The 128,210-nt window shown below is 33.1% G+C and overlaps 7 protein-coding genes across 10 annotated transcripts; 1 reads left to right on the top strand and 6 right to left on the bottom strand.

Annotated features, from left to right (window-relative positions):
- Positions 1-28,382: 28,382 nt before the first annotated feature.
- On the bottom strand, positions 28,383-36,642 carry LOC108331870 (uncharacterized; the record flags this gene model as incomplete). Its single annotated transcript, XM_052876417.1, has 8 exons — positions 28,383-28,699; positions 31,826-31,934; positions 32,121-32,188; positions 35,595-35,643; positions 35,881-35,935; positions 36,316-36,358; positions 36,461-36,526; positions 36,613-36,642. Coding segments are annotated over 8 exons (534 nt in total), but the record flags the coding sequence as incomplete, so codon positions are not given.
- Positions 36,643-40,859: 4,217 nt separating this feature from the next.
- On the top strand, positions 40,860-45,047 carry LOC108331869 (chaperone protein ClpB1). The gene is given in 8 exon segments (XM_052876390.1): positions 40,860-41,007; positions 41,010-41,359; positions 42,278-42,935; positions 43,245-43,457; positions 43,460-43,952; positions 44,041-44,305; positions 44,401-44,598; positions 44,687-45,047. Coding segments are annotated over 8 exon segments (2,484 nt in total). The 5' UTR covers positions 40,860-40,883; the 3' UTR covers positions 44,870-45,047.
- Positions 45,048-48,783: 3,736 nt separating this feature from the next.
- Positions 48,784-52,943, bottom strand: LOC128196180 (uncharacterized). Its single transcript, XM_052876391.1, has 4 exons — positions 52,623-52,943; positions 49,708-49,989; positions 49,554-49,619; positions 48,784-49,451 (listed from the first exon to the last, which is right to left on the bottom strand). The coding sequence occupies exons 2-4, from the start codon at positions 49,906-49,908 to the stop codon at positions 49,335-49,337; spliced, it is 384 nt and encodes a 127-aa protein (XP_052732351.1). The 5' UTR covers positions 49,909-49,989; positions 52,623-52,943; the 3' UTR covers positions 48,784-49,334.
- A 2,991-nt stretch (positions 52,944-55,934) lies between these two features.
- On the bottom strand, positions 55,935-87,964 carry LOC108331626 (DNA-directed RNA polymerase 3B, chloroplastic). Of its 4 annotated transcripts, none has more exons than XM_017566438.2 (19): positions 87,045-87,962; positions 86,191-86,394; positions 85,979-86,112; positions 79,064-79,133; positions 78,529-78,587; positions 78,089-78,206; positions 77,741-77,854; positions 74,123-74,254; positions 73,599-74,015; positions 73,208-73,258; positions 68,513-68,583; positions 68,161-68,245; positions 67,908-68,060; positions 64,116-64,190; positions 63,471-63,560; positions 61,745-61,792; positions 61,555-61,669; positions 57,441-57,544; positions 55,935-56,595 (listed from the first exon to the last, which is right to left on the bottom strand). In XM_017566438.2, the coding sequence occupies exons 1-19, from the start codon at positions 87,810-87,812 to the stop codon at positions 56,485-56,487; spliced, it is 2,919 nt and encodes a 972-aa protein (XP_017421927.1). In that variant the 5' UTR covers positions 87,813-87,962; the 3' UTR covers positions 55,935-56,484. The 4 variants fall into 4 exon arrangements, 3 of the variants coding, with proteins under 3 accessions (XP_017421927.1, XP_052731948.1, XP_017421929.1); XM_052875988.1 differs by having other exon boundaries at positions 74,123-74,241; positions 77,773-77,854; XM_017566440.2 differs by lacking the exon at positions 57,441-57,544 and having other exon boundaries at positions 87,045-87,963.
- Positions 87,965-95,301: 7,337 nt separating this feature from the next.
- On the bottom strand, positions 95,302-99,560 carry LOC108331939 (uncharacterized). The gene is made up of 10 exons (XM_017566971.2): positions 99,452-99,560; positions 98,225-99,225; positions 97,335-97,419; positions 97,119-97,214; positions 96,860-97,012; positions 96,650-96,757; positions 96,404-96,523; positions 96,061-96,186; positions 95,683-95,766; positions 95,302-95,583 (listed from the first exon to the last, which is right to left on the bottom strand). The coding sequence occupies exons 2-10, from the start codon at positions 99,202-99,204 to the stop codon at positions 95,458-95,460; spliced, it is 1,878 nt and encodes a 625-aa protein (XP_017422460.2). The 5' UTR covers positions 99,205-99,225; positions 99,452-99,560; the 3' UTR covers positions 95,302-95,457.
- A 7,346-nt stretch (positions 99,561-106,906) lies between these two features.
- LOC108330736 (probable purine permease 5) lies at positions 106,907-109,476 on the bottom strand. Its single transcript, XM_017565258.2, has 2 exons — positions 109,166-109,476; positions 106,907-108,103 (listed from the first exon to the last, which is right to left on the bottom strand). The coding sequence occupies exons 1-2, from the start codon at positions 109,188-109,190 to the stop codon at positions 107,013-107,015; spliced, it is 1,116 nt and encodes a 371-aa protein (XP_017420747.1). The 5' UTR covers positions 109,191-109,476; the 3' UTR covers positions 106,907-107,012.
- Positions 109,477-111,909: 2,433 nt separating this feature from the next.
- LOC108331739 (AUGMIN subunit 8) lies at positions 111,910-120,653 on the bottom strand. Its single transcript, XM_017566639.2, has 7 exons — positions 119,972-120,653; positions 118,444-119,863; positions 118,231-118,350; positions 117,738-117,857; positions 117,568-117,657; positions 117,137-117,244; positions 111,910-112,257 (listed from the first exon to the last, which is right to left on the bottom strand). Exons 2-7 carry the CDS (start codon positions 119,752-119,754, stop codon positions 112,213-112,215), a joined length of 1,794 nt encoding a protein of 597 aa, XP_017422128.1. The 5' UTR covers positions 119,755-119,863; positions 119,972-120,653; the 3' UTR covers positions 111,910-112,212.
- Between the last annotated feature and the right edge of the window lie 7,557 nt (positions 120,654-128,210).

Here is a 128,210-nt window from a genome sequence, read left to right as displayed (position 1 = left end):
ATATATTTTGCTTATCTTTATTTCATAGAGTAAAAAAAGAGAATTTTCAAGAAATAAAATAAATATCACTATATTTAAAATGTAAATATGTTTTTTTTTCTTTACAAGATAAATATTTTCCCTAATTTAGACGAGAGAAAGTGTCAACAAACAAACCAATTTATAAAACAAACAAAAAGAAAAAAAATTGTGCTCCGTGCATGTTAGCGTTCTCTTATATACTAGTAGTTATGCAAGGCGTGTATCATGCATGGTGTGCTCGCATCCGCTCCAATGTTTATTTGCGGAGAATGGTACTTTGAGACAGAAAAAAAATGACAAATTACATTCATTTGACACAATTAAATAATAATATTTTCATTATAATTATATTATTTTTTATTTTAAAATCATAATATATATTGTCGCAAAACGGGATGTGTCAGGCCTCATTAAAACGCACCCAAAACCCTCCTGTTAGAATCATTAAAAACGCACTCAAAACCCCTCTGAATGGACGCCAGGTGTCAAACAACGAGGATTTGGAAATCAGATAGTGGAAGGCACGTGTCAGCAGACGAGCGGACGTTCGTCTTTGACGTGGGAAGCAAAACTGATTTTTCTGAAACACCGCTCCACTCTCTGCATGCACCCTCCTTTCCCAAAACTCTGAACTTCTCATCTTCTCCTCCTTCTCACTAAAAGTTCTCCCTTCTTTCTAAGAAATATTACCCTTTCTCTTCTCCGATCACTATTCTTGCACCGTAGAAGCGTTTCCGGCGTCCTAAGCTTCAGTTTGAACAGATCGGTTTCGAGTCTGAACTGGTAAGTTCTTCTTCTTCTTTAGTCGTTCGTTCCCTGACACATGCAAATCAACTTCTGGTTACATGAGTCCATAGTCTTATTCTGAAATAGTTGGTCTGTTGTTTGGTTTAGTTTAAAGGATTGTTGAGCGTGAGGATAGAAGAAGTTTAGTCAGGCGAATCCCATTTCTGCCTCTTGGAACGTTGTTCACGCTCAGAGGTAAGGAAAACTTATTTAATTTAAATTGGTATGCTGTTATAATGTATGAATGTTTGTTGTTTGACTGAATGAATTGGATGCATGATGATTGATATGATTGTAGTACATGAACGTTCGTTTATTAAATAAGTGTGAATGAAATATGACTGAGTTGTGTTATGATATATGAAATATATGAAATCTCTATGTTTGGAGGGTATGAAATATGAATGTATAAAGTTGTGAAACTATATGAATTAAATGAGTTGAAATATAAATGATCCTGATATGAATTCCCCTAAGAAAGTGTACGTTCATTACTGAACAGTCTTCGACCGTTCGGTTTTCTGAGTGAACTTGGTTAGAATTGGATTCTTTCATTTGGGAAGAATCCTAGTCGAGTACGAGCGTTTGCATTTCAAAATACTGTGCTTGAGCATTCGGCCAAGCATAGTTCTTTCTTAATATCCTGTTATGAACTTAAGTATACATATATATATATATATATATATATATATATATATATATATATGTGTGTGTGTGTGTGTGTGTGTGTGTGTGTGTGTGTGTGTGTGTGTGTGTGTGTGTGTGTGTGTGTGTGTGTGTGTGTGTGTGTGTGTGTGTGAAATTGTATATTTTATTTATTCTTAAACACTAATCTAATAGTATCTTAGTATATTTATCAAGCCTTTTTTATATAAGTTTAGTAGCACCTGGTCTTATACCAAGTGTTCGTCCTAAATAAGTGTTTGGTCTTACACTAGGCACTTGTTCTATCTCCGTAAATTAAATTTCTGATACGAGCGTTCGTTCAAGCCACTAGGGTTCGCTCACTATAATGTTCAGTCTTTAACTGACATTCTTATTTCTTGATACTAAATCTAATTAATCTAAGTTTTCACAAACGCTCGGTTTATTCATGGGAATTCCTATACGTATTATTCTTTGAAATTCTTGGAGTGTCTGCGTTCTTTGGCTTCGGCCTAGAGTTTTAGTGCGGAGTATGGTCTTTTAAATATTCGACTAAAGCTCTTAAGAGTCAGTTCATCTACTTGACTCATTTTGTAAGTTACATTCGTTCTATTCGTTGTTCGTATGTGATTTCTTTCTCAAACCGATGGTAAACCTCTTGGTCTAAATTCATTTTGGAACTTGAGACCTCTCGGTCTCGTTCCAATTGTTCATTCTCGTTCTGAGTCAGGGTTGAACGTTCGGTAAATTGTACCTGTCAACACCCAATTTCGTCTAGGTAAATATAATTTATCACAAAAAAAAAAATAATAAAAAAAAAACCAAAATGAAAAATACTATTTATTTTACTTTTTGCACCCCCAAATTTTCTTTTAAACACTTAATCCAATGGCCCAAAATAATCTCACTTTTTTACTTCCTCACCACCCATCTTTTCTTATCACACCCCATTCTCCACATCACCATCCACCTCACCCTCCACATCATCTACCTTTTTCATTTACCTTTTCCACATCATTTCCATATTAATTTTATATATCAAGTTTTCTAATTATTCCACTTACATTTTTTTAATTATATCTTCTCCATTAACATTTTTTATTATCCATTTTTCTTTACCTAATTTATCCACCAACTTTTTATATTATTTCTTTCACTTAATTTCCACACCTAATTTCTCCACCATCTTTTTATATTATTTCTTTCACTTATTTTCCACATTAACTTTTACTATTTACTATATTTTATTTCACCTATTTTCTCCACCAACTTTTTATATTATTTATTCCACTTAATTTTCACACCTAATTTCTCCACCAACTTTTTATATTATTTCTTTTACTTATTTTCCACATTAACTTTTACTATTCACTATATTTTATTTTACCTAATTTCTCCACCAACTTTTTATATTATTTCTTTCACTTAATTTCCACACCTAATTTCTCCACCATCTTTTTATATTATTTCTTTCACTTATTTTCCACATTAACTTTTACTATTTACTATATTTTATTTCACCTACTTTCTCCACCAACTTTTTATATTATTTCTTTCAATTATTTTCCACATTAACTTTTTCTATTCACCTTTTTTTAATTCATCTAAATTTTCCACCAACTTATTATATTATTTTTATTCATCAACTTTCTCCATCCTTAACTCTATAAATACCTACATTCTTTTCACTTCACAAGGAAAAAAATTAGATAATATCCATCTATTCTCTCTCAAAATCTCTTCATTCCATCCCAAAACTCTACTTCATTTTCCTCTCACATTTTACTATTTCCTAATCCCTCTATACATAGTAAATCCCATACCACACTTCTACTACAAATTCATCTTTTTCACCATCAATCTACCTCTTCTCACAACTTATTACAAGCAAAGTCTTGCTTCATCTTTCAAATCTTTAACAAGGTACACATTTTCTTTTCATTCTATTTATATTCATTTTGATCATTTTTTAGTTTATAAATTTCTCCTATTTTCTACCACAATTTTATCCTATGCTTTTTAATATTTTTACGTCATAGATATTTCAACTCATCTCTCTTCTTAATAAAAAGAAAACTAAAATATAAAAATTAAAGATATAAAGAAAAATACAAAATGAAAAAATTAAAAATTACAAAAATATGTTTTAAAGGTTTAGGCACATGTGTGATCGCACGCATCGTCCTTGTGCCAAAAACCTTTTCTCTTTCTTCAAAATCCCAAAAATATGTTTTAAAGGTTTAGGCACATGTGTGATCGCACGCATCGTCCTTGTGCCAAAAACCTTTTCTCTTTCTTCAAAAAATGTCAAAAATATGTTTCAAAGGTTTAAGCACATGTGTGATCGCACGCATCGTCCTTGTGCTAAAAACCTTTTCTCTCTTTTAAATAAAATTACAAAAATATGTTTTAAAGGTTTAGGGACATGTGTGATCGCACGCATCGTCCTTGTGCTAAAAACCTTTTCATTCTCCTAAATAAAAAATACCAAAAAAATATAAAATCTTCAAAAACTAAAAAACATCTATTTTTCAAACTACAAACAATATCGTCTTGCCAGAACTACGTGATCCTTGATTCTCCACCAAAAGTGGAGATACGTAGGAGCAAGGCTAGTCCTTGTCAGGCTCACTCTCCAAAAAAAAACTAAAAAATATTGTTTGTTTCTTTAGAGTTTTATTTTAAGGGAAAGTTAAACATTTTGAAAACCACATCATATTCGCGTATTTAGTTAAAGGTACTGCCTTACGACAGGCGTTGTAGGGTGCTAATACCTTCCCTACACGTAACCGACTCCCGAACCAAGAATCTGGTTCTAATAGACCATGCCTTATCATTTTATGGTTTTTCTGTAGTTTTCCAGAATAAACTATGGTGGCGACTCCAAAATCTCTTTAATCAAAATTTATTTATATTTTTCGGATCGTCGTCCCGTCGCGATTTTTTCGGTTGCGACAGATGGCGACTCCACTGGGGACTTCAGAGAGTCAGGCCATTTAATTAGATAAGCGAATTCGATGTGGTTTTTCTTTGTGTTTTTATTCCCTTTGTCTTTATCTATGTTTAATATTTGGAATAATTGAATGTGAGTTTCTTTTACTGTTTCTTTATGTTTGAAATAATTGTTCCTTATCTATATTTGATATGTCTATTTATTTGTGTTTATTTTTGTAATTGTTTTGCATTATAATCTCCCTCCACACACATTATGCATATCATGAGTGGGGCCCTATACCCGGGTCTGAGCGCAACTTAGAAATAGATGAGTTGTGTAACGGTGTCACTCTGGGATGTACTTCTTGTCTGGCTATCGTGAGAACTCCAGCTAGAATCTGTTCTCTTCATTTGTGTCTCCACATCTAGTTGATTACTCTGATTGTTGTGGAGAAACAGTGAAAAGAGCCATAGCTCTAGTGGCCTTGATTTAATCATTAGGGAGATATCCTGGTGAGTGCATGTATGTGGTCTTAGAACTTTAAGTACCATCCTTCGATTAAGACATGAAAGGGAGATCGTTTTGTCATTTCTTTTTCATCTTTTCTTTGTATACAGCAAATAAATGTACCATAAAAAACGTAAAAAATTTAGAGCAATAAAAATGTACATGTTCTGATTCATATGTATTTTGTTTCGCATTTATCTTGTTATCGAGTTCATGGAATAATTCTCAAGAAAATAAAAATAAAATTGTCAAATAAAAATAATGTTTTTGAAGCAAAATAAAATTGTTTGGTCCAATGACTTAACTGGATAAGAAGAACCAAATTTGTTTATCATTGATTAGAAATATTTATCAGACTTTCATGATATGAAAATGTTCAAGATCATCATTTGTCCACGATCCCCATCGCCTATTTTAGTTCGTAAAAGTAAAATTGTCATACAAGGAGCATTTCTTAGGTTCACCAGTTCAACCTTGTCTAACCCGGTGTGAAACTCAAATCATGATCCATTATGAGTTTAAACCTTGTTTGTCTTAACCCAAGTCGTGTCGAGCCTGGCCCATCACTCGTGTCTAGATATGAACCTTGTGTTTGTCATCAACCTCATGTTCTAACCGAGTCATGTCCAACCTTAAATCTTCAGTCATTAACATGTCTCATTATTGGTTATCAGCCTCTCTGTGTTTAAGCCCGAATGCGTCTCCCGTTTACAAGTGTCATTCGTTTTTAAGGTCATTAAGAGTCAACCCAATCTTCCATTTCCACCTCCATTCAAGTCATGTTAAACATGTGTTTTGTGTAGGGGCATATTTCCGCGTCTGTCTTAATGTGAGTTCATATTGATCAATTTTTAGTCTCTGGGCGCATAAGCTTTTCCAGATTAGGGGCAAATTCGTGTTCATGTCTGTTGAAGCATTTCTAAAATCTTGAACAATTTTATACATGATTATTCAGATGTTGTTTCAAATTCAACGATAACTTAATGGTTTTTCTTTCGGACCAAATAAAAAGAAAACATGAAAATCTAATTTTATTTCATCATTCGAGCAAGATTTACAGTAAGGTCGGAAAGTGATTTTGAACAAAGATATCATTTTGAATATAATCATACGACCTTGACATTGTGATAAATAAAATAAAAATGCGAAAAAGGAAAAAACAGATATAACAAAAAAGGTGCAAAGTTACAAATTCGAAAATAAAAAGCAAAATAAAACATAAAAAAAAACAAAAACAAAGCATATTAAAGATGTTCAAGGTTCGATCAATGCTGATCGTTAATATTACAGACCAAAAAAAAATTTAACGAAAAAATTCTCGAGCTGGTTGTGGTGGTCTAAAGGAGAGCACCGTTGAGGGAGCTCTGGTTCGGAATGCGAAAGGCATGGATGGAGGGATTTGTCGTTCGTCTCTGTCGTCGTCAATGATGATCGGAACGGGGAACAAATCCAGCAGCCTCGGCGCCCTCATAATTACCCAGTCGTATTCTTTCAAAAAAAAAATAAAATAAAATTGTGTCAATAATTAGAGGAGGAAGAGTAAAATTCAAAACAAAAATAGAGGTGATCAGGGTTCTTACCATAGATGTACCGCGGTAGCAGTGAAAAGACAGTGCCAGTGGGGTCTATCTCCGCTTGTAGGCGCCTGACCCGGTTACCATGATTGTTGAACCAGCAGTGCACGTTGTATTCGTTGGCATCTCCGAAAGCCCTTAGTCGAGACGTAATCTCGACGACTTGAGCTCTGCTTGGGTGTGTGACCCCGTAATTGTAGATGCTGGTCATCATCTTGACCTGATCATCGGTAGGTCTCCATCGCTGACTGATGTATCTCTCTGTTTCCATCTCACTCATCCTTCCTCTCAGTATTCTAAAATAAAAAAATAAAAATAAAAATAAAAAGAACAAAAAAATAACAAAAAGCATAACACAAAAAAAATTTAGATTCTTAGTTCGGTGTTTTATTTATTCGTTTTTGTTTCCTTTTAGTTTTTTTGTTCGGTCAGTCTTTGTTATTTCAGTATCTGGTCTCGGATCTGTTTCATGGTCCTCACAAAGGTTCCTAAACGGATCTATGTCCATATTGTCCATGTCCAGTTCATACAAATAGAATCTATGTCCATATTGTCCATGTCCAGTTCATACAAATAAATTTCTCTTTTTAAGTTTTCTGTTTTTATGGGGTACGTGGCGTTGTTCTACCCGATTGTCTCTGCCATACCTTCAAACGAAGGGAGATTAACGTCTGGTTTCCAGGCGATATACCCCTTAGTTTAAGACAATGTGTTCTTGTTTTTAAAGTTAAGAAAGAAAAATAGAAGGTGAAGAGGAAAGCGAATAAAAGTTGAAAATAAAGAAGCGAGCAGGAAATAAGGAAAAGGAAAGCATAAAAGAAAACAAGGAAAAGGAGAGCAGAAAAGCTTAAAAGAAAAACTGAACAGCATAACAGAAAGAAAGAAGCAAAAAACTGGAAAGCATAAGAAAAAAAAACATGAAAGTAGAAAGGGCAACAAACGGAAAGCAAAAGGAAGAAAGAAAGGAATAACGAAAATCATAAAGGAAAGTAGGAAAAGGGAGAGGGAAAGAAAAACACAGAGAGCGTCAAGAGAGGGAAGAAAAGAAAGAAGGAAAGAAAAACAAAGAAGGAAGGAAGGAAAGATTAAGAGATCGGAGCACTTACCCGGAAGGAGAAGGGCTTGCAGAAGCTCGTCGCAGGAGTCAGACGCTCTCGAAGGCACACACAGGCAGGACTTCGTCGCAGGAGCCCGACGCTCTCGACAGACGCTCAAGGAAGAGAGAGGAAGAGAGGAAGAGAGAGGGATAGATAGAGATAGATAGAGAGTAAGATCGGGAAATGCCGCTCGGACGCCGAAGGGATATCCATTTTATAGCCGAGCAAATCCACTGTGACTACAGTTCCGGTCACTACAACCGTCTGGTGTCGGTCTGATCTTATTTTAAAAAAAATTCTGAAAATCTGAAAAACGGGTAGGGTTTTGTTGGGTCAATCCGGCCCAATACCTGACTTCTTAGATGATCCGATTTCACCAAAAAAATAATAAAACAAAATATAAAAAAATATGATAAATAGAAAATTTTCAAAAAAATATATATATAAATGGAGTGATGTAAAATTTGAAGTGTTGAAAATTGTTTCTCATTTGCATGATAAATGACATTTTTCAGGTTCATTGGGCCTCATTGTCATGTTAACCTTCTTTGAACCCAATTCTTCTGAAATATAAATTTGAGTGAAGAATTATTTTGGCATGTTTGTAATTTCACATCACACCATTTTGTTTGATTTTTATTCCTTCTTCTTCTACATTTTGAATAAATCTAAGAATAAAAATATTGAAAAAAGGGAACAGTGCTCGAGCCCATTAGGCCCAATGGCCTTCGTGGTTTTCTCTCGAGTCTACTTCTTTTGAAAATATGTCAAAAATATTTTGTTTTCACTTTTTTATTGTTGAGTGATGTTTAGTGCATTTGTTCAAATTGTCCTGTGTGATTTTCTTTGAATTTGTAGTTAAAAAAAAATCTGAGAATGAAAGATGAATAGTTTTTGAGCCCATTAGGCCCCTTTGTCATATGTGGTTTCTCTTGAACTAGTGCATCTGAATTTCTGAAAAATAAAAAATACATGTTTTTGTAGATTTTGTGTTTTCAATTCATAATTTCCCTTTTCATTTGTGTGAACAAGTATTTGTGCAAAAAATAAAAATAAAGGAATTCAGACCCTTGTCTGAAGATTTTGTCATGGTTGTAAAAATAATAGTGTTGGGCCCATTGAGTCTGGTAATGTTGCAAAATTTTCTTTAGTTCAATCTTGTGAAATCCTCTCATAACAAAAAATGAAAAAATGAATTTCTTTTAGCTTGTTCCATAAACTATGAAAAATAAAACAATGTTTTCTTTGTCATCTTCTTGTGTCAGGTTCACACGGCTCAGGTCATCTGATCCATTGGGTCAATGTGCCTGGTAAGTCCAACTTCCTTCTATGTTACTTCTCCTCAGGTCCGATCCGATCTGGATTTTCCCGTGTCGGAAAGTACAAAAAAAAAAAGGAAAGATCGGTTCGGAGCCCATTGAGTCCAATTGTCCTTCTCTGTCAAAAAAAAAAATAATAATACAAAAAGATTTCTTTCCGTAAATTGCATAATTTTCCTTCAGTAATATATTTGTCAAATAAAAAGCAGCATAATTGTGGAAGATACAAATTGTTAACAATGTGTTTTCAGTACAGTCTTCCAAATTATCATGCGTGATTTTCTTGGAATTTGTTGTCAAAAAAAAATAATTAAGAATTAAAGAGGTCCAGTTTCCATGCTAGTCCGCAAGGCCCAGATTTCACATTGGCAAAAAAAAAATCTCAATTTTCACACTGGCCCAGAAAGCCCATTTTCCATACTGGCTTGCAAAGCCCAGTTTCCATGCTGGCCCGCAAGGCCCAGTTTCCACATTGGCCGAAAAATCTCAATTTTCACATTGGCCCAGAAAAGCCCATTTCCCATACTGTCTTGCAAAGCCCAGCTTCCATGCTGACCCGCAAGGCCCAGTTTCCACAATGGCCGAAAAATCTTAATTTCCACATTAGCTCAGAATGCCCATTTCCCATACTGACCTGCAAAGCTCAGTTTCCATACTGACCCGCAAAGCCCAGATTCCACAAAGGCCAAAAATCTCAATTTCTACAATAGCTCATAAAGCCCATTTCCCATACTGGCTTGCAAAGCCCAACTTCCATGCTGACCCGCAAGGCCCAGATTCCACATTGGCTGAGAAATCCCAATTTCCACAATAGCTCTCAAAGCCCATTTCACATACTGGCTTGCAAAGCCCAGATTCCATGCTGACCCGCAAGACCCAGTTTCCATTGGCCAAGAAATCCCAATTTCCCCAATGGCTCACAAAGCCTATTTCCCATATCGGCCCGCAAGGTCCAGTTTCTAGGCTGGTCCGTAAAGCCCAATTTTAAAAAAAAAATACAAAAACAAAAATAAAAAAAATCTGTTTTTCAACTAGTATCATCATTTTCATTTCATATTACTTTTCTTCATGCATAAAACCAAAAAAAATACGCAAAAGCTGAGTCAATTGTTTTCGATGCAAATCATCCATTTTATGAGATTTCAAAAAATGTAATGGATGTCATAATCTCTTGTAGTCAAATGTTTGAATCACATATTCTTAAGAGATATCTGTGTGTGCATTGCTTGAAAACATCATCCTTCAACCTTCACCAGACCAAAGATTAACCCAATCACGTTCTTGAGCCCAAATAATAAACATAGAGTTTTACACTGGGGCAGATTTTCCGTTACTTCCACTGACTTTCATTTGGGAGATCCTGAAATCCATTATAAAAAAAACAAAACAAAAAGAGAAAAAAAAAATGACTTTTTTTGAGGTCATTTAATCTTGTCTCCTAATTAATCTTTTGAAAATGAAGCAATCAAAATTTGAAATGATGTGTGGCCATCTTTCTTCATCCAAAAAAAAACAAAAATATATCCTTTGATACCAAATTTGAGCCAATAAGAAATTTCTTTTCAAATTTACCCAAACAAGGGTTACCATCACAGTAGAAGTCAACTCAAATTGCAAAGGAACACACTTAGTGATCAAATGAAGAGAATTCCTCAAAAGTGAAGCAAAAACGGAAAGAATCACAAAGTGATGACAAACAAAGAGTGAAGTTTGCAAATTAGCAAAGAAAGTCAACAGTTTTGACGAATAACTGATACAAGGTGCAGATGATAACTCTTGTTTCAAATAACCCACAAAAATTTATTTGAGCATTTATATCCTTTCTTTCAATACCCTTCAGCCCAAGCCACATTACAAGCTCAATAAAAGTCCACACAGATTGAATAATGGTTGCTTAAATTTTCATAAAGTTTAATTTTGAGACAAGACAAAATGACCAACGATGCAGTTGTAAAAAAATGATGAAAAATGATGATGAAGAATAAATGTCATCGGATGAAGGGAACTCCCTTTTGATTGAGATTATACAAAGGAAAATCAAGCCATTTGGGGCAATCCTTTCAAGCCAATCATTCCATATCCATCACAAATTTCTGAACAAATTCATATCACATTCAAACTCTTCGCCTGTTCTTCAAAACCAGGGCAACTACGTGAGTTTCATATGTTTCGGCCCGGCCCATTCAGAATATTGGACGACTTTGTTAATCTCACATTTGTTTCATCTGTATATTCAAAGTTCGTACCAAGACCGGGGCATCCCTTGTTGGGCCTCTCAGGTTTGTCCGCACTGAAATTCATAGATCCACCCTCAAAACAGGGGCAGACACTTTGGGGCTTTGTATGATTTTGAGTCCATCTTATCATTCGTAAACCCAAAGTGGGGGGGCAACCTCTTTTTGAACCTCGCTTAATTGACTCATACCCAAAACTAGGAACAACTCTGTGAGTTTCATGTGTTTTGACCCATTGAAAATATTGAGCGTTTTTGTTAATCTTTCATCTGAATATTCAAAGCTCATACAAAGACTAGGGCATCCCTTGTTGGGCCTCGCATGATCTTGGTTTGCCCCGAACTTCAAAAATCCATCACCACCAAAATTGGGGTAATTTGTAAATCTCACATGATATTCTCACTCCCTGATTCATGACTTATTCCCTCACAATTCACAGATACATTTGTCCATACCTATCTTTTTACCATGCCCCCAAACTGGGGCAACTTTTGAGTATCTACGACTTCACGTTGGTATTTGTAACTGTTTTAAGGAGTAAGAGGCCCAAGTAGCCAACCCAGTACTCTCCACATCCTTCCAATCGTCCTCCATACATTTGTCTCAACCCTTGATATCAGGCATGCATACACTGATGCTAAGCGCACAAGTTTGAACATTTGACTTTAGAATTTGACATCCATCGTAAAAATAAAATGAAGGTCTAAATCTTCATAAATTTGATGATTTCAAAGAAAACAAATTGACTCAATAAAAAAAAAGAGTGCCATAGTTTCATAATCTTCCAGTAAAACGAAAAGAAAAAAATCACAAGTCAACATCATGTACATATTTTCATCAACTTTGAATTTGTTTTCATGAATATTCATCAAATCTTCTTCTTTCAAAAAGAAAAAAAAATCAACATGCATCAAAGCTTTCTCCTGTAATTTCCAAATTTACATCAATCATGTTTCTCATTTCAAAAAAAAATATATGGACACTCATTTCTATCTCAAGAAATAAAAAATCAAAAATAAAATCAAAAATAAAAAAAAATAAAAATAAAAAATTTCAACATCTCAAAATTTCAAAAAAATCCAAATTTCAAATTCAAAACAATCAAAATTTTTTTACTTTCTGTCATCATTCACTTATCCATAGGGTTATGACACCCTCCACGAGGTTTTGACACCTCATCCACGTCATCCATAGGGTTACGACACCCTCCACGAGGTTTGTACACCTCATTCACTTATCCATAGGGTTATGACACCCTCCACGAGGTTTTGACACCTCATCCACTTCATCCATAGGGTTACGACACCCTCCACGATGTTTGTACACCTCATTCACTTATCCATAGGGTTATGACACCCTCCACGAGGTTTTGACACCTCATCCACTTCATCCATAGGGTTACGACACCCTCCACGAGGTTAGGACACCTCATTCACTTCCATAGGGTTACGACACCCTCCACGAGGTTATGACACCTCATTCACTTCCATAGGGTTACGACACCCTCCACGAGGTTATGACACTTCATTCACTTCCATAGGGTTACGACACCCTCCACGAGGTTATGACACCTCATTCACTTCCATAGGGTTACGACACCCTCCGCGAGGTTATGACACCTCATTCACTTCCATAGGGTTACGACACCCTCCACGAGGTTATGACACCTCATTCACTTCCATAGGGTTACGACACCCTCCACGAGGTTATGACACCTCATTCACTTCCATAGGGTTACGACACCCTCCACGAGGTTATGACACCTCATTCACTTCCATAGGGTTACGACACCCTCCACGAGGTTTGGACACCTCATTCACTTATCCATAGGGTTACGACACCTTCCACGAGGTTTGTACACCTCATCCATTTCATCCATAGGGTTGTTACACCCTCCACAATGTCTACACACCTCAATTCTGTTAGCCTTGTTCATATTTGTTTTAATTTTTCCTGTTGTTCATTGTCCATTTTGAAATCCAGACGAAATTAATGTTTCTTTCTTTACTTAGCTTTTACTCCGATAATACAAAAATCTCAAATTTTCATATTATCCAGTAATATCTAAGTAAAGAGGGACAGCTGTCAACACCCAATTTCGTCCGGGTAAATATAATTTATCACAAAAAAAAATAATAAAAAAAAAAACAAAATGAAAAATACTATTTATTTTACTTTTTGCACCCCCAAATTTTCTTTTAAACACTTAATCCAATGGCCCAAAATAATCTCACTTTTTTACTTCCTCACCACCCATCTTTTCTTATCACACCTCATTCTCCACATCACCATCCACCTCACCCTCCACATCATCTACCTTTTTCATTTACTTTTTCCACATCATTTCCATATTAATTTTATATATCAACTTTTCTAATTATTCCACTTACATTTTTTTAATTATATCTTCTCCATTAACATTTTTTATTATCCATTTTTCTCCACCTTATTTTTCCACCCACTTTTTATATTATTTCTTTCACTTATTTTCCACATTAACTTTCACTATTTACTATATTTTATTTCACCTAATTTTTCCACCCACTTTTTATATTATTTCTTTCACTTATTTTCCACATTAACTTTCACTATTTACTATATTTTATTTCACCTATTTTCTCCACCAACTTTTTATATTATTTCTTCCACTTAATTTTCACACCTAATTTCTCCACCAACTTTTTATATTATTTCTTTTACTTATTTTCCACATTAACTTTTACTATTCACTATATTTTATTTTACCTAATTTCTCCACCAACTTTTTATATTATTTATTTCACTTAATTTCCACACCTAATTTCTCCACCATCTTTTTATATTATTTCTTTCACTTATTTTCCACATTAACTTTTACTATTTACTATATTTTATTTCACCTACTTTCTCCACCAACTTTTTATATTATTTCTTTCAATTATTTTCCACATTAACTTTTTCTATTCACCTTTTTTTAATTCATCTAAATTTTCCACCAACTTATTATATTATTTTTATTCATCAACTTTCTTCATCCTTAACTCTATAAATACCTACATTCTTTTCACTTCACAAGGAAAAAAATTAGATAATATCCATCTCTTCTCTCTCAAAATCTCTTCATTCCATCCCAAAACTCTACTTCATTTTCCTCTCACATTTTACTATTTCCTAATCCCTCTATACATAGTAAATCCCATACCACACTTCTACTACAAATTCATCTTTTTCACCATCAATCTACCTCTTCTCACAACTTATTACAAGCAAAGTCTTGCTTCATCTTTCAAATCTTTAACAAGGTACACATTTTCTTTTCATTCTATTTATATTCATTTTGATCATTTTTTAGTTTATAAATTTCTCCTATTTTCTACCACAATTTTATCCTATGCTTTTTAATATTTTTACGTCATAGATATTTCAACTCATCTCTCTTCTTAATAAAAAGAAAACTAAAATATAAAAATTAAAGATATAAAGAAAAATACAAAATGAAAAAATTAAAAATTACAAAAATATGTTTTAAAGGTTTAGGCACATGTGTGATCGCACGCATCGTCCTTGTGCCAAAAACCTTTTCTCTTTCTTCAAAATCCCAAAAATATGTTTTAAAGGTTTAGGCACATGTGTGATCGCACGCATCGTCCTTGTGCCAAAAACCTTTTCTCTTTCTTCAAAAAATGTCAAAAATACGTTTCAAAGGTTTAAGCACATGTGTGATCGCACGCATCGTCCTTGTGCTAAAAACCTTTTCTCTCTTTTAAATAAAATTACAAAAATATGTTTTAAAGGTTTAGGCACATGTGTGATCGCACGCATCGTCCTTGTGCTAAAAACCTTTTCATTCTCCTAAATAAAAAATACCCAAAAAAATATAAAATCTTCAAATTCGCGTATTTAGTTAAACATTTTGAAAACCACATCATATTCGCGTATTTAGTTAAAGGTACTGCCTTACGACAGGCGTTGTAGGGTGCTAATACCTTCCCTACACGTAACCGACTCCCGAACCAAGAATCTGGTTCTAATAGACCATGCCTTATCATTTTATGGTTTTTCCGTAGTTTTCCAGAATAAACTATGGTGGCGACTCCAAAATCTCTTTAATCAAAATTTATTTATATTTTTCGGATTGTCGTCCCGTCGCGATTTTTTCGGTTGCGACAGTACCTGAACGGATCTTTGTGTGAAATGGTTAAGGGAGATGATTATTAAAGGAAGATGAAGAAAATGAGATATGAAAAGGTTGTGGTTTATGGACGAGCTTTTCGGGGAGGAACGACTCATGTATGAATATTGGATTTGGTAAAGTATGGCTGTGGACATGCTAAGCTGACTGTTCATCCTGAAGTTCCGTGAGTACTCGTTTTCACGTAGAGGAGAGTAGGTCATGTGTGGGAACGACAGGAGGTCCTAGTCCTTAGAGGTACTTTGGACAGATAGGGCTAACCTCAAGTGGCAGCTGATGAGAGCATTCCAGTTACTACATCACTTGGGTGCACGAACGCTTGTAGCTACACAAGTTTCATACAGTCCGGACGGTCAATCTAGTATAGTAGGCTTGTGTGAATAAACTATGATTTATCTTGTTTGAATGATTTTGTGAAATGTACGTTATTCATGATTTAAATTACATAAGCTTACCCTGCTTTTTCTGTCGTGTCTATTTTGTACGTTCGTCTTGTCGATGCAATGATCATCCGTGTGGATGTGAGCAGAAGGAGACACATTGTTGGAAGATGCGCTGGTAGAAGAAAATCTGGTAGAAGTTGAAGTTAAGACCGAACAGTAGGACTTTCGGTCAGTAGTGTAGTTTTTGAAATGAGGCGGTCTTTCGCCACTTTCTCATCTTTGTATATATGACCGTTCGATATTTGGTTCTTGTAAACCGTTCGGTCAGTTTTGCTTATCCTGTTCAATTTTTAACTGTAATCTTTCTGTAAGGCTATTCGGCCAGAACCGTACGTTCTTATGTAATGTAAGACTGATCTGCTATATTATTAAATGTAATTATTCTATTATATAGTTTATTACTTTATTTTTGGGATGTTACAGGATGGCAAGCCAAAAACAAATGAGTTTGGAAAAAAGATTTTGGAGTCGCCACCATAATTTATTATGGAAAAATTATGGAAAACCAAAAAATAAGACATGGTCTGCGAAAAGTAGATTTTAGGTTCGGGAATCGGTTACAAGTAAGGAAGGTATTAGCACCCAATGCGCCGGTCTAAAAGCAGTATCTTTAATTAAATGTATAAAGTTGACGTGGTTTTGATAAATGTTTAATTTTCCCTTAAAAAATTAAAGAAACTATTAAGAAACAAAAATATTTTTTTTGTTTTATGAACCCGACAAAGATTTACCTTACTCCTACGTATATCCAACAAAGATTTGGTTTGACAAGATTGACATTTTTTTTGGTTTTAAAGATCTCGTATTATTTATTATTTAAGAATGGTGGAAAAAGAAAGAAACTGACCATAAACCGACACATACTTATAAAAAAAAATGGTGTAGAGGTGACATACCTTTTTAGCTTTCCGTAGTCTTGTATTTCTTCTTTGATGATTTGCCGTTGACAAAACCCATATGGGTGAGAACCTATTTTTCTCTATACTCTCTTTCTTTCTTTCTATTATTTTTGCATGTTTCTCTTTTTCTTTTTTTTTCGTCCCCTTAGTGTGCGTGTTTATATACACACAATGTAATATTATGGTAATCTTACCCTTAATTGTGAATTAATTGACAACAAACAAAATAGAGAAAGAAAACGTTTTGGTTCCAAGAAAAAGAAATCAAATAATATTCAAAACATTGATTATATTTATTGTTAGAAAATTTGTCCATTTTTAAAATCATATTTTCCTCTTATATACTATTTTAATTATTGCTTATAATTATTAGTATAATATTGATTCAAATTATTACCATATTAAACTAACATTTCAAAAATATTGTCTCTCATATTATAGTTATTATTTTATCCTTTTTAACCATCATTAATTATTATTCTCTTATTTTTTTACTTTTATTTATTTACTTGCCCGGACGAAATTGGGTATTGACATATATTATTATATTATTAAAAGTAGTGTCAATATATTTTTTTTTATTCTGTGCCAAACTAACTACTTCCTTGCAAATAATCATCGTGTCCCGCTTCATATACTAGCCATGCTTCCATTCTCTCTCACTTCACACATACATCAAAACTCAAACCGATTCAAATTCTCTTTGTTCATTCCTCCACTTTTATTCTCTCAATTTTCACGAATCAAACCTGAGCGATAAGAAGGTACATTGTGATAATCTTGCGTATTCTTATTCCAATAAATAAATGACCGATCATAAGTAAATATTTATTGTTATTGTTATTAATGTTAGCATTATTTTAAATATAAAATAAATATTATAGCATTTTCAGTCTCTATTTTAAGGAACATAAAGCAGTCCATTAAGTTATTATTTTTATCTTTTAACTGCATAGACGTTATGAAGCAGTTACTAAATTTTAAACGTAAACCCATTTATTTTGAATCTGTGATGGCCAGACTTTATATAAGAGAATGAGTTACTTTCAGTTTTGAATACTAAGCCTACGCCTCTCTTCATAAAACACACCATCGAGTTTGAGTGAGTTAAGGTTTTGAAAAATAAAGTTGTTTAATATAGATTGATTTAGATTTTTGATAAGATTTGGTTTAACAACATTGACATTTTTTTTTGGTTTTAAAAATCTTGTATTTTTTTATTATTTAAGAATGGTGGAAAAAAATGAAACTGGCTATAAGTGACACATACTTATAAAAAAAAATTTATGATTTTAAAAAAACATTATTTGTGTGTAGGAAAAATAATACCTTTAGGAAAAACTTGAGAGTACAATAAAAAGAAAAAAAAAGAATGGTGTAGAGGTGACATACCTTTTTAGCTTTTCGTACTCTCGTATTTCGTCTTTGATGATTGCCGTTGACAGAACCCTTATGGGTGCATGTTTCTCCTTCTCTTTTTTTTTCGTCCCCTTTTTCATGACAGTGTGTGTATTTATTCACACACAATTTAATATTATGGTAATCTTGCCCTTAATTGTGAATTAATTGACAACGAACAAAATAGGAAAAGAAAATGTTTTGGTTCCAAGAAAAAGAAATCAAATAATATTCAAAATATTGATTATAATTATTGTCAGAAAATTTGTTTGTTTTTAAAATCATATTTGTTGTAACAATCGGTACCGATATAGAGTCGTGCAACGGAATAAAATATAGATAGCAGAAAGCGTGTAACGATCACAACACAAGTTAAAATAGTCGGTTTCAAAAATTGATTTTCTTAGCGAACTTTTATCGAACAGTTGATGTGCTAAGAGTTTAGGTATGAAGAAAATCAACACAAAATTTTTATCCTGATTCGAATCAAAAGATTGTACATCCAATTTTTAATCACTATAAATAGTGATTAACCTTTTTTACTAAAAATATAGTTGTACAAATTACAAGATAATGAAATGAGCAAAGAATAGAAAACACCTTCCTTCAACAAACGAACCAGAAGAGTGCAACAAGTAACTTCCTTCGACAAACGAACCGGAAGAGCTTCCTTCGACGCACAAACCGGAAGCAACAACTCTGCCAACTTGAAGAGAACTGCTCCGACCTTTGACACACAAAGCGCGAGCTTCTCCTATTCACAAGACCAAACAATAGCACTCTATCACTTTGAGAACTTCCTTAGACAAATTGTATTCTCAAAATGACATAGATCCTTTTCACTCACAGAGAGCTTCCCTTAGGCACAAAGCTCTAATACTCTCAATTGAAAAGTTTTTTTTCTAAGAGCTGTGAAGATCTCTATTTATAAGCCTAGTTTCGTACACGAACAAAAACTGAAAAGACATCTCCCAACTGCCACTAATAATCGATTATCATAAGTGATAATCGATTATTTATGTCCGTTATGGGGTTTCAAAATGTGATAATCGATTATCCTGAGGAATAATCGATTATTCCAAAGACTTGGACAATATTGAATGAAACAGTGATAATCGATTATTCTATGTAATAATCGATTATTTGCGTGAGCAACTCTTTTCTAAAAATGGCTCGTGATAATCGATTATTCCTCTTGATAATCGATTATTTGCGCAATGACTCACTAAATACGAAAACTTCTAAGAGTTTTTACATCATTACAATTTATCCTATACATTTGTTTCTACAAAATTGGTTTAACAAAGATGTACTTAGAGTCTTCAATTCTTCAGCTTTTATCATCATCAAAACTTCACAGTAGCTTCAAGATACCAATGCTCCTCATTGGTAACAATATTTTCCTCTTATATACTATTTTAATTATTGTTTATAATTATTAGCATAATATTGATTCAAATTATTACCATATTAAACTAACATTTCAAAAATATTGTGTCGCATATTATAGTTATTATTTTATCCTTTTTACCCACCATTAATTATTATTCTCTTATTTTTTATTTTTATTTATTTACTTACCCGGACGAAATTGGATGTTGACATATATTGTTATATTATTAAAAGTAGTGTCAATATATTTTTTTATTCTGTGTCAAACAAACTTCTTCCTTGCAAATAATCATCGTTTCCCGCTTCATATACTAGCCATCCTTCCATTCTCTCTCACTTCATAATACATCAAAACTCAAACCAATTCAAATTCTCTTTGTTCATTCCTCCACTTTTATTCTCTCAATTTTCACGAATCAAACATGAGCGATAAGAAGGTACGCTGTGATAATCTTCCGTATTCTTATTCCAATAAATAAATGACCGATTATAAGTAAATATTTATTGCTATTGTTATTAATGTTAGCAATATTTTAAATATAAAATAAATATTATAGCATTTTTAGTTTCTATTTTAAGGAACATAAAGTGGTCCATTAAGTCATTATTTTTATCTTTTAACTGCATTATATAAGAGAATGAGTTACTTTCAGTTTTGAATACTAAGCCTACTCCTCTGTTCAGAAAACACACCATCGAGTTTGAGTGAGTTAAGGTTTAGAAAAACAAAGTTGTTTATTATAGATTGATTTAGAGTTTTGAAAAGAGAATCCAACAAAGATTTGGTTTAACAAGATTGACATTTTTTTTTAAAGATCTCGTATTTTTTTTATTATTTAAGAATGGTGGGAAAAAAAAGAAACTGACCATAAGCCGACACATACTTATAAATAAAATTTATGATTTTAAAAAAACATTATTTGTGTGTAAGAAAAATAAAACCTTTAGGAAAAACTTCAGAGTACAATAAAAAAAGAATGGTGTAGAGATGACATACATTTTTAGCTTTCCGTACTCTCCTATTTGATTGCCGTTGACAGAACCCTTAAGGGTGTGAACCTATTTTTCTCTATACTCTCTTTCTCTCTTTTTATTATTTTTGCATGTTTCTTTCTCTTTTTTTTCGTCCCCTTTTTCATGACAGTATTCATATTTATATACACATAATGTAATATTATGGTAATCTTGCCTTAATTGTGAATTAATTGACAATGAACAAAATAGGGAAAGAAAATGTCTTGGTTCCAAGAAAAAGAAATCAAATAATATTCAAAATATTGACTATAATTATTGTCAGAAAATTTGTTCGTTTTAAATATCATATTTTTCTCTTATATACTATTTTAATTATTGTTTATAATTATTAGCATAATATTGATTTAAATTATTTCCATATCTTATATTATAGTTATTATTTTATCCTTTTTAAACACCATTAATTATTATTCTCTTATTTTTTATTTACTTAACCGGACGAAATTGAGTGTTGACATATATTATTATATTATTAAAAGTAGTGTGAATATATTTTTTTTATTATGTGTCAAACTAATTTCTTCCTTGCAAATAATCATTGTTTCCCGCTTCATATACTAGCCATCCTTCCATTCTCTCTCACTTCACACATACATCAAAACTCAAAACGATTCAAATTCTGTTCGTTTTATTCTCTCAATTTTCACGAATCAAACCTGAGCGATAAGAAGGTACGTTGTGATAATCTTCCGTATTCTTATTCCAATAAATAAATGGCCGATTATAAGTAAATATTTATTGTTATTGTTATTAATGTTAGCATTATTTTAAATATAAAATAAATAGTATAGCATTTTTAGTTTCTATTTTAAGTAACATGGTCCATTAAGTCATTATTTTTATCTTTTAACTGCATAGAGGTTATGAAGCAGTTACTAAATTTTAAACGTAATGCCCATTTATTTTTAATGTGTGATGGCCAGACTTTATATAAGAGAATGAGTTACTTTCAGTTTTGAATACTAAGCCTGCTCCTCTATTGAGAAAACACACCATCGAGTTTGAGTGAGTTAAGGTTTAGAAAAACAAAGTTGTTTATTATAGATTGATTTATATTTTTGAAAAGGGAACCCAACAAAGATTTGGTTTAACAAGATCGACATTCTTTTTGGTTTTAAAGATCTTGTATTTTTTTATTATTTAAGAATGGTGGAAAAAAAAAGAAACTGGCCATAAGCGACACATACTTATAAAAAAAATTTATAATTTAAAAAAAACATTATTTGTGTGTAGGAAAAATAATACCTAACTTCAGCGAACAATAAAAAGAAAAAAAAAAGAATGGTGTAGAGGTGACGTACCTTTTTAGCTTTCCGTACTCTCGTATTTCTTCTTTGATGATTGTCGTTGACAGAACCCTTATTGGTGAGAACCTATTTTTCTCTATTTTTTTTATACTCTCTTTCTCTCTTTTTATTATTTCTGCATGTTTCTCCTTCTCTCTCTTTTTTCGTCCCCTTTTCATGACAGTGTGCGTCATTACTTTTATCTTTTAACTGCATAGAGGTTATGAAGCAGTTACTAAATTTTAAACGTAAAGTCCATTTATTTTGAATCTGTGATGACCAGACTTTATATAAGATATATAAGAGCATGAGTTACTTTCAGTTTTGAATACTAAGCCTACTCCTCTATTCAGAAAACACACCATCGAGTTTGGGTGAGTTAAGGTTTAGAAAAACAAAGTTGTTTGTGTTTGGATTTCAAAATCCCAATGACAGGAGGTACGCACATTATTCTTTCATATTTGGTTCCGCTGGTTTTGATTTGAATATGTTACTGTGATATGATGACATTATAACATTAGGTCAATTTTATACTCTGCTATTTTATCAATTAATTCTTAATTGTTAGTTGTTTACTGTTAATGATAATCTAATATGAATCGTCATTGTAATGGTGCAGGCAAAGTGTTGAATCCCGACGAGTTTACGAACAAGACTAATGAGGCTCTCAAGAGTGCTCACAAGACAGCGGTGAGCAATGGCCACGCGCAGTACACTCCTCTCCGACAAGGGGGAATCTTCTCTCAAGCGCCATCCAACGCGGCGGGAGAGGAATAGGCGAGCGAGGCGAAGAGAGTGTTTAGCCAAGCGCTGAAGAAGTTGCCCTTGCAATCTCATCCTTTACACGTGGTTTCGGCCAGCCCGAGCCTCTTCAAAGCCATCAGCAAAGCGTAGTCGCTCCAGAAGACGCGTCGCAACACGCACCTAGACGTCCACCAGCTCATCCTCCGTCTTCTGGAAGATTCTCAGATCTCAGACTTGCTCGGTATGGCGACACCGAAGGTGAAATCAGAAGTAAAGAAGCTTCGCGGCAAGGAAGGAAGGAAAGTGGAAAGCGCCACGGGTGACAAAACCTTTCAGGTACTAAATTTACCTTAAAGAGTTTATTGAAGAGTACTTTACCTCATCGTTATGCTGAATGTGAACGCCAAATGATAAATTCGAAAAGACAGTTTGGCCACACTGATTTTTTGTTTAATCTTTCCGATTCGATAAACGCAATTGAATTTAATTTAGTATATTTTGTACGATTTGAGTTTAACTATGATAATTCGATAATTTCACATATTAAAAGTAGTGTGAATATATATTTTTTATTCTTTGTCAAACTAACTTCTTCCTTGCAAATAATCATCGTTCCTCGCTTCATATACTAGCCATCCTTCCATTCTCTCTCACTTCACACATACATCATAACTCAAACCGATTCAAATTCTCTTCATTCATTCCTCCACTTTTATTCTCTCAATTTTCACGAATCAAAAACTGAACGAAGGTACACTGTGATAATCTTCCGTATTCTTCTTCCAATAAATAAATATTATAGCATTTTCAGTTTCTATTTTAAGGAACATAAAGTGGTCAATTAAGTCATTAATTTTATCTTTTAACTGCATAGGCGTTATGAAGCAGTTACTATATTTTAAACTTAAAGCCCATTTATTTTGAATCTGCGATGGCGAGACTTTATATAAGAGAATGAGTTACTTTCAATTTTGAATACTAAGCCTATTCCACTATTCAGAAAACACACATCGAGTTTGAGTTAGTTAAGATTTAGAAAAATAAAGTTGTTTATTATAGATTGATTTAGATTTTTGAAAAGAGAACCCAACAAAGATTTGGTTTAACAAGATTGACATTTTTTTTGGTTTTAAAGATCTCGTATTTTTTTATTATTTAAGAATGGTGAAAAAAAAAAGAAACTGGCCATAAGCGACAGATACTTATAAAAAAAAATTTATGATTTAAAAAAAACATTATTTGTGTGTAGGAAAAATAATACCTTTAGAAAAAACTTCAGCGTACAATAAAAAGAAAAAAAAAAGAAAAACTTTAGCGTACAATAAAAAGAAAAAAAAAGAATGGTGTAGAGGTGACGTACCTTTTTAGCTTTTCGTACTCTCGTATTTGTTCTTTGATGATTACCGTTGACAGAACCCTTATGCGTGAGAAACTATTTTTCTCTATATTCTCTTTCTCTCTTTTTATTATTTCTGCATGTTTCTCCTTCTCTCTTTTTTTTCGTCCCCTTTTTCATGACAGTGTGCGTCATTATTTTTATCTTTTAACAACATAGAGGTTATGAAGCAGTTCGTAAAGTCCATTTATTTTGAATCTGTGATGGCCAGACTTTATATAAGAAAATGAGTTACTTTTAGTTTTGAATACTAAGCCTACTCCTCTATTCAAAAAACACACCATCGAGTTTGGGTGAGTTATGGTTTAGAAAAACAAAGTTGTTTGTGTTTGGATTACAAAATCCCAATGACAAGAGGTACGCTCATTATTCTTTCATATTTGCTTCCGCTGTTTTTGATCTGAATATGTTACTGTGATATGATGATATTATAACATTAGGTCAATTTTATACTCTGCTATTTTATCAATTAATTCTTAAATGTTAGTTGTTTACGGTTAATGATAATCTAATATGAATCGTCGTTGTAATGGTGCAGGCGAAGTGTTGAATCCCGACGAGTTTACGGACAAGACTAATGAGGCTCGCAAGACAGCGGTGAGCAGTGGCCACGCACAGTACACTCCTCTCCATCTCGTGCACTCTCTACTCTCCGACAAGGGGAATCTTCTCTCAAGCGCTATCCAACACGGCGGGAGAGGAATCGGTGAGCGAGGCGAAGAGAGTGTTTAGCCAAGCGTTGAAGAAGTTGCCTTCGCAATCTCATCCTCCGCACGTGGTTTCGGCCAGCCCGAGCCTCTTCAAAGCCATCAGCAAAGCGCAGTCGCTCCAGAAGACGCGTCGCAACACGCACCTGGACGTCCACCGGCTCATCCTCGACCTTCTGAAAGATTCTCAGACTTGCTCGGTGTGGCGACACCGAAGGTGAAATCAGAAGTCAAGAAGCTTCGCGGCAAGGAAGGAAGGAAAGTAGAAAGCGCCACGGGTTACAAAACCTTTCAGGTACTAAATTTAGCTTAAAGAGTTTATTGAAGAGTACTTTACCTCATCGTTATGCTGAATATGAACGCCAAATGATAAATTCGAAAAGACATTTTGGCCAGACTGATTTTTGGTTTAATTTTTCCGATTCGATAAACGCAATTGAATTTAATTTAGTATATTTTGTACGATTTGAGGTTAACTATGATAATTCGATAATTTCACATATATTATTATATTATTAAAAGTAGTGTGAATATATTTTTTTTATACTGTCTCAAACTAACTTCTTCCTTGTAAATAATCATAGTTTCTCGCTTCATATACTAGCCATCTTTCCATTCTCTCTCACTTCACATACATCAAAACTCAAACAGATTCAAATTCTCTTTGTTCATTCCTCCACTTTTATTCTCTCAATTTTCACGAATCAAACCTGAACAATAAGAAGGTACGCTGTGATAATCTTCCGTATTCTTATTCCAATAAATAAATATTATAGCATTTTCAGTTTCTATTTTAAGGAACATAATGTTGTCCATTAAGTCATTATTTTTATCTTTTAACTGCATAGAGGTTATGAAGCAGTTACTAAATTTTAAACGTAAAGCCCATTTATTTTGAATCTCTGATGGTCAGACTTTATATAATAGAATGAGTTACTTTCAGTTTTGAATACTAAGCCTACTCCTTTGTTCAGAAAACACACCATCGAGTTTGGATGAGTTAAGGTTTAGAAAAACAAAGTTGTTTATTATAGAATGATTTAGATTTTTGAAACGAGAACCCAACAAAGATTTGGTCCAACAAAGATTTGGTTTAACAAGATTGACATTTTTTTTTTGTTTTAAAGATCTCGTATTTTTTTATTATTTAAGAATGGTGGAAAAAAAAAAGAAACTGGCCATAAGCCGACACATACTTATAAAAAAAATTTATGATTTGAAAAAAACATTATTTGTGTGTAGGAAAAATAATACCTTTAGGAAAAACTTCAGAGTACAATAAAAAGAAAAAAAGAATGGTGTAGAGGTGACATTCCTTTTTAGCTTTCCGTACTCTCGTATTTCTTCTTTGATGATTGTCGTTGACAGAACCCTTATGGGTGTGAACCTATTTTTCTCTATACTCTCTTTCTCTCTTTTTATTATTTCTGTATGTTTCTCATTCTCTTTTTTTTTCGTCCCCTTTTTCATGACAGCGTATTTATATACACACAATGTAGTGTTGACATATATTATTATATTATTAAAAGTAGTGTGAATATATTTTTTTTATTCTGTGTCAAACTAACTTCTTCCTTGCAAATAATCATAGTTTCCCGCTTCATATACTAGCCATCCTTATACTAGCCATCCTTCCATTCTCTCTCACTTCACACATACAACAAAACTCAAACCGATTCAAATTCTCTTTGTTTTATTCTCTCAATTTTCACGAATCAAACTTGCAATAAGAAGGTACGCTGTGATAATCTTCTGTATTCTTATTCCAATAAATAAATGACCGATTACAAGTAAATATTTATTGTTATTGTTATTAATGTTAGCATTATTTTAAATATAAAATAAATATTATAGCATTTTCAGTTTCTATTTTAAGAAACATAAAGTGGTCCATTAAGTCATTATTTTTATCTTTTAACTGCATAGAGGTTATGAAGGAGTTACTAAATTTCAAACGTAAATGCTATTTATTTTGAATGTGTGATGGCCAGACTTTATATAAGAGAATGAGTTACTTTCAGTTTTGAATACTAAGCCTACTCCTCTGTTCAGAAAACACACCATCGAGTTTGGATGAGTTAAGGTTTAGAAAAACAAAGTTGTTTATTATAGATTGATTTAGATTTTTGAAAAGAGAACCCAACAAAGATAGATTTGGTTTAACAATTGACATTTTTTTTGTTTTAAAGATCTCGTATTTTTTTATTATTTAAGAATTGTGAAAAAAATAGAAACTGGCCACGTACTTATAAAAAAAAATTTATGATTTAAAAAAAACATTATTTGTGTGTAGGAAAAAAGATTAATTGTGTAAAAAAAATTTATGATTTAAAAAAGAAAAGCAAATAATTTTGGGTCTTTAAATATTTTCCTTTCAATATATTTTTTAATTCCATGGTTTTATTAAAATGGGTAATTGATTGCTGAATACATGGGTTCAAATTTAATCAGGATTAACCTGGTTTTAATAAAATATTTTTCACTTTATCTTTCATACTATGTAATATAGTATATTGATCGATATTAATAGAAAAATAAAATTATAAACATAAATTTATAAAGTTTGAATTTTATTTGAAACCTCTTAAAAACCATAACATATATCAAAAGTAAGTAGTTATAAAAGTAAATAAATATAATATATCGTATTTAAATTCACAACAACAAATTAAATTCCTTAATAATAAAGATCTCTTAAAATAATCAACCATAATAGGAAAATATATAAGGCTATATATGTGTCGAGTAACTAGTATCTTATATTTAAATACTTTCGTTTTGCATGTATTAATTTTAAGATACTTGTTATAGAACCCAAATCCTTCTTAGTTAAGGTTTTTTGACTTAATGTGACAATCATCCTTTGATTATTTTATGCAATTGTTCATTGTTTGTCAACTCTTTTTTTTCACTTCGTACAAACGTGAAGTAAAAGAAAGTATGATACAAATCACAACTAGTTTTCAACGGAAATTTGTCCCAAGTCAGATAATTAACACAATCCAACCAATATACAATATATGAGTTAATCGTATGCAAGAACAACATAATGACGTGCAACTCCTAATAGTTGAAAAAAAATACTTGGATCCCACTAACATAGATGATGATCATAATTGAGCCTCTAGATAACAATACGTTGACCACAAAATATCTATAGTCAGTATGGGACAACCAACTTACAGTTTTATCTACACAAGTTCATAAATATACATTTAGACTTTTGAAAGGTATTACAAATTGTACATTCCAGAAGTTAAAATTCTTCTGTATATAGTGTTTCAGTTGCACAATCTCGAAGCCAAGTTCAAAATTGTAAACTAGAGAAAAACTTCAAAACAAAAAAAAATGAGAAACTTATCTATCCAAACTTCCCTTCCTTCACAATTCTCACTTCACCACACAATCTTGTGACAATATTCACTCTACGCTTCAAGCATCATCACCACAAACATGAAGTGTGTAAAAACACTTAACAAACAACAACACACCATCAAAACTACAATCCCCATCTGCTGTCAAATTTAATACCACAAGGGCAGACTTGGAGAATTTATGGTGGTGCACACGGTGATTATGTGGGTGCAAAAAGAAAGGCACATGGAGGAATAGTATGTATCTCATTTCGTCCTAAAGATGTCAATTTTCGAGGTCTAGGTCATCAATAGATTATGCTTTTTACATCTCCATCACTATTAGCAAAATACAAACAAAGAATATTAAGATTTGACGTAATACGTTATGCATAACGTATTGGATATTCCTTTATGTGTAGATGAAATATACATGAGTATAAACACAAGATACTCATCGCATGTTAATTCACGAATATCAATGTTCAACATGACATCAATCACATTATCAATATATTATTAACAGTCTTACTTTTTCTTTCCTTCTTTTCTACCTTGTGCCTATTATTTCAACAAAGTAAAACAAATGAAATAGATGTTAGTAAAGTTGCTTACCAATTACAATAACCAGAAACTTTGCATTTTATTCACTTTTGATATGTAGTGACCTAAAACACGAAAGAACGAACCCCAACGACGCAACCAATGCCACCAGGTACCCAGCTATGGTTCCGTAGCTAACAGAAATTGGCCATTCCTACAAATTAAGATGAAATATAACTTAATGCTATGAAACAACAAATTAAATTAACTATTTCATTTGTGTTAAAATAAAAGAAAGAGGCATGGGTTGAATCCCTAACGTGTGTAAAGTACATAGGATAATGTATTTATGAATAAGAAAATAAAAAGAAACGGGTTTAAGCCTGTTACATCTAACAATATGAAAATTATTAAAACTGGAATTTAATCAATTTATACAAATATAACAATCTTATAGGTTTTGGTTTGGTTAATAATCATGGTATCTTGAAAAAGATAGATGATAAGAACTTAAGAACTCAAAGAACTCACCTTGAAAAGCTAACTATTATAGGAATAAACCAAAAACTCAAATACTTTGCCAATCATATCATATTACTTGCATGGGACATAGACATTCCATAATACCCAAATTCATATTGTAGCATGGTTCACAAGAGTTAGCATCTGAATGACTTTCACTCTACAACATTGGTAGAATAGTTCATCTTAGATAGACTTTATTGAAAACCTACAATCTGCTTTGTGTTATACCTAGTTTCTAGATATGACCTTTCTTTTTCTTTTCTCTTTCCTCTCATCCATTGTATTTAAACCACCAATGTCATTATATATATGAAAACATAAGCGAGGGGAATCAAACTCCCCATTCATCTCTATTATTTTGTATTCATCTCAAGTTGGTATCAGTATAGATTGATCCCAGTGTACTTGTTTTGAGGCTGTCCATCCTTATCCTTCATTGTTGTTGTACGATGAACACCTAGTTTGCTTCATCTCATTGACATAACACATTTCCATTGTGTTTTATTGTCATTTGTTGTCTACCGTTGTTGACCCCCGTTTTTTCTTTGATGACCTTCAGATTTGGTGTCTCGTCATGCGACGTCCAACCATCTTGGCCACATCCTCTGACTATTTTCCACATGCAACTTCTTTGTTTGTTGTAGCTTGGCATATCAAAGCCACACACCGCCTTCCCCTCACTGCAGCATCTTCACGTCTCTCTTAATAAGGTTTTCCAAATTCCATGCCCATGTTTCGACCCCTATTTATGTTGTCTCTCAACCTTGGTTGAGATGCTTATCTCTCCTTTGTCTCTCGAGCTTCATCCTCACTCATATTCCTACTCCACCTTTGTTTGTTGTCTTTTGCAATTGGCATTGGTTGTGATATGCATGGTTATCGAATTGAGATTCGAATCGTGAATCATTTTTCAAATTTTTTAATCGTGAAGCGAATCTGTTATGAATAGTAAGATACATGATAAAAAAATGATATTTTTAAGTAAAAATAAGTGATATAAAAAATATTAAAAATTTCATATATTAGAATGAAGTCAAAATATTCAATTCATAAAACCAAAACATAATAACAATAATAAGATCCTATTTCCTGTATTTAAATCTTACATCTTAATCTTACACTTTCATTCATCATCTTCAAGAAAAATGTCACTTAAGTCATCTTATCCTCTAATATAAGATTCTCTTGCAGCTCATATTCATCTTCATCCTCTTCCTCAACTTCTCAACCACCTTTTCAATTTCATTATCATTTGCTCTTATAGTAAACTTTCCCTTATATAAAAAAATAATAATAATAATAATGCAGTGCAGTAAACAATACTTATTTTAAAATATTCATTGAAGTATTTGCAAAAGAATATTTTGCATATAAGAAAAAATATAAGATAACAAATAAAAGGATATAAAGTTAAAATAAAAGATCATGTGATCTAAATTCTAGATGTTTCAGAAAAAGTGGTATTAGAATTAATGTGGATTAAAGTTGATGTGAATGTGCTGCTGTTCCAGAATCAGTTAAATATTATTAAAATCATAATATAGAAACTTTCACAAAAGTGAGATTAAAAATACTGTGTAAGTGTGCTGTTGAGGTAGATTTAGAATATGTCTCAGTTTGAATTTGTTAGTATTCGTTTGAAATAGTGAGGGGTACATGCAAACATGTTCTCTTCTCCAACTTGTTTTCTTCTCCACTGCTGCCATCTCAGAATATTTTCATCTCTCGTATAACATTCTTTTTTTCTCTTCTTTACACTTCATTTCCCGTGTCATGAAGCATATGCAGTGTGTGTCACTTCGTGAAGTGTATGCATAGCTGAATCGGGTGTAACAAAATTGAATCGTGAATCATACAATTCCAATCCGATTCATGTCACAATTCAAGGCATAAAACGAGTCACATTCCGATATTTATCATGGTAGAAGAATTTTGAACCGAATCGCGATACGTATTACAGAGAAATATGTACTAGTCAGTCAAATCCAATAATCAACTCGTAGATGTGTTAACAAAATCCTCGAAAGGACCTAGGATTGAATTTATTTGTTCGAAGCTTGGGACATACAATTTCTATGCTCTTGCTTAAGGAGAGAGTGTTAGAAAAGGTCATCTTAAATAGAGTTTATTGAAAAGTTGATATGTGCTTTATCCTATGCCTAGGTTCTAGATATGACCTTTTTTATTCTTACAATTTTCCTCTCATCCATTGTATCTAAACTATCAATATCAATACAAATGTGAGAACCTAAGAAAGGGGAATCAAGCTCTCTAATTCATTTTCTGTTCTTCAAATTCCTATCATAGCATCGTTCGACAGAGTCAGCTTCTCAATGACTTTTACACTAACACTTTACTCAATGACACTTTCACTTGTTAGAACCCTATGTGGGTATCTCTTTCCAAGAAACTAACAACTAGATTTGGCACCACCAATTAATTCACACCCAAGCACATTGGGTCTATCTTCAAAAGCTAACTACTAAGGGAAAACCAAACAATCAAATACTGCACTGAGTATTTTATAGTATTTATTGGACTGGCATTCCATGATACCCAAATCCCTATAAATAAACAAAACCAAACAGAAAAACAAATGAATTTGACTCAATATCTTAAATTATAATATTTCCACATTAAAGTACAAACTGGATAAAATGTTAATACTTATAGTAAAAACAAGTGAAGAGGTGAAGAGTTTGTGCATAGAGGCTTTTGAAATAACATGAATTTGGTAAGAATTGGTCTTCCTATTTGCTTAACAAAATGGTCAATGAATTTAAAGACAAAGCACTATAACAAAGAAATCAATTACCTGCCATGGCCTCTCCCAGTCAAGTGGCATTGGCCAAGCCCCAAACCAAGCCCCAATAACTGCTCCATGAGCTGGTAAACAAATCAAGTACTCTATGGATCCATTTGGCCTAAAAATATCATAAGAATAACAACAATGTAACTAAAAGTAAATAATTGAAGGACCAAATAAACCCAACACTATAAAAAAAGTATTCAACATACAACATTAAATATATTCATCAAAATCCCAATAAAGAAACTTCATACGAACAAACATGTTATGAATAAGAAATTATTAGCCAAAAGAAACCTACTTTGTTTGAGCAAATATACGTCTCCAATCAGCCCATGATGAACCAAGAACACATGATGCTGGAACTGTCTGAAATAACATCAAATGTGAATTTATAAAGTACACATAAACATGGGACCACAATTTAAAAAATGTTCATCCCAACAAAAGTTGTAAATTTGCAATTCATTCACGGAAAAGGAAGAGGACTAAATAAGTAACCTTTGAAAACTAATTTCAAAACTTGAAAATATAAATTTAGTGGGTCATAATAATTGAAATGGTGTTTGTGTTAAGAATGGTGACAAGACCAAAATGAAGTGGAAATGACCTTACAGGTCTATTATAGGAGGAACATAGAGGTTAAAATGTAGTTAGTTGTAACTGCCAAGAAAAAATACAAGTCAGGCCATTACAAGATGCAGTGTAATCAAATTTCGGCCATGGCGGAAACTGGTGACGGCTTCCCAACAAGGTGGTGGCGAAGCTGGTTTTACATGACGACTTTTTGCATGGCTGCTGGCGGTGGTGGAATGGTGATGGCAAAAAAGTGAAGTGGATAAAGAGATAAGCAGCAGCAAGTGGAAGAGAAAATGCAGCAGCAGCTGGGAGAAGAGGCTAGGAGAAGACTGATAACAGATTTTTGGGTCGCCGATATTTTTTGATATCTGATATTGATAACATTGATAAGACGCAAATCTTATTCTCATAATTTGGCCATTTGCACCCAAGTTTGATCATGCCAAACAAGAAACTTTTGGTTTGTCTAATATAAGCTAAATAGTGAAAACAAGTATTAGACAAAAACAAAAGACAGTATTAGATCATGAACAAAGAACAAGTTGTTGACAAGATGCAAGTCAACCTTAAAGTAAAAACCACAAGATCAGACTGCACAATAGACACATGTTAAACAAGGACAAGGGAGTGACACTAATGCATCAAACGTAAGAAGTGCTAATTGCCTATGTTTAAACTAGACGTCCATGCCATCAAAAGACATATTGCTCTACTAGAAGATCAAATCAGCAGAAGCAACTCTTACAAGACAAATATACAAAAGACATGAAATGTCTCGTCCAAACACCATACAAGTTCAAAATAGACATAGCAAGCAAAATTACATGCATGCTATGCTAGGTGTTAAAGTAAAAAATAGATTATTAAAAGCACAAAGCAAAAATTGATCTTTCACAAGTCAAGAAGAATAGACACACATCTCAAGTATCTTGTACTAGACCCATCTTTATGATGTCACACCGCCTAATCTCTATGAGTTGATGAGTTGATTATGAATGCCTTCCAAGGAAAATTCTAACAAAAAGTACCATTCATCAATATGCATAAAATTACCTCCTTTTGAGGATCAAGATCCTTTACAATGGCTGGCAAAAGTAGAATTTTTTATTCTCAAAATGCAATAAATCAAACTTACAGAATGCTTAAAGTTGGCCTTGATCAACATGGAAGGCGATGTTGTACATTGGTTTCAGTATTGGCAACGAAAAACCAAGAATCTTTTTCGGAAGGGTCTTTCAGAGGCTTTGACGAGGAGATCTAGAAACAGTGGTAGAGGCAAAAGTGATCATATTAATTGATAGTGGAGCCAACTATAATTTCGTGTTCACTAAATTGGTAAAATAGCTAGGTCTCTAAATTGAACAATACACAACCTTACTATGTTAGATTTGGGGATGGCAATAAAAAATCTACTCAAGTTACAAAAATTTGGAGCTCTATTCTTATGAGATGAAAGATATGTTTTTTCCTAGTTCAAATTAGGAGAAGTGGATGTGATTATTGGAGTAGCAAGGTTAGTGACTAAGGGGAGGAAAAGGTAAATTGGAAGGAGTTACAAGTGTCTTTTATGCATCAGTGTCAAAACATTATTATTTGAGATCCCAGTCTATCCAAAACTCTTATTTCTTCCAAATCTCTAAGGACTATGGATAGAGATAAAGTGACGTTAGTTCTATAGGAATGGAAAAATACATATCATATAGCAAGAGTTGTCTAGAGAAAGCAACTATAGGAATTGTTGCTTGAGTTTTCTGAGGTTTTTTTAGAACTAAAAGACATTCCACCCTACTAGAGATATTGATCATTAGATTCCCATTAAAGTTGGAGTAGACCCTCTGAGTGTGAGATCATATAGATATCATCATTTGCAGAAGAATGAAACGAAGTCATAGGTCACAAATATGCAAGTCTCAGAGAGTTATAGGCTACAATCTGGAAACTTCTACAATTGCATTAAATGTATGTTGTACATGATCAAGAATAACAAGTAGCACCTGACAAATGGATGGGGTTTTCTTTACCTTGTAAAAGACTAAGCTGACGCCTAATGAGCAAACAAGTTCTCAAACAGATACGAAGTGGAAACCATCCAATTTTAATTATCGTATAGTAGAAATAACTAATAAGTTGAAGATTTCACAAATGGTGGCTTTTTTTTTTCTGTTGAAGTATAATGTCTTTACTTTATTATTAATATTTATGTTAGGGTTTTGTTAGGGGCTTTCCGCCCTTTTATCTTTCAGAACTACTGTCTTCTATAAATACAGTAGTAAGTTGTATCAGACTTGCTTAATCAAAATATAAGACTTTTCATTTTCTCTCAACCAAGTTGGTATCAAGAGTCAGACCCTTGTGTCTTCTTCGTCTATCGTCGACGGCATCGTCTCTCTGTCATTTCCACTGTTCGCTCCGCTGTTGCCGCCCAACGCTGCTTTCTCCGGCGAAGTCAAGGGTTAGGTGCGCCTTGAGAAGCGCAAGCAAACCCTGGTGGTCTCGTCCTCCGAAGCCTCCGCACCAGACGCGACGCGTCACTTCTTTCCGACCCATCCGCCATCGCTGCCGTTTAAACAGCAAAAATGATAGGTGTCTGATTAAGAAACCTAATCAAGAACCCTCTAGTTCACATCTCAGAATAGAAAGATAACAAGAATGGAAACAATTTTGTGTATTATTCACAAAAGAATTCTTTGTACACTTACAGAAACAACGGCTTCACCCCTTTCACAGGACAAAGCCTCTTAATCAATCAACTACCAAAAGTCCTTCTCTTCCTAAACACCCAACTATTTATACAACCGTTATTCCCGCCCTTCCTAACTGTAATAAGCAGTTAGGTTATTTAACTAAGTAATTCTCTTCCTTCTCTCATAAACTCTCCATCTCTTCTCATTCCTATCAAAAAAAGAAAAGAATATCCAGACAAAATGCAAAGTATCACGAAGAAAAAAAGGGCAGAATAATATATGAGACAAATTGATAGGAACTTTGATACTATTGAGTGTCTAAGTCCTATATCGAGTAGTATGATATGTTTGGTGGAGTATTTAAGTGTTTGGTTCTTCCTTCCTTAATGGCTAGTTTTAAAGACTGGCTCCCCCAAAATTTTTGGGTGCTTATCACAAGTCCAATCAAAAACATCAAAACAATCTCCCAGAAGCTGTAATTGCTACAGAACAGAAATGAAATAGTCACTTACCGTGAATACCGACATCATGAGAGCCCAATTTATAGTCTTAGGAAGATACCTGTCTCAAGTAAAATTGCAAAGTCAAAACATGCTCCGGTTATTTGTGGTGATCTTCAAAATAAAAAATGAAAAGCTATTTTTAATTACATAATAGAAGAGACAACAAATTAAAGATAACACAACTTGTCTCGCTTTAAAGGAACAATAGTAATTACAACTAATCCTTTTTCTCATCAACAACGACCTTACGTTAAAAAAAAAAAGACTGTACTGTGATGTAACTACTTTAACATACTGAAATTTAACAGGCGCCCCCAAAGCGATAGCTCCTAAAAAATTCAACAATGCCCCTGCAGAATAAAAAAAAATATTAGAATGAATAAAAACAAATTTTCATGAAGAAGATTTATTAGTAAAATTAACTTAGGCTAAAACGCCATTTGAGTCCCTGAAAGTGTAATCTGCAAATCACTTTAGTCCATTATTAAAAAAGTTGTGACTCGTAAGAAATATTACCTTATATGTGTAAGAATTAGAGATTTATTTAATATTTTCAAGTCTCATTTGAGTGTGCTTAATTTGAGAGACTGTGGTATAGAATTTCAATTTCAAGGACCAAAACAGTGTTTTACCCAGACAAACTTTCATCCTCGTCTTTAACAACTTACTATACTAAGCCTGAAGTTGAAAAATGCATCATCAAAAAGGGAAAAAAGAAGTTTAGACTCACCTACAGGCACCCCAAGAACACCTCTTCCAACAGCTCTTAGGTACTGCAAAGAATAGAAATCGCAAGAAAACAACATAAAAACTTAGAATATCCCCAGAAATCGGAGAATTACTCGGTTTCTGAGAAATTAAGGAGCACGAATTACCGAGCATTGTTGGGGATTTTGTCGATATCGACTGCATAGAAGGATCACGATCGGGAGCTCTACAATCTAAACGAAGCCATGGAATGAGAAAATGTGAAAGAAACAAAGAAAAAGTGAACGAAAATTTTACAGAAAAAACGAATTGAAAGTACCGAGATGAGGAAGAGTGTGAGAGAAGAGTGTGAAAGAAATCAAATAATATTCAAATCATTATAATTATTGTCGAAAAAATTTGTCCATTTTTAAAATCATATTTTCCTCTTATATATTATTTTAATTATTCTTTATAATTATTAACATAATATTGATTAAAATTATTATCATATTAAACTAACATTTCAAAAATATTGTGTTTTATATGGTTATTATTTTATCTTTTTTACCAACCATTAATTATTATTCTCTTATTTTTTTATTTTTATTTATTTATTTATCTGGACGAAATTGGGTGTTGACATATATTATTATATTATTAAAAGTAGTGCCAATATATATTTTTTATTCTGTGTCAAAATAACTTCTTCCTTGTAAATAATCATCGTTTCCCGCTTCATATACTAGTCATGCTTCCATTCTCTCTCACTTCACACATACATCAAAACTCAAACCAATTCAAATTTTCTTCGTCCATTTCTCCACTTTTATTCTCTCAATTTTCACGAATCAACCCTGAGCGATAAGAAGGTACGCTGTGATAATCTTCCGTATTCTTATTCTAATAAATAAATGACCGATTATAAGTAAATATTTATTGTTATTGTTATTAATGTTAGCATTATTTAAATATAAAATAAATATTATAGCATTTTCAGTTTCTATTTTAAGGAACATAAAGTGGTGGTCTATTAAGTCATTATTTTTATTTTTAACTGTATAGAGGTTATGAAGCAGCCCATTTATTTTGAATATGTGATGGCCAAACTTTATATAAGAAAATGAGTTACTTTCAGTTTTGAATACTAAGCCTACTCCTCTATTAAGAAAACACACCATCGAGTTTGAGTGAATTAAGGTTTAGAAAAACAAAATTGTTTATTATACATTGATTTAGATTTTTGAAAAGAGAACCCAACAAAAATTTGGTTTAACAAGATTGACATTTTTTATTTGGTTTAACAAGATTGACATTTTTTTTTTAAAGATCTCGTATTTTTTTATTATTTAAGAATGGTGGGAAAAACAAAGAAACTGGCCATAAGCCGACACATACTTATAAAAAAAATTCCTGATTTAAAAAAAACATTATTTGTGTGTAGGAAAAATAATACCTTTAAGAGAAAAACTTCAGAGTACAATACAAAAAAAGAATGATGTAGAGGTGACATACCTTTTTCGCTTTCAGTACTCTCGTATTTCTTCTTTGATGATTGTCGTTGACAAAACCCTTATAAGTGAGAACCTATTTTTATCTGTACTCTCTTTCTCTCTTTTTATAATTTCTGCATGATTCTCCTTCTCTTTTTTTTTTCGTCCCCTTTTTCATGACAGTGTGCGTATTTATATACGTACAATGTAATATTATAGTAATCTTGCCCTTAATTGTGAATTAATTGAGAAGGAACAAAATAGAGAAAGAAAATGTCTTAGGTTCCAAGAAAAAAAAATCAAATAATATTCAAAACATTGATTATAATTATTGCCAGAAAATTTGTCCATTTTTAAAATCATATTTTCCTCTTATATACTATTTTAATTATTATTTATAATTCTTAGCATAATATTGATTCAAATTATTACCATATTAAACTAACATTTCAAAAATATTTTGTCTCATTATTTTATTCTTTTTACCCACCATTAATTATTATTTTTTTATTTTTTTATTTTTATTTATTTACTTACCCGGACGAAATTGGGTGTTGACATATATTATTATATTATTAAAAGTAGTGTCAATATATTTTTTTTATTTTGTGTCAAACTAACTTCTTCCTTGCAAATAAGGATCGTTTCCCGCTTCATATACTAGCCATGCTTCCATTCTCTCTCACTTCACACATACATCAAAACTCAAACCGATTCAAATTCTCTTCGTTCATTCCTCCACTTTTATTCTCTCAATTTTCACGAATCAAACCTGAGCGATAAGAAAGTACGCTATGATACTCTTCAGTATTCTTATTCCAATAAATAAATGACCGATTATAAGTAAATATTTATTGTTATTGTTATTAATGTTAGCATTATTTAAAATATAAAAAAATATTATAGTTCAGTTTCTATTTTAAGGAACATAAAGTGGTGGTCCATTAAGTCATTATTTTTATCTTTTAACTGTATAGAGGTTATGAAGCAGTTACTAAATTTTAAACGTAAAGCCCATTTATTTTGAATCTGTGATGACAAGACTGACTTTATATAAGATATGAGTTAATTTCAGTTTTGAATACTAAGCCTACTCCTCTATTGACAGGACACACCATCGAGTTTGAGTGAGTTAAGGTTTAGAAAAACAAAATTATTTATTATAGATTGATTTAGATTTTTTAAAAGAGAACCCAACAAAAATTTCGTTTAACAAGATTGACATTTTTTTTGGTTTTAAAGATCTCGTATTTTTTTATTATTTAAGAATGGTGGGAAAAACAAAGAAACTGGCCATAAGCCGACACATACTTATAAAAAAAATTTACGATTTAAAAAAAATATTATTTGTGTGTAGAAAAAATAATACCTTTAGGAGAAAAACTTCAAAGTACAATAAAAAAAGAATGGTATAGAAGTGACATACATTTTTAGCTTTCCGTGCTGTTTAGGAGAAAAACTTCAAAGTACAATAAAAAAAGAATGATTGCCGTTGACAGAACCCTTATGAGTGAGAACTCTGTACTCTCTTTCTCTCTTTTTATTATTTCTGCATGTTTCTCCTTCTCTTTTTTTTTTCGTCCCTTTTTTCATGACAGTGTGCGTATTTATATACACACAATGTAATATTATGGTAATCTTACCCTTAATTGTTTTAATTGTGAATTAATTGACAAGGAACAAAATAGGGAAAGAAAATATCTTGGTTCCAAGAAAAAAAAAATCAAATAATATTCAAAACATTGATTATAATTATTGTCAGAAAATTTGTCCATTTTTAAAATCATATTTTCCTCTTATATACTATTTTAATTATTCTTTATAATTATTAGCATAATATTGATTCAAATTATTACCATATTAAACTAACATTTCAAAAATATTGTGTCTCATATTATAGTTATTATTTTATCCTTTTTACCCACCATTAATTATTATTCTCTTATTTTTTTTATTTTTATTTATTTACTTACCCGCACGAAATTGGGTGTTGACATATATTGTTATATTATTTAAATTAGTGTCAATATATATTTTTTATTCTGTGTTAAACTAACTTCTTCCTTGCAAATAATCATCGTTTCCGCTTCATATACTAGCCATGCTTCCATTCTCTCTCACTTCACACATACATCAAAACTCTAACCGATTCAAATCCTCTTCGTTCATTCTTCCACTTTTATTCTCTCAATTTTCACGAATCAAACCTGAGCGATAAGAAGGTACGCTGTGATAATCTTCCATATTCTTATTCCAATAAATAAATGACCGATTATAAATAAATATTTATTGTTATAGTTATTAATGTTAGCATTATTTTAAATATAAAATAAATATTATAGCATTTTCAGTTTTTATTTTAAGAACATATGGTCTATTAAGTTATTATTTTTAGTTTTTTTTATCTTTTAACTGTATAGAGATTATGGAACAGGTATTAAATTTTAGGTTTAATTGCTTGCATTGTCCACAGTTTGGCTGCAACGTGTCAAGTTAGTCCATCTTTTTAAAAAAGTTTCAATTTCGTCCAAACTTGGTTTAAAAGTGTCAATTTTGTCCAAACGTATGTAAAATTTGCTTCAATCAAGTCCCTTTCGTTAAATCCACATAAACGGACGTTAATTTTATATTTTATATTATCATTATATTATTTTATAATGTCCAGAGGAGCAGAGAAACAGAGGAGCAGAGGAGAGAGAACTAAAGAATTAACGTTCGTTTTGGTGAATTTAACGGAAGGGATTTGATTGAAGCAAATTTTACATACGTTTGGACGTTCGTTTTGGTGAATTGAACGGAAGGGACTTGATTAAAGCAAATTTTACATACGTTTGGACGAAATTGACACTTTTAAACCAAGTTTGTACGTAATTGAAATTTTTTTGAAAAGATGGACTACTTTGACACGTTGCAGCCAAACTAGGAACAATGCAAGCAATTAAACCTAAATTTTAAAAGTAAAACTCATTAGACTTTATACGAGGGAATGAATTATTTTCAATTTTAAACACTAAGCTTGTTCCTCTATTAGAGAAAATAAGCCTATTTTATAGTTATTTTATCAATTAATTCTTAGTTGTTAACTGTTAATCGTCGTTGTAACGGTGCAGGCGAAGTGATGAATCCCGACGAGTTTACGGACAAGACTAATGAGGCTCTCAAGAGTGCTCGCAAGATAGCGATGAGCAGTGGCCACGCGCAGTACACTCCTCTCCATCTCGCGCACTCTCTACTCTCCCACAAGGGGGAATATTCTCTCAAGCGCTATCCAACGCGGCGGGAGAGGAATCGGCGAGCGAGGCGAAGAGAGTGTTTAGCCAAGCGCTGAAGAAGTTGCCCTCGCAATCTCATCCTCCGCACGTAGTTTCAGCCAGCTCGAGCCTCTTCAAAGCTATCAACAAAGCACAATCGCTCCAGAAGACGCGTCGCAACAAGCACCTGGACGTCCACCAGCTCATCCTCGACCTTCTGGAAGATTCTCATATATCATACTTGCTCGGTGTGGTGACACCGAAGGTGAAATCAGAAGTCAAGAAGCTTCGCGGCAAGGAAGGAAGGAAAGTGAAAAGCGCCACGGGTGACAAAACCTTTCCGGTACTAAATTTAGCTTAAATAGTTTATTGAAGAGTACTTTACCTCATCTTTCGTTATGCAAATTCTGTCTTGGTAGGGCATGTCTTTTTATTACTATTCAATTGAAGTAGTTAATGGTGGGGTTACCATTATCCTTTTTGTGGTAATGAATATATGTATGTTCCTAAAAAAAGCAATTTGTCCATTTTTGCGGGGTCTCGAAGGGGCATGGAAACACATAAGAACTCTTGAATTGAAATGGAAAAATAGATAGAACTCCAGTTACTTCGGAAATGGTAAGATCTTTGGCGCAAGAACGCAAGAGGAGGGGTTGATCCGTATCATCTTGACTTGGTTCTGATTTCTCTATTTTTTAAGAAAATCGAGTCCGGTTCTTCTCCTACCCGTATCGAATAGAACATGCTTAGACAAATCTTCTTCATGGAAAACCTGCTTTATTTAGATCGGGAAAATCATATGGTTTTATGAAATCATGTGCTATTTCTCGAATCCGTGGTCAATCCTATTTCCGATAGGAGCAGGTGACAATTGAATACAATTTTTCCCAGAATTTTCGTATCCGTAATAGTGTGAAAAGAAAGTCTAACTCCAAGAAGTTGTTCGTTATGCTGAATATGAACGCCAAATGATAAATTCGAAAAGACATTTTGGCCAGACTGATTTTTGGTTTAATTTTTCCGATTGAATAAACGCAGTTGAATTTAATTTAGTATATTTTGTACGATTTGAGTTTAACTATGATAATTCGATAATTTCGGTAGGATGATAATTCTTGAAAAGAAATAATGATTTCGTTAACTTTGAAATATGAGTTGTACTAGTCTGATATAAAACATTTGTTTATTAAAAGGAGTGAACATGACGATCAAGCATTTAACAAGTTCATATAACTCACATCGTATATATCTCTGTTTTCAGGCTTTGAATACCTATGGAGAAGACCTTGTGGAACAAGCAGGGATGTTCAACCCGGTTATTGGAAGGGATAAGGAAATACAAAGGGTTGTGATGATTTTATCTAGTAGAAGTACGAAAAGAAACCCGATTTTGATTGGTGAACCGGGTGTGGGAAAAACTGCTGTGGTTGAAGGGTTGGCTCAAAGGATCGTTAAAGGGAAAGTTCCTGGGAATCTTGCTGATGCTAGGCTCATTGCATTGGACATGGGTGCGTTGGTTGCGGGTACGAAGTATAGAGGGGAGTTTGAGGAGCGGTTTATGGCAGTTTTGAAGGAGGTGAAAGAGGCTGAGGAGAAAGTTATTCTGTTCATTGATGAGATTCATTTGGTTCTTGGTGCTGAGGGTTTCATGGATGCTGCTAATTTGTTTAAGCCTATGCTTGAGCGTGGTCAGTTGAGGTGCATTGGTGCCACTACGCTTGAGGAGTATAGGAAGTATTTAGAGAAGGATGCAACCTTTGAAAGAAGGTTTCAGCAGGTGTACGTGGCAGAACCAAGTGTTGTTGATACTGTAAGTATACTTCGTGGTTTGAAAGAAAGATACGAAGGTCACCATGGTGTAAGGATTCTTGATCATGCTTTTGTTGTTGCGGTTCAATTGTCTAGTCGCTACATCACTGGTATGTGCTGCTCTGTTTTAGTGTATTCTTTAATTGGCAATACAGTATATTAGTTTTGATTGAAATTGTAAGTTTTAGTCCTCTTGTCTAGTCGCTACAGCATCGGTATGTGCTGCTCTGTTTTAGTGTATTCTTTAATTGACAATGCAGTATATTAGTTTTGATTGGAATTGTAAGTTTTAGTCCTCGTGAAAAGTTTAGTTTCCACATTGTTTTGGTTCCCATTCAAAGAAAACGTTTGGCTTTATAACTGCTACAAACGTTATAGGTTTAAATAAGTTATTTAAATGAATAATTTCGGTTGTGTAGGTCGTCATCTTCCAGACAAGGCAATTGATTTAGTTGATGAGGCTTGTGCGAATTTGAGAGTCCTACTTGATAGTCAGCCGGAGGAAATTGGCAACCTTGAAAGGAAGAGAATGCAATTAGAAGTGGAACTTCATGCTCTGGAGAAAGAGAAAGACAAAGCCAGCAAAGCTCGTTTAGGAGAAGTAAGTGTTGATGATCTTACTATGCTAATTGGTTGTCATTGTAATTTGGATTATGTTTGTGTTACAACTATTGTAATTCTATTGGCGCAATTCAGGAAGTGGAATCTGCAATTCAAGAGCTTGAAGGGAACACTCAGGAAAATGTAATGTTGACAGAAACTGTTGGACCTGGACACATTGCTGAGGTTGTTAGCCGCTGGACTGGCATACCAGTGACAAGACTCGGGCAAAACGATAAAGAAAGGTTGATTGGTCTTGCTGACAGATTGCACCAGAGAGTTGTAGGGCAAGACCAAGCCGTTAATTCTGTAGCAGACGCTGTGCTGAGATCAAGACCCAGGCTTGGGAGACCTCAACAACCAATGTGCTCCTTCATGTTCTTAGGTCCAACTGGTGTTGGAAAGACCGAGCTTGCAAAGGCCCTCGCTCAGCAACTTTTTGACGATGAAAATCAGTTGGTCAGAATTGACATGTCTGAATACACGGAGCAACATTTTGTTTCAAGCTTGATTGGTGCATCACCTGGGTAAGTGGATTGACTCTTTTACCTTTTCAGCTTACTGTGATTTTTGGCTGTGAAGTACGGATGACTAACCCACATTTTAAACTTTCAGGTATGTTGGACACAAAGAAGGTGGTCAGCTAATTGAAGCAGTAAGTGTTGTACTGTTTGATGAAGTAGAAAAGGCACACATATCTGTGTTTAACACTCTTCTTCAAGTCTTGGATGATGGAAGGTTAACTGATGGCCAAGGCCGCACTGTGGACTTTACAAACACAGTCATTATCATAACCTCTAATCTTGGGGCAGAGCACCTCCTTACTGGACTTTCAGGAAAATATTCAATGCAAGCAGCTCGTGATAAAGTAATGCAGGAGGTATATTTCTTGGCACAATTTTTATTACAAATGACTGAGTTTTTTTGTGTGTTTTCTTTGTTGTGACTCGTGACTTCTGAATATGATTTCAACAGGTAAGAAAAAATTTTAGGCCAGAACTGTTGAAACGGCTTGATGAAATTGTTGTATTTGATCCTCTTTCCCAAGAGCAACTAAGGAAGGTTGCAAGGTTACACATGAAGGAGGTTGCTTCTCGTCTAGCTGAGAGGGGAATTGCAATGACAGTGACTGATGCAGTTCTTGACTATATCCTTAGTGAGAGCTGTGATCCGGTTGGTATCATTCTCATGATGATATTGTAAACATTGTTTACTGCACAACAGAGGCTGTGAGTATTTAATAAGGTTTCTTATGTTTCAGGTTTATGCTGCTAGACCAATTAGGAGGAGGCTTGAGAGAAAGGTTCTGATGGAGCTCTCTAGAATGCTTCTGAAGGAAGAAATTGTTGAGAACTCAACCGTTTACATTGATGTTGGTCCTGCGGGTAGTGAGCTAATCTACCGGGTGAAAAAGAACGGAGGGTTGGCTAATAACTCTGTATGACCAAGAGAGGTTCAAGTTGATGCTTTTGGTTTTTTTGAACAATTTCTTTTCATACTAAGTTGATGATTTTCTTCTTTTAAGCAACTTTTTTTCTGCATGGAGTTGTTGAAGGATGAATATCCCTAGTGTTGAATTTTGTTTCAGGAAATAAGCTAAATATAAACTGAATGTTATTTTCCTAATCCTGATTCTCACTCAAATCACTTTCTCAGCAAATTGCAAGTTTATACTTCATTTTCTGGTGAATATTAGTATTGGTCAGAAAATAGGTAAACAAAGAAGATTTATTAAGGAAAATATTTGTTACTTGATATTAGATTTATTAAAATTAATTTTTTTCTGAATGAACAAATTGTTTCATTATTTGTGCTTATGAATTTAAGGATGTGCTTGGAAATTCTTAAAATCAAGAATCATTTATATTAATTCATAAACTACATTTAACTAGTAATTTAATTCTAAAAAATCTTAAGAATAAATTGAGTTCACAAAAGAACAAATACATACACACACTAAAATAAAATCAAAATTAAACTCTAATAATACTTATTCAAATTCAACGTCCACAACATTACACTTTAAAATCAATTATAGGTTATATTAAATTAAAGAAACGTATGTAGTAAGCGATATCAATACATACTAAAAATATACAAAGAAAAAGGTTTAGTCAACATTTACCAACTTTCATCCAACTTAATTCACTTAAAAATCCAACATTAAATTATAATTCATTATTCAGACATATAAATTTGGCACGATATTTTATTATTGTATACTATAACATATAATTCTCATAATTTTACATAAAAGTTTTCTATTTAAAGAAATTGTAAATCTTTACCATGGTTTGTTATCTGATAAAAATATGTTAATATATAAATGATTTCTTTTTTCTATTTTTTGAACACATACAAACATAAATTTGTAGACACCATCGATCTCAAACTATAACGCTACAGTTGTTTGTTATCTGATGAAAAATATGTTAATATGTAAATGATTTCTTTTTTCTATTTTTTGAAACACATAAAAACATAAACTTGTGGACACCATCGACCTCAAACTATAACGCATAATTCTCATAATTTTACATAAAAATTTTCTTATTTAAAGAAGTTACAAATCTATAGTAATTACACTTGTTCGTTATCTCATGAAAAATATGTTAATATGTAAATGATTTCTTTTTTCTATTTTTTGAAACACATAAAAACATAAACTTGTGGACACCATCGACCTCAAACTATAACGCATAATTCTCATAATTTTACATAAAAATTTTCTTATTTAAAGAAGTTACAAATCTATAGTAATTACACTTGTTCGTTATCTCATGAAAAATATGTTAATATGTAAATGATTTCTTTTTTCTATATTTTGAAGCACATAAAAACATAAACTTGCGGACACCATCGACCTTAAACTATAACACATAATTCTCATAATTTTACATAAAAGTTTTCCTATTCAAGGAAGTTACAAATCTATAGTAATTACACTTGTTTGTTATTTGATGAAAAATATGTTAATATGTAAATGATTTCTTTTTTCCTTTTTTTGAAGCACATAAAAATATAAACTTGCGGACACCATCGACCTCAAACTATAACGCATAGTTATCATAATTTTACATAATTTTTTTCCTATTTAAAGAAGTTACAAATCTATAGTAATTACACTTGTTTGTTATCTGATGAAAAATATGTTAATATGTAAATGATTAATTAAGAGGTGAGGAACAACGTTACAAGACACCTTTTACACATTGTGTGGGTTAGCAGAGGAAACTATAATTAGTTTATATTTTTACCTATGACATAGCCAACAAGGTGTGGAATATGTGCAATAGATGGATAGGTATAAGCACTACACACCATAATCAATTACATGTTCATTTCCAAAAAAATATCCATGTTTCGTTTTAACAACAAAGGGAAATATCTATGGAAAGGATTATGGATTTTTGTCAAATGGAACATTTGGAGTCATGGGAATAAAGTTGTTTTTAGGCAAGGAAAAGTTGATGCAGAGAAAATTTTCTCTAAGAGAAAATTTTCTCAATGAGAAAATTGAGAGTGTGAACATGGATGAAGCACAAAATTTCTATTGTGAAGTTTTCATACGTAGAATGGTTTCAATGCCCAATTGAGTGCATTGGATATGTCTCATAGATAGTATAGAGAGGTATAACAGAAACATAGGGGTACCTAAGAAAGGGAGAGATAAAATAACTTGTAATAGAGAAAGAAAGGGAATAGTATATAAGATACTGGAAATGCTTGTGTTTGTATCCAAATTTTGTGTAGGTGTTTTGAAGCTACCATTAAGGAAAACAAAGTTTTGTACCCACTGTAAAGGTGTACAAAATGATTTTGAAAGCTGATTACAGAAAGAGAGTTAAACTGGTGTGAAAAACCTTGTAAAGAATGAAGCAATACTCTAATAAGTGTGGCATAAATATTGCCTCGTGTGTTTGATGCAGTGCTTTGATGTCTTAGTGCACTATTGTTTATAGGACTTAGATTGGCTAATATTTTGTAATTTTTTTCCGCAATGTGTTGGGTTGGGTAGGTATATTTCTAAGCTGATGTACAAGTTTGGCAGGAAAAAGTAATTAAGAGATATATTATCACAATCCATGTTGTAAATATCATGTAAGGATATACCCCAAGTACTCCATTTATAAATATATGGTTTTCGTTGCTCATAAAAAAAGTTTAATTGTGCTTTAAGTTCCTATTTTTGTATGAAAATCTTAAATTAGTTCAATAATTTTTTTCTGTTTTGATTAGGTCTCCACATTTGAAAAGGTGATATAAATAATCAACGTTCACTAGTGCAACGAAGACATACGGCAACAATTATTTTCACATTATAACAATGGTTTTATAATCAAAACATATTGAGGTAAGGTAAAAAAGGGGATATTTTTGACTTTGGTTAAGAATCAAAAAGCTTTTACTTCGGTTGTAAAAAAATTGAGGCAGTAAACAGAAGAAAAAATTAAAAAAGAAAATAATTTTGGGTCTTTAAATATTTTCCTTTCAATATATTTTTTAATTCCATGGTTTTATTAAAATAGGTAATTGATTGCTGAATACATGGGTTCAAATTTAATCAGGATTAACCTGGTTTTAATAAAATATTTTTCACTTTATCTTTCATACTATGTAATATAGTATATTGATCGATATTAATAGAAAAGTAAAATTATAAACATAAATTTATAAAGTTTGAATTTTATTTGAAAACCTCATAAAAACCAAAACATATATCAAAAGTAAGTAGTTATAAAAGTAAATAAATATAATATATCGTATTTAAATTCACAACAACAAATTAAATTCCTTAATAATAAAAATCTCTTAAAATAATCAACCATAATAAGGAAAATATATATTTTGAACCCAGAGATACAACCTTTCTTCTTCTTTTTTGCTTTTAAAAGAATATTAGTGAAAGTATATGAAATTTTCTTTTTGGGTTGTACAAAATGTGCCTATTTCTTACTTTTATGACAAATTTTTATAGAGATATATGTAATATTTTAAAAATTAAATAAATATCGTCATTTTTAGTATAATAAAAATAATAATGTTACAAGTGTTTAAAATTAAATTAATATGTTATTAGAATCTTTTATTTTTTGTTTTTGTTTTGTAAAATTACAATAATTGATTGTTCTTTCAAAATTAACTGTATATTAATTTTAATTTGTTCTTGAGAAATTTATGACACAAATACTGAAAGTTAAATACGTATTTAATTACCTTAAATATTAATAAATTTGAAACGAAATTATCTGAATTGAAGATTTTTACAAAACAATATTGTGACTTTTTTATGTAATAGTTATGTAAAAAATTGACTATTTACCTTATTTTAAATATAAAAAAAGTTGGTATAATTTATAAGAATAATAGAGAAATGTTGTTAAGAAAGTAAATAAATAATTTTGATGAATTTATTGTTAATTTTCGTTAGTGGGTTGACCGAGACAGGTGGAAAGTTCTTAGTCAGTCAGAAATGCATTGTTTTGGCATATGCTCTTACACTAATTATTAAACAAATCCCAATCATCATCATTAACATCTAATTACGCCAATTAATTATTATTAGTTATTATTTTTTCAATTTACCTATTAAAGTAAAAGTTAAACTCATGCCTTTGTCGGTTGTTATGCAATATTCCAATTTCAAAGTCTTCATTTCAGAGTTAACCACTCACCACCATCAACTAACAATTTTAAAACTATTTTCTTCTAAGAATAAAACCTTAATTTTAATTTTTTAAAATTAATTCAAATAGATTATTTTCGTTATTACTTTATCAACAGCCTTAGATTATATGTCAGGTACTAATTTATAATTTTATTTATTTTTTATTTTTAATTTGTTTAAAAAAAAATTGTTGTCTATGTGTTATGTATGTGGTGAGTCACAAGCTGCCATATGTTCGTTATTAACAACTTACTATACTAAGCCTGAAGTTGAAAAATGCATCATCAAAAAGGGAAAAAAGAAGTTTAGACTCACCTACAGGCACCCCAAGAACACCTCTTCCAACAGCTCTTAGGTACTGCAAAGAATAGAAATCGCAAGAAAACAACATAAAAACTTAGAATATCCCCAGAAATCGGAGAATTACTCGGTTTCTGAGAAATTAAGGAGCACGAATTACCGAGCATTGTTGGGGATTTTGTCGATATCGACTGTATAGAAGGATCACGATCGGGAGCTCTGCAATCTAAACGACGCCATAGAATGAGAAAATGTGAAAGAAACAGAAAAAGTGAACGAAAATTTTACAGAAAAAAAAAACGAATTGAAAGTACCGAGATGAGGAAGAGTGTGAGAGAAGGATGAGAAACGAGGTTGATGGAGAAGACAGTGTTGGCGGCCCAAAATGCGAAGGCCAGACTAAGGACGCACAACGCGTTTACTATAAAAGCCTCAGAAACTGAGATTGAAGGTGACGCTTCCACGGTTGAGGCTTTCGACGCTGTCGTTTTCCCGCTGCTTTTCCGGCGATCCATCGAAGAAGATCTCCGCAAATTGAAATTTTGAATCGAATTGAACTTGGGGGCTTCTCCAAACTCGTAATGCCAAAACTATCCCTGTAAAAAAACAAATTCTCTTTCCTATAATTACCCCATTCACATACTTTTACTCTCACATTTCTTTAACTTATCGTCGCAACTATTAGCTCTATTTTGTTCTCCAATCCCCCCACCACAACTTTGTTGATGCTCTTGTGAATTACTTCATAGCATTAGCGTTTGTTCATACACATCACCACACGTTCATTAACTCTAAAGTATATATTTGTTTAGATATCTTCCTTTACATTTCATTTAAAATTATTAATTAAGATAGTGTATATGAACTTAGAAATTAAGACATAGTACTAGGGTTATAGATTTGGAGAAATATTTTCGAATTTTAAAATTTGATTAAAGAACTATCGAATTTGGATTATGAACTGAATTTCGAAATTCGATCAAACTTTTTATTGAATTTCGAAAGTAAGTATTTATATTTTGTTTAGTTTTATTTATTTTTTGTCTTATAGTTTTCTTTATTTATTCTTTTTAAATTAGTTATTTTTTTATGTGTATTGATTTTAATATATTATGACTTTGTTTGTTATAGAAATGGTAAGAATGTGAAGTGCATCTAGGCTAAAAGTTCTTTACAATGTGAAGTCCAAATGAGACTTCCAACATCGGTTTGTAAAATGGAGGTCTTATACTCGTCTGAGCCCGATCACCAGACCTGAATCATGAGCTCTTATACCATTTGTAGGGAGGGACAACACACACATAGATCTCCACACTGGTAAAATATTGTCCGCTTTGGGCCAAACCCTCACGGATTTACTTTTGGTACTACTCCAAAAGGCCTCTTACCAATGGAGGTATCTTATGTGTATATAAACCCATGTCCATCTCTTGTTTTATCTGATGTGGGACTTTGTTTGTACCCAACAGAGAGAAGATCAACTTGGTCTAACATGGATACAAAAATTAAACAAATTTAGAACATGTCATTTGGTTGTTCAAAATTTTGTGATAAATTATGGTTTGATGCCTCTATGCGATATTTCTTATGATTACACCAATAAGAGCTTGATATTGGCATTTGTTGAGAGATGACATAAAGCGTTAAACATTTTTCATGTCCTTGTCGGTGAGATGATCGTCATATACTAGTTTATGTGTATGTGTTGCTACATCTGCCTATAGTGGGACAATTATATTCGAATGAAGTCTTAGACTTTGAAGCGACTTTGGGTATGATCCTTAACCTATTAGGCGTGGACTGTGCAAGTGCTACATCTGAGCTGAGACAATGTCATGGTCCCCAAGTTAGATTGAGCTGGTTAAGAGACATATACAGCAACTGTGTTGAGAACCAGTAGTGAGAGCACGTCGCATGGGCCTACTTGTTGCATCTTGTTGGATGCATTATTTTTACGGATAAAAGTGACACCCTCATCCGTGTGTCGTACTTGTTTCTCTTAAGAGACTTGCAGTCATATGGCAAATATGTTTGAGGAGTTGTTGCACTAGTCCACTTGTACGAGCAGTTTAGGTGACAATGAGGCAGATTTTCAACCGACTTGAGGCAATGGAACATCTGGATGAGTTGACATATGATGGGGTGATGTGAGTCATTATCAATCACATCAAATTAGTCGTCCGCATATGGTAATCAATATGTTTTTTGGTTGGATTAAAGTTAGTGTGATTGTACACTAGCATCTGCCTAAACGCATGTTAAGGCAATTTGAGTATGAGCAGTCCCTCTCGCGCTCGTCAAATGTTGTTCTAGAGGCTGTCATAACAATCATTGATGATTGTTGGTTGCACTTTGTTGAGCTTGTGTATGTGAGGAGAGGATTGTTGGTACAAACAATGATTGATTTTCATGATGTATATGAGGACATTATACCTTGGGGTTGTACTAATGAGACATTACAGATAATTTGTGTGTCATGTAAAGAACATGCATCCACCAATAGAGGAAGTTGAAATGTTTGCGATAGACGTTCATTATCATCTGGCTAGCAACATCTTTTATTATGTATTTGATTGTTTTGAACTTTTATGTAATATTTGGAATGTCACAACTTTGTTTTTATATAATTTAAGAACTTTGGTAATTTTTACATAATTAGTATATTAATGGAGAAGATATGAGTTTTAATATACATGAGAGTAGTACGTTTGTCAAAGAATTAACAACAACTTTGTATTTATATAATTAACCTTATTTTCTTCTTAGGTCTACCTAACAACATTCTTTTTTATACATCAGGATATGGGGTAATGTCCCACGTGTTTTTGTTGTTAATAGGATAGATAATTGATGAGTAAATTTCTTCATAAGTTGACTTCTGAAAACAAAAAGGTATTCTCCATTCACATTAGAAACTTCATTGTTGTTAGTGAATGACAACATAGTATTCTAATGATGCTCCATTTCCTACAAGTGCATGAATATTCGTCTATATTGACCATAAATTTATCCCCACTTTCTGACACATGTCAAACTTCAAATAACTTGTTTGCATACCAACTTTAACAACAACCCAACATTAATAATGACATACATAATAATGATAACAAAAATCATTACACATAAATTCAGTTTGCTTAGGAATCCAATATTTAGTTAATTGTGCCTCCTTTCAACTATACTCTGGATTTTAGGACAAATGGATGCAGAAAATGATTGTATTTTTGACCTATTTGTTGCCCATCTCTTCATTCTGTAAACCCGGATGTCCTCCAACATGGTAATGATGTGCTTAGTCCTCGTATGAATCAATACAATATTCAGTTGTGATGGTGAATCTTGATCTTGACCAATATCTACATTGAAAGACGTTAACATAAATCATGGGCCTAATCCTGGTATTAACATTAATGAAAACATAAATAATAGTTAATTCATAGATAAAAACCTTGGAGGAATAACTATCAAGTGTCCAAAAGCCTCTTGGTTCACCTCTGTTATTTTTCTCATCTCCATCTCCCATTTTTGTGGGTGTATTGTTGTACTTGCCCTCCACATTAGACGTTTTAGATTTTTTCCTAGGTATTTCTTCCTGAAGTTGGCATACAAGTTCCTTACACAAACTCTCTAATCAACTCTAAGATGTGTATAACTGCTAATAGACCTTGTCATTCACAACATTAAGTAAGTTGCTGTCAGTTTTGACAGTATACATGTTCAAACCATGTAACGTGCAAAACTTAGAGGTTGTAGATGAGATTTACCTTTTTTTAAACTGATATAAATGTAATTGAAGAACAAACTAGAGCCCTACTAAGATCTTCAGTCAAAAGCTCTAAAAACCACCTCCAAGTGCCCTTATTCTCCACCTCCACCACAACACATGCAACGAGCTTTGGTCACTAGCATCTTGACCAACAACACTTAACAACTTCCCACCATATTTGCCTTTCAAAAAAGCTCCATCGAGGTCAATTATTGACTTGCATGACACAAAACTATCTTTGCATTCCTTGAGACATCCATATAACCTCTTGAAAATTGGTTTCCCATCATTCTCGTCAACTTTCACCTTCACTGTTGACCCTGGATTTCGAGTTAACAACTCATGGGCATAATCACATATCCTTTTACATGACATTTTTAATGAGCCATCAACCTTGTTTGAAGCAAGGGATTTTGCCCGATAAGCCATATACCTAGATATATCAATGTTTCATTTCCTACTAATTTTCTCTCGAATTTCAACTCCCTTAACTTTAGGATTTTCTCTCATTGTTTTCTCCAACTTTTTGCTCAAGCACTTCGCATTAAGTAAGCAAAGGTTGTGCTCTCTACTGCATGTGTGGTTGTCTACAACAATCCTCAGCTGCCACGTATCGACTGCCTCTATATAAGCACAATATGCCATCCAGGGGCGTTGTCCTTTTGCACCCACACATATCAGCCTCATTCTTCTCGTATACTTTTTAACAAATTTTAAATTTTTGCGATTTTCTAATGAATAGGTTTTTATTACATCCAAAAAATCTTATTTTTCACCAAAAAATCTTATTTTTCACCAAAAATATGTCCTCAGTTCCCATTTAAAATTAACCATACTTTTCGACATAGAAAAGGTCACGAACTTCCCATAACCCTCTACCTCATTATTTTCTTCATCACTATGTGTTGCACTAATTAATTCTTCAAATTACCATTCATTACCTGACAAACCTCTCTCATTACCACAACTTATATCGTCATCATCAAAATTGCTATCAGACATATCACTCCATGATGACCCTTCATATTCATGTGAAAGACTTTCCACTTTAATGTGCAGACTACCAGAATAATATCATTCTCTTAAGTCACACTCAACATTTATGTCAACTAGCCTCTCCATAGTATCACTATTTACATCAACATTACCATCATCACCTAACGTACTCCAACCGCGAACATCAACTTCTTCCTATACAATTGAGGTAGGTTCATATTCATGTCATCCCTCTCTTGTGTTCAACACCATCTCCTTCGTAGTTAGGGGCCTCACCCTATGTTTCAATATCACCTTTAAGACGCTCATCACATTCACCCTTGTCTTCTGACACATCAACATCTACCTCACAATTAACCACCTCTGTTTCAGTCTCACGTTCAACATCACATCACATTCAACTGTCCCTTGTGACGCACCAACATCTTGTTCACACTAAGCCACCTCAGCCTGTATTTCAGTTTGACCTTCAACATCAACATGACATTGACCCCTCTATTATGTCATACCACCATCTTCTTCACATTCACCATCACCTACACGTACACCTTCACCACTCTCATGCAACACAGGTGCGACTTCTTCTTTAGCTATTTCATCACTAACATATTCTAGCATGTGTATCACCTAAGATTCAGACACTATGTGAACCACGAATAAATGAACCTAACCATTTAAGCTATATAAGTTGACCATGTGCATGGCTCCAGTGTCATCACACAAAGGCTTCAACCTGTCATCGACCACAAAACCTCCTTCTACACAGTACTACAACTCTTTGAATCCAACATACCTCAACCTTTTCACTACACTTTACTACAACAAAGTAACTCCAAAGGTTTGGGTCAAAACTTAAGGTATCAATTTACCTTTCATACTTCAGTGTCTGCCATCGTTTAAGAACTTTTCCCCATGATAGATAACTACCTCAAAATCCTCCTCCATCACACCCAACACAATATAAATATTTCTACACCTATAGAATAATAATATACCAACAGAAAACAACACCTATTAAACGCAGAATGCACTGAAAATGACACACCAAAAAGAACTTTAAAAGTGGACCGCAGCTCAATAAACTTAGAAAGGCATGTCAACATTGTGGGACAACCGCAATATTCATCTTTGGAAAGACAAAAGTCATACGACTACAAAAATCATTGATGAATAAATTGAAACCCAATACAACATTTACTCACCTCCGACGCAATTCACCTCAAACCACCTCGTGATTGACATGCAACCATCTCGTGATTCCAAGCAACAACGTCCGAATGATGAGGTTAAACACTTAAATCTCTTCACTGAATCATAATTTCCTTCAATCAATCCGCAATTTCACTCTATCAAACCTCAATGTGGATGATAGACCCCTAAAGTGCATAAGTGAATCCTAATTTTACAAAATACAAATTCGCTCAAAACATTCCCAATTTGATTTTAATTAAATTTCACTAAATTTTTAATGTTTAAAATGTCAAAATTCATATCATTACCCTACATCAATGTCCTAAATTTGTCGCGTCTTTTAATTAAATCATGTCATTTAATTAAATCATGTCATTGACATTTAACATTGTTCAACCAATTTAATAATAAAGATTCAATTGCATTAATTTTTCATAAATAAAAACCCAATTAGATAAAAATTAATAATAAAGGTTCAATTATATTAATTTTTCATAAATAAGAACCCAATTAGAAAAAAAAAGTAAGAAACTAATTTAAGACAAGTCACCATGAATATTTAACCAAATATAATAAGAAACTTCTAAATTGAATTTCAAGTAAATAAATAATTTTATTAGAAATAAAAAATAAGAGCATGATTGTATCCGTAACGAAATTCTTCTGATCTACAATATATAATAAATTAAAATAAATTTTACAAGCAGACTGTTAAGGTTAGCTCTAGCCCTATGTTCCGCACTGTACAGAAGATTCTGCTGCACGCGTTTAGAAGTAGCCACGTCTATTGAGCAGCAGCAACTCAATTCAGGTATTGAACATCACCAACATTAAAATTCTATGGCGTGTCCCTTCTCCAAGGTGTGATTATAAATTTCATGGGAGATAAAAGTTTATCTCTTATGCCGCCTTATGTCAAATACATCTCGACACCAGCTATAGCCATTCTAGAACAAGAAATTTTTCAAAATATTTTCAGAACCTGTTTTCTTTCCCTCCTGGTCTTCTCCAGAAGAAATGTTGGATCATTATTCCCAATTCCAGAAAGGATGAATTGCAACCCATACGGTCATCCGTATTTTGCATTGGAAGTACGAATACTTTGACTGCAACTTATAATTGTTGACTGGAGAATTGTTCAGTTGAAGAAGTACGGAGAATCAAGAACCTTCTCTAAGTCAAACTCACCTCTCTTTGGCAATGAGGGGAAAGCCAATCCTGGATATGTAGACTCGAAGCCCTCGAGCAACTGCCAATAAATCAAAGTTTCATCATGAAAATAGCCTGAGTTTTGTTTGGTATAAAATGAAAAGAAGTTTTGAATTACACGAACAATATATTTTAGAGTGAGTTTTTACTTTCAACTTAAATGTTATCTAGTTTAATATTGGCCAACGATACTTTCATAATAAACATAGCATTCTCTCAATCAAAATCTGTAATAGTTTGTAGTGGGATCAGCTGAGCTTTAAGTGCTCCTAGTTCACACGGAGAGTAATTTATACATACAAAGCGAATAAAGAAATAGTCAATTCAACAATAATGCAAGAGATAGATAAAAGGCACAAGACTCGCACCAAGAGGGGTTTGGAGAGGGTAGATGCAGGTAGGCTTGCAACCATAAGAACAGTATATTTCCAAGATTTAAATTCATGACCTTGTCTCTAGGCAGCAACCTTACAGTCGCCCAAGACTTGACATCAATTCCACCATAATATAAATTTAATTTAAATTTTCAGGCAGTAGAAACCTTCCAGTTCTAGCGTTTGTGTCCTCAACCAAATACCATTATAGCATAAGGCCAAATCCACGACCAATCATGTATTTAAATGGCTGTTAATGAACGTGTGCATATGATGTCTGTCTATTGGCATGTTTCAGAAAAATTAACCACATAGCAAGTTTCTTTTCCTTTGCAGTTTTGCTTTCATTTTACATAATTATATTTTAAATATAGAAAAACATCGTTTCACCCACAATTAAGGTCAACTGAAATTTGTATATGCTTGATAGTGAGAGAAAAAAAAAATTAGTTTTATTCCAAGTACTTCAAGAAAATAAGCATACAATTCTTGAGCCAGAGAAAGTACTTACATTTTCAAGTATGGGCATGTTATAAAGCTCCACAAATTTTTCTCTCAGAATTTGATTCATTTTCTCAACGTCGCAAGGGTGGGTCCAAAATGAATCATGAACCCCTGCAACAATAATTTCACAATAATTAAGCACTAAGATATCACTTCTTAACAGACATTTCTTCTACAGACACTGGCCCCAGCCCCTCCAAATTTATCGAAGTTCAGCTTAGAATGTGAATAAATGTAAATATATTTATAGAACCTGAAAGCTAAAACGGGTTTTTTATTCAGAAAAATGGATTAAGGTAAGATATTTTGTGTTATTGGTATTTTACAGATTAGATGTCTTGAGCATTTCAAATGCAAGTTGATTCAACCACGGTTTCAAGAACTTTTGTATACTCACTATTCAGAACACATTTAATGAGACTGTTGAGAATCAGAACAGCATATTTTGTTTGCTAAAGCTATGTATTATTTATTTTAGAGGGAAAAATATATCCTCTCTCTTCATGCATAACTGATGTAATGAGTCTATATAAAGTCATATACGCTGTATGTTCCTACACACGGTATACAGTCTAATGTATGTTCACTATTTTAACAAAGACAAATTCAAAGGAATGAGTTACTCGAAACTAGATATGACGAAAAACCAATGAGTACAAACCTCAGTGATGTAAATTTTAATTATGAGAAAAAGGAAAAGTGCATTACAAAGAAAAAGTATATCATATAAAACTCACCCTTAGACTACGCACATATACCCAAAAAGCAGCTTTATGAAAGTTTTACAATACAATAACAACCATAATGTTAACAATGCCCTCAAGCTGGAGCACATAAATTGTATGCACCATGTTTATAACATGTAAACTGAATTCTAGACCCTCTCAAGAACTTAGTAATTTTTGTAAGTTGGTCTTGGAGTTGATAAATCCAGTTAAAGTTCCTTGGACAACAACTTCTCCCATGATAAAATGACTATAGATCTCTATGTGCTTGGTCCTTATTTGAAACTCAGAATATTTAGCTTCTACAATTGATCAAGCAACACGATTTTGTTTCTTGCTCTTCTAGGAGACAATATTCCCTCCAATGAATATACAATATCTTACGGTGAATCTTCTATCAATAAGACAACCAACCTAATCTACATATTGTGTTTTATGTTAATTGGGGAAACGCAAACTTTTGATATTGTTTGATATTGGTAAATATTGTTGATATTGCTTTTTAACAATATAACAATATATTCTATTTACCATATTTATGTTTGGTTGTCATATATACTTGTATCATTCTTCCTTATAAATATATTACCATATGTGTGTTTTAGACACAAGGGAGATTAATTTTATACCTAATTTTACTATATTCAATAGTCCTCATAACAATCTTTGACCTTGAGTCAGAATGCAAACAACATCACTCCAGTAATCAGTGTGAGGATTCTGGATGAATTGATTAACAACTCCTACTACATAAGAAATATTAGGTCTTATAATATTGAGATAAATGAGTTTTTCCACCAACCTCATATAACCATCTTGATTTGACACCTAGGTCTACCTTCAACTTCCGATTTGGATTCATAGAAATATTAATACGCTTGCAATTTTCCACCCCATCTCCTTTATGTCAAGAGTATATTTTCTTTGTGAAATAAAAATACCTTGCTCTGATTGAGCCACTTCTATGCCAAGAATATACTTCAAATAACAAAGATCTTTAATTTGAAAATGGTTGAGTAAGTGGTCCTTTAGTTTAGAGATCTTAGTGGTATCAATCCCTATGATAACTATATCATCAAAATAGACAGACTATTAGATAAACACACTTTCCAAAAGAAGTACAACAATAGAAAACTAAATGATCTGTCTCACTTCATTTCAACCCAAAAACCTACACAATATGACTAAAATTACCAAATCATACTCGAGGTGATTGCTTAAGACCATTGAGAGACTTACACACTATACTAGACTCCTCTTGAGCAGCAAATCCAAGAGGTTGGTTCATCTAAATTTCTTCCTCAAAATCACCATGAAGGAAAACATTTTAACAGTGAAGCTAATGAAATGGCCAATGGGCGAATAGTACCCAAAAAAAGCCTAGTTGTGGTGATCTTGGCCACATTAGAAAAAAGTATCACAATAGTTAAGTCCATAAATTTGTGTATATCCTTTAGCTTCCAATTGAGTTTTAAAGAGATAAACTTCACCACTTTGCACAACATAGACCCATCCGCAACCAACCTTCTTCTTTCTAGATGGGAGACACCAAGCTTCCACATGACATTTATTGCATTTCATCAATCATGGTTAATCGCCATCTAGGATGATCAAGTGCTTCATGAACAATTTTAGGAACAATGGTGATACACAATGAAAAAAAAAATAATATGATAGAGACACACTATGGTAACTCAAAAAACTATAGGAAATGGATTATGTGTAGATTGAATACCTTCCCGAGTAATAGGCTAATCTAAAGTGGAGTCATTGAACGAGTTGATATAGAAGGATCCATAGCATGAGAGTTCGTTGGAGGAGGATATGGATCATGAGAGTTCGAAAAGAATGGGAGGAACTTTGTGCCTCGCATTGGTATGTGAAGAGAGGTGGTGGAGTTGTCAGATTGGTAATCAGTTGAGTTGGTGTTAACAAAACCAAAAATAATTAGAGGACCAAAGGTTGGAACAAGGAGAACATATTGAATGGAAATAGGGGTCTTCTTGGAGGACAAGAAAAGGGTTGTCCTAAGAATTGGTGACATCAATTGACATAGTATCTTTTGGTAGTTGGCGAATATCATTTGTACCCCCTTTTTTAAAACGAAAATATCCCCAAAATTTAATAGCCTTAGCATAAACCTGAAAAGACATTATGAACAAAACAAGTACAACTAAATATACTCTAGGAGAGAGATGAAATAAGAGATCATTTGGAAAAACAGCGGAGTGAGGAATTTGATATCAAGAGATGAAGAAGTCATTTTATTTATTAAAAAACAAGCACAGAGAGAATTGCATCTCACTAATGATGTACAAGAGATTTGCATTCAACATTAGAAAGCACGTAACTTGAATAGGTGTCTATTCTTCCTCTCTACATGCTGTTTTGTTATAATGTATGAGACAAGTGCACTAATGTATTTCATGGCTCTCTCTCTCCCTCCCCTCATGGAAGGCTCTCTCTATTTGTTAGCCATTGTCGCTACTCCCATTTCCTTGTGCAATTTCAGATTTAAGGCTCGCAGTAGAGGGTTGAGTCACGGGTTTTAGCTTTGTTATTTTTATTGCTCTGTTTCTATGTTGGGCCTCCATTTAAAGTCCAACAACTTCGTTATTACATGTAAAGTATAATATATCATATAACCAAGTAGAGTTATGATAAAAGAATAGCGGTATTAGAAAAATATATATTTTAAAATATATATAATATGATAAACTAATAATAATATTCCAGTAAGAAAATATAAAAAGTTATTTATAGCATCATATAATATCAAATTATCATATCATTTATGAAATCTCTCATGTTTGACAGCATTGATTATAGTGAAGCTGGTTTAAAGAAACTTCTATTGTACTAAGATTGAATTTTCTATCTCACAAAAAGAGAGCAAATAAGCAATTTTCAAAAAAAAAACAAATTAATCACTTATTATACATATATCAATTCTATAAGTTTCCCTATTGATGAACTTCACCAGAAAAAAATTGGATCTGGTTAGATGTATTACAGATGTATTTTGTATATGGGTTAGGGCCATCCCTAGGTAATGCTAGTATGATATATGTATACATGTTCCTCAGCCTAGGCAACACACCAAAGGGGGATTCTATCACATGAATATAGACTATTTCTCTCTACAAATTCCATGAGAAAGGAACTCCTCTAAACGCAAGCGTAAAGAAAACTGCACTTTCTTCACAATGGTAAAAGTAATAGATTTCAACTCCATCTGTACTTCGTGGTGCAATTAAAAAACACAAGACAAAACAAACAATTCCAATACCTTTAAAAAGTATAACAAAGTACCAACTACTATTTATTAATATTTTACTCCAAAGGGAAACTTCACATATATTTGTTGTCATCTTTGGTAAAATGAGAATTTCAAACCTGCAAAACATAATCCAGCATCATTGCAGGCTAGAGCAGTCATCATCATGTGTGAACTATCCAATGAATGTACAAAGTTAGGAGGAAATGCACTTCTCTGCTTCTTGACAGATACCTGGAATACTGTCTTAATAACCAAAATAGTTCAGAAAGAAAATAAAATTGCGATATAAAGATTGTTTACACTTACAGCAGTCCCCTCCCTTTGCAAAGCCAAAAGCTGAAGAGATGTTCTTATCTGCCGTAAATGGTGAGATTCATTAGTAAAACATAAGGAGATCAACCAAAAACTTAAAAATCCATATAATTTGATTGAAATATATAATTATTGGCACCTGACAATAGTTTCATATTTTCTATAATTTAAATTGGATAAATAGTCAGTTGAGTACATTAAGTATTGTCATGTTTCATTTTTTAGTGCAATAAGAAGAAAAAGAAAAGAATAGCCTTAGTACCAAAACTTTGATTCCATTAGTTTTGCTTGAACTCTGTTAATGTTTGAAGTAATTGAGCATGTGTTCGGTCTTTAGTAATTGTCATGTGTGTTTATTAATTGGAATATCCACATTAATATGGAATCAAAACTCTAGATTTAGAATACATGTGAGTAGAGCTGGGATAATTGCCAGGTTAATTATCATTAATTTCTATGGCGACATTTGCATCCCCTTCATATATTTGGTTATATTTTTAGTTGATGTGAGATCTCCAACAAATACTTTAGCATCTATGGTACCTCTAATCTTTCTAGAAATATGCACATGTTAGAGGTGGTAAGAATTTGGAATGGATCAACAATACAACATTTAAGATAATAAGGCTGAAAAAATGGGAAATATTTGGGTGATTCTAACAAATTGAATATGTTACAGCTAATTGTTGTTGTCTTAGATCCTAGATATAAAATGAGATAAATGAAATGGACAAAAATGATCAACTTTTTGATCCAAAAAAGACAAAAGATTGTTAAAGTCAAAATTGGATATTTCTTTGAAGTTGGTGTTTGGTGAATATAAAAGTCATAAAGGGGGAACTCAATGTCACACAACAAGCACATGTAGACAAACCTAGTTACAAGAATGATCCATATGGTTTGAATAAATATTTGCAAACAAGGCTAAAAACTTTTCACATAAATCCGAGCTTCAAAAGTATTTAAAGGAAGAACTTGATATAAGTGCTGATTTGTATATTCTAGATTGGTGGAAAATTAATTCATCCAGATTTCCAATCCTTTCAAACATAGCACGTGAGTTATTAGTTGTGTTGTGCCGATTTCTAAGTCTGCATTCAGCACAAAAGGAAGAGTATTTGATCCATATTGGAGTTCTCTATCACATGAAAAGGTGGAGGCATGTATTTGTACACATGATTTGCTAAAAGATTCACCTTTACCATCATTGTTAGACCTATGAATTTGAGGAGCTTCCATGTGATGACCAAAGAATGTTATTACAATATTTAAGTAACAAAAGTTTTACATATTTTTACAGAATTGGTTTCTAAACAAGACGTTGGCTGGTCAACCACTATTTCTCTTGAAGTATACTGTAGGATTTAAGATTATAGTATTTTATTTATTTTTCTAGTTAAGTTGAACTAATTCAAGATTACATTTTTTCTGCCAATAGCTACGCGACAATCATTTTTCTGGTGAGGTCATTATATATGCATGCAAGTTTTAGGATGATTTTGGAAGTTAAAGAAATTAGAATTTAGAATTCAGTCAAATATAATCTTAAATTTAGTTAGTTTTTGACATATTAATATATTAGATAAAGTAGTTACTTCATTTTTAGAAAATATGGATTCAGTTGTCTCTTCTTTTTATAACCCATGTCTCCTGGTTTCTCTTCATTTCAACACCACCAAAATAAAAATATATAAAAAATATTGATATGCTGAAGGTTCACCTGATAACGTTCACTTTTACAGTATGGTTGTACAACAGGAAGACCAAGAGGAGTGGTCCAGCAAACAGCCTGATTTTCACTAGCAATCACCTGTAGTAGAATTGTTCAAAAATAACTAAACAGAACCGAATTCTTAAAAATTGAATTAAATTGTAAGAATAATTTATCCAAATTGAATAGAACTGAAAAATGGACCATACAGACTAATAATGTAAAATGAAGAGACAAGTAACAAAACTCTTCCTAAACATAATAACTTTCATATTATAGCTGTCGTCTCCAACAATTTGGGCATTATAAAATCAGCAAAAATTCTATGAAACGAACATAAGTTGTTTTTCTATAGAAAACATTTTAGGTTTAGTGCAAGTGCACTGACCTTTTTCTATAACAAATCAGTACTGAAACTGATTTTGGAAGACAGTTCAGTTCTTTTGAAGTTACTAAAAGTTTTGATTCCAAATAATTATTTCTAGACAGCCCTAACCTGTACAAAGCTTCAAAGCCACCCTTTTCAGGAAAAGAGACAGAAAAATTGCAGAAACACATTACATACATGCATAAGCCCACAAGAAAAATGCCAAAAGTATACTGTGGGACTAATAGCATCATTTGGAATCCAACATACAGTGACAAAAGAGCTACCTTTGCACAATCCCCAAGCCAACTCATGATGCCACGTGCAGCCTCAAAAACTTCTCCAAGGGCAGCTAATGTCACCTATTGAAAATAAGTTCGAGAATTTTGATAAAAATTCCTAACATGACTCAAAAAGACAAAGAGTGTTTAAGTACATAAAGAAAATGTCTATAGAGATTTTTCTTTCTTTCCTTTTTTTGCATAAATGCTGAAATTTTAGCGAAAGCAAACTTCATTTTTCTATTCTATCAAGAATTGACTGTTCCAGGAACAAATGACCTAACAAAAAATTGTTGAACTATAGGAAAGAGAGACATCGAGTTGAAACAGTATGTAACTAAGACAGCACGAATACTTAATTTACAGAGACAAAGGAATCAAATACAACAAATATAAAAGATTTAATATTCCCTAATAATAAAAATATGATGTGGAAATAAATAAAAACATTCTTAATAATAGATATATTATCCAGATATTCATTATAGAACATATACTCCTTATTTCTATAATTATAATACCCCTCCTCAAGTTGGAAGATATATGTTGATGTGTGCAACTTGCTACAAATATAACTGATCTTTTGGTCCTCCTAAAAACCTGGTGAATATGTCAGCCACCTCTGCACTAGAGTTGACCATTCTAATTATGATATCTCCAAACTCAAGTTATTTCCCTAATCAAATGACAATCCAGCTCACTCCCGTGAAAGACAGGATTAGAAGTAATGTGTGATGTTCTATGTGTTGAAATATGGGTGTAATTATTACACATTTACTGTACAATAAATATAGATTGATTATTTAATATATAGAGAGGTTTTTGTAAGAAATCCCTAAAATTAAGGGATTGCGATTAGGAGTTTATTTGCTAGATACACTCCAAATTTAGAGTCTTTATGTCTAGAGATTTATTTCCTTTATTTTTAGGAGATTTATTTCTTTTATTTGAGGAGATTTATTTCTTTTATTTGAGGAGATTTATTTCCTTTTATTAGGATTTCATTTTTCCTTTAAATACCAATTTGTTATTTCCTTTTGAGATCAAGAAAAGTAGTTTCATAATTATTGCCTAGTGCCTTCACATTTTTCCACAATATGGGTGTCACATATAAGTAGCATTTAGGAACTTTTTTAAAATTCAAGTTCTTTGAGGAATTGTTTTACCATATAAGCTCAAAAGTGACTAATGTCATTGTTCTGTATTTTGTTTCTTACTTTTCCATGATATTAAATTACCTCGAACAGGAACCCGATACCCTAAAGTTTAATCTCCATCGCTTGGTGACCCTGCTAGTCATCGTCAAAGTACCCAACAATTTGACTATTTCTCTTATCTTTGTAAATAAGGTATTTTCCAAGAGCCTTCTTAATATACTTTAGGATTTGTATGACTACACCCTAGTGGTTTTCACAAGACACTGCAAAGACAATGTCAGGATGAGTTATAGTGATGTATTTTAGCTTACCAACCAACCTTCTCTATACCACAATTAGCATGTGATTCTCTTTGGTCAGGTACAAATTTGATAGTCACCTCCTTTGAGTTTCGTTATTTTGTCACTTTTATTAATGAGTATTCATGTCATACTTAGGTTTACTTAAAGAAATATTGGTCAAAACTTTTGAATACCTGTCTTTCCTTAAAGAAATCAAAAACTAGTTTGGCCAAGGAATAAAGATCTTAAGGAGTGATAATCTCAAAGAATATTAATCCTAACTAGTTGAAACTGATCGTACCTTATTGCTTGGTGTCAATCTACCTATCTATCATTGGGGTGATGTTACTCATAGTGCTTGCTATCTTATTAATAGAATGTCCTCTTCTTCTTTGGACAATAAGGTTCCATATTCCAAGTGTTTTCAAATGAACTTCTACTTTCCCTTTATCCTTGAGTCTTGTGCGAATTTTAAACATGGAGTGTCATCAAGTTTGGTTAAAGTCTAAGGTCGAGTTACCAAATGTGTCTTTTTAGGATATTCTCGTCTTATAAGGGTTGTGGTGTCATTCCCCTGACAATAGAAAATATTATATGTCTACAAGTGTCACCTTTTTTGAATAAACTTCTTTCTTCTTTCTCCACCCAAGATGATAACTTTGTCCAATAGGTCTTGCCTATGCCTTTAGTTAATCCCTTTGTGTATCCTATTCCAAACAGTTTTCCAACTTTTCCCAATAATTCAAATTCTTCTAGTTAGCACAGCTCACTTAGACCAACGCTCCCTCCTAACACTTACCAACAATGGATTCAAATGTACATGGTGAGTCCTCGTCATCAATTTCCTCATTGTCATCATTCCATACTACGAATTCTAATAATGAAGATTCAAATTGACCTAATGTAATTTGCAAAGGTACCCCTAGCTCGACACACAATCTTCATCTTATTTCCAATTTTTCAGGCTATCATTGTTTGTCTTCTTCCTATTTTTCCTTTTCTCTCCTTTGTATCTTATATTACTATTCCTAGAAATGTAATTGAGGCACCTGATCATTTTGGATGGCAACAAGCTAGTAATTGTTGAAATGCAAGCTCTGGAACATAATGATAGATAGGACTAGTTCCTTTTCCTCCTGGACAAAAGGTTTTTGGTTGTCTCTAGGTTTATGCCGCAAAAGTTGGGCCAAATCATAAAGTTGAGCACCTTAAAGCTAAATTAGTAACCAAATCATATACTTTGATCTATGACCTTGATTATGGTGATACTTTTTCTCCCGTATCCAAAATGATTATTATGCATCTCTTTTTTGCCATGATAGTTATATGTCATTTTCCTATTCATCAATTAGCAACAAAAAATGATTTCCTTCATGGTAATCTAGAAGAGAAGATTCACTTGTAGCAACCTTATGATGTTTACGGGGAGTTTGACTATGTTTGCAAGTTGCAATATTCTATGATCTCAAGCAATTCTCCTCATGATTGGTTTAAAAAATTTAGTCATGTTCAAACCATTGGGCTTAAATACAATGAGGTAAATCATTTAGTTTTTTATTGTCATGAAAATGTGTTTACTTTGTCTGTGTTGATGACATTGTCACAACACAGAATGATGCTTCTAGAATCTTAAACAAACACCTATGCAATCACCTTGGATGTCTTAAATACTTTATAGGAATTGAAGTGACTCAATAAAAAGAAGGTATTGTAGTTTCTCAAAAGGAAATATATTTTAGATACCTTGAAAGAAACAGGCATGACTAACTCTAGACCAATATATAGCCCTATGGATCTAAATAAAAAATTAATGGTAGATCAACGTGAACCTCACTTTGATCTAGAGAGATATAGAAGAGAATTTGTTACTTTGATCAACGTGAACCTCAATATATAGCCCTACCATTACTATACCTGATCTATCTTTTTGCAATTGATGTTAATGAGTTTATGCAAGCAATCAACAAGTGTTCACATCTTTTGTATGAACAAATTAAGCAATTGTTGTGAAAAAGGATTTGTAGCTACACCCACTTAACCATAACCCAAATTCAGAAGTCCAAGTGGAATAGTTAGACAAGTCGACCTTCTGAATACCAACAATATAGTGTGCAAATACAAGAGAATCTGTTATGGAGGTCTTATTTATGTTCATACGATATTAAATCTCCTTTATTTATTTACTCTTCTTTCTCAATATACATAAAACATTCATATTGTCTCAGACACATGGCTTTATCTCAATTTCTCTCTTTCATATAGTTTAACATTAATGATCATAGATTAATAATGGCCCATCAAGGAAGCTATTGCAATCTCAAAAAGCTAAAATCCTAGAATATAATATTGTTGATACCCACCTTAGCTGCATAGCAAGCTGCAGCATATAAAACTCTATCATCATCAATCACACCTTTCTCCTCTAATCTTCTCTTAATTTGCTCCCGCGCCCCAATAAAAGTAACACCATAAACAGAAGTCATTACCGTCTGCTTGACCAGTTTCCTATCAATCTGAATATTTCCAAAAGTTTAGAATAGGAACAGATAAAAAAGACATAATCAATATCATTTAGCAATCAGCACAACCTTGAAAATTTAAATAAAGACTGACCTGATCAATCAACACCTTTGCTAACAAAGCATTTGGAAAGGTATCTGGGTCCTTGTTGCTGTCTCGTCTCATTATATCATAAACCCTACTCATATTGCAATTAAGTGACTAAAATATTAATTTTCCAAAGCAATTATGACAAGAATTAATTGGACATACATGGGATGATGGACCACAAAAGTTCTGAGTTTGGATAATTTACTCAAAAGCATAGTCGGTCATGAAGTAAGATCACACAAAAATGCAACCACTCCATGAAAAGAAATAAATGTAAACATTTTTATAAGGTGAGGGAGTACGGAAGTAACAAGAAATGCTCAGAGGTGAATATACTGTAATAAGTTTAATATACCTAACAGCAATCTCTGTGTATACATCAGCAGGTTTCTCCTTAGCTACTAAGTTAACCGCTGCAGCCTCCGGCTGAGAAAGTACATTTATTCCAGTAAATAGAGTGGTAAATCAGAGATTAGAAAATAAAATCAAATAATTTATCACTTAACCACCCTAGTAATGGAAGGAAGCATATAAAAAAAAAATAAAGTAACCAAATATCTATGTGGGAAAGATTAATGAATTCTGCACTGACTACGATTATGGTAGCCATTTTAGAATGTGACAAACACCTTAATTGTCATACAAATGTAATTATCAATCATTGCAATTGTGAAAAAAATGTATAGGCAGTAAAAAATAATTATGGAATTACTTTTCTTGATCTCAAGAAGAAACAATACATAGGTCTTTAAAGGAAAAACGAAATTCTATTAAAAGGAAATAAAACTCCTAAAATAAAAGAAATAAATTTCCACAAGCAAAGGAAATAAATTCTTGACATAAAAGCTCTAAATCTGGAGCAAACCTACCAAACAAATTCCTAATCCCAATCTCTTAATTTTAGGGATTTCTTACAAACAAATATATATTTATTATCTAATTGATATATATTTATTGTACAGTAAATGCAATATTTATACCCATATTTCAACACCCTCTCTCAAGCTGAGGAATAAATGTCCTCAATTCCCAACTTGGTTGAGATTATGGAAGTCTGAGGTATTGAGTCCTTTTGTCAGCACATCAGCCACCAATTGCCTGGACGAAGTGTATGACATGCATACTAAACCTTCTTCTAATATTTCCTTGATGAAGTGTCTATCTATTATTATATGTATTGTTCTGTCATGTTCAACGGATTTATGTGCATTGTCTATTGCTGATTTATCATCACAGCAGAGCTTCATGGGTCCCTCCAAATTAATCTTCAAGTCATCTAAGATAATTTTTATGCATAATAACTCACATAACTCTTGTGGACCTAAATTCTGATTCAGCAGATGATATTGCCACCACATTCTGTTTTTTGCTTCTCCATGTCACTATGTTCTCACCTAGGAAAGTAACAATATTCAGTTGTTGATGTTTTATCAACAAGAGAACCTGCATAACTTGCATTAGTGTAGGATCCAAGAGTTAGTCCTCCATTTCTTTTGAACAGTATTTCCCTTTTCAGGGGCTTCCCTTCAAGTACTGTAGAATTCTACAAGCAGCTTGAAGATGAGATTCCTTCCGTTCATGCATAAACTGACTGATGATACTCTCACTAAATAAGCAATTTCTGGCTGTGTGTTAACCAAATATATTAATATTCCAACCAGCCTCTAATACATCTTTTTGTCTCCAGCTGATTCTTCTTCAGCCTTACATAACTTGTGATTGGGATCCATTGGAGTTGACACTAGTCTGCACCAAATTTTCTCAATTTCTACCAGCAAAAAGGTTATATATTTTTGCTGAGATTTGAAAATTCCCTGGTTAGTGTTTGCTACCTCAATACCTAAAAACTACTTTAATCTTCCCAGCTCATTTAGTTCAATTTACTGGACTAGTCTCTGTTTCAAGTCTTCCTTCTCTTTTTCATCATTTCCAGACACTATAATGTCATCAAGATAAACTAGAAGTATTGTTACCCCCACTTTCTGTGAATGTTTAGTAAATAAAGTGTATACATTCTGATTTAAATGTTTAGTAAACAAAGTGTATACATCTGATTTAAATGTTTGTAGTTTCAGGTTCAGAACTTGGATTGGATTCATGGACTTGTCACATGTTTGGTATGCTCTTCCTTTTTGTGTAGACATTGTTGAATCTTGGGGCTGCTCTGACCATTCCAGTATTTTTTATGGGAATCCTTTTATGTGGATTGGATTCATGGACTTGCCACATGTTTGGTATGCTCTTCCTTTTTGTGAAGACATTCTTGAATCTTAGAAAATTATGGGTACAAACTCTTGGGGCTGCTCTGAGCATTCCATTCCAGTATTTTTTGGGAAAATTATGGGTACAAACTCTTGGAGTGCTCTGCCCTAGAATTAATTTGCTCAGTTGTAAGTTCATTTTTGTAGGCTTCTGTTAGGTTTCTAGATAGAGGAAACCAGGAAAACCACTGCAAACACCTAAACTCACTAAATAGATCTCGTATTATTGATTCTATGCAACAAGTACAGCCTGAATGCATCCAAGGGACAATGTTCCCTTCACATAGGATGGCAATGATCCAAAAAACATATCCCTGCAAACAAAGACCCCCAACTATATATAGAAAGTCTCACTCAACCTAACCAACCAACAACTACTTTCTTTATACGTTTCCTCCTAACATACACATTACATATCCTATCAGCTTCAGTTAGAGCATGTGACAGAACAAAGGGTTCAAGGTGGTCATCACAATTTCCTGAAAGGACTTCTTGGGAGCCAGAATTGCAGAAAAAGATTAAGTTTCAATGAAAGTGACATAAATGGAGATATACAATTTTTAAGAAAGTTTATAACATTTGTAACCTTTTTGAGTTGGTGAATAACCAAGAAAGGCACAACTAACTGCCAGAGTATCAAGTTTGTCTCCATTGTGGTTGTGGGTATGTACAAAAGTTGACCCAAATATTCTAGGAAAGAGGCCATTTGAGATCTGGAAGTGAGCGAGATAATAGTTTAGGGTTTCAAGTGGACTTTTGTTCTCTAGGCTATGTGAGAGAAAGCCTATTTATCATATACACAGCAGTGAAGACAGCTTCTCCCCAACAACTTTTTCAAATTTTCCCTTGAAAGAGAAGTGCTTGGGTGGTGTTAAGCAAATGCCTATTTTTCCTCTCTGTCACTCCATTCTGTTGAGGAGTATAGACACATTAAGAGTCATGAATAATCCCTTTGGAATGAAAATAAGTATACACATTTTCGTTCAAATAATTCCTAGCCTTGTGGAACCTAAATCCTTTTATGTGGAGCTCGAAATAATTTTGAATCATTGAATGAAAAATGGGAATGATAGTGCTCATGTTAGATTTTGTTCAAGCAAATAGTGCCAAGTAATTCTAGCACAATCATCAATAAAGGTTACAAACACAAACCAACAGCCCCAGGGATATTACATGTAGTATATGGTCTCCATATATCACTATGGATTAATTGGAAAGATTGTGAACTTCTGTTATTGTTAATGGGGAAAGACACACAGGTGTGTTTGTTAGGTTTCTTGATAAAAGAAACCTATTTATCAGCACTCACACACAGAAAGGAATATCACACACTCCAAAACACTGAAAATACTCTGATTATTAGATTGTAGTCAACAAAACAACCTGTACAATGTTTCCAGGGACAATGTTCCCTCCTACACAGGATAGCAATAATCCTGTTCTCTATTCTTCTAAACCAGAATCCTCATTCCCAGACAAGGCTACCTCTCACTATATAGACTTTCACTGAAAGTCTCTCCCCCCTCCAAACCTCCTGACAACTACCTACAACAACCTATTTTTTAACAACCTTCCTCCTAACATATACATTCATAATCCTATCAATTTAGCCAATTCACAAGCCTCACAATGCAACTTTGAGGTGCCTAGATTTTAAAATTGAGCGGAAAACATAATTTTAAAAAACAGAAAATGATGGATTTCCTAAGCAACAATGATACAACCAAAGAGTGGCTTCATTTGATATATTGAGATGAGACATGGGTCGGTCAACTTTGGATTCTTGGAATGGTTCTAGGTAGTAGAGCCCATTTCTTTGCTGACCAAGTCCAATCCTCCTCCCTGAGTCCTGCTCTTGAAAAACACACAAAGATCGGGAAAACATTTCAAAGCAATTGAGGTCATATGTTAATTTTTTGATGGAGAAAAGACTTGTCAAGAGTTTTGGAACATGGAGAACATCTTTAAGAATAGGTTTGGAGGGTAAAAGGATATCTCCAAATCCTGCAACTGTAGAAGAGTCATTGGCAACAATAATTTTCCTATTGCTTGGACATGGGGCATAAGAATGAAAGAGTTGAGATGAGTACGTCATATGATCCATGGCTACTGAATCCACAATAGCACCATACGAGACACTCATACAAGAAATGTTACCTCAGAGATCATGAGACCATGATTCAGAGAGTTTCTCATTTAACCTATACAAAGTTCTAATGCCTTGAAGTTCACCAGTCTTTTGTAAAAAATTGGAATCTTCTTTTGTTGATTTAGGATCAAACATCGTGGAGATGCAAATTAGCAACTGCCAGTCTAATGGGTGATTTTACAAAGATAAAACAGCAATAAACGCTGTTACGATGAAATTGCAGCAACTGTAAGAAAAACCTAGAGCTTTGATACCATTATACATATATATACACACACACAAAAACATACATATGTATATACATACATGCATACAAACATACTATATACATACAGTAAATGTGCAGTATATACACCCATATTTCAACAATTATCAAATCAATATTTTGATTGCGTATGTTTGGTAAAAAGTTGTTTTAAGATCAATTTTGTTTTGATACAACATAAATAAGATTTTAAATAAGAAATTGAGCATGAATGAAGCTAAAAGAGGGAAAAAAAATGTTGAAAAATAATCTGAGTGTAAATGTTGAAGAAAGCTATATAAAAACATTAAACAACAGAAAAATCATAAACAAATGAAAGAACAGATTATATAAAGAGTGATTGCAAAACAAAAAAAGTCAGACAAGTAAACCTACCTCATTTCTTCCCAGTGCTGCATAGTGTTGTAAGCCATTACAGGAACCGTCCTAAAAATTCAATAGAGCAGCATTACTGAGAAATATTTTTATTCATACAGAAAAAATTATAAACTGAAAAGTAATCTCATACCATAGAGTTTTGCAACAACAAAAAGCCCACAGTGCGTTCACTTAAAGTGTTTGGGTACCAAATTTATATTTTCTTTTTTTCGTGTTTTTTGGTTTTCTCTGTGATTGCATGCTACCTTTCAGATAGTAAAACTTTATTGAAAATCTAATTTTGTCTTGAGGGTCTACACTTAGACTTGATTTGATTAATATGCAAAGAACACCAAAAAGGCACAGTTTCCTTTTTACATTGTTTAAAAGCTTGTAATGAAGAATTTACCTGATGAATTGGAAGATGTGAGATAAAAGAATTTGGTGAAGAGCTTTTTAATGCCTCTGATAGATTAATACAAGCAGTAAGGCACTGAAAAGGATCCTCAGCCGTTAACCACCAACGATTTCCATTAACAGGGTTATCAGCAGAATCAATTATATCATTAATATGATTCTCTATAAATGCTAACCGCCCGTCATAAGATAGCTTCTCAATACCACCAGCATACAAATTTGCTAGATGTATCTTCAACCACCTTAGTCCACACTTTCCCAGTGGCTTCCCTTCAGCAAATTCAAGTAGTCCTCGACACAGATCAGAACCTAAATGATTCAAGTGAGGATGCATAGGATATGCTCTGCCACGGAAGTCAAGATTGTGTGGATAATAAAAGCCTTCCTCGTCCTTCATTTTTCTTGCCACCTGTTTTAATAAATTATTTGGTTTTAATTATCACTGGTCTAGTGAATCATTGGATAGATTAAATGTATCACATGAAAGTTATTCTATAATGAGAGGGGAGATCTTACAGAAAGCTTAAGTTCAGTGTCACATCTTAGAGAATGCCTTTCCATATTAATTTTTTTTGCCTTCCTTAGACCACATTTCCACTCCTGAATTAGCTTTAAATCCTCTACAGGTGGCTTATCTGGTAAAGGAACCTACAAGTCAAACAAGAATATATGCAAAGTTGAGAATTAATTACATGATTGAATAAACAATTTCCAGGCACTTGTATGGATTTGGGCCATTTGGATGAATTTGGAAATTTATGCTGTGATTACAACAATTCATTCTGGTCCCATCTATAACTTTAGAAAATCTGTCATATAAGGTTGTCAAATGAATGCATTTTCAGTTCATGAAAAGCCCCTTTTTACCTCACTTAGTTGGATAAGGCTTAACTTTTACAGAGAATGTCTATCAAATTCAGCATATTCTGCAGTAAAAGGCAATACAGGAAGAAACAGTCTGCATCCCAAGCCCGAGATACTATTATCTTTCAAAATGAAAATCCCTATCCCCAAATTCCATTATTTCCCTATATAATAGATTTCAGTATCTGCTCTGTCCCGTAACTAACTTATACCTACAGTTCCATTTCTTACCTAAAGTGAGAATTAAGGCCTATATGTTTGAGCCTTCGAGTGTACACCTTAAGAGGCTTATCCACTTGGACCACCAACTGAAATCTATTAAGAAATGAATTTTAAACCTAACTTAACCCAACAAAACCAAGTTGTAAGGTGAGATTTGTACTCACTTATATATATATATATATATATATATATATATATATATATATCGTAAATTGACCTCATCTCTAATTAATGTGATATCTCCAATACACACCCTTCACGCCAAGACATGTACATCTCAAATGTGGAACTAAATATTTGTAGGTAGTCCAATAGCAACCCAATAATGAGCAGCACAAAAGGCTGAACAAAAAACAAAAACCACGCTAGGAAAGGCTTTGATACTATAATAAAAAGTGAACTTTATGCCAACAAAACCAATTTATAAGGTTGTTACAAACCAACACCTTAAAAGTAAGAAGAAAAAGAAAGAAATGAAGTAACCATTGATGTTGGATTATTTTGTTAATGGAAGCATAATACAAAAGGATAACAAATCCCACTACCCAGAGCTATGCTCCTCTAGAGCAATTTTTACCAAAAAACCTAACTTCCCTTAACTAGCAGTGAAAACTACTACAAAAAGGATTCCCATTCCCCCTCTACGATTGACTTTTTCTTCTCACCCAAATTTTCTTCCCTTTCCTCTAACTCCTCTGCCACTATGTCATGCCACCTCAGCCATCCAATTTTTCTTTCTCAGATACACTTTTCCCCATTTTGTCTTACTACCTTCATGGGCTAGTGGTTCATGAAGCCCACTCAATCTCTAGGTCTCATCAAAGATGAGGTTTTCACTCACTTATATACTGTAAATTGACCTCATCTCTAGTCGATGTGGGATCTCCAACAAAACCCATTGGACTTAGGTTCCTATCATTTTACCACTGCTTCTAGAATCTTCCTTGTCCTCAAGCCAAGAGGGATAAATTTGTTCCATAGTGTATTCTACCTCCCATGTAGCCTCGCCTCTTCAGCTTGACATCAAAAGTGCATTTCTACATGCCAACCTTAATGAAGAAGTCTACATGAAGTAACCTCTTGGATTTTTTGCTCGAGAGAAGTCATCTATATGGTATGTTGTTTACACAGGTCCCCCTATATGGTCTTAAGTTATCACCTGAAGCATGGTCTCAGTATTTTCAAGCTACCATCCAACAATTTGAAATGATGCAAAATGATGCTCATCATTCTCTATTTTATCAACATTCTCTCTAAAAATATATCCATCTCATTGTATATGTGGACAACATTGTTATCACAGGTAGTTATTAAGAGGGTATTGGGTAACTAAAATAAGACCCTTGCTCAAATGTTCCAAACAAAAAGACCTTGGACACCTGAGGTATTTTTTTAGTATAGAAGTGGCATAATCCAAAGATGGTTTGGTCATCTTGTCGAAGAAAATATGTTCTCAATATTCTAACTGTTAGGATATTTATCCTATTTTATCATGATTATATTGTGTCTAGGATTACTCTATTTATCATGATTATATTATGTCTAGGGTTACTCTATTTATCATGATTATATTGTGTCTAGAGTTACCCTATTTATCATGTACTCTTGTATCAATTTATTCTTATAAATAGAAGATTATGAGAGGGATCAATTAAGCCCTCTAGAATTATTTTACAGTTTAATTCTCACCAGATACGAGATAGATCCTCCAAAGAAGAGGGCTTTTTTCGAATAAGCCAAATTTACAAAGATAAGGGAAATACTCTAATTGTTGGGTGTTCTAAAACTAACTAGGCAAACTCACCAAGTGATAGACGGTTGACTTCATGGTATTATGTTCTTGTTGAAGGTATTTCAATATCATGGAAAAGTAAGAAAAAAAATGTTATGACAAGGTCAAGTGCACAAGTGGAATATAGGACAATGGCATTAGGCACTTGTGAGCTCATACGGTTAAAACAACACCTCAAAGAGCTTAATTTTTAAGAAAAATCTTAAATGCACCATGTATGGGACAGCCAAGCAACATTACACATTGCCTCTAGTCCCATCTTCCATGAGAGGGCCAAAACTAATGAGGTGGATTGTCATTTCATAAGAGAAAAACTAGAGTCTAGAGACATCACCACTAGATTTGTGAACTCTTTGGCTAACATATTCACCAAGCCTCTAAGAACCAAGTGACTATATTTGTAGCAAACTGCCCTACAACCTATGTGCTCTGGCTTAAGGAGGAGTGTTATAATTATAGAAATAAAGAGTTGATCCTCTATAGTGGAGAATATTATTGTAATTATATAAATAAGGAATTGATCCTATATAGCAAGGAATATTTAGATTATATATGTATTCTTAGGAACTTTTAACTAATTCTCGTATCATATATTTGTTATTGAAGAATGTCATATATTCTCTATTTATTGTATTAATTCATTTTTCTCAATATAAATAAAGCACTTGTGTTGTCTCAAAACCCTGTTCCAGCTTAATGTTTCTGTCTTCCTAGAACTTAACACACTCCTAACGAAAACACCATATATAGAAATTATTTTAAATTATGTAGTTAAAGACAATACAAGAGAAAAGAGTTAGGACCCCAATTCAATATATTATTTAATCACTATCAAATAAACCCTTGTCCCCACTATTCCTTTATTTCCCTATATAATATATTACACTATCTTCTCACTGCTAAAATTAACTTCTCCATCCTTGCCTTATTAAGGCCCTATGTGTTTGGGACTTTAAGTGTACACCTAATGTGCTTCTTCTTATTGGGTCACTAATTGAGACCCATCAGACTTGGATTCCTATCAAGTTTAAAGCCCATTTTACATAGCTTAGTAGTCTAGCCAGTAAAAGCAATAGGTAATCAGGGGGAAATATAGATAATACAATCAATCTTTTATAATGACTTCAACATCTGCCACATCCCCTTTTATACTTTGAAACGTGTTTATTCATTTTTTTGCAAATATAAAATATATTCATTTGCATAGATAGAAGAATTTTATAAGTAACTAATTATAATTTTTTACTTGTGCTTACGTCTTTGCAATTAACCAGTCCTGCAATGTTACCTCCTCCTGCCCAAATTGACTCAACAACTCCAAGCACTCTTTTATTTACTCGCCATTTGGTGTTTCCAAGAATATCCAAAGCCTGCATAAAACAATTATGCTTTTTGATAAGAAAACAATACACCCTTAGCAGTTAGAGATACAGTTCAGTGAATCTGAAAATGTAGAAGACTACAAAAATTGAAACTGTTCATAAACACTGGTTTGGTAATGCATGCAATGCATCAAATCTTTTAACAGATCATATTTTTACACAGTACAGTCACACACTTTCATTGAACCCAAAAGAAAAGGACTTGAAATTTACATAAACTACCTCAAAAACCTTTTGTATTTGCTCTGCATTTACACTCTTCATTACATCTTGTTGCTTTCTAGATCCATGAGTACGCATAATATAAGATGGTAAGAAAAAGTGTCCGCCCTTGTCATATCTACAAAGAGTGTGTTATAAAATGTTAGACAAACAAATGCATAAACAACTAAACTATGAAGCATTATTATTTTTTTTAAGAGTTAAAAGTTACCTGCATCCTTCACTATTCTCATATTTTGTTTTTTGCAAATTCAGGTTCATTTTTAATTTTAAAAGAAAGCTATAAGTTCATTTACTAGTTACATTTCTTTCTCCTGGATCTTGAAATTTCAAACTCCACATAATAAATCATGTTATAATGATATAAAATCAAAGAAAATTCAGGCATTTCCAAATTTCAAAATACAATACAAGAGAGACATTCATTCCATTTGTCATACCCTTTCCATTTTTTGGGAGGTACTAACATAGGCATGTAAGGTATGAACATATGCTTAGCCTGCAGAAACAAACACTTATAAGTGAGTCAAAACCTTATGTTACACACTTTTTAGTAGTGCATGCTAACTAACTTAAATGAATTAGTATATCATGTTTATCTTAAGTCTAATTGCATGCTTAATAGCAAAAAAAATTGAGAATAACAGAACAAAGGAACAGCATTTATGGAGAAGTCCAGATTTCACTATTTCAACAAAACTTGGTGATTTTAGATAGAAAAAGACGTTTATACAGATTCATAAAAACAAAGGAGTGAGCATCTATCTTCACCTGCATCCAAATGCTAGCTCTTTTGGGAAGAGGTGAATGAAATTAAAAAATAGTTGTCACTTACAAGAATATCACACATATAAGATAATACTGGATTTACTTTATAATCATGAAGCTATCACTTCAGTAGTTATCCTATGAACAGAATAACTTCATCTATGACATAATATTGCTTAAGAAAAAGAAGACAGTGTCTCAACTTACACATTGTTCAAGCCCAACTAGGACTAAGGGATCACATTGTATAACACCATACTTCTTTGAAAACTTTTGCCTACAAGCAAAAAACAGTTATTTGAAATTGCAGTTTATAAACAAGTGTGATAAAGGAACTTCAATTAATCCCTTACCTACTCTTTCAAGATATACAGTTAGTCAGAGTGTAAAGAATATCTACTTTGTTTTAAATACATATAGTTGTGGAGCAAGAACTGCCATGTTTATATTTCCCACTTCCCTAGATATGAGTTATAGCTTGGTTTAATGCACCATAGGAAGTAGTGGTATCTAGTTCTTCTCTTTTAATATGCTGTCATAAATTACCTTTTTTAAGAACATTGAAAACAAATAAATCCATTCTGCTGAGTGAGATAACTACTCAAACAAATTTGAAAAAAAATTGTTTCTCTACTAACATGTATCAAAGCTCCAAACCTATGAGTTGTGCTACCACAAATATCACAACAGGCTTCTTTACCCTAATTTTGACACAACATCGCAAAACAGTGCAATCTCTCCAAATTTGGACGTAAAATGAAACTTGACCACAACACCAAAGTTGAACACAGAGAAACCTTCTATTAGGGCTCCACTCCAGTGTGATAGTAGCACTATCACACACTATTTACTACTACGTACAAAACAAAACTATTAGTTATATTAAGTTTATGAAACCTTTATTTTATAATGAAAACAAAAAAGTAAATAGCTAAATAGAGTACATGCATTGAATGAGTGACATAAAGATGAAATAAGGAAATAGGATAAGCTCAAAGTATTTTTTTCAAATTCCCTTTCATTTAAAAATTTAAGTTTACATGACTTTTAATTTCTTTTCTTAAGAATTGGTGAAGTAAAAAACATAAATCGTTGAATTGTAATAGGGATACAAAATTACATTGATTCATCCATATACTGTAAGATACAAAACTATTTAAGATTAATCTTGGAATACAGATTGGTAGATAGCCAAAGTGTATCAATAGTAAGATTTGAACCAAGAATAGTAAGATTCTAATAGGTATGTGTCAAAAAATAAAAAATATATCAAGCAACATTTTTCAATGAAAATTATTTTACTTGGCCACACTTGAGATTGAAACTCTAAAATAATTCTCGAAAGCTTAAAAGATCCCTCTCACTCTCATTCTATATATATGAAAGTTTGATACAAAGTACATGATAAATAGAGTAACCCTAGACACAATATAATAATGATAAATAGGGTAATCCTAGACACAATGTAATGATGATAAATAGGGTACATATTCTAACACTCCTTCTCAAGCTGGAGCATACAAATTGTATGTACCAAATGTGTCTCTTAGAGGCCTCAAATGTGATTATGATAGGATGATGAGGGTGTATGTTAGGAAAAAGAAGAGTATGTGAGTAGTTAGTTGCATTAGCTGGCCTAACTGTCTGACAGTTAGGAAGGGGGAACAATGATGGTTGTATAAATAGTTAAAGGGAATAAGGGGAGGGACTTTTGGACTGTTAGTAGTTTCTAAAACAGGATTTGGTTATCCTTGTTGGGGAAGGTTAAGCTTCCATTGTTCTTCCTATTCTTGCATTCTTTCTTGAAAGTCAATAATATCAGAGGTTATACACACTCTCTGTACTGTTTCCGAGAGTGGTTGAGTGAGAGATAGGATTTCTTTAACAAGAAACCTATCAATTTGGTCCGACCTGCCGGATCCAAATTTTGTGAGAAGTAAACGAAGATGGAGAACGATACCGTTGTGAGACTGGAGGCAATTGAGATCACGATGGAGGGAATGAAGGCTGAGTCAGCGGCTGTACGACGAGACTTGCAGCAAATTATGAGGGTCTTAGGTACGCGCGTTAATCCATCGGAGGGGAGTTCCGATGACAGTTCGGTGAACGACAACAGACACCAAGTCGTGCGGGAAAATGAGAATGGGGGAAATGGAAACCGAGGCGAGGAACAAAAGCTGTGGCGGAAAAGGATTGAATTGTCGACATTCGATGGAGACGAGCCTTTGAGTTGGCTCAACAGAGCGGAAAGGTTTTTCGACATTCAGAAGGTGATGAGCGATGAAGACAAAGTGGAAATCGCGTATGTGAGTATGGAGGGAAGCGCAGCGTACTGGTTTACATTCTGGAAAGAGAAAGCAAGAAATCGCTCCTGGGACGGTTTGAAGGCCGCGATGATCAACCGGTTCGGTGGGGGATTTAGAGGAACGGTGTTCGAGAGGTTGGCGTCGTTGAGACAGGAGGGCACGGTGGAGGAATTTGTGCGCAACTTTGAGGTATTGACGGGACAGACAAGGGGCATACTGGAGGAGCAAGTACTCGGATATTTCCTCGCCGGACTGCGGGAGGACATAAAGGGGCAGGTTCGAATCCAGAACCCGCCGGATTTAACGGAGGCAATGAGGGTCGCTCGGGACGTGGAGGATGCGATGGTGAGAGCGCAAGGGGGGTTTGTGAGTGGGTTCAGAATGAATTCCGCAGGCGTGCGATCATCGGGAGGAGTGATACGAACAGACCCGATTCGTAATCCGGCGAACCAAGGAGGCCGAGTGGAGACGGAGGGAAATGCGAGAAGAGATGGGGGTATCGCGAACGCGAATACGAGACTGAATATTGCTGGTGGGAACGATAACCGTGGAAGAATGGTGAGAAACCTACCATATCCGGAGTTTCTCAAGAGAAGCAAGGAGGGCCGTTGCTTCCGGTGCGGTGGCCCATTCGCGCCCGGCCATCGTTGTGATGAGAAGAGTTTGAGGGTATTAGTGTTGGCGGAAGACGAAGAGGAGGAAGAGGGGGAAGAACCCGAAACCCAAGGAGAGACGCTCTTGGAGTTATCGGCCTGTTCTGCGGAAGGGCTAACGTCGGCCAGGACGCTGAAATTGACAGGGATGATCGGAGAAAAGAGGGTGGTGGTGCTGATAGACAGCGGCGCCAGTCACAACTACATAGGCCGGAAGCTGACGGAGGAATTAGCACTGAAGGTGACGGACACCCCGGCGTACTGCGTGAGTTTGGGTGATGGCCACCGGAGAATGACGCAGGGCCGGTGTGAGAAGGTGACGGTGAAGCTGGAGGAAGTCGATGTGGAGGAAGATTTTTACGTCTTTGAGCTGGGGGGTGTAGATGTAATTTTGGGAGTTGCATGGCTGGCCAAACTAGGAGAAGTAAGCACCAATTGGGGAAAAATGACTATGGTCTACAAAGTGGGGGACAAGAAGATATGTATAAGGGGTGATCCATCATTATCGCGACAGGTGGTGAATGCCAGGAGCTTGTTTAAACTAGTGGAAGCTGACTCAGGGGCTGTGGTTTGGAATCTGTGCAAAGTGGAGGAGGAAAACTGCAGTGAGTGGGATAATGATGTGACGGAAGAGCAGAAAAGACAATTACAGGCGGTGCTGCAGGCGCACTATCCCGTTTTTCGTGAATTTCAGGGGCTGCCTCCAAACCGAAACAGAGAACACCGCATCCAACTAAAAGAGGGAGTAGACCCCATAAATGTGAGACCATATCGCTACCCTCACCTCATGAAGGGGGAGATTGAGAAGCAGGTGGAAGATATGTTGAAGGCGGGCATCATTCGTCCAAGCACGAGCCCATTCTCTAGTCCGGTGATCTTGGTGAAGAAGAAGGATGGGAGTTGGAGGTTCTGTGTAGATTACCGGGCCCTAAATAAAGCTACTGTCCCCGATAAGTTTCCTATCCCTGTGATAGAAGAATTGCTAGATGAGCTGACCGGTGCACGTTATTTTTCGAAAATTGATTTAAAATCTGGATATCACCAGATTAGAATGGAGGAAGGAGATGTGCCCAAGACTGCTTTCCGTACTCACCTCGGCCATTTCGAGTTCCTTGTTATGCCATTTGGGCTCACCAATGCCCCTGCTACGTTCCAGAGTACGATGAATGAGCTATTGCGGAAGTATCTTAGGAAATGGGTATTAGTTTTTTTTGATGATATCCTTGTTTACAGTTCCACATGGGAAGACCACTTGGTGCATCTAGACGGAGTGCTACGGTTGCTAGAGGAGAATGGATGGGTGGCCAACCAAAAGAAATGTGAGTTTGGAAGAAGGAGGATCCAATATTTAGGCCATCAAATCTCAGAACAGGGGGTGGAGATGGATGGTGATAAGACGAAAGCCGTGGTGGAATGGGGAGAGCCGAGGAGCTTGAAGGCATTAAGGGGCTTCTTGGGGTTAACGGGTTACTATAGAAGATTCGTGGCTGGATATGGAAAATTGGCCAGACCGTTGACGGAGCTATTGAAGAAAGGTAAGTTTGACTGGTCCGAGCAAGCAAAACAAGCGATGGATACGTTGAAGGCTGCGATAACCTCAGCTCCCGTGTTAGCTTTGCCAAACTTTGAACAAGAGTTTCACATCGAGTGTGATGCCTCTGGAGGTGGGGTGGGAGCTGTGTTGACCCAGAATAAGAGACCGATAGCTTTTTTTAGCAAGGCTTTGTCTACGGGTTCTCTAAGTAAGTCAATTTATGAGAAAGAATTAATGGCTCTCGTTTTGGCCATTCAACACTGGAGACCTTACTTGGTGGGGCGGAAATTTACCGTGCACACTGACCAGCGCAGCTTGAAATACTTGATGGAACAGAGAATTACCACTCAAAGTCAGCAAAACTGGTTGGCAAAATTAATGGGATATGACTTTGAGATCGTGTATAAAAAGGGAAGTACCAATAGGGCTGCTGATGCCCTTTCGAGGAGAGATGAAGGAGAGATGGAGGAAGGAGAATTACAGTTCATTTCCAGGCCCTTCTGGCAGGATTTTAACGACATCCTGCGAGAGGTGGAGGAGGACGTGACATTGCAGAAAGTGATTGTTGATCTCAAACAGGATTCAAACTCTCATGGAGCTTACACTTTAGAAAATGAAAGATTGCATTACAAAGGCCGGATGGTGATATCGTCCAGTTCAGTTTGGATACCAAAGTTACTTGATGAATTCCATGTAACCAAAACTGGGGGGCACTCGGGAGTCTACCGTACATATAGGAGGATAGCCCAATCTTTGTATTGGGTGGGGATGAAGAAGACAATCACTGAATTTGTGGCGAGTTGTGCAGTATGCCAGCAGCATAAGTACTTGGCAGCAAATCCTCAAGGGCTGTTGCAACCCCTACCCATTCCACAAGCTGTTTGGGAGGAAATCAGCTTGGATTTCATAGTAAGATTACCTAAATCCCAAGGGTATGATGCCATTATGGTAGTGGTGGACAGGTTGAGTAAATACGCGCATTTTATGGCATTGAAACACCCATATTCTGCTAAAACCGTAGCTGATGTGTTCACCAAAGAGATCATCAGGCTACATGGGATTCCGGTTTCGATGGTGAGTGATAGAGATCCCTTATTTTTGAGTATTTTCTGGAAGGAATTATTCAAGAGGCAGGGAACACAGCTCAAAATTAGCACGGCGTATCATCCAGAGACGGATGGGCAAACTGAGGTGGTTAACCGCATTGTTGAAGGATATTTGCGGTGCTTTTGCTCTGAACAACCAAAGAGTTGGTATGCTATGCTTCCTTGGGCTGAGTTTTGGTATAACACGAGCTATCAAGGAGCTGCAAGATGTACGCCGTTTGAAGTTGTATATGGGAGAGCCCCTCCCTCGTTTAGCCGGTTCATTCCGGGGGAAACACCAGTGGAGGCGGTGGCACAGGATTTGATGACAAGGGATGAAGCCCTCAAACAGTTAAAGTATCACTTGAATCGGGCTCAGGAATTAATGAAGCAGCAAGCAGATAAGAAGAGGAGGGAGATAGATATAAAAGTGGGAGATTGGGTGTACTTGAAGATTAGACCACACCGTCAATCTTCAATGCCAACTAGACTACACCCAAAACTTTCGGCACGTTATTTTGGGCCCTACAAGGTGCTACAGCAGGTGGGGAGTGTAGCTTTTCGATTGGAGTTACCTGAATCTGCCAGGATTCATTCAGTGTTCCATGTGGCGCAGTTAAAGAAAGCGGTGGGGGACCATGGGATTGAAAAGATGTTGCCAGAGGAGTTGCAAGCTGACGGTCCTGCTTTTTGGCCAGCAAGAATTTTGGAGCGGAGGCAAATTCAAAAAGAAGATGAAGTATGTCACCAAGTTCTGGTAGAATGGCAAACAGGGGGAAAAGAAGGAGCAACTTGGGAAGATCGAGCCACCATCCAGGAACAGTTTCCAGAATTTAACCTTGAGGACAAGGTTATGGATGGAGGGGGGGGGGTAATGATAGGATGATGAGGGTGTATGTTAGGAGAAAGAAGAGTATGTGAGTAGTTAGTTGCATTAGCTGGCCTAACTGTCTGACAGTTAGGAAGGGGGAACAATGATGGTTGTATAAATAGTTAAAGGGAATAAGGGGAGGGACTTTTGGACTGTTAGTAGTTTCTAAAACAGGATTTGGTTATCCTTGTTGGGGAAGGTTAAGCTTCCATTGTTCTTCCTATTCTTGCATTCTTTCTTGAAAGTCAATAATATCAGAGGTTATACACACTCTCTGTATTGTTTCCGAGAGTGGTTGAGTGAGAGATAGGATTTCTTTAACAAGAAACCTATCAGATTATATATAACAAGATTGGAGCACATCAACCATTTAATTTATATGCAGCTTGTGGAGTGTTACTTTACCTTTGTAAGCATTGGACGCTCAAGCCATTAGGTAAGCTCTGCAACTATATTGTTAACTTGTAATCTCTTACTTAGTGTAAAGTATTTTCAGTTTCTAAAGACACATTACATATAACAATCAAATTTCTCGATCACAGAAACAACCAATCTTAACTTCCTATAACCATATAGTGTCACTTATTTGTTAGGGGGCTCAAGCCCCGGATCTTAATTATCAAGTTCTGCCCATCTCCCAGTCCCACCCTCAAAGAAAAAAGTGAAATCTCACCCTGGATGCCACGGTGCGGCTTTAAAACAGTGCCTGAAAGCCGGTCGGATATCAGGTGGAGTATCACCAAACTGGTTAACCGGAGAGTGTACATATGCTGTATCAACTAACAATTCTATTAATCGACTTCCCAGCTGCACAATACAGTTAACTTGTTAAATTCCATGTTTACAACCAAAAGAGATACTACATTTGTAACTATTAAAAGAAACCTTGGCCTGCGTGTCCCGGCTCCAAGGACTGCATTCTTCCTTTTTCAATATCATCTGCACTTCTTTCAGTCTACTTTTTTTAATCAAACTGTTCAAATGATTCCTTTGCTTTTCTTTATTACTATCCAAACTGTCTTGGTCATCAGCCTCTATCTTGTTACTCCGGCTAGTTTTTCTTCTTTCAATGAACTTATGAATCCTAACCTGAAATACAATAAGTTAATTACAACATCTATAAAAAACCTGCCACAATTATGTTTCAGTCAAGCCCGAAATAGAGGTAAGTTTTCTACGGACTTGGAATAAGGTCCAGTTTGGGTTGATTGTAAACCCTTGTGCTAAGACTTTCCTAAAGCAAGAATTGGTGTTTTAGTTACAGTAGAAAGATTTCTAAAATACTGCAGAGCATAATTTCTTCTTTTGGTAGAATTTTAAGTGTATAAGTTAAAATCATGAAATATGTTTGACTCATTTAACTTCTTTATCCATCTTATTTCTTTATCTCAAAGTGTTTGCTAAGAAGTTAATCCAAATTGACTCCAAAATCCAATACATTACTAAACCACTTAGGCGTTAGATGGTTATGTTGTTCTATTATTATGCATTGTCGTCACTAGTGTCTTGATACAATCAACTAACTGTGTCTTACACATGAGTGGTTGGCCACATCAAAGTATAAGTCAACGACAAGTGGACTTCGCCGACAAAAATGACTAATATTTCAAAAGGTAGCTAAGGGGAAGATTTTACCCAACCACTACATTGATGCCCAAGGTTAGTTTCAAGCTATGCACAGTATACCAGACCTAAAACTAAACCATTCTTGTAATTTGAAAACAAAACCCTGACATTACCTCCTGTTCTACCGCCATGCCAATATGAACAGCCGCATGAACAAGCTGAACGCAGCCTTCCTCATTCTCCATTACCATGGCCATCATCTTATGCATCACAATGACCGCCACCTTATCGGACGGCAAGTCGTCGACATGGGGTGCAATAGATTCCTGCTGCTTCTTGGAACGCGCACGGTGGGCTTTCTGCTCAGCCTCCACTACGGTCCTGAAAGGCTCGAACCAGCCCAATAGAAGCGCCTTAACGTGCGGCAAATTGGGCGCCAACATCTTCTGGCGCATCTCCCTCTCCAATTCCCTGTACTCCTCCACCATCTTCTGCCACGCCTCGGTCTCCGCCTCAATCTGCCTCCGCCGCAGGCAATTGTACTTTTCCCTCTCTTTCTCCTTCTGCCTCGTCTCTTCCTCCTTCCGCCTCATCTCTTCCTCCTGCATTAGCAACCCCTTCAGGAAGAGCCACGGCGGCTCCTGGACGAAAACCATCGCCGTCGTTGGACTCGCTTCCTCCTCCACCGCCGCAGCAAGGTCTTCGACCACAAAATTGCCATCGGTGGAGAGAAGGTGGTTGTGGCGAAATTGTAGGGTTGAATCTGAATATGTGAGAGGGAAGGATGAACAAGAGAAGAGGAACGAGGAAGGTGAAGAAGTCGGTATTAAGAGAAAGTGGTGCGTGCGGTTAGGCTTGCGTTTTATCTGAAAGTGGCTTCTTCTGCTTGGGTTGTGGTATGCGTGAACCTGAGGAGTCGGGAATGGATAGGCCAATGTCATTGCGTTTTAGGTATTGGAGCAGCCAACAGAACGATGAAAATGGTGAAATTTGTGTTCGTCGTTACCAACACGAACCACGCTTGGTGTGAGAAGCAAAGAAATCACAGGATATGGTTCAAACCTCTCTTAAACCTTGCAATGCTATGCTCTGTGGACCCGCACCAGATATTTTTTTTATAACACATTTTCTTCATTTAACTTATTTTCTTAAAATACGAAAAACAATTTTTTTTAATTAGAATTTTGTTTTTAAAAATTAAAACTTCTAAAAACATTTATTATACACTTTAGATACTTGAGAATTTTATCTTGAGAGACATTTTACAAAATAAAAATAAGAGAAAATTTAAAATGTATTTGACTTCTACTCTTATGCGATATTATTGACGGTAAACACTAAGAATTCACTAATATTTTTAAGAATTTTTTTTTAAAACTGGAATGATATTTTAAGAATAATTGTTCTGATGAAACAGACGTTCTATCAACAAAACAAATAAATGGAAAAATGACTCAACCAAAATTCTAATCAAAAGTAAAATTTAGAATAATACTTTTAGGATGAAATTTGAATATATTGAGACTATAGATTGTTAGGTATGTTAGATTGGAAAATAATATTTCGAGTAGTATTAAAGATGTGATGGTGACAACTGTATCTGACAAACATTATGCAGGAAAGCTAATTTTCCTTTGCTTTCACAAGATCGTGATATTATTAGTAACAATGTTGTTTGTGATGTGTTGCGTGTGCAGTTTGGAATTAGCCTTAAAAATTTATTCGATAAAATATTGAAATCGGTATAACAATGAAGAAAGAAAAAGAAGAAAACAAAACTTGATCAAAACTGGAAAACTATGCAACAAAGAGAATGGTGCAGTGTAAGCAGAGCATGATTAAGTTGCTCTTATACCATATTATGATTGTATGTTAACATCAATTTGATTTCTGATGAGGTTTGTAACGAGATGAAGCTCAAAGAATCTATTGTCCTTTGTTGCATTTCTATTATATATTGTCCTCTGTTCTATAGAGAATCATATTGATTTATCTATTTAGGCGTTCTGCTATGAGAATTAGAATCTTAGTTCTTTTAATTGTGCTATCTTTTCAATAATATCATATACATTTCTATTATCTATTGACCTATATTTTTTATGGAAATTAGAGTCTCACTTCTTTTTCTGATTTTCCTATCTTTTCAATAATATCATATACATTTCTATTACCTATTATCCTCTGTTGCATTTTTGGTATCCATCAATTTGGTCTGATTTACTAGATTTGTCACGTTGGTGGATGCCAAAAGGAGGAAGAAGCAAATTGTCGTATAGATCAAGAAATTAGCGGAGGAAGATAACATAGAGTTATGAGTGAATTGGTGAGCTTCAGGCTCAGGCAAAGGCATAGACAAAACTGGTGGAGGTGATCTCTCTTGGCTTGTCACAAAAAGGAATAGAGGAAGGAGACAAGTCAGTTGACTCGAATAAGAAAAAGGAAAACAAGAGTGTTTCTAGTTATGGGTCGTGCCCCCTTTAGAGGGGTGCAATGGAAGAATTTAGACAATCAATTTGGCACAATTGTGCATGGAGGGAAGCATAATTCATTTCTTCAATTCTCTAGTGAATGACAGTGAAGATTTGTCTTGGAAACAATTGAAGAAAGCAGTTATGAACAACTTACCGTGCTTAAAAACCTTGGGATAGTAGAAGAATATATTAAGAGTTTTGAGTATTTGGTTGCTCAGGTATCTCGTATTCTTGATGATCGGTATTTTTCCTATTTCATTACGGGGTTAAAGGTCGATACTAGGGCATGTCTCATGAGCATACAGTCACTGATGTCATTGACGTGTAGACTTATGTTGAATGTTGCTAGAACGCTAGAAATGGAGATGACTCTGTGAAGCAAGAGTGTGGTGGGATGGGCCATCAAGACTCTTGTTTTGAGTCTGGTAGTAAAGCCTAAGGAAGGACTCATTCAAATGGTGGGAAAAGTAATTTAGGTGTGGAATTTCAAAAGGGAGCTAAGAGGAACCTTGAAAGGGATATATCTAATGGGTTAAGCCTAAAGAATGAGATGGTAGAGAAAGGGAGACATGGGCCACATGATAAGGGCATAAGACATTTATCCTATCAAGAGCTATTTGATAAAAGGCATAAAGGATTATGTTTTAAGTATGGTGGGCCTTACCATCCTTCCCACACGTGTCCATATAAGTAGATAAAAATAATGATATTGGAAGAGGACAATGCGCAAAATGAAGGGAAAGTTGACAAATACACATTTTAAGGTAATAAGACCGACAATCGTAATTGAAGGAAACTACAACATTTTAGTCTCCAAAGTTTGGTGGAAGATAAGTTCACTCGTGCCTACACTCTGAAATTCAAAGGCAAAATTAAAGATGTGTTGATTTTGATTTTGGTTAATAGTTGGGCAACCCACAACTTTATTTCTCATAAATTGGTGGTATCTCTAGATTGGGAACATGAAAACGCGAGAAATATGAAGGTCCTCATGGGTGATGGCCATGTGACTCAAACACAAGGGTTATGTTGCGGCTTGGAGGTGGAGCACGAGGGAGGAAATTTGAAATCGGATGCCTACTTATTTAAGTTGGAAGACATCGATACGATACTTGGAGTATCGTGGCTAACATCATTGGGGGAGACATTGGTCAATTGGGGAGATCAAGTCATGTAGATCAAGATGTCGGAGGGCACTCGCATCTTGAAAAGACTGATGCATGCATTCTAAAATCATCCTGACTATGTTAAAGGTGATGATTGAGGACAAAGTTGAGGTGCAAGGAAAGGTCGAATTTGAACTATCTTCAAAGCAAAGTAAAGAGTTGTAAAGGTTGTTGGGCCAATTTAACGTTCCAAGGGATTACCTTTAATGCAATCAAAGGAACATGCAATCACGTTGCTACCAAGGGAAGGTCCTATCAATGTACACCCTTATCATTATCCTTATCACCAAAAAAAATGAGATAGAAAGACAAGTTCAAGTATTGTTGGAAGATGACCACATTAGGCCTAGTCATAGTGCATCCTCTAGCCCAATACTATTGGTAAAGAAAAAATATGTTTCTTGGAGTATATGTGTAGATTTCAAAGCACTAAATAAGGTCACTATAGCAGACAAATTCCCAATTCTAGTGATTGAAGAACTGTTAGACAAATTACATGGGCCTCGTCTTTTTATTTTCAAAATTAAACCTGAAATATGGATACTATCAAGTGAAGATGAAAGAGGACGACATTCCAAAAATAGCTTTCAGAACCCATGAGGGCCATTATGAGTACTTGGTAATGTCTTTCGAGTTGATGAATGCCTCGTCAACCTTTTTGGCCCTCATGAATGAAGTTTTCAGGTAACATATGCAAAAGTATGTTTTGGTCTTCTTTAATGACATTTTAATATATAGTGTGCATTGGAAAACTCATTTTAGCCACTTGGAGGAAATTTTGGGCATCCTAAGATCCCACTAACTCTATGCTAGTACAAAGAAATGCTTATTTGGTCAAAAGAGTGTGGAATACTTTTAGGCCATATTATTTCCCAAGAAGGCATAGAAGTGGACCTATCAAAAGTCTAGAGTGTACAGGAGTGGCTATATTATTTTGTGAAACCTAAATTACCAATATGATTGGACGGAGAAAATGAAATGCACTAGGAACCCATAACGATATTGGTTATTCGTAGCATTTGGAAAGTTGGAGAGAGAGTCAATTAATAGCTCGTGCAGTGGAGTGGAAAGGCGGTTGATGAGGCCACTTGGAAAGATGAGATCGTGTTTAGGAATCAATTTCCCACTCTTAGTCTGAAGACAAGACTATTGCTACAAGTAGGGGCAATAATGAGACTCGTATGGAGATTAAACCTAGAGAACCATTGGTCCATTCTTATTGGGAGAATATGAACCCTATCAAGTAAAAAGTGTACATGAGGAAAAGGAAGAAAGACATTATGTAAGGATGTTGAGCTAACATAGGTAGTAGGATCAATTCCTTGAGGCTATTAGGGGTTGTTATGGTGAGAGAAAGAGGAATTTCGTTATTGGAGAATGTTGATAAAGTGAGGGGAGAAAAATGTTTTGAGTATAAAAAATCATCCTGATTTCTTTGTTTAAGAGCTTTGTTCTAGGAATTGAAGTCTCATTCCTTTTTATTTTTCTATCTTTTTACTAATATCATATATATTTCTACTATCTTTTGTGTTATGTTCTATTTATGTATTTTTGGTATCCATCAATTTCTCTTCATGTTCCAACAAATTTATTTTTGGTATTCATTAAGTTCTCTTCATATTCCATCAATTTTTGGTATTCATCAATTTCTCTTCATATTCCATCAATTTTTGACATCCATCAAATTCTATTATCAAATTTATTTTTGTACTCATTGTAAGAACCTATTTTTTTATATAGAATTTATTTCCTTCTCCTTCTCTCGCCATTCTTTCCTGCTCCTCTTTCTTGTTTCAAAAAACCCCTAGGATTGAGAAAGTTGTGAGCGTGAGAGAAAGAGAACGACGGGGGAGACTTCTTTTCCTCTCTACGGCTGGGATCGTTACATGCATGGAAGGGAAGCGTCTCCAACAGTAAGCGCGACTTCATCTCAGCGGCACAACGACCTCCGCTCGTAGGTGCGACGACAACGACATTTCATGACTTTCCTCTTTCTGTTTATGGTGATTTGGGGTTAGGGTTTTGTAGGGATTTTCTTCCAACGTCTCGCACGATCTTGGGTGTGGTCGTGAAGGAGAAGAGATCTCAGGTAAGGGAAGCTAGTACTTTATTTTGTAACAAAAATCTGATTTGAATGGAGTTGTTTAGATGTGTTGGGTGTGTGGAATGTGATTGAAAGTAGAGGAGAATGAAACTAAGGGGAATAGTAGGTGTTTTTGGTCAAATTAAGGGGTTTTTTTGGTATGTGAGTTTATGCGTTAGGGGTTAGAAAGAGTGAATTCAGTTTTAAAGCATGTTTAGAAGTGTATTAAGACTTGTTTGAGTTGTTAATTAGTCGAAATCTGATCTATAAAGAGTTAATAGTACTTTAGTGGAGTTTTGGTTAGTTTTTTGGTGCATTTTAGGGGTTTTAACTAGTGAGATTTCAAATTAGAAATTCTAGGCTATAGGAGATTATTTGAAATATGTTATTAAGTCTATTAGAACTTGTTCAAGTGGCTAGGATGTAGAAATTTGGTGTAGAAGGTGTAAATTTGAGTTTAGGTGCTTTTGTAGTGTCAAAGAATGGTTTGATGCAACTAGTCTTGGGTCTAACAATCAAATGAATACTTATTTCCACTTATAAATGTGTTTTCCTATCAATTCTAATGTTTAAGGAACCAATTTGATCAACAAAACAAGTCCTAGGTGCATCAAAAGCCATTCTCGAGCGTGTTGTCAACTGGTTCGGGGCTTGGGCGCCCCTTGAGTGCCTTTGTTCCAGGGGTCTGGCGCCCGGGCGCCCCTTTGGGGCGCTCAGCGCTATTCAACAACTTTTTTTTTAGTTTTAGGGATATCAAATTCGGGGTTTTGGGTATCGGTTTTGGATGTTGCTCAGGTCGTTTTTGGGGTTTTGGAGCCTTCCGGAGCTATTGGTGAGAGTTTCAAAGTTATTTTCCTTACCTAAATGTGAGTATCAAGATGTCATGAAGAAATTGTGTTATTATGCGATTTCTGATGACTTGTATGGGTGTTTCTATTTCTTTAATGTATGATCAGTAATCTCATGTATTGGTATACTATGTGAATGTAAAAGTGAATGGATATGTAAATGGTTTCAAATGATATCAATGGTTTCAAAGTTGTAAAAATGAGTTCCAAGGAGGAACTTCGTGGTGTTGGTTTCAAGTTTCATTAGTATAAATGTAAGAAGCTCAGTTCTTATGGGTTATCTTGACACTAATGATCATTCATGCTCAAGTAGAGAGTGATGAGTCATGAGGTGAGAGTAACAGGAGGTCTTAATCTAGGTGCTTCGAGTATGACCTAAGACACGGTACAGTCTAACCTTGTGTGGTAGGTTTGATGGTTGTCAGTTGTTCCACCACACAAGTACATAACCCACTATGGTCCTAGCCCGGGGGCCTTTCTTCATCTAGCAAAAGGGCATGTTGAAGGACTAACCTTATGTAGAAGTTTTGATGGTTGTCAGTTGTTCCACCACACAAAGGGCAGAACATGTTTTAGCTCGACATTTATTGTATATCTGGATAGTCAAGTCTAAGTCTGTTACATGTTTAGGAATGGTTTTGTTGTGTGAGGTGTAAAACATGTTGTAATGTTGTTTTATTATGATAAATTGTTTTACTACTAGCTTAGCCTTGTTTTTGTTTTTGTTTGTATATATTTCTCTTTTCCAATGATCACCTTAAATAGTGTGAACTTAGGGAGGGATTTTCTTTAGTCATCTCAGCGTGAAGAGTAGGGTGAAATAACAACATAGATAAAATTTATTCTTAAAGTGTAGGATCTCCTTTCTCAATAATTTTAAAAAGTTTATAGTAAGTTATGATCTATATAATGTTTTATTTTGGTAGTTTTATTCTACTAAAATAGAAGGTTACACTCATCAACCAAATTTATTTTGTTTTTCAGAACACACTAAATTAATTCTGAAAATATTATTCCATAAGACACTCATTCCATGCCTATTCCGAAACACTCCAAAAATCCAGCCTGCCACATAGAAAATAAAATTATTTTCTTTGTTATTTCTACTATAATTTTAGACAATCAAATTGAATATGAAGATAACTTTTAGGATGACAACAAACTGAATATGCACCAACAATCAATGAAATTTGTCCGGCCAATGTAATTGAATATGAATATAACTTTAAACTATTGAATTCACATCTTTAAAATGAGACCGGCCAACTCGATCCTTCATTTTGTGACCCAAATACAAAGACAAACCTAAAGAGGCCGATCAGGGCCACATTGCCACACTATTACAACCTCACAATAATAAAAAAAGACTCAAAATGCCCCACAACTTCAATCATCACTGTCAAAGTAGAAGAAAAGAAAGAAAACACTACAAAAGAAAAGAAAAAATGCAGACAAAAAATTGTTTCAAAAAAGTTTTTCTAGAATACATCTAGTGTTTCAGAAAACTCTTTCCAAAAATACATTTCAAACAAGGATATTTCGAAAAACTCGTTCTGAAAAACATTATACAAGTTATGAAAAATTTGTTCCAAAAATCTTATTACGAAAAATTCATTCCACAATAGATTTCATATATTCCAAAAAGTTCTGTTCCAAAAAAAAATTGAAAATTCCAAGAAGCGTTGTCCGGAAAGTTTTCAAAACAAGTAATCTAGATGTCAATTTTTCAAAAGATAAAATGGTCATTTTAATTCTTTTAAACCCATTATTAGCCTGAATCCACCCAAAACTCGTTATCTTTTTTTCGATTGTTCAGGTTTAGGTCTTTTTTCTCAACCTTATCTAAAAGCAAGGACAATTGCTGACCAAATACAACCTTAATCTAAAACAAACCATGCTTCAAAGTCAAAGCCAGTTTTTCCTCACAAAGTAATAGGGTGAACGGGATCAACTTCGTCATCAAACAAACAGAAGACAGGTGTACAGGATTTCAAGGGAAAATAAACAACTCTGTGCCCTCATTTAAGAAGAGTCTTCACAATTGATTTGACATTGAGTTTCTTGAGGTCAGTGTAAGACTGTCCACAGCCCACAAACATCACAGGAGCTCCAGAAATGTAAACCATGGAAAGTGCTGCTCCTACCTGAAAAAGGAAACCATATTAAAAAACAATGTTATTCACGAACATGTCATGTCAACTGAAAAACTCATACTTCCTTAAAAAAAAATTGAATTCATGTACCTTATCATCAATGGTGTCAAACTTCGTGAGCAAGATCCCATCAATCAAGTTTGGGTTGGGTGATGTTGCAAGGTCGGCTAATTTCTGAGGTGCCATGAGACAGTTGAGGTTAAATATAGAGATAAAATAGAATTTAATTTTAATATTTTGTCAATATAAAGAAAAATCTTTACACAGTTAAACAATTATAAGACAATACTTTCAATTTTCAATTATGTAGAACGATACGTCCTACAGATACGTGACATAGATCTAAGTATCAGTGCTTCATATGACAGCATAAAATATCTTTGTATTGTCATTATAGTTTAGTTAAATCATAAAGATAAGGGAAGAAAAAGCATTATCTGGGAAATATTGAGCAAATATGAACAATACCTGATTGAACTTTGAAAGCTGATCAACTGCGTCATTACCAACCAGTGCTTCTCCAACAAATAGGACAAGATCTGGATTGTTAAGGTAGATGAGTTTTGACAGTGCTCTCATAAGTGGTTCATTATCCTGAAACCAGCAGCAACGGTTAGATGAACAAAAATACATTCAAATAAACAAACACCATCCCATATTAATGTATTGGAATTAAAAAGAAAAGAACATAAACAGGCATGTCAATTATTGGAGTTTCATAGTATTTATATGCCAGCGATCTTCATATAAATGACCCAAAAATCTGATACAATAATCATATTCATGACCAAGATAATAACTAAATCAGTACCTGCATACGACCAGCTGTGTCAACAAGAACCACATCCGAACCATTGTGTGAAGCTTCTTGAATTGCTTCTTTTGCAACAATGGCAGGATCTTTCTCGTAGCCCTTTTCAAATATAGGTATCTGAAACATGGAATTTGTAAGAACACACGCATGCCTCTACTAAAGAACTTTGCCATGAACTAGGAAAATAAGAATATGAAGGTTATAGAACTACATCAATCCTTAAGCAGTAAAATTAACATAAACCTGAAGTCTCCGAGCATGGGTCCGCAGCTGTTCAACAGCTCCCGATCGAAATGTGTCACAGGCAGCCATCATGACACTGACCTTGTGCTGCAGAAGCCAATAAGCAACCTACACCGTGACACAAAATAAATCACCATTATTCAAGTAAAGAAAAGACATGCAGTATATATGGAATCACGACCGTATTGAGAAACAGTATGGTTCACCCACCTTAGCTAGATTAGTAGATTTTCCAACACCATTAACACCAACAAATACAACAACATATGGTTTCCTTTGCTCTTTGGCAGCATGCACATCCCTCAGTATATCAATAGAACGTCTAGGAGTTAAAATTCGAATAAGAGCTTCTTCCATTGCCGCCTACAGTAGTATTTTTTTAGTATACTATTAGTATGACTGTTATACATGTAAGCTCATAAAGTAAAGGCAGTAACACATGTATATATGAAAGACTACAGAAACCAACATGCACTGTTGAAGATATCCTTGTAAATGAAGCCAGCTTTTTGCCTTCAAGACTTGCTGCAACTGATTCACAGAGTTTCTCAGCTATCTCCTCAGCCTAAAAGAGACATGGAATGCAAATAGTATTGGCTAACATAAAGAACCCAACAGATAACCATTAAGAAATACAGAAAGAAAAGAAAAACAACTCTGTTGAATGTTGAGTAGAAACACATACCACATTCTTGGTCATGAGCCTATCCTTTAGAGCTTTCAAAGCTGGTTCTAAGTCTGACTTCTCCAAATTTGCCTTCCCTGCAATGCTGCATACGGGGATATGTGAAAATGTTCTAATTAGTTTCAGAGAAATGATGAAAATATAAGATAAAAATGTAAAAATTAAACAAGATATCTGTATCCTTGCCACTAAGCTTTGAAATCAAATAATGACATGTGGGTTTTTTTTCATGCAATAAATAGCCTCCATTAAGAATAAGATGTAGAATTCCACATTTTGTTTATTTTCGTTTAAGAACATGATAGCAGGATATTAGGAACTTGATCCAAGTTTGGTCTTATGCTTAACCTCAGTAAACAAAAAGAAGGCCGGACCGGAGATAGGATAGCTTCCCTTGTTTATCCGCAATGAAACCAGATTCATCATGCAAGAGGGTAAACTTTCAAACTATTTATTTTGTTCCCCTCCTCTACCTCCATTCCTAAACTTTTGGGTAAAGTGATAGAACAATATAATTGCATTACAGTTTACAAAGTGAACTAAGAGGATCTCTTGACGATGCACGCATATAAACTACTAAATCTTCCATGACAGTGAGCTGATTATTCACCAACAAGGTTGCAATTACAGAAAATTTACAGAAGATAATTCTATTTGCAACACGATAATGCTGAAAAACTAGTAACACAATACTGCAAAAACCCATAGTAATAAGTTACAAATCAATTTTGAGGACTCCAGCATGCGAGAACAAATCCACAGGTCAAGAGTAATATAGCCTACGTTAAACTACAGATCATTCCAGCAACATATTCAGACAACTTAAACAAAGATAAACAATAGCCCTGGGAAAGTCGAAAATATATGAAGTATACACACGATTGTCTTACCTCTGGAACATGGATGAAAACCAACCCTTGTTTTTGGCTTCAGGCTTTCTCTTGTTTCCGACATTCTCCTCCTCCTCTTCTTCCTCCTCACTTTCAGAACTAACTATCTCTTCTTTATCCATCATACTTTCACCTTGATCTGCAACCACAAAATCTATGTTCCTGTCCCCGTCCTCTGCAGAATGATCTGTAAAGTCCAATTTAGTTTCCGTAGTAGCACCATCATCCCACACCCTATTTTTCTTTATGGCTTTTTTGTTTGGCTCTGCCTTGGAAGCCTTTGCAGCAGTATCTACCTTCTTCCCACCTTTGGTCCTAAGCTTCTGAAGCTTATGTACATCAAAAGCCCCAGCATTGGGACTTCCATTCTGTCTACCATTCACATCACTACTCAGGTTAGTATCTTTAGCAACAACAAAATTTCCATTGGAGTGTCCATTCTCAGACCTCCGTCCATTGCCACCGTCACCATCTTTCCCACCACCATCCTTCGCCACACCACCACTCTTCTTCTTATTCCCTCCCTCGAATTCCGATTTATTGTTCCCCTGCACCTGCTTCTTAGCATTCCCAGCAACAGGATTTGGACTCGACCGCTTCAAATCTTCGGCACGGGCCAAAGCCTCCATCTTTAGCTGCCTAAAGGTCTCATCAAAATCAGGGTAAGCAGTCCTTTTGGGATCATAAATCTGCGAAAACTCACGCTTCACCATAGCAAGCAGATCTTCCACATACAAGAGATGAAGAATCCGTTGGTAAACAGCCACAAACACAAGGCCAAGTTCATTGTGGAAGGTCCACTTGAGAGTGTAGGAAGCACCAGGAGCATCATAATTGTATGATGCCGCACCGGATCGCTCCTCCAAAAGACATGAACGAATCAAGGTATCTATAGGGGAACCTTTCAGAGCGTTCCCAAGTTCTTTACATGTCCAGAGGATTAACCCTCCTCTTGTAAATATCAGTAACTGCTCTAACATCCTTGATGACTTTCAATTTTCCTGTTGATCAATCAAGAGTAACAAAGAATGAATAACAAGAGAAAAAAATGGGATTTTTTTTCATGTTCTCAAAAACCTAAAATCTAAGACCGGCGAAACATAATCATGGGTAACACATGCCCGTGTTCGCTTTCGTTGTCGTGGTGATGATTATTACGTTGAACAAATCGAGAAAAAGAGGAAATTCGATTGAAAGAACACAGAAAAACATGGCCGTGAAAGGTACCTGTTGTTTCCCCGAGGTGAAGAAACGCGTTCTACTACAAGGATGCTAGAAAATTAAGATAGAAATAACTTATTGAGTTTCTTTTGTTTTCTGTGTATCTATCTAATTTAATTCATTTAATAATATATATATATATATATATATATATATATATATGAATTTGAATAGGATTTAATTATTGTAATAAAAATTTTAATTTTAATCTTTTATTTCATTCTAAGTTCATTGTTCAAATTATTTGAATAATATGTGTTTAATTTTTTATTAAATAATTATTAACATCTATCTTGTAACGTGTTTATAATGTGTTTGTTAATGTTACCACCTTTTCTCCATTCCTTATAAATAATATTATCGGTTTAATATAATATTATAAATTTATTAAATATTAACGTCGGTGCATTTATTTAAATTTTAATTACTTTATTATTAATAAGTATTTTTTTATTGACAACTATATAATAAATAATAAAAAACATGTTTATATTATTTTTTATTTAATTGTTTTAGAAATATGATAATCATTTACAAAAATTATGAATACAAATTTTATATTTATTCATTATTCAAAATCATAATTCCTTATATTTTCAATTAAAATAAACGAAAATTAAATATATTATTGTTCAATTAGAATAAATAAAAAGTTAAATATATTCCTATATAATTTTGATCATTATAAAAATACTAATATATATATATATATATATATAGAATAAAATTGCATTTAAAATAAATATTTAAATATAGTTATATTATGTAGAATACGTGCTGGATAGAAATTAAAGTTATGTATTAAAAAATTAATGGTATAAAAATATGTTTTATTGTTCATTATATAATTATCTATAAAAATTAATTAACATTTTAAAGAATTATAGTTTATATTATTAAAACATTAATTAAAATATAAAGTTAACAATTTTAATAAAAGTAGAGTAATATTTTTTCATAAAAAAAAATGTTTGTTGTTCATTTATGAATAGCAAATTTTTTCATATTGTTCCTTTTTCTATATTAAAGTAATTATTAAATACATATTAGTGATGATAAAAGAAAGAGAATGGATAAGTAATGATTTTTTAAGAATGAATTGAATACATTTATTACTTATCAATTTCAACAGTCAGTTAATAAGACCGAAGTTTAACGTCATTTACTCTAAAAAATATATTAAATTCGGTCCTCAATTATTAAATTTTTTAATTAATTTTATAGTATTTAGAATTGAAAACAAAGGTAAGTACGCTGACATAAATGGTAAATATAATAAATAATTACATATTAAACTAATATTCCCTTTGATATTGATATCATGTGTGTTTAGAATTTTTGAACTTTTAATAATAGTGTTAAATAATAAAAAGTGTAATTCTTTTGTAAATAAATAATGCAATATTAAATTTTGAATTTTAATTCAGTACTTAATTGTTTGAATTAATAATTAATAAATAACCGTGTTTAATTAGTATTTGTAATAATCATAATACATATACATATTGGATATTTTAATTATGTGTAATAATCAGAGTATATATAAACTGGAATATCTTAATAGCAGGTATGTATATAAGTTTTTCAACCCAAAATTCATTAGTTATTTTGAATTAGTGGATGGATGATTAATTTTTAATTGAGAATAAACTAATATGATGATGTCAATTTATTACAATTAATTTATGGAAAGTTAAATCTTTAAATTTGTTTGGCAAGTTTTACAACTATTTGTTTGTATGAGTAATCATTAATCTCTCACTAATGTTTGTATTTATGAATAATCATTTAGAAAAAAAAAATGCTTTATATCATGTATTTTTATCTTTTAATTTTCTCATTTTTCTTATGGTGAAATATCTTCTCACCCTCTAGACACTTAAACTTATAGATATTTTAATTATTATGAACAACATATAGTAGTTCATTACTCATTAGCTTAAATTAATAAAATACTTCTAAGAATTTTTTTATAAATAAATATATTTTTTGTTATTTGACCTTATTATGTCCAGGATTCTAAAATCAATAAATATCCATTATATCACATTAAATTATTAGATCATACTCAATTATTCATTATATTTATCGTTTAAAGTTATTATTTATTTCAGATTATTTTCCATAAGTGCACTTTCTTTTGTATAACATTAATTGGACATTAGTGTTGTCTATGAAAATAAAAAAGGGATTCAAAGGAAGTTCAACAACAAATATTTTTATTCTTTAGTTTTTTTGTTAAAGGGATTTCAATATATTAAGTATTACACTTAAGAATTGAAACTAAGGATCATTTATATATAACTTCCTTTCTTCACTCAATAAAAGAGAAAATTGTGATGTAGATACAAGTTTCAAAGTGGGCAACATCATGGATGTGATAATTGACTCCAATATAGATATGTCAAATTAGTCAATTTCATAGGACTTTGTCCTAACCCATGTGTGTTAGGAATCAAAAAAGCTCACGTGATCAAAAAATTCTTTATTAAAAAAGTCCACAGAGTTAAATATTAATAAAGTTCTATGGGTTAAGACCAAGTCCTATGAGTTAGGACAAACACATAAGTCTTCTTTTAACATGTTAACTATTTTATTTCTAATAATATTCAAAATTTTGTGACTAAGTTCCAGTCATGTATTCCTAAATCAAATTATGCAATTGTATTAACATTTAGTTTTTTTTTAATTTCAAAAAATTATGTGTATTTTTATTCACTTTTGAGATACAAAATGTTTATGTTATATTTACATTGTTTTATAAAAATAATAACTTATTTAATATTTTATAGATAATTCTTTTGAAAAAAATCATTTTTTTAAAACTTAAACGCAATTATTATATTTTAGATGTCAAAACTAAAATTATGGTAAAATGTTATTTATGTATAATTTTTTTAAACAGTTTATCAAAATAAGTTTATTAAAACTTTCAAAATACAAAAAGACTAAAAGAATGTGTTTTTACGATTATATCCAAATATAAGTAATTTTTGGACTAATAAAAATGACTTATTTTGAACATTTTTTTCTTTCAAAATTAACTTATTTTTAAGCTTAAACAAATTCAATATATATTATACTTTTAATTTTTCAAAGTAATGAAAATGTATATCTAAAATATGGTTACAATTAAAAATTTATTTTGAATTTTTTTTTACAAAATCATTATTTATATATTCTTTAGGAATAATAAGTTTTTATGATTAAAAGCAAATATAAATTACCTTATGTTTTTTAAAATTTGTACAAAATAATCATTACAATAATTTCTATAAAACTACCTTTTTTATTAGATAATAAAAAATTATTATTGTACAGTAAAATTTTTAAATTATAATTTTTCTTAAGTATTCAACATTGCAAAATGGTGTTTGGAGTGAAGAAGAAAAAAATATATTAGTAAAATATCATGCAAAACTTGAAAACTGTTGAAAAAAGATTGCAATGTTTTTCTTAAACTATAATTTTTTTTAAGTATTCAACATTAATGATATGCATGTTTTAGCCCATAAATGGAAATTTTCAATTTGTAAACTCTATTGTTCGGGTCTCCTAACATAGTTTTTTGCTTGCATTATATAAATTGTCTCGTCAATATTGCCATTAAGAAACACCATCTTGACATCCATTTGATGAAACTTTAAATCATAATGTGCAACAAGAGTTATGATAAAGAATCTTTTTATGAAATTGGAGAGAAAGTCTCTTTAAAGTCAATCTCTTCCTTTTAGGTATAGCCTTTCGTCACAATATAAATCTTACCTCTCTACATTACCTTTGGAATCTTGTTTGGCTTAACAGAAGTTGATTGAGTCATCTTCAATCATACCATTATTTTCCTCATTTTCTTAGTAAAATACCATATAATAATCTCGAATAACACTTCTCCTTTTTTTCTCATTAATCTTCGCAAAAGTATTGGCTCATGAAACATAGGTTCTTGAGGATCTTGAGTTTGTTCTTCATAAACGAGCAAATTATCTTGAGTAGGAGATTCAATAACAATATCTTGTAGAAAGACATGCCTCTTCCCATAGTGACTCTGGCAAGGTGGAATAAAAAATCATGCTCCTTACCGTATCCATAAGAGTTTGTTTTGTCTTTTAGTCACACCATTCATGTTATGTGACCCTGACATGGTGTATATGGGATGATTCCACATTCCTATAGGTACTTGATAAAAGGTCCTAAACATTATTTTTCTGAATCGTCATATTTATCGTAGTATTCACCACCATGATAAAACTTGACATTTTTAATTTTTTTTAAGTTGATTCTCAACTTTGACATTAAATGATTTGAATACGTCTCATGATTGAGATTTTTCAAGTATAAAATATATGTATGTATTTCTACAGTAATTATTTATGAATGATATAAAATATTGTTGACCATTCCATATAATTGTCAATGTGTCCAAATAATAGCATAATCCATCTCAAAATACTTAATGCATCATGAATATCAAATATTTAGTAAATAATATTAGTTACTAAGAATATCTTGTTACAATGATCAAACATGAATAATAAAACATATCTTACAACAAACTCATCTTTAAATTGATTTATTATTGACATATAAAACCTTACAATTATCACATGTTTATCATATGATATGCAATTCCATCAAACATTAATTTTCTTTTGAATTGATCAATACTTACTTAGACATACATTTAACATTTCTAGTGAACAATATCCTTAAAAGAAATTATTTAATTCAATTTAATTAATTGATTTAAAAAATGCTAAACTATCAAAATTTGAGTACTTATATTATAATAAAATAAATTGTTTGTACAATTGACATTCAGGTAAAAGGGTATTGATTTTTCAACGAAACCACTCAATTAGCAATTAAGGCACTTAATACACTTCAATAGGAACAATGACATTCAAAACGTGCATTACCCTAATTGAATTCCACTTGGAAAACGAAATTCAAACTCATGCACAATTTGAACGTCGATTTCACTGGGAATCAAAATCTGATGAACGTAATAGGAGTGGTTAAAGGTTTTCAATTATAAGTATTATTAATTGCATTCAATTCACCACTGAAAAACGTTTTTCAACTCACTGTCCACCATTCCAATTAAATGTCAAATCATGCAATTAAATACTATTCACGTAATTAAATTGATTTCTCAACACGCCACTTCGCAGACATTCATAAGGTGAAGTAAAATTAAAATCCCTAAAATCAATAGTTAGGGTTTCTTAAAATTCAGAAAGAACATAACAATATAAAAGAATCATAATTTTAGATACCAATTGTTAGAGTATGTTTTTCATATGAAATCAGAATTACAGCACAATTAAATATCAATTCTTATAAACCATTTATCAATTTATGATGAAAATAGAATGCGTACTTAAATTTGTCATTTAAAATAATAAAGATGATGAATAACGAGTATATGATCTTTTAAATATAAAACACCTTAAATTTGTTATTGGGTATATTAGAATAATGTTTTGTCTCTAAAAATCAGAATTATAACTTTTTTTTTTCCGTAACTTCTATTAGTTACGTTTAGAATTATAAATTTTTTAATTTGATAATATTTTTTCATCAAATTAAAATTATTGGTTATGACATCTACGTAATTATTCTTGACATATATGTCTTTAGCTAGCTTATATAGAAATGTCATATTTACAATAAGAAAATGTATAGTTATTGACGAAAAAAAAATCTGGAAAAAAGTTATTGATAAATTTAAGAATTTTAATTACAGATAAATATTTTTATCAATAATAGATCTATCAATAAAATTCGTTGAAAAATTAAAAAAATTATTACTACCAAAAATATTAGTCAATAAATTATCATGTTTATTACTTATAGATAATTCTATCTATAAATGTTTTCAGTGAAATATGCACCAAAGTCCTTGCATTGAGTTTTCGAGCATGTCATGGTAAAAATTTGTTTGTAATGTTTTTTTTTAAATTTATTGGTCATTTAGTCACTAATAGATATTTTATCTAAACATTAGTTGATGATTTAATTTTTTTAAAATTTGTCAATAATAGACAAATTTGTGATATTTACTTTAATAATTTTTATTCACGACCAAAATTTATCAATAAATTTTTATCAGATTTTGTTGTTGATTTTTTATTCGTTAGCAAAATTTATTGACGAATATCAACAATTTTTGTATTATTAAATGAATTTTAATGATTACTAAGTAATTTTGGCCATTAAGTAATAATTTTAAGTAAATTATTTTTAAAATTGACATAATATATAATTTTTTAAAATACAATCATCGTTTTGAAACCAAATAAACTTCAACTTGTAAACAAGATTAACAATTACAACTAAACAATTATATTTAGCCAATTTTAACAAAAGCAAGACAATTGTAATAACTAAATTGTTTATTTTAACCTCAAGTACCTAATATTGCAAATGAAATAAAACTAGAACCTAACTACTAAATATATTAAAGAATATTTATTACCCATTGTTGTCATACTTGCAAATGTTAAAATTGTGTTCAAGTTTGGATGATAAGACGAATGTAGATAAAGAAAGAAAGCTATAACAACATTTCAAGGAGAATAATCATAAACATAGTTATTAAGTTCTTGGAGTCATAATGTGAGATTTATCTTTTCCTTTTATTTGTAAAATAGGTGTAAATAGTAATTTTTGGTGTAAGTTTTGATGAGTACATAAATAAATAAAAATAAAAAAAGGTAAAAACACATTATACCCAAAGAAATACAAGAAGCATGTCAAAACAAGTAATTCTAGCTCATCAAAGTATTTGTCATGTTTATCTATACAATTCCTTGAATTCACTTTGATCTAATTGATCAATCAATCAAAATGTTTAAAGACCCTCTCCACATCCTAATTACCCATTGAGCAACCTATGATCGTACTCAGAGTCCAAGTTTAAGGGACTGATGTATCTACTTATATTAAGATAGTCAATTATCATCTTACAAATTGATTATTATAGCACAATTAAAAATTAGTCACTTTGCTATAAGAAATAAAGTCGAAAAACTTAACCTATCTCTAACGTATATAGATCAATTATGGATGATAGCATTTGGCCACCAACAACTTGATAGAAGTTATACCATAAAACAACCTATAATTGACAAGATAAAATCATGCAAGCTTAAATAATAACATAACCACAATAGAAAATCTCATTGAAACCCATACTCTCTTCATACAATTTCTCACATATTTTATTATATTTTTACTGAGTTGTTCACCTAAATCCCTTATCCAAGAGAATTTCCTCTTGAAGTTCTGCCCATTATTTATTCCATAAAGTCAAACACCCGATTTCAAACTCAAGAAACCCGAAGAATAGTTGCCTTTGATAGAACTCAACCATGAGACTTTCAGACTTTGGTAATAATAGGTTATGAAGAGAAAAGTCGTGCTTCATATGCGTACTTTACAACAATCACGTCCTTGGAATATCTGAAAAGAGATTGTTAAGAAATGCAATTCTCAATATACCACAGCATGAGTTACTATATACGTACTTTACAACAATCACATCCTTCAATATCTAAGGAGAATCCTATGGACTAGAATATATAGCCACACTCTCATGATTTTTTTCCCTAATAGAACTGCCATAGATATATGAGCCAAAGCCCCAAATGGTGATCACTAGGGAGAGGATCTTGAATCCACTCATTGGATCATTCAGCAGAATAACAGCTGCAATGCTTGTTATGGGTGTTCTTACTGCGTTAAGTACACCAGCTAGCACAGTAGAACCCAAGAAAATAACAGCAGTGCCTCCCAAGACCCCCAACTGAAAAGTGATTGCACCCCAAATAAGAATAAGAACATAAGCAGCTCTACCACCTTTGAAAGTGGTAGCCTCATGTGTCATTCCCTGAAAATCACCACTCACAATTACCCCTACAGTGGTAAACAGAAAAGCAAATAGAGAAACCATGACTTGCTGTTCCAAAACCACAATGAAGGATCTTCTTCCCAATAACCTCACAAAGACCAGCTCTGAGAGGGCAAAAATAAGCCCATGAAGAGCAGATCCCATAACATCCCATACAAATCCCATGATGTATTCACTGTCACTGATATTGGGATATTTGTCTGAACTTGAGTCCAAGGCAACGATGGTCAATGCAGCAGTTATGATAAAAACAGCATTTACTATTGAAGCATTCACTTTGTTCTTCACAAGAAAATATCCAAATAGTGCAGAAAACACAAGGGATGATGATGCCACGAGTGAGGCAGTAGATGCAGGGAGGTAAGCATAGGCGTAAGCATACATGAGGTTGTCAGCAGCACTTAATAAACCCAAAATGATATAAGCCAGAGTGAGTTTCAGGTTCAGAGGGGTAGGAAAGGTTTTACTGATAAAGTATGTAGGAAACAGTATTAAGGCAGTTAGGGGCCATCCAGCAACAGCCACCCAAGATATGATCCACTTGCTCTGCCCACCGTTGTCATAGTAAACACGAGACACAATGCTGGAAGCAGGAAATGCCACAAGCATTGCCAAGATGCCAAGAACAAGAAAAATCCAATAATGGATTGGCTTTCTTTTGTAAGCTTCAGTGGCCAAGGTAGTAAATTTGGAAATCTGAGCCCGGAGTGAATCTGAGGGAATCGATGCTTCAGCCTCCATACTTTCTACACCATCACACAAAATAACTCAGAAAGATTGAAGTTTGTATTGTTATTTGCAAAGTGGTCTAAATGAATTTCTTTCGTCAGATTGAGTTTGCAAAAACAGTAATCATTTTACTCTCATTTCAAATTAAGTTTCAAGACATAACTCAAGCAAAACTCAGTTTGCAGTTGGACCTAAGTAAAAATCAAACATAGACTGATTGCTCTTGGAACATCATCTAGATAAAAAAGGAAAATCTGAGATACTTTTTTTCTTTTGCTGTACTGGTGATAACCAAAATCAATCAACAACGGCTTTAAGTTTAAGTTATCATACTCTACAAATTTTTAATATCATAGAGACAGAATTTCATCCATGGAACAATCAGTAGAATAACTAAATGAGATAATTAATAATTCAAGTATAGATTGGGAAAATATAACGTTTTTTAATCGTACTTTATCAATATTTCAGCCCAACACCGATGCATTTAACAATCAACCAAAAGTAGCATGCACTTTCCCTGTTCATCCTTTATATTACAACCAAATCAGCAGAAGATTTTTTTTTTCTTTTTTCTAATCCTTTTTTACTTGTAGCAATCAATATATTGACTGAGAAAAATCATAGAAGCAAATTATATTCCACATTTTGTAATTGCCTGGGATAATCAAGCTAGTATTCAAATAAAACGAAGGAAAATCTAAAACCATATTGATAAGAAATTTCAAGATTGAGCCAGCAGGGCATACTGATTGGTTGGGCATTGCTTCCCATCCCACCAAATTTAACTTTATCAATTTCACTAATTTCGCGTTTAAGTTAAAAATGATATAAAGCCTAACATCGTTGCTCTCAAGAAAATACTAAATTCCAGACAGAAAAATTCCGGAAAAAACAGAACAAAAATCCTTCAATACCAGTACCAGGGTCCGCAGTAAAACTCTAATTTGTCCAACATTATGCAGACAATAAAGGCAAACATAGGAAAATTAAAACAATTTTCTTGTTTATTTAAAACTTCTCAACTCACTGTAATGAATTCAAAAAGTGAAATTAAAGAGAAATTGGAGACAACAAACCAGGTGCAAGCAGTGGCATTGACATTCCGACACTGTTCCTCGGATCTCCTTAAAAAATAGGGGCAAAAAACGAGAAGGATAAACGCACGTGTAGTGTAGTCAATGTTCGCGTCAGTCTTCCATTAAAGAAATTATAAAAACTCCAATGTCGGCCTAATGATTTTGACTCTGTGAAGTGCTGACTTTTCCACCAGCGTTCTGAACCGTTAGATAAATCTAAGGGTTATCCAAAAGGGTTTCGCCAGACAGAAGTGATAGATTCGTTAGGCTTGAGAGTGTGTTAGAGAAATTTCAGAGATCCTAAACGCGATTCTTGTAAAAAGCATCTTTTCAGGAAGATGTTTATACACATACTGGTTAAATATAATAACAATAAATAAATAAATTATAAAAAATTAAAATGAAATGTTTTCAATGTTTATTCCGTTAAATATAATAACAATAAATAAATAAATTATAAAAAAATTAGAATGAAATGTGAGTGGGTAAATACCCAGCCACATCTTAACTAACACCAAGTCCATAGCCTATCTTTGAAATTAGAATTAGGGTTATTGATGATTAATCATTGCCAATCTAAGAAGAGAAACTTACATACTACTTACAAACAAATTAATTTTGTAATTTTGATAGTATAAATATATTTTTTTAAACTCATTCTATAAATATAATTAATACTTTTATTATTCTAATCAATAAATAGTTATATTGTTAGGATGACACACATAAGGATTCATCTCAATTAGCAATTAATAATAAATGTTTTATTGAAAACCTTTCATATTTTGTTTAGGATATTGATACTTGGACAACATTTTAAAATCATCTATGTGTCATTTTATGATTGGTTCAAAATTACTCCACAATCAATAATAATAATCATAAACATCAATATGGACTAATCACAAAATGACACATATATGATGTTAAAATGTTAAAAAAATAGTCAAAGTATCTATATCTTTTTTATTAAAAGGAACATAGGAATATAAAGTCTTCACCCACCTCATTTAATGAAATATTAGTTAACAAACTCTAGAATTTTGTCTTGTATGATGTATATGTTACTATGATAGATATTGTAAAGAAATATTGGGAAGATATTATATTTATTGGACATGAGAAAATAATTCTTGCATGATACATTTATGACAGAAGAGGAAGGAAAGAAACTTGAGAGTTTCAACTTATCATCTTACGGTGAAGTCCTTATACTTCTTATGTATCCAATGAAATGAAGGTGTATGCAAAAGACTTTTTCACATTCAAGTTAGTACTATCTCTAGGTAAGATAATATAAATGCATAATAAATATTTATAGTGTTCTTATAGGCTTCTTACCTTATTTTTCTTATAAACAACTGCTAAATTGTATACTTCTGATGCATGAAATTTAAAAGTATAATTAAAATTATTTAAGAAAATAATTATAAAACTTTAAATTTAATATCTTCTTTTTAATATTTTTACTTTTTTTAGTTGGACGTGGTTATACCTTTTTATTATTGGTGATTTATTGTAAATCTCCTACGCATTTTTAATTTAAACGAGTAAAAAATCATTTATAGTTACAATTTTCAATAGCTTTTGTGAATTTTAAGATATTTCTTTCATCTTAAAAAATATTTTTTTTCATTATGTAAATTTATTTGTGTAAATAGTTAAAGATAATGAAATCTCTTTGATTATATTATAGGCAAATTACACTTATATCATATGAAGTCTGCTTTTGCTAAATGTACTCACGTCCTTCTAGTTTTAAAATATACACTCCATTTTTCTAATAAAATAACACTCAATATTCTTGAATTATTCCTTATATTTTTAATAAATGACGTTCATCTCTTTTATTTTTTCTAACAAGTAACATTCAGTTCCATGCCTAAAGCCAAAATGAAAATTTATGAAAATTAAAAACTAAAGTTTTGAAATTTTATAAGTAAAACTCAGAATAATTTAATTAGGAAGTTACTCATCTTTTTATAAGATGTCATATTATATTCATCCTCTCAAAATTTTAAAATAGAGGTTATTAATAAATCAACACTCACTCTACTTATTTTATAATATTTCTACCTGTCCTAAAAGTAAACATAATAATAAATTAATAAATTTTATTATATATTTTATAACTATTTAGTTATATATTCCATCAATATTGCTCAAAAATATATATTTTTATACTTTTATAAGACTATGTATAATGACAATGTATATTTTTTGTCAACCATATATAATTGTTTAATTATTTGTATAAAAAATTGTTAACAAATTCTTTGATTTTATATTTTGCAATTTTAATTTTAATCTTTCACAAACTTTTAGTAAAGTGTTATTCAGAATAATATATAAAGACGGGAAAAACTTATTGTTAACCATTTTCTTATATTATTAAATTTCAAAACTATAAATTTATCAAAAAGTATAATAAACATATTTCAATAATTTTTAAATCAATATTTTTGCTGCTTAAAATTATTAGATATACAATTTATTTTGAAAAAAAAATTGATACAAATTTACTCTCACATATTTAAAATATTCCTGGTATACGTTGTGAATAATATTAAACATTACACTTTCACAGTTTTTGTATCCAGTATCTACAACCAATTGTTTTTAAAACATTATTTGTCATTTTGCAGTTTAATATGCAAAAGGAAGTTTGTGAAATTATAACCTTAGCCGAGAAGTTTGTACAATCAAATTACATAGCTATTAATAAATATGATAATAACAAAAGGTAAATTCGAATGATATTTTGCTCCATTGCTTTTCATTTTCTTTTCCTTATCCTGATAAAAAAATTACAAGTTGAAACCTACGGCCTCTAGTATTGGGGAAAAAGAAGAAAAAGTGTAATAAAACTATGGATTCCAGCATATTTAACTGGAAAAAAAAAAACTATTAGAAAATTTACAAAGGTAAAGAACTTAAAAGATTTTAGATATGGATACTATGGCAGAAGCCGCAAGAAATGAGTTAAAACTTGTTAGGTAAGCAGCAGGTCAGGTTCCCAAATTGGCTACTTGCTTTGTCCCCAAAGCTTATTTGATTTGCATAAGATGCGTCAAAAGGCTACTTTCTTCAACCTGGTTTTGAGAAAATTAATGAGAAAGTAATACCAGTGTGATAATGATGGTGATGAAGAAATGCATTCTATTCTATTTATGCATCGAATGCATGATAAAACATATTACAATATCTCCAAAAAGAAAATAAAATATCTGGCTCCCTATGCACCATTTCAGAAACATGTTTCTCAGGTGAAAACGGTCAATCCAAAATTTTATCAGGCAAACAACATCAGATCCAGCTAACTGGAACAAAGGGAAATGGTCATGTTACAAGAGAATGCAACGTGGACAGATATATCCTTCCAAAAAGCATCTTCAGCAAATTTTCACTATTCTTAAAGTATGCTGACATCATCAAAGAAAGGCAGAACAAAATCAAAGACACCAAAGAATTCAAAACATTAGCAAGAGTAAGGAAAGGATATCAGAAATGGCATTCGTTTTGTTAGGTTTTTGCTACGGTAATCCTAAATGGTAGCTATGTTGCAGTGTAACGGAAAAGACCAAGCCATAAAGACTATAAGAAAAGTTCCATGTTTCATCATTCATGAACAATAAATAACAGCAGTTCTCGGGCAACAGTGATGTACCCTTGTTACAATTAAAAACACTGAAAGAAGTGAAAATAAAATAACACCATTAGATGCGCTCTTGTTTTAAATGTAATCGGCTAGCATTTGGACCTTGTAAGGCCAGAGGTATGTGACCTAACAATACCAACCACTTTAGCAAGCACTCTATCCTCAAAGTGGGAAGACTGGGATGGTTTATGTTGGGAAGGGGGAGGCTAGGGCAAGGAAGAAAAAGAGGGGATGCATTGTCCAGTCAGTGCTGTGAAGTAGGTATGTGATTGGGAAGAATGAGAGAATGGAAGTATAAGGTAGACTGTAGCTGGTGTGGGGGTACAAGGATGTAGTGACATGTTGCACTGGGTGGTGTCATTAAATGGGACATTGGGAAACTTAAAGAGGTCAGTGAGCTAGGGTGGTTGTGATCTAAAGCATTCAAGGCACTTGTGTGTCTCGAGGGGGAGAGAGAAGTAATTAGTTTGGTCCTTTGAAGGGTGAAGGATGGATACATGGAAGAAGGGGTGCACATAGGAGGATAGTGAAAAGAATCGCTTGTATGTGTTGGAAGTCCCTCATCAACTAGAGATAAGGCCAATTTATAGTATATAAGTGGGTGCAAACCTCATTTTACAAACCGGTTTTGTAGGGTTAAGTTAGACTTAAAGTCTACTTCTTAACATGGTATCAAAGCATGGTTAGAGCTTATCCTAGCGAGATTTGTGTGGACATATTGTTCCACCCCCTATCGGGCCACTATCGGACCACCCATTAATGTTTAGTCTCACGCTCGAGATGTATATACTTCGGCGTGAGAGTGTGTTGGAAGTCCAACATCGACTAGAGATAAGACCAATTTATAGTATATAAGTGGGTGCAAACCTCACCTTACAAGCCGGTTTTGTGGGGTTGAGTTAGGTTTAAAATCCACTTCTTAACCGTATGAAATACCACTTATATGGCAAGGCTCTTGGTAAGGCCCAAAGTAATCGGCTGATAGTCTGTGGGAGGGACAAAGTTAGACGAAGTTTTGGCAGAATGGTTGTAGGCATAGCCATACCCAATCGTTTGGCTGCGAAAATGTAGTTTGGGTAGTGGGTGCTTGATGAGTGCATTAATAGACTAATTTTTATCAATATTAGTTTTAAAGAATAAAATACTTGTTTGTCTCTTTTTACATTGATTGTAATTTCCAGATTAGAATTTGAATTGATTGTATTGTCTTTCAAATGTAATTGTATTTTCTTAAAAGTTGTGTTGAAAATCTCACATAGACTAGAGATATAACCAAACTTCACCTTATAAGCAGATTTTGTAAAGCTAAGTTAAGCTTAAAATCCACTTTTTAAGATGATATCAAAGTTTGTATGACCTTACATGCCACTTGGCATCTAGTCCCATGCTAGAAATGTTTCATCCCTTATGCAAGGAGGTGTATTGAAGATCTCTCATTGACTAGAGATATGGCCAAAGTATAGTATACAAGTACAAACCTCGCCTTACAAGTAGGTTTTGTGAGATATAGTTTGACTTAAAGCCCACTTTTAAAGAATTCATGATGGTAGTTTGGATTGAAATTGGGCTTAAATTGAAGATGGAATTCAAGCCCAATTAAGGGACATGGTTTGGCCCAAGGAGAAGAGAGAGGTCAAATAAGCATGGAAGGCAAGCTGCTCAAATAAGCAATGAGAGCGTGTATGACTCAAGTAGTTCGGTAATCATGGTGTTGGCAAGGATTTACAAGAAATCATGTTCACTCACATTGAATTTTGTAGTTCGGTACAATATTTCAAATTGGAAACCTTCTAATTTAGTTGTCTACTTCAATTGTTTGAGTGTTTTAACTTTTCGGTAAGGAGAGCATTGAGGCATTGTTGATCAACATATATTTTGAAAGGGTGCACTAACAAATATTGATGCCACTTTTTCACTACTTCTATTATTCCATACATCTCTTGGACATACATAGAGGCTACCCGTAAGCAAGGGCACATTACTTGTTGATACTTGCGGAAAAAGGAGAGTGGACAGTCTTCTTGGCTGAGATTGGTGTTGATGCAACAAAGGGATCGGTATCCAAAACAAATGGTAGAGCAAAATCTGGTGAAGTGAGAACTGGAAGTGTAGTCATGTGTAGCTTTAATTTTTTGAATGCTGTCTCCTTGTGTATTGACTGAAATTGAATATTGAACCTTCTAGTGTTACACAGGCTATGAAAAATCGAAATTGGGTTTCAGCTATGAAACAAGAATATGATGCTCTTATTCACAAGACTTGCGATCTGGTTTCTTTTACTCCTGACAGGAGAGCAGTTGGCTGTGAATGGGTTTTTTGGATAAGAGAAAATGTTGATGGAACGGTTAATAAATATAAAGCCAGATTGATGAGATCTGTTTCATTTGAATGTTAATAATGCCTTTCTCAATGGCACTCTTGACAAAACTGTGTATATGATTCAACTTCCTGGACATAAGGTATTAGATAAATCTTTAGTTTGCAGACTTAATAAAGCCATCTTATGGCCTGAAACAAGCCCCTAGACAATGGTTAGACAAACTTAAAACAACTCTTTTGCAGCTTGGTTCTCTGTCCAGCAAGTGTGATGCTTCTCTATTTACCTATCAGCATAACTCTAAAACAGCCTACATACTGGTATATGTTGATGATATCATAATGACTCAAATTGCACTCCAGTTTTTCTCTCAAACAGCTGGGTAAACTTGATTAGTTTTTGGGATAGAAATCAACTATCGTTCAGACAAAACTGTTGTGAAGACTCAGTAAATATATTAGAGATATTTTGCATAAAACTAAGATAATAGAAGCTCAACCTACATCATCACCCATGGTCTCATCCTGCAAACTATCTAAAACAGGATCAAATTTATTTAACGGTCCCACTTTGTACATATCCGTTTTGGAGACTTGAAGTATGCTACTCTTACAAGACTTGACATTAGTTATGCTGTCAACAAAGTTTGTCAATTCATGTCGAACCCTCTGAATGCTCAATGGACAACTGTTAAAAGAACCTTACAATATCTTAAGGGAACTTCTTATGGTCTGCATATGCTACCAGCCTCTGGATGTTAGTTTTCTGTTTTCTGTTTTGTTTGTGTAATCTGTTAAGAAGGTTTAGAACCTATATAAGATCTGCTTGTTTCTCTTTCAGATAGAGTGGAATAATATACAATTCAGCTTTCATTAATACATCCATTTGAGCTAGTTGAGAGTATCGTCCTTCATATGAAAGGCAGTCATGGATTTGCGTTGTTCTAGGATACTTGATAAAAGGAAAAGTATTGTTCGACCCAGAAGAGTCAGTCCAAGGGATCTGGTCCTTCAAAAGTGTTGAGCTCAAGTTTTGGAGTTTAGGAAAGGAAGGTTAGGTGGCGGTGCCAAGATAGGCTTGGTAAGCGTTGGTAATCAACAATAATGGTATAACTGGACTGGCCAAGAGGGGTTGTCATATGTCATGTGGATGTTAGTTCCCCCAAGGGTGGGTGGGGTGAGGCGGTTTTGTGAGTCACTGGAGTAGGGGAATGGGGATGACGGGAATGGGAAGGAAATATGTTCAAGTAGTAAAGCCATTAAAGATTGCAACCGGTCATGTTTGGTGTTGATGTCTTGCTGCGGGTGGGTACCTTGGGTTTTGAGGTGGGACTTGAAGGAAGATAAACCGCCTTGGATGGACTGGAGGGTGTCATCCAAATCTTGAGTTGTTTTGGAGGTATAGAGGACGAATGAAAGCACCAAGGTTAGATTTTTGTTTGCAGCTTGTATCCGTAGGTTGGATAACATGATATTCATTCTCTTCCCGTAAACAAGTGTATAATTAAATTACCTATATCCATTACTAATAGGTATCCATCAAACTTATTCATTTGATATTCATTGCAAATATCCATGGGCACAGAATTTTTTGACATCCCTAGACAGGTGGGAGAGGCCATACCATCTCAATTTCTCTAGTGCTAGTACTTAACTTTGTGCACTTTATCTGTAATAAGGATTTCAGGATTTGATATCAAACTGATTTAGGCCTATTCCTTCAAATATTTAATACAAGCTTAGTTTTTGTTGTTACTTAAATTTACCAGTACCTCCTATCAGTACACTAATACGATTCTTAAATACAGCATAATTTAATGTTAAACCCTACATTGAGTAAATAACATCAAATTTAAATCATTTAATGCACACAGTGATAACTGATGCTTAAAATTGAAATTTATTTGCAACTAATTTATGGTCATATGCAATATAAGATTGATTTGAGATATTTGCGAGCGTAACTCATTTTCTAGAAAACATATATCATAACTCACCTGCATAGCTGCTACTGAAGCCATTAGCATTTCACATTCGTGAAGCATGGTCTTTTCCTGAACTGCTATGACAGCAACTTCAGAAATTAAACTGTTCATGCCCTCAACCTAGCACAGACAAAAATGCAATGGTGTGGGAACCAAGAATAGACCTTATAATCTGATCATGATAAAAACTTTACAGTTGGGCCTTTAACAATATTCAATTGCTTAATTTTACAAAATTTGGATGTCAAGGAAGAAAAAATTAAATATGAAACTTCAACCACTGAAAAAACGGAGGTTTAAATGTAAAAAGACATATTGGCTAGAATAATAGTTGATATACACGTGCTAGGCAATGATGGAAATTATTGAAGTTAATTTGCTATATTAATCCCCACCACTGTTAATATATACTATATAAATCTTGTAGAAAACAGCTAACTCACCCGTGAGAGCAAGGAACAGATACCAGATCCCATTGCTTGCATGACATCAACTGCTTGACAGATAGCAACTTTCAAATGCTCGATATCTGCCTGTAAAAGTATATACCAATGACGTCATTGTTTCATCTTCAGTCACCAAGAAATAAAAAACATCCTACCAGCATACATACAATTTCTCCTCCAGTTACAGGAAGACGAAGAGTGCTGGCCTCCAAGTCTTCCACGGCTCCAGATAGAGCATCAATATGGTCTCTTTCAAGTACAGCCCAATCATCAAGATAGGTCATCAGCTTCAGTCATTGTCAAAAGGCTCACATTTAAAATGCATGGCTAAGTCTTGAAATTGGAAACAATTAAAAAGACGGAGAAAAATAGAATCACACTCTGGCAAGTGAAATTGGAATCTCATCATCGTACAATACCAGATATCTAATCACAAAGATAAACCCTCTATTTCAGATATTTCTATTCTACTCCTTCCAAAACTTTAAACAAACAGAATCAAAAGCTTTGAGTTCATAAAAGATTAAACTCGTTTAAGAAGCAAACAACAATATTGCATTACTTATATTTTCATTATGAATTGTCTGAAATTAAATTATCTACAATGTCTAATCAACAATAAAGCTGGCATAAAATTAATATATTTCATAAAAAAATTACTTGATCATTCAAAACAGAATTCAGCTTAAGGTCAAGCTTTAGCTGCTGAAGATTGATCCTCTTCCTAAGCACAGACTCCCACAGGGACAAAGTAGTAATCCATACATTATAGAGAGTTTTCTGCACCATTAATTAAGGACTTTTATAAGAACAAATTGGGAAAATTATATGATATAAACCATCATATGAAAAGCCGAAAATAGATATTAATACCTCCACAATTGCATTTTGGATATAAAGAACATCCTCAGCTCTTGCATTGGCAAACCTCCATTGCAAGTATCTATTGTAGAGAAGCCGTAATTGGTGAGCATCTTCTATGTGGGATACACCCTTTTTCCCCATTTTAAAATCAGCAATAAAGCTGAGCACTGAGATTGAATTGTTTGATCGAATGGATGAATTGGTTGGCCGAATTCGAGAAGGACTGACCCCTCTAGAAGGAGGAGTTAACGGTCTTGACCTAGATGGACTGACACCTCTTGAACTAGGAGAGGATAGCACCGAGGTCTTACTCGGTGAAGACACTCGTGATCCTGGCGTTGACACGGACTGAGATCTGACTCCAGCCAATGCAATTGTAGTTGCAGAAGCAGATTTGTGAGGTCTCAATTCACGTGGAGAGCAGTCATCAACTGATCTCACCCCGCTTCCTATTCTGCCACTTCCAACAAGTGATACCAGCCTTACAGCATCACTGGAAGACCTTTGCAAGGGTTTACGTGATTCATCTGATATAGACAACCTTCTCGGTGAAGAAACACCAGTTCCCTGAACTGAAGTGTTCAAAGCAGCACAATCAAAGCTTTTGTTCAATGAATTAGAGAATACCTTCCCACCTAACCTACTGGGCCAACGATGTTGATCTATCAACCGAGAAGACAAGCTATCAACTGGCTTTGAATTCTCAGACTGATCAGAAGCGTTCTTCCCTCTAAGAGGACTCCTCTTTCTCTCTGGCGTAGGCTTTCTTACGGATGGAGTTTCAGCCTGCTTGTGCGCCACATTTGAAGACGGTCGCAGAGTCCGATCAGAAGCACTAGCAGCTGGCTTCTCTTTCTTGCTAACAGGTATGGAAATGGTATCTGACTGAAAAGAAACACTCAGACTTCGCATTGTGGAAGGCCATAGACTGTCTGGTAAACGGCTACCCGTGACCCTTCTGGACAACAATTTCCCATCAACAGATGCATCATTGGTTGGTGTAGAAGGTCTTCGTGCAGTTGGGGAGGGAGGAGTTGAAGGCCTCTTCCTTTCTGCAGAGAGAGACCTCTTTGGAAACAACTGTGAGGTTGAGGCAGACGTCGTTCTTGTAAGGTTTGGTGATGGGCATCTACGAGTACCAGACGGAGAAGCAGGAGTGGGTGACTTATATCTAGAACTAACTTCCCTTGTTGTTGAGCGTCTGGTGGTGGCTGCTGTGGCTGCATTGTTCTTTTCTGCCAGAACCAGCGGTGGTCTTACTCTTGGGCTCTCCGCAGCTTTGCTCTTCCTTGATGCTTGCCCTGATTCACAATCATCCATTCACCCTAACTAACTTTCCCTATTGGACCACATTGATCGAAAACTTCATTGAGCTAACCAGATTCGTACCAAGTTATATACAAAGGAGATCCTTTGCGGTGCTGCAAATCTGCGACAAATGCACAGTTTAAAAGTCAGACACAAAAGGAAAGCAATTCAATCGTCAAAAAAGGAAAAAGGGAGGAGAAATAAAAGAAGATAAATGCAGAAAGCGCACATCTTTACAGAGACTCAGATCTGTTGGAGAACTAATTTGCCAATCATGTCCAAGAAACGGAAGTGGGTATGCTTTTCTCATCAGATAAAGCCCAAACCCAACTAGATCGGGACACAGTAAGTAAAACCCAGAGAGGGAAAACAACATTTGGGGTAATGGGTGAGAGAAACTTGCTGAAACTGTCTCGACGTGCATTTAACGCTTATTATTATCATTAGAGGTTAGTTATCGTTTAACTGCACTAAAAAGAGGATTCAAAATGCAGTGGAAAGGGATCCCTTGAAAATTGGGGATATTGGTGGGTGGAGTAGGATAATGGGCGGTGTAAGGTACAGAGAAAGTGCATAGGGTAAGGTACGGGCTATAAAAAAATTTCCCCTTTCGTTTATCTCACGAGAGTGCCATGGTCCTGTGTGTGCTGGCAAATGGGTTCACTCCACATAAAATCGCACCTCCCTCTGCTCTCCTTCAACAAACCACTCTCATTGGGATGATGGAACCGAACTAATACATTGCATATCAGTTGTTAGCACACTTTCTTACAAAACAAACAAAAATACTAACTGTTTCATTAATGATTTTCCTATAAATTACAGCTCTTGTTTTGTTTGTAGGTTGCGCGCAATTATTATAATTTTCTTAATTTAATAACAGAAGTGGTAAGGTTCGCGGGGAGATGGGTAAAGACATGCATGTCCACGTGCAAGTGGGTTCGTTGTCCATCCCTATGAAACTAACTACATTACCTTATACAGATAAACTGATCATGTCCATCCTCTATATTTATATATTTATATTTATATATTTATATTTATAACTATTTTTATATTATTTTTAAATTTATACTTCTATATTATTATATAAAGGGTATTTTCTGTTTTCTATTTTTATCCTTAAATAATTATTTTGTCAATATAATTATTAAATATCAGAAGTATATTTTAAAATATTTTTGCAAAAAATTGTCATATGTTTTTCATTTTTATTATTATATTTGAAGTTTCTACTACTAACAAACAGTTAGTTATCTCTTATTATTTTAATTGTTTTTCTCTTATATAACTTAATCCGTTAAGTAATTAGTTAAAACTTATATATATATATATATATATATATATATATATATATATATATATATATATATATATATATATATATATATATATATAAACAAATTTTAAAAATACAAAAATTAAAAAAATGGCAGGTCAACTCGCTAGCATGCCCTTCGGTAGGGCACATTAGGATTTTCAACCCATTTTTCTAGGTAAGCCAACCTGCCTCATCCTATTTTTTAGTGGTCGACGATAAGGCAGACCTAAACAAGGAATGTTAGTCCATTTTGCCACCTCTAATATGTAAAATTCTTTTATAAAACAACATTCAAAATCTTAAATTGTCTAGACTCAATAACATCTCTTACAAAGTGCAGTCTAACATTGATACCATTGGTTCTCTCATTGTATATTTGATCATCAATTAGATGTATGACACTTTGACTATTACAATGAATAGTCCAAATCATCACGCCTTGACCTTCTTCAATGAGAAGTGGAAGGTTGATTCTTGTTGTTTAATGTTTTGTTGTCTAGTCCCACTAAACAATTTGATCCAACTCTAAAAGACTTGACCTTAACATGAACTTTCTCCCTGTGGTTCTCTATATCTCTAGACAACATGATCATTCCAATCTCATTAAATATGACATCCTTGCTTGTGAAATATCTAGCTAAATTTATAAATTGTGTAATTATGCATTTCCTCTTGTAATTGTATGATTTTATAGAAATATTAGTTGACTAGCTTAGGCCATAATTGAGCCTTAAATTAGGCTTACAAAAGTCAACCAAGAAGCCTAGAAGATGACACCTAACAATTAGACAAGAAGCTCATGGAAGAAAGTCCTATATCATGTAGAATATTGTCTTATGAGACTTTTTCTCGTCATAGGAAGGAAATAGAACACGTGAGTTTTTTAGTATTAGACAAAGCACAATATGTCTCACATGATCTATTGTATAAAATTTGTGCCTTACAAATGAAGTATATTCATGATTTATATTTTATTGTTTGATAACACTTAATCAAAAAATAAATAAGTCTAATGGATTTTTCTCTAACAATGTTTGAATACATACTTTTCTACATTGTTATGAACACAAATAATGTTATTTTTCAAAAGTTAGAGGCTATAGGATTTCTTAAAAGCACAAGAGCATTAAAACTTTCTTGTAAGCATTCTCATCGTTAACTTTTCTTCTTCATAAAGATCTTTATATAAAGTTAAAAAAAAAATCATTGCATATTAATTTAGAACGTTGTGAGGTTATTCACCTTTAATCTTCTTTCAATTGTGTCTAACATGTTCAAGTATGTAAGCAAATTAAATACTCTTCATAAACCATTAAATTCATTTGGTTTCTTTACACAAAATCTTTGGTACTGACATGACTTGTGAGACCTATTATAGGCAGCTTCTTTCCACTTTTGAGTGAAATATAAAACCTTATATAATTGGCTAACTTCATAGGATTCTCATTCCACTTTTTAAGAAAAGTCATTTGTGTGGAACAACTTAAGCATGTTTTTCAAGATATCTTGATATAAACATTTCAATGGGAGATACTCTTGAGAAAAACAAAGAGACAAATATTTTGTGCGCATACAATAAACATTATAAATCTTTGAAGTGTATTATGAATGCTTAAACTATGTATTAACTTGGTTTGTTCAACAAAAACTTATCCAACGAAATGAGTACACTTGTATTTGTTCAAATAAAAAGGCTTATCAAATGAAACATATAAGCTTGCATTTGTTCATGAAGCTATAAGAATAACACATCTGTGTAAAGTCAAATGAAACACTTGCATTTGACAAAACATGATATTTATAAAATTATGTTTTATTTGTTGTTTAAGCACGTAATCAAAACCAAATTAAAAAAGTATATTGAAATTGATCTAACAAACAATACTAACTATTATGTTTCTATTAGCAATAAAATATTGATGAAAAACTAATATATCAAAATTTATACATGAATACATAATATCCATCAAGTGTTGCATGTTTTACATACAACCAAACAACATCTAATACAATTTTTTTAGTCCGATTGACAATCTAACTAAACTTAGTAGTACTTAACACTTGTAATTAATTTTGTGTAGTCTTCACTAAATGATAATAATTCAGAATCAATGCATCACATATTTAACTAAAATAACTTTATTATTTATAGTTGAATACCCTCATTGTTCAAAAGTGACGTCTAATTCCTCGTCTAAAAAATAATTATATAATTTTCAACTTTTATTCTTATAAAACTACTTAGTATATTTTTTAAAATTTATTATTGTGATCTATATTATATGAATGCAATTTTTTAATTGTTTTTTATGTCATTTTTAATCATTCACTTTTCCTTCCTATTTAATTTAAATAATTTATTATTTAATTTAAAGTAACTGTCCTCCTATTCAAATAAAACACTTATAACTCTGAACTCTTATCTTTGTAAAAATTATTTACTTTTTATACTTTTAAATTTATATTATTTTAATATAATAGATATGTGGAAACCTATATATGTTTTCACAATACTTTAGATTTAACCAAACCATATAAGTAAACCATCAAGGATAAAGTTAAAGAATTATATGTTATTGTAAATATTTTTAATTTTATTAGTTTAATAAGAGTCACGTGTTATTTTTTCAATAAGGTTCTATTTAAACCTGAAGAAGTTACATGCGTATATCTCTACATTTTTATTTTTTAATTTTAATGAAAAAAATCATTTCTTAAGAAGATATATTTCTACATGTCTATTTGATAAATTAATGTTATTATAGATGTACATAACACTTATAAATAGATTGTATTATAATTGTTTTATATAATAATTATAAATTTAATTAAAATAAAAAATATTATGTATAGATGATCATTAAAAATTGTACATGATTACACTAAAATATTAAAAATAATTACTTTTTGATTTATAGAATAAGACTAAAAAATCATATACTTTTATTTAAATAAATAATTAAATTATTAATTAAGTCAAATTAGTTTTAGTTAATTTAATAATTATCTGCTTGTATTTTTTAAATGAAATTAGAACAGGTATGTTGATAAAAAATTATTTTTTGAATTTACCAAAATATATTAAAGTATTATTAATTATTATTTCCCTTCTTTTTGTTTGATAAAATAAAACAATTAATCAAATATTTTGTATACAAAAATTAAAAAAACTATAAAGCCAATGGATATTTTTCACCGAAGTATAGTCAAATTAAGAAACAACTCATCTTTTGTAGTACAATATAGTCAAATTAAGAAACAACTCATCTTTTGTATTGAAGTTGGATGTGAACAGCGGAGATTCCTCTTCTATGCTACAGCTCCTCCACCCAATATGCACACCCTCTTAATCACCATTTCAAAGAATATGCTATAAAGAAGAAGAAAGAAAAAAAAAAGATGGGAGCTTTTTGATCTTGAATGTCATGCACCTTTAGATAATACTGAAAAAATTATATATCTTGTGTAGTGTCCATACTCAAGTATCTATGAAAGAGGAGAAAGGGTGTAGTAGACTGTGAAGAGAATGTAAACAGGTGTGATCTAATAGGTTTGACTTACGGTCCAAAAATACACTCATTTCACACAATATTTTAATACATTCATTTTATTATAAAATCTTCTGTCAGATAAATCTAAAATAAATGTACAGTATGTCAATTTAACACTTCCTGATTTGAGAGGTAAAGATAAGTAAACAGCAATTTGTAAATTCAAAGTGACATATTGAATTTGCACTGCTATATCATGACTCACCTAACAAGGTCAAGATCAAATATCGGAATCACAATACCTGTTTAACCAAGATCTAATTATAGAATCTTCTTAATAAAAAATAATTCAAAAACTAACGAATAAGTCTTCCATTCATTCTTTCAAATTATTAATATTTTAATTTTTAATATTATTTTTCTTTTTTTTGAGCATGGTGTTTTCAAGAAATAATACTAGAACTGTAAAATAGAAATGGTAATTTCGTTTTTGACCAGTCGCATATTTTGCATTTTAATATAAATGAGTATAGATGAACGTACCAGAAGTGATGTAAACGCAAACTTTCCCGGAAAATTTAGGAAGAAATAAGAGTTCTGAAAAGAATATTGAATCTGGATGGACGGACAGATTCCTCTCTCTTTCAGAGAACACGGTGAGTCTTTCACTGCTGTGAATTTCGCAGAAACAGTACAAAATGCTAGCTCGTTGAATAATATTATTCACCACATAAACTTTCGTTGGATTCCAAAAATTGAAGAACTAAACCTCAAACTGATTTAGAAAAAAAAAATTAACCATTGAAAAAAAATTCTCAGAGTAAAACACACAGTAATTTCTGCATAATGAAACTGTAAAAGCTACCTAGATCGAAAGAAGCATATAGAACGAAATCGGATAAATGAAATTAAGCAGACGAAACGAACGTTTTCTCAACTACAACAAATTTTGCAAATTCGATCGAAGCAGAATACATAACCTTACTATTCTGCCGAAGTCGAAGGAGGAAACCAGTCGCCGGAGTTGGACGGAAGGAGAACAGTCGGTGTCGGAGATGAGTTTCCCGGTGAGAGGTGTTTTTGGAATTTTGTTGCAGTGGTGATAAATTAGAAGAGGGAAAGTTCTGATGATATATTACTGCACAAAAGTTTTCTTAAAAAATAACAAAAAAAAAAAAGAAATGAAAACTACTAAAAATATAATAAATTATAAGGCCATAAAAAAATAAATAAAAACTGTTTCAGTTAGGAATAGAGGGAGCACTACGAGAAGCAGTTGTTTTGGCGCCACCTACTCAGTTTGAAGGGGCTTTCCAACAAACTCTTCCGTTAGAAGATTTTTTTTTTTAACATTTATATAAATTAATATTAACTTAAAAATAAATTGAAAATCTACTTAAAGATTTTTTACAAATTTACTTATACCTAAATCCATTTTAACTATTTTTATTTTTTATTTTATCTTAATTGAGTTTATAATTAATTTAGTGCAAACTTTTAATGGTTTTATACCAAAAATAAATAAAACTTAAACTTAGACACTGCATATACGAATTATAAATATATACATATAGGAAAGGATGTTACTTAACATTCCAAAGTTGAAAAGTTAGTTAGTAGCCGAAATTTTTTTAGTTGGTTTATTAAATTGTAATTTTTTTATTAGAATTATCAGTTAAAATAAATAACAAAAGTAAAATAAGAAAATGGTGTGTTAGTTTATATCAGACTTTTATATTAAGTTAACTTCCACATTTCCCTATTCGTTTATAATATTTTGTAAATTTTAGGTTCAAATATCTATTTTACTATTTTATCAGTTTTTGCAAATTTTTATAGGTTCGGTCAATTTTAACCAAACTGATGTGTAAAATAAATTCAAAATAAAGTCTATTTGAAAAAAAAAATCATAATGTAGTTTTTTAAAACATTTTGTGGTAAGTCACTTAATTAGAAAGTTAACGGATTGGTAAAGTGTACAAACGTCATAAAATAATTATCATTAAACGAAAGTTTGATGTAAAATCTGCATAATGAGCAGAGATAAGTGCTAAATATGAAATCAAATATTTATTTTACTGATAAAATGTATTTTGACGGCATTTTAATTAGTTTAAAAAAAATCTGTTATTTATAAACAATTTATTTTGGAATTCATTTCAAAGTCTGGTCAACTTGGTGCGGTTGTCAGTAAAAAAATTTTTTAGAGTTATGATTTCTTAACACATTAAATGACTTCTAAAATAATGGTTGAATTTTAAATGGTTTAAATTTTTTTCATAACTTCAATCACATTGTATGAACTGAGATAACTAAGGAAATATAATGTATTTTTACTTTTTCTCTGATTAAGATATTAGAATGACACTTAAGTCAGTTGAGATATTAGAGATAAATTTAGTAAGAATAGATTTTTTAGATATCATTTATTTATGAATTAATCATCTTTATATACTTGACCTCTATTTTAGAAAAGTTTAGATTCTTTCGTAAATACTAATGATTTTATGTAATTGTAATAACGATATACTAGTTGATTACTGAGTTATTATAGTTTTGACATGATATCGACATGCTTGATTGAGATGATTTCCCTTCACACGCTGAGTTTGACAGAAATGACCTTGGCAACTTATAATATATTACCAAAATGAGAGAGTACTTTTATTAAGAAGATTATAATTCAAAATTAACAAGAAAATTTTAACATTATTTTTAAAAGATATTATTCAATATAGTATCACTAAAAATATACATCTTTACTAGTTTGAATATCATCCCTCAACAATTATATGGTTCTTGAAAATGTGTATGTAAAAGAAAACCAAAAACAAATCAAAATCAAAACTCATGTAATGAGGATGGTTTATATTTAGACAAATCAAACTTATTTCTAAAACATACATTATAAGATTTATCAATAAATTATTATATACGAATTTAGATACGATTTTACATATAAATTTTATTTATAGATATATAAAATTAAATTATATATATACGAATTTTATGAATTTTTTTATAAATAATAAAAAAAATTATTTATAAATCTTTCGTACGTAAAATTCGTATATAACGTGTTTTTGTTAAAAGTGTGATTGGTAGATAAAGTCCATAGGTAAATCAAACAAATTTTACGTACGAATTTAAAATTTATCTACAAATGTAAAATTCATATATAATGTTGATACATTTTTTACACAGATCTTTCACAGCAAAATGACCAAGTGGAGGGTATTCACAAAAGGTTTCAACCACCATGGACTTAGTGAGAATCATCTTCACGAAACCAACATCTTTGTTCTTCGGGAATTTGGGTTCTTCCTCTGACTCTTTACCAATGTCTGTCCATTTTGGTTATGAAAATATGTATCGAAAAGATGATTCCGAGACCATCCAAAAAGTTTTTTTCGGCAAGTACTTTGGATTCTCGTTTCCGGTTTGCGTTTTCAGAAAAATCAACTCGACTATTATGGAATGAAATTTTTTGGAACCATATACTACAACTCCGGAATTAGTAACCCCTCCCACCTCTGTTTTGGTTCATGTTTTCCGAAAACCTGCTCTGTTTTCCAGTAACCTAGAACGTACCTCGAAAATGAAAACCATATTTGTTTTCCTATATCCCACAATGTGCTTCAGTTGTACAAATCGCA

The sequence above is a fragment of the Vigna angularis genome, chromosome 4, assembly GCF_016808095.1.
Source record: "Vigna angularis cultivar LongXiaoDou No.4 chromosome 4, ASM1680809v1, whole genome shotgun sequence".
NCBI lineage: Eukaryota > Viridiplantae > Streptophyta > Magnoliopsida > Fabales > Fabaceae > Vigna > Vigna angularis.
The sequence above is the reverse complement of the archived record's forward strand: the minus strand, read 5'-3'. Positions and strand labels throughout refer to the sequence as shown.

Excerpts from the sequence above, each read along its gene's own strand:
- LOC128196180 (XM_052876391.1), bottom strand. The coding sequence starts at position 49,908 with ATGGATCGCCGGAAAAGCAGCGGGAAAACGACAGCGTCGAAAGCCTCA. Across the intron at positions 49,620-49,707 it reads TCACACTCTTCCTCATCTCG|ATTGCAGAGCTCCCGATCGT; the intron begins GTACTTTCAATT and ends GGCGTCGTTTAG. Across the intron at positions 49,452-49,553 it reads AAAATCCCCAACAATGCTCG|TACCTAAGAGCTGTTGGAAG; the intron begins GTAATTCGTGCT and ends TATTCTTTGCAG.
- LOC108331626 (XM_017566438.2), bottom strand. The coding sequence starts at position 87,812 with ATGACATTGGCCTATCCATTCCCGACTCCTCAGGTTCACGCATACCAC. Across the intron at positions 61,670-61,744 it reads TGCAAAGGGAGGGGACTGCT|GTATCTGTCAAGAAGCAGAG; the intron begins GTAAGTGTAAAC and ends ACAGTATTCCAG. Across the intron at positions 56,596-57,440 it reads ACATGCCCATACTTGAAAAT|TTGCTCGAGGGCTTCGAGTC; the intron begins GTAAGTACTTTC and ends ATTTATTGGCAG.
- LOC108331939 (XM_017566971.2), bottom strand. The coding sequence starts at position 99,204 with ATGTTAGAGCAGTTACTGATATTTACAAGAGGAGGGTTAATCCTCTGG. Across the intron at positions 97,215-97,334 it reads GGCTCATGACCAAGAATGTG|GCTGAGGAGATAGCTGAGAA; the intron begins GTATGTGTTTCT and ends TGTCTCTTTTAG. Across the intron at positions 95,767-96,060 it reads AGCTTTCAAAGTTCAATCAG|AAATTAGCCGACCTTGCAAC; the intron begins GTATTGTTCATA and ends ATGGCACCTCAG.
- LOC108330736 (XM_017565258.2), bottom strand. The coding sequence starts at position 109,190 with ATGTCAATGCCACTGCTTGCACCTG. Across the intron at positions 108,104-109,165 it reads AATGCCACTGCTTGCACCTG|AAAGTATGGAGGCTGAAGCA; the intron begins GTTTGTTGTCTC and ends GTGATGGTGTAG.
- LOC108331739 (XM_017566639.2), bottom strand. The coding sequence starts at position 119,754 with ATGGATGATTGTGAATCAGGGCAAGCATCAAGGAAGAGCAAAGCTGCG. Across the intron at positions 117,658-117,737 it reads CTGTAACTGGAGGAGAAATT|GCAGATATCGAGCATTTGAA; the intron begins GTATGTATGCTG and ends ATACTTTTACAG. Across the intron at positions 117,245-117,567 it reads TCTGTTCCTTGCTCTCACGG|GTTGAGGGCATGAACAGTTT; the intron begins GTGAGTTAGCTG and ends TGTCTGTGCTAG.